We start from the raw sequence: 144179 nt of genomic DNA on the forward strand, positions 1-144179 counted from the left end.
GAGTAGTGCTTCTTTCTAATGCCATCACTGAGCCCATGTTGCTGATTAACTATCGGTTATCAGGTGGCTCGTGGGATTCGTGGCTCTGGACGGTGATCCAAAGGATACTGGTTTTCTGCACAGAAAGGAGTTTTAGTTTAGAGATTTGTGTGCAAGAGGCATCCCTATTATGCTGTGGCTCCAAAAGTGGGATGACTGCAGGTCAGTAGAACAGAGGATTGTAACCTAAAGGAGCTCTTTGAGTTAAGTGGCTGATCGTGTGAAAGAGAGATTAATTAAAAGCAATGTGTTGGTCCTTAGAGTGCAATAAGTTAATGACTTAATTCTTTGCTGTGTTCCTTTCTGCCTTGGAACATGACAGAGGCTTTAGAAGAAGGAGACAAAACATACAGCTCTTCATCTTCTGCAGAGAGCTGTGAGGTATTCCTCCTGCCCAGCACCCAAATCAGCAGAAGAAAATTTGAGATGGTGGTAGTAGAAAGGAGGAAAAATAAAGTATTAGTTCTCACTGCTCTTGCCAACTGCTGGAGGCATCTGGACAAATTTGTAAATTGGCCTAATTTCTTGGGGTTCTTCGTGTGGTTTTCCCTATCCTCCCTGCCCTGCTGGGCAAGGAAAGGAGGTCATTTTTGTCTGCAAGTGGCTTGAAAATTGTTCTTCATTTGGCTGCTCCTGTGAGGCATTTGTTTTTGGCCCATCTCCCAGACTGACCCAACTGTAGCTCTTGCACTAAGACATGATACATTGACTAAGTAAGACCGTGGCTGCCTCGCGTGGCTTGTGAGTTTACCCACCCGCTGTCTTGCTCTTGTCCTGCTTCCCTGGTGGGTCAAGGCCAGCGCATGCTCTGAAGACTGACTCTCCGTGGGGTTGGGTCCGTCTAGCTGAAGGAGTTCCTCTTCTGCCAAGATATAAATACCCCCACCTTAGCTTGCTGCGTTTTCTAAATGCTAACTGGCAAGTGGGGTAGGCTCTGGGGGGTGGGTATAATGGTGGTCTGTGAGTGGTGACTGGGCCATGGACGTGCTCCAGAATGATCATGTATGGCCCCAGAAGTCACTGTTTTGGTTGGTTGGGTTTTTTTCCTGATAATTAATTTAATAATGCATTTTTTCATAGTTCTTTCTCTCTGCACACATGTATCATGCTGAAATAAATTCTCCATGCAAACTTTCTAATGCAAACAAAAGCAAGCCTGCCCAAAATATAGCACAAAAAGCAAAACAGAGCTGTGTAAGCTAACTAAGCTCTATTTTTATATTTTTTTTCTGGCTGGAAGAAACAAATTTCCTTGTATAAATCTGGATGTTCTAGTATTTTTTTGCCGTATACTGTGGTTTTGGGGCCAACATATATACTTAGATAAATATTCCAAATGCCGGATGTCAGCACATGCTGGGTAAGTGTTTAATAATCATGAAACCAAGAGCCCTTGGTCTATCCCAGCGGAAAGCGGTGTGATAAAGGAGACTTCTGCAAACAAAGCTGTAGTGAAGGGGTTCCTCCAGGGAAAGGCAGAGGATATGAGAGTTAATCAAATTTGCCTTAAGTCTAAAGGAAGTCTTTTTATATTTTCAGTATGTCCTGACCTTTTCAATCGCTCGTTACATGGGCTTTTCCACTGGGTGTCTCTCATTCCTGGCTCTGATCACGAAAAACCTTTGGTTGTGTGAGAGCGCACCAAGTTCACACAGAGAAGTGTGATTTTGTAAACAATAGATTTCTGCAATTTATTGACTACTTCTAGAACAAAATAAACCTAAAAATTGAGACTAAAAAAACCCAAGAGATTAGTCAGAATTGTGTACTGTGCTTTTCATCTATGACATTCTTCTGAAGTGGTTCTCCCGAGGTCAGTACATGCGCTTATGTGTCTTTACCTTAAGTGTGCCTTTGGCTTGTTACAATTACAGTTAAGAATTCTTAAAAGAACAGTGATTGTATGTTGAGGGTGATCTGATTAAGCAGTCTTCCTTCTCTTTCACTATTGCTTGATGTGCCAAAGGATTTGAAATGGAGCTTCTTCATTCAGACTTCATTTTTGCTTTACACTTAATTGTTTCTCTCCAGTTCTTTTGTTATACTTGAACAACATCCCCAGCTACTGTTCAAAGCAGCTTTTACCAGCTCTTCATTGCCTTCTAAAGATACTTCTGCCAAAAAAAACCTCTCCTCAGCAGGAAGGTGCCACTACCTGTCGTAAGCAGCCCCATGGGAGTGTTGCAGAACCCCAGGGATTCACAGGCACACCATGGGTCACAGCCCGGCACTTGCACTGGACTCTCTTCCTCTCTGGAGCAAAACCAACAGTTTGCAATAGAAACAAAACAAAACAAAACAACCCACTCATGTAAAGGCATGTCTCCATGGATGAAGATCCTGGGTAAATATTTACCCTGTAGAAGAGGTGATGCAGCATTGCCATATTTGTGTAATAGCATTTCTGTAGCTATTACTACAGAAACTGCAGCATTTCCTGTAGCTGTTATTACAGAAAGGCAGCTGGAGAATTCGCGGTGGAGAATCAGGCCCTCCATTTCAGTTCAGAGGCATTCTGAGCTTTGTTGAAGTGCGAGGGAAAGAATCTGGACTTGGATTCAAGTGCTGGGTCTTGATTGACATTGGCTTTATCTCTAACTTCACTCCAAAGATACTGCTAATATTATGAGTGTCAAAGTTTATAGCTTGTTTCCATCCTTTCTCATTTTAAACTTGCTTAGCAAGGAAGCATTTTCCAGGCTTGGAAAAAGAGAAGATGATACCCTTTTTGGGTCAGTAAAGGCTCTGGCTGCTTTAGAACAATTGCTGTGTTCTTCTCTCCCTGTTCTTTTCCTAGTATTTATTTTTGGCTCAACCACTTCCTTCTGTTTTTTTGTCGTTAAGAAAAAAATGGCTTGGCTTTGGAACCTGCAAGTTCCATCGAAGTAGTGAAATCTACCACAGAAGTTGTCCATCACTGGGCAGAACAAAACTCCTTGAGCTTATGTATTCTCCAAAATTCCCTGTACTCCAAAATAGCAGTAGCTATTTAAATTGTTTTTTTTCATTCTAGAGCGCTCCACAAGATTCAGAATTAGGCCAACCTCCTGGTAATGGGCACGGTTTAAAAAGGAGCCCTCAGGAAAACAGCATAGAAAGATCTGGAGGTCAGGACATCTCAGATCTTCTTCCTGCTGCTGAGCAACTGGCTGAGAGTATATCCCCATCAATTCCAGGACCTACAAGGTAAGAAATGAAGTTTCTTCCTGTGAATAGAATTGAAGCCCTGCTGCTGTTGATAGTTGGGGGATGTTAGTTAAGTTTCGGTTCTCGTGTAACTGATGATTTTCAAAATCTATCATCCTGATGGATGATGATGATGCAGTCTTCAAAATAACCTGACAAAATAAGGCTACTTACTGTTTACCAAACTGACTTTCTCGCCTTACTGCATAGCTATAAACAAGACTCCAGCTGTTGTAGTAACCCTTGACCTAAACTTCCAATGCTTTTTGCTTATACTAATAAACTCTCATCTGAGACAGAGAAACAATGAAGTCTTTTGTAGTCATATATGATTGTGAAGTAAGATGTAATTGTAAACACTTGCAAAATGCCGTGCTCAGCTCTGTATAACAATCCTATTAAAAAGTACCAACCCATCTAATATTTCTTAGCATTGTACTGTTCTAAATGTCTTTAAATTCACCTGATTAAATAAATAGGACCACTTTCAGAGTTAAGGTATTCGTCAGTGCTATTAAGGATGGCAGAAGATAACATAATCTGGATTTTATTAAATATGCCAAAGGGAATATTTTGTCTGAAGCATTAATACTTTTTACTTGAATTTTCCCATGGTACTAGGGTTTTCATCTGCTGCAATGAAGAAATTATCTAATGCCAGCATGATTTTAACATAGGGCTGAATACTTTCCTGATCATCAGTGTTACCTGGGATAGAATGATAGATACAGCTTGGAAGGGGTCGCAGTAGCTTCCTGATAAATGCGGGGGATTTTTAGGCTGTGGGCACCTTTTTAAGTGTTTGCATGAACTTACTTTAAGATTGGAGAATTCACTGCAAAAAGATTGGCCGCATCCTTTTCAAGGGGAGTATGTGTGATGTGGGTCTTTTTCTGTTTCCACCAATCCTGGCTACCATTTCTGATTGCCACTGTCTTTGAAAGATGTAAACTTGAGAAATTAAAAACATGAACAAACAGTAGTCAAGTAAAATATTTCAAATGCTGTTAAGTTAATACTATCCCAGGCAATAAACTCTTCTTCTGCTTTTTTAAATAAGAAATCATGAAGATTAAGCATTTCTTTACCGAGAGGGTGGTCAAACACCGGAACAGGTTTCTTAGAGAGGTGATCAATGCCCCATACCTTTCAGTGTTTAAGAGGCATTTGGACAATGCCCTTAATAACATGCTTTAACTTTTGGTCAGCCCTGAAGTAGTCAGGCAGTTGGACTAGAAGATTGTTGTAGGTCCCTTCCAATATTCTATTCTATTCTATTCTAAAATTATTGATGTCATGCAACAGTTTGTGGCAGTTTAACTCCAAATGCAGGTATTAAGTAAGATCATAACTGACCACATCAGGGAAATTTCAGGGAAACTTAGAGACATGACATAATCTAAAGACTTACCAAGAAAAAGCGGTTTACTTTCTGGAAGGGATAGTTTGGCTGTGCTATGGTGCTCTTACAGTTCAGTAGGTTGTCATACTTCAGTAGACACACAGGAAGTTATTTACTATTAATTCTATTTCTTCTGATTGCCACTAGCACATCTTAATTGTTTACTGAAAATAATAAAGTCTGAGCAAGACTAAGACTGCAAAGTCAATTTACAATGATAAAGGTATTTAGGCTTGAAGTTTAAAGTGATGAAAGGTTGCACATCACTTTACTATCTAGCACATGAAACAGCTCTTCCTTGCTTGAGTTCCTTATGTCTTTGAGAGTGTCTCTCCATTTTCATATCAAATGAGAAAAGCCACAGATGTCATTCACACTAGTTAGAAAAAGTTGAGTTTGCAGTTGTGATGTAAACTTGGGCAGGAAGAGAATTTTAGATGCATGTTTTGTTTGTATGTTACTACAGTTAACAAATACTACATGTATCCTCAAGCTTCTAGTTTCTCTCAACAGTATTGTGCATAATCACTATATTGTGTGTGTGTGTAATGGTGCGTAACCATGCTGTCATAGCTGAAGAAACTATAAATTTATTGTAAGCTACCTAAAACATGACCCATTGTGATTTGTGACAATAAAACAGTCATTTTCTGGTATTCTTATCAGTATGCAGGTTGTATTATGCAGGGGGAAGGGAGGTGGGGGGAAAATGATGAGTATTAGCAACTGTTAAATTTTCTATGTAGGCCTATCATGAGTAACATTCCTAAAAACTAGACTTGTTCGTGAAACTGCAAAATGATAGTTCTTAGACTGTGTACTTAGAACTGCCACACCCGTACCCCCTCTGACTGACAGCATTTCTACCAGCATCCACCTAATACAGTGTTTGTGCCAACCACTCAGACCTGCCTTCTGTACTGCCTCCATCCTGTGAATGAAGCAGCAGCAGAACTCACCTCAGGGGCTTAAATTATATATGTTCTTGTTTCTCAAACAGCATCTCTGTACAATTACTTTCTTGTCCACATTTTGAGGATATATACGCAACTTTCTCCAATAGGTGCCTATAAAGACCCTTCTAACTACCTACCAGGAAGCTGATAGGGACAGTAACACTGTGAAACACTCAAAATGGGAAATGTGCTTTCAACTCCCTGACCTAACACTAACTCCCATGAGTGAACCTTATCAAAGCAATTAATCTTTCTAAATTTAATTTTCTGCACCTGTAAAATGGGTATAGAATATTCACAGTGTAGTGTGTTAAAGAGTAAAAGATTCTTAGATGTTGCCAGAAAGCAGAAAGAAGTATGCAGAGATTTAAACTTTCTGACATTCTTGCTCCATACATTTGTGGAAATGTGAGGAACTCGGGTACACCAAATCAGAGGGCCCCATATGAGAGTCCTGAAGAAATAGCTTTCCATCACTTCTGTGATGTTTGGTTCATTTTTAGAATTCAAAATATATAAAATCAAAGCGGGGACTTTGGGGGAGGGGAGGTTGTTTTACGCTAGTCAGCAATATCTTCCTCTACCTCTGTCTCCAAGAAAAATAATAGTAGGTGGCAAATCATATCAAGCAGCCGGGAATGAATTCATCCATGCAGCAGGATTTTGTCGCTCTCAGCCAATCTGGTGAAAACCATTCCTGATGAAATGTTTGTGCAGTCACAGCTAGGAAAGAAGGATGATGAAGTTTTGGGGTTTTTTTGGTGGTATGAAGAAGGAAGTGTCAGCTTCAAGTTCCTCTAGCCACTCAAATGTGGGAAACCATTTAATACAGCCTGCAGACAGATCTATATCACTGTCAGAACTGGAAGGACATGGTGAACTTCTCAGAGACTCATCACCTGAATATTTGACCTGAGACTTCTAGAATTTATCATGGGTCTCGCATCTTCATATGGGTGGACCTTTGTATCTTCATCCTGTGGGCAAGGTTGGGCAATCCTGCCATTGAAGGGAAACAAAGCTACAAGGTCTCGGCTGAAGACCTCACCGTGGCTTTTAACACAACAAGGAATGGCCTGTCTTACTGGTGGAGTCTCCCTTGAGAATGCAGAAATCTATTAAACGTGTTGCAAAACTTACATGCTGACTTTGGCGTACTGGGACAGAGCAGATTTAACCCTCAAATTACGGTATCCATGCTATTCTTTTTCAAAACCTGCCATTGTTCATACTGATGCTTTAGCATACTGTAGAACTCACAACAGCAGTTTTTCAAAGTATTTATTTTTTAAGGGATTCATAAGATTCTTGTTTCAGGAAACATATTAATGGGCAGGAGCTCAGGCAATTACTTTTTATTTAGCTTTACTCCTGAAACTGCTGGCATATGCCTGTTTTGGGTGGCTTCTGAGTTATATCCCGCCAAAATAGAAATGAAGACAATAAACGGAAATCTTTGAAGTTTCAGAATCCAGGCTGTTTATTTTTAACTCGCTCCCGTATGCTACTTTGAACGCATCTTTTCCACCCTGAAGTGAACTCTTACAGTCGTAAGAGTGTATGACCTGCCATCTTCAGACGAAGTATCTCTGTGTGGAAAACTACCACGTTTGCTTTTTCCCAGTCTTCTGGGCGGCTTTCTTCCATCCTCCACGAATTCTCAGAAGTTGTTTCAGTCACTTTTAAATTCTTGTGTTTTGGAATTCAAAACGTCTGTGACTCTTACTTTAAAATACTGTTTCAGTCCAATTTTTTTACCTGCTTCTCGCTAGTCCTGTACACTTAAAAGTTACACCATCAGTAATTAATCTGTAAACTTTCCGTATTAAATAAAAATGCTGAAGAACTAGAATAGTTATCAAGCCTCAGGCTTCCTGACTTTGGTGTCTGTGGGAGATGTCACCATGCCTTTCTCCTGGTGCACACACAGAGGAAAACGCCTGGGGAATCCTTAGCTGGACAACTCTACCCCAGAGAAGCATTTTTTCCTGCAGGTTTAGGAAGAAGCAGATACAGCAATTTAAAAGGTACACACCCAGAAGGAGTTCAGGGGAACAAGCACTCTTCGTGGATGAACTTGGCCGCTTTCCCACCTCGAGTGCTGCGCGCAGATCCTGTGGGACCCACAGAGTCACTGCAGAATGACAAGCTGAAGCGGCCACACATCCTGTGGGACCTTCCGTTCAGTGCCATGCTTCCTGCTGACTCTCCGGATATCTCGGATGGAGACCAGGAGCCAGTTGTGGAACTGGAACTGAAGATCTGGCCATGTTTGGTTGCTGCAGCAGTAGTACAGCTTACTTTTTTACTGTTAGAATAATTTAGTTTGGTCATACTTAAAATATTACAGGCCCTGCATTTTTTTCTGTGTGTGGAACAAGGAGGTGAAAAGTGATTGGGGGTGGGGGGAGAAGGGGAGGACAGTTCCCAGGAGGATCATGTAGATCATTATTCCTGCTTCACTTTTTCCTGAAAGCTTAGATATACAGGGAGGGTGGGGGAAGCTGGCTGCTGTTAGCAGCCCTTTAGCGATGATGGATTTCTCATGTGTTTGTTTACACTGAAAAGTTCAAATAGTGACTTGCTCTGCCTCTAAAACGCTGACTTTTTTTTTTTTAAAAGGGAATGTGGAAATTATTTCCATGTTCCTAATTAACTTTCAATACCTCTTAGGGACAGATTAAAGTGCAGGATTCTTTAAGTTAACTCACGTCCTCCAGTACAGTGTGTCCAAATGTGTAAACTCAAAATGTAGACGCTGATCTCTCATGTGTCAGGGGAAACAGAACAGAAACATTTGAGAAGCAGCTATACGTGTGCCACGGTTGCAGAGCTGGCTGTGCATTTGTCCCCTTCAGCACTTTCTAAATTCGTCCTCAGATTTCAGGCTCTTACACTCCTGGGAATATAATCACTCAGGCTCTGAGTTACATCAGTATGGATGCAACCGCATGTGACTTCTGGGTTTCATAGGCTTCGGCACTTGGTGTTTTTCCCTCACAAGTGTGACTGGGTTGGAAAGCCTGCCTGTCCTTTCAACAACTACTGCATGTTTTAGAAGGAAAGCAAAGGAATAACAGAAGGAAATTTTAAATTATCTATGATTTTCTGTTGTTGGATCATCATTTCTTGTTGTTTATCAAGTAGGCTTACCATCTTTGGGCATCTCTACCCCCAACCCCTCCACCACCCCCCCTCAGATAGTAAACGCCAGAGAGCTTTTGTTCAGCTGCTGCTGGTTTTATCTTCTGTCCCCTTGCCTTTGCTGTGGATGGCAAAACAGAGTAATGGAAGTTGCGACTTCAAGTGTTAGTGGCTGGTAGATTGGGTATGGCTCTTAATCCAGAAGTATTTATGGTAGATGCACCATAAGTCATTGATTTCTTAACATCCTTTATAGCTTCACACCCTAAACACAAACCAGGCAGTGCTGTCCTAATAAACATCTTAGTAACTGGGCAGTACTCTTAAATTGTTCCAGGATAATTCGAACTTGCCACAATATATTTTGAAGGTGGAAGAGGATAACTACAGGTATTAAAAATTAATCGGTAAATTTGCAATGTGCTCCAAACAAGCAATTTCTCAGTAATTATTTATGCAAAACAAACACTTCAGACATATAAAGATTTAACTCATTGTTATTTGATGTTGTAACTGGAAGGATAGCATTCATATGGTCAGTATGTTAAGGCCTTGAACTTGCAAATCCTTAATTGTGTGCTTAACTTCTAAGACAAGGGAAAAGTTCCCTTTGATAATTCTTGAGTGCAGTGGGACCCTTGCATATTTCAGTTACATATGCACCTAGGTCTTTGCATGTCTGCGTTTTTTTTTTTTTTAACATATCATCAATTACATGCAGCAATTATTCCTAGCAAAATGACTCTTTCTGCCCTAAGCTCTACACGAACTATGAGAAACTCTAATGTTCTTTCATGCTTTGTCATTTGCATGTTTTGTTTTAAATATTACCCTACAGTATTAATTTTTCCCTTAATAATATCAAGCTAGTTCAGATTACAAACAAAAGAGATCAAGTAATCACAAAAGAGAACACATTTTATTTTCCTCTCTTTAAAAAATCCCAACTTTTAGGGTCATAGCTTTATGTTGATCATATTGAATGGGTTGTCTGAAAATACATGCTCCCTGCAGGTAATTATTGATTGCTAATACATTTTCATGTAGACTGAGTTTTACTCAGGGGAATTATCTTCAGCATGTGGTGTCATTTCCCTGTAGTGTTATTCTTTCTAAAAAGAGTGGAAGATAATGGGGCTAGGTATGACCTTAAGAGGACATCTAGTCCATCCTTCTGCTGTAAAGCAGGATCAACTGTGCTTAAGTCATTCTCAACAGATGTTTGTCTAACTCCAGCAGTGTCTTCCAGACAGAGAAGCAAGATTATAAAAAATGAAAAGGAAGATGTAGGATATGTTCCCTATATAGCTTTCCTTGTTACCTACATCAGAAGGAGAAACATAAATGGAGATATCCAAACAGGTCAGTCTGGACGTATCTGGAACTGGATACTCGACTGGAAACTCGAACCTTTCAATTGTCTGTATGTCCTGAATAAAACACTGAAGCAAGCTGAAGTAGCGCAGATGATGAATGTGTACTACTTCATTCTAAAAGTGATAGTTTAAGTTGCTGTCACAGCACGTGCCAGCACTGTCATTTTAATTCTGTTCAGCATGCATTAATTACAAAGTTGTCCCAATTCCTTCATCTACTCCTGAGTAAAATGAACACGTTTTCAGCATTATCGAACACCAGAAAAATTGTTTTAGTTGATTCGTAATGCTGAATAGCTTAGTTCATAGGATTGTCATCTACCCTTGAACCTGCTAAGTCACAGGTTTACTACTACGACTCTTTACAAAGTTGCTACCAGCACGGCAGTAGATAGTTCATGGGTTTAGCAATTGTGTTCAAGAAAACTTAACCACTTCAGACATGTTTGGAACTGTTTCATATTTAATAGCTGCAAATAGATGTAATGTAACAAAGTAATATCTCTAAAGATCTTAGCGAAATTCCAGTCAGCCAAAATCTGTAAAATGCAAATATATAATGATGTATGGTCTGTATGATGAACATTACCAATGTTTCAATCCCAGATTTATTACCATGCTTTTCCTAACTCAGTTGACAGATGGGATTAACAACAAGCAAAGAATCAGAGGTTAAAGATGAGTGATAAGGAGAAACTGTAATTGTAGGTGGTGTTTTCTACTTTTTCCAAAACTCAGTTTCACAGAGGTTAAAGAGCTTCACACGCCCCAACCTGCACCCACGTTTGTTCTTCCCCTGAACACCATACCTCTGACAGGAGCATGCTTCCAGGTTGAAGAACCCTGGGCGCACAACTGCTAATGAGCAGTTTAATCAGTAAGAAGATAAACCTGCAAGGCGAACAAAAAGCTGGAATGGCAATTGACACCCACTTTTCCATCCCCTCCCCAATTCAGTGTTGTGGTTTCTGCCCCTCCTCTTCTAATTAAGAGTCCCTGAGTGCAAAATTAATGTCAAATTATAAAGTCTATTCTTTCCTTAGGGAAAGCCTCCTGGCATCTCCTTGTTGTTTGTTCGTGTCCCATCATGCCCCATGTTGTCAGTGATCCAACAAATACCAGATATTGCATTGCCACCTGTGTGGTTCCCAGTGTCAGAAAGTGTTACACCGATAGGTGTTTTCAGTGTGCTAGGAAAAGAAAAACTTTTGGGCAAAAGAATTTATAAAAGTTCAGATAAAATGTATTAGTAAATATATTAGTAAATGTACAAACTGGTACCAAGCATTGCTGAAACTTGGTTAAACTAAAAACTAATTGTATGGTATAGATATTTTACCTTAGATTTGAGGCTTACCCTAAATATAGGCAAGTTTCAATAGCTCTTTAAAGACTAGTTCATTTTCCATTGTAATGACTCTGAAGAAGGTTTTTAGGGTCTAAGACAGGCTCACATTCAGTTTTACGTGCAGCCCTCTCATAAAGAAGTTGTTGCGTTGGGCAGTCCTCAGTATAAGGAGGGATTTTAACCCCACCTGGAAGTGCATTCTGTGTACTGTAGCACAGCCCAAGAGCGTGGGACTTCAATGCTGCTTCCACAGTTACTGAAAGGGCGGTGGTTGTATAAACACAGACCTAAACTGCAGGGACCTGAGAGCTGGTCACTGACTCACTTTTCGGTCAAGTATTTTGTGCATAAAACTTGGGCAGAGAAGGGGAGAGAGGCTTCTCAGATTTCTGGAGATTACTTAAAATCCAATCTATGCTCGGCCTTACAGAAGGTGTTTTAAGCGTTTTTTATAACTCCAGTTTGTAGGGCACTTTGAATTTCTGAAATGTAGCCTGTTAGTGCTAAGCTGTGGCAAAGCTCCAGTGATGGATGGGCTCGCCATGCACGAACTCCCGCCGTGCAGCTATAGAACTAGAGCACACTGCCGTCACACTGACGACCGAGCATTTGACAACGTGTTGTCTGTGTATCTTGTTTTGATTGGGGGGGTGATTTTTTATTTCATGTTAAGTAAATGATGCCCCTTGCTCCTAGGTACAATTCCATGTTGAGTTTTGAAGTAATCTTTCACTCCGTGTTCCCTAAGGCAATGAAAATATGCCCAGGCTTCCCAGGGGAGGTGAGGGAGAGAACGAGGTTAACCTATTCCATCACCTACAAACCTAGGTATGGAAACTGAGGTCCACACTGTACACGTGAAAAACATTAAAAATATCTTCTCCTTCTCTGCAGCTAGGGCACCCACATATATCTGCTTCCATTTATTCTATCTTATCTCTAATGGGTAGGGAGAGAGATCATACAAATGGTTATAGCTTATATGCACTGAAATCAAGCACTGCAATAAAATGACCTCATAGGGCGTGTATCATTGTATGGCAGGGTGAGACCCTTGACCTTTTGGTGAGAATCAACTGTGCTGATTAGTTGGAGAAAACATTCAACAGATGGGCCCTTAATCTTCTGCTACACAATAAAAGTATAGCCAGATAACAGCAGTTACTGTGGATTGCATGGCCTTCAGCTTTGCACAAAATAGAAGCAGAAATGACAAACCTTTCTTTGAGGTATTAGTGGTTTTTCCAGTATTTTTGTCACTTTTTCCTATGTTGCTCCCTTCGTTAGATGTGTGTACCCTCTTCCCGCACTTAACTAAGATTTTGGAATGCTTAAAATGCATGCCATGCGCATGGTGGCTGTCAGGTAGGACTGGGGACATGTTTTTCCAGAGTAATGAGCATTTAAATCACTGTAATGTGTGTCTGATGGTTTAGGTCCTGAAAGCAGATTATCAGCTTCTCAGTGCATGTACTGCATGGCTTTGAAACGTCAATGGCACAAACTGTTTTTATTCTTTGCTTCATTTTCTTTATTGACATGAAACGAATAAACATTTCCATTGTTGGCAGCATCAGTAATGAAGGCATCAGTAGCTACAGTGCTGAAGATTTATCCAACACAATTTCAAGCATGGTGTCTTCAGAGGTGACAGGACAGAAGAGTATCTTGCAAGAACATGGAGGACAAACAGCCTCTGATTTCTTAAAGCAGGCTGCAGAAGCAAGAGAGAAAAGTCTGCCTACCTCAATGCCTTTTGCATACTGTGCCAAAGAACATGTCACGGCAGATCTTACAAGCAACAATGACAAGTTACCAACCTCAAATTGCAATGAAGCAGTGCCATCCCCAGGTCCAGGGAATGACAAAGAAGAGGGAATAGCACATGCCGTTTCTGTGGACAGAGGCCCAAAATGTGACAATATTGCTGCCACTTCTATGAAAAACAGCGAGAATGATCCCAGAAACGCAAGCCTGGAGCCCAGCCCTCCTGCAGCAATTACAGAAATGCAAGGAGTCACACAAATGAGTTTGAGTGAATTAGGATCACTCTGGCAGAGTGAACAGCTGGGTGGCATGAGAGAACCACATGTCAGCACGCTTCCCCAGGGTAAAGAAGCAGGAGATTATTTTACTGCTCAGAAGGCCAAGCAGGAGCGAGGAGTTTTGGAAGTAGGTCAGCCGCAGACTGTAATGCAGCAAGGTAGACAGAACACAGATGGTGGAGAGGGTCTGCTAATGAAAAAGGAAACCTTAATCCTAAATTATCCAGCAACAGGAGGCTCAGACAGTGAAAAATTTGGAGCAATTGTGAATGCTCAGGGCTTCGCTGAGATCAGTGAAGTCTGTAATCTACAGATGGGGGCTGTAACAACAGCTAAAGGGGATGAGGCAAACCCAGCTCTATCTGGAAGCAAAGGGGAGCAGTCAGAAGCCTGTACTTCAATGTCAGAGTTGCCTTCTAACCCTCCAAATCTCTTCCTGGTACCAAAGCCTGAAGAGCCTTCAAGGGAATATGTGCCTGGAAATGACTCTGAAGATCCAATGAGGAGTGAAGCAGTGAAAACAGCCTCTGAAAAAAATGAACCCATTTTTCAAAGAGAGCTTCAAAAGGAGGATGAGCTTGTTAGTGCTGAGCATTTCGGTGTGCCTTTATCATTTAAGCGAGAAGAAGAACAAAAATCAGCTGTCACAACTGAAAGCCCAAAAGATGAAGCCAATAGCAATGAAATTATAAAAGCTGATGATGTGTCTAGAGAAAGCACTACACTTTCTGAAACAGAAAGCATTATCAATCCCACCAAGGAAAACTCCCTGGTAGATAAAAGATTATTACTGGAAGAATACGCATCAAGTACTTCTCTGAGCAGATCCACAGAGCTGAATGAAAAAGAAACCGAGGTGAATGTAACAGGAGAAAAAAACAAAATCAGAACAGAGGAGGCACGAGTGACAGAAACCAGTGAATTCCCTGAGGGGTCAAGTGGGGCAGAAAGACAACAATTGAACTCTGTTGGTAGCTACCACCAGAACGCGGAAAACACCCATTTGCGACATAGTCCTGAAGAAGCCAGTCCTTGTGAAAAGACTTCAACAGGTGACCTAGGGGAAGAAGCTGGGGAAAAGCCTCTGAATTTAGAGGGTAACTTTAAATCGCCTGAAGACAATTCACACTCTCTTGGTTGTAAACCTGAACAACAAATGAGTAAAGAGAAAACAGCTGCCACAGCTGACCTGGAGAATAAGCTCGTGGCTTCCCCACAGTTTCCAAGGGAAGAATGCCCACTGGGTTTTGATTGCTTTAACACTGAAGCAGAAGACAAAACTTTGAGCCAGTCAGGTTGTAACAGGACTGAAAAGGTTTGTTTAGCCGGTGCACACAGTTCACCGCTTCTCCACTCTGAGAACAATAATATTAAGCAGAGTAAGCAGGATGAAAGGGAAAAGGCTTTTGCTAGAGAAACTGTGTTAGAATCTGAATGCAAAACTGAAAGTCGAGAAAAGCCTGAGAGCTACAGCAAGTCAGAAGAAAGTGCAAAAATGTCCAAATCAAAACTTGAGCTCCAGGGCTTAAATGAGTTGGCAGGGACTATGGATCGCATGGCTGTACAAACTGAGGAGGCCTCACGGGTTTCGGAAGCCAAAGAACAAATCGGTCACAGCACTGAAGTGCCTCACAGCCATCCAGAGCAAGGACCTGCAGCTGCACAAAGCAGTGCCATGGATGGTAAAGAAAATGAGGGTATTCAACAAGAGAAGCACCAAACTGCGGTGAAAAGTTTCATGGAGGACAAAGATTTGGCACTGAAAAGCGAATGCAAATCGGATGTGCTGATGCAAGCTCAGCAGGAGCAAGTGGCTGCAGAAAGTCACAGAAATCCGCAGATGACTTGTTCAGAAACCTCCCAAGCTGCGGTCGGTACTTCAGGGCTCACTCCTCCGCAAGTTCACGTGGAGGAAGGGGGCGACAGCCACGTCCGTGAAAACAGCTGCCCCTCTGAGAGTGACACGGGCAGCTCTTCTGAGGCCCCGGAGTGCAGCATCAGAGAATTGCAGGAAAATGCAGGTGTTCCAACTGCTCTTCCCCAAGCAGAGCAAAGGGAGAAGTCAGTGTCTGTTGCTGGTGGCAGTGGCTGGATTTCAGATAGAGGGCTTGAACAACAGAAGCAGCAAAGCAGTTTGACAACTGTCGCAAGAGCAGACGATCAGGAACACAAAGAAAAAGCTCTAAAACCTGAACGGCCATTGGACCTAAATAATCACAGCAACATAGCTCTAAACATTTCAAACCACCTTAATAAAGAATCTTCTGTGCTAGGTCCAGCATCGATCCAATGTGACTCTGACACAGCAAAAGAAAAGGACAAGGACAAAAGCAGTGCTGTGGTGTCAGAGGATATGTGCAGCAGCAAACACGGGCAAAATATTTCTGGTGTGACCATGCTTAATTTGCAAGATTGCAACGAGCAAAACAAAACTGATCTCAAGGCAGAAGAAAACTGCCGCAGTAAGCAAAACTCAAACAAGCCCGAGCAGGATAATAATTCTTTGATCTCAGCTAGTCAGCATGAAACAGCATGTCATAGCAATGCGTTTTCTAAAGAATCTGACAAGAATGAACAGCTAGGCAGCGTATGCAGGATAAAGGATAATACTGGTGAAAGCCGTGCTGCTGCTATAAATGCTCTTCCAGGGACACAGAATTCAGCAAGTGCTACTAACATATCAGAGGCTTTGCCAAGTGATACAGAAATAGCACATACTTCTGATAATTCTGAGAAAAATGATCCTCAAATATCTCATCCAGAAACTCAAGGAAAAGTGCCATTAATGGCAAAAAACTCGGAAAAGATTGAAGGTCTGACTGCTGATGGGGAAATCATCTGGAGAGATGGAAACATGGAGATAAGTTGTGAGGACAGTGCTTCTGTCACAGAAACAAACAATATGAAAACTGATAAAACTCCAGGGGCACAAGGATCTCCTTCACCGTTACAGGCACATGGGGAACTAATTCCCACTGATAAGTCATATAAATCCAGCTGCATTCAAAAGACACCAGAGGAGCCTGGTTATTGTCAAGCAAATTTTACAGCCCTCTCTACACGGACCTCTGCACTCAGCCATCCTAGCCAGCAACCTGGAAACAATATGAACAATGGTACTGGAGGGGAATTACTAAATAATGAGCTGGAAGTTGTAGCATGCCAAAATGCCTTAGAAGGTAACTCTAATTTGCAGATTGCTGCAGGTTCTCAGGTGTCTGCGCACTTAGGTCCTTCATGCAGGGTAAGCACAGGTAAAACAGCAAATTCAGAAAACAGCTCTGCAGCGAGTATGTGTGTGAATAAAAAAGATGTTCCAGACCAAAGTTTTCAGAGTGATGGAGACAGAATTTTAGCCCTGCCAGAGACTTTAAATGTGGGGCAGAGTACTGGAAACTTATCACAGTTCAATTCTGAGAAGCTGAAGAAAGAGATATCTGCAATTAAATCCAAAGAAAGAAAAAGTGAGGTAAACTTCAAAGAACAGCGAAGTGACAGTTCAGCAGAGTCTCTCTTAGCTCTCCCTACTCTAGAAGGGAAGCTGCTGAGCCTTTCATCTGTTGGTAAACAAGAAGGTTGTAATGAGGAAATTGCAACCAATATCTGCGTAGATGACAAGTACAGTAAGATCTTAGAGAAACCTGGGAATTCAGAAAAAATGGAAGAGCTTTCAAAAGAGAATAATAACGTAACCAGGGCAGAGATCAGTATTTCCGAGCAGTCTGCAGAGAACGCTGGAAGGGAGCATGAGGCTCTGACCTGCAGCTCTCTGGACATTGGCTCCAACCTCCCAGACTTTAGGGAGCATATCAGCCAGATATTTAAAAAAACTGTCCACAGCACTCTGAGCACTGAATTACCCCAACTCTTGTCTGAAAATCATGCAGGCTTCAAGCAGAGTCCAGTGGCCAAGGATACAGCAGAACTGTGTGGTGCTGAGAACTTTTCAGAATCAAACAAGGCGGGCAAAGAAACTCCCGAGAGCACCTCAGAAGCAGAGGGGCAAGAGTTGTCTTTAGCTACGGAGTCTTCCTGCAATGCTGCCAAGGGCAAATCTCTGCAACCAGAAAACACAGTGGCAGAGCTGCCACCAGCAAGTCTCCAGGACACTGAGAAAAACAGCCTGCCCGGTAGCTGTTTAGAAGTGGTCTCTAGTTTGGATGGCACTACACCTGCTGAATGTGCTCTGGAAAATCTGCAAAAGCCAGACAAAACCACTGAGCATCCAGAGGGCAGTGAGATGGAAAGAAAGGAAGGTGTGTGTGCTAGTGGCGTTGATCCTGAATCACTAATAAGCTTAGAGATAAAGAAGCAAGGACCGGCTTCATTTGATGGGGCAGCAGCTGAGAACTTCCCTGCATATTCTGACAGTAAGCAACAGCCCACTGTAGCTGTTATCTCTACAGGCGATGTACAGAAGAGGGACTTAGAAGATGCTGCTACCGCAGAGGGAAATAACTTAATTACAGAGTGTAATGCAGAACCAGTTTCATCTGAAGAGGATGTAAGTCTTCCTACTGAACAGTGCCAGGATCCTAAGCCAAATGAACTGGAGAAAAGTGAGTACGGTGATCCAGACATTGCCAAGAGCATCTCTGACATGGCAGCTTCTACACTTGTCCCGGGAGGATCTTACAATCATGAAAAATTGCCAGACAATTTTAATGTGTCACCTGGGGAAAATCAGGAGACACACGTTCGCAGCAATTTTTTGCATGACATTAAGTCTCAGAATGACATGCAGATGATACCGGATGATCCAGTAAATAGGAAATGCTTGGAAACATTGGAAAAATCGCAAGATGCACAGCAAGAAAAGACAGTGGCCGTGCATGGGTTGACAGATTACTTAAAAAATGAAGTAAGCCAGGATGATTGCTTGCAAACTGACTCTAAACTAGAATCTGTGACTGAGGGAAATGTAAAAGAGAACAGTGACACAGTGTTAAGCACAGCAAAGACAGGTAACGAAAAAACTGGAGACATCCCTGAAACAGGTACTGCAAGGATGTTAGTCACTGGTGAAGGTGACTTAGCTATAAACACGAGCACTGAAGAGCAGGAGACAGACTTGTACAAAAATCACTCTCCAACCGTTCCTGTGATAGAGCAGGGTGAGCATTCTGCATGTACAGATCTCACTGTTGCTGAAAATCAGCCAAGCAAGATGAATTCAGAACATGAAAGCTCACTTCAGGATGCCAAAAGAAAGCTATCACCGCTTGCATTAACTGAGCCTAAGAACCTTGACCTCAATGAACTTCAAGACATGGCTGTGGCAGGATTACCTACTGAAAGGTATTTACTTTAAATTACTATGTGAAATGGTTGTCAGGACCGCGGGGCTTGATAGGGATACAATTTTCAAGGCAGATACCCATTGTCTGGGCGGTTTAAGAGGGCATAGCACTTACTCTGTTCTTAAATTTCTATTACATTTCTGTTGCTTCTAAATGTGGACTACGTGGAAGAAATTTGAAATAATTTGTAAGGGCAGAGGGGTCCTACAAGCTGAGGAGCACAATTCTTGCCTGTTCCATCTGCTGGTCCGGATTCCTGCCCTTACCTGCGTGGATTTGCTTACGCTTCCCAGTGTTCACATCTCGTAGTCTAAAGTTAGGCAAACAAATAGCACTTCCTAGCCTTAAGTTAGCAGGCTTTTGCCTAAGTTTTGGTGACCCAGTTAAATGAGACCTGCAGCATTCACATGGTGGATTGCAGTATTTAAAAACAAGCCTACAGTATAACCCAATTACTCACACTGTTAGTTGTCTAGGCCTCCCTCTTATCCTCCCGTATAATATAATTGTATTGACAGCGCCTTTGATCACTGTGTTATTCAGTGTTTCTAATGACATGGAGTTGTTTCAGATGTGAATTCTTCTTAGCTGGGATTTCTGGAGCCTAAGAGCTGTTGGTTTTATTTTCCAAACCTAGCAGTAACTGCTTTAATGAAGTTAAGACTTCTTTTTGTGAGTTTCTACTTTGCTGTCTGAATTCTCAGTTTGATGTGCAGATAATTCAAAAGAACTATGATCTTAGAACAGGTGCTTTTCCTTTAACTAATCATGTCACTGCTTCCTCTGTAACCTCAGCAACTTTCTTGCACGCTGTCCCTCTCCTTCCCGTGCTGGAGGAGGCAGCTATAGCTGTAACTGCTAAGCGACAACAGCAGAGCAGAAAGGTACAGTGAAAAGCTGAACTATTTCAGATAACATCAATGAATGGTCTGCATAGATGGAATCTTTCTAAGTACTACCAAAAAATTACATGATACTAACTGAATAAGGAGGGAAAATGTTTCAGTGCTACATTCCCTAAAGGTTAAAATGATAAAACCACATTGTAAGTGAAAGCACCTGAAGTGTTTCTGTTGTTGTGAAAATGTGGGGGAGTTCTTCCTGTTGTATGTGAGTCTGGGACCGAGACTGAATATGATCTAATTGTGCGAGCAAAATGTACATTAGAAGAGTACTAGAAGTGTTGGAAGTCTGAACAGCTATATGACTTTCTCTTTAAGGATCTGTCTATAAAATGACAAGGAAATTAGACCCTGTTATTTCTCTCTAGCTCCTTTCCTTTCTTTTTGTTTCCCTTTATATGATGGGAAGCTTCACAGTGGGTAGCTTTGAAATTACCAAACAAATTGCTGGCATGGCCTGGTTCAGAAGCCTTAAGGGACTATGGGGCAGTACTTGCACAAATCTACGCATGTGTTTTATATCAGGGCGGGTATTATACTTTAAATAAATACCTGTGGCAAGCCGGGCAGGGTTCTTGAAACAGCTGCTGGCAATTCATGGAGTAGTTGCTTAATACTTGCATATGCTTTAAGAATTCATTATCACCTGTTTTTCCAGCGTGAGGGTTTGTATCAACAGGCAGCTGCTACTTTTGGACTGCAGCTGTAAGTGGTGTCACACGCATACCAAGTGTGCATACGCACGCAGGAGATACTGTGTGCAGAGCCGTACGCGGTTGCGGTATTGTAGACTTCAACACTGGGGACTCTCGGAGGTAGAGAGGAGTCTCTGCTTTTGATCAGGCTTGTTTCTTAGAGGAATATGCATTTATAATATAGAAGAGAAGTAGAAAGCATTAGTTGAGCTGGCTGGTCTGTCTTCAGTGGGTCCAACACAGTTTTCCTCGGAGCTTAAAACTGGTTTTGTGTAGTTGAATTTCAAGCTGTATTCCATACCCTATGTACTCTGGTCACAACACTTGTTGCTGCAGAGTGGTTTTGAGTTGTTTATTGCCCTATAATCCTTACAGAGGATAAACTACTAAAGCCGTGCGAAAAAAGATGCACATTTCTAAGAGCTGAATGTGGGGATTTGGGCCTGATGGAAAGAAGTCCAGGGAGAAAGAATCCTCCCCAGCTCTCAAAATAAATAGTAGTAAGAAGTATATTATATTTAGGAGAAGGAAATGGCATGTTCTGAATTATTTCAGCATTGTTTTCTCCCCCCCTCCACTGCTTCTGTATAGCTCCATCTCTTACAAGATCTCTTATGTTGAAACCCCACTGAACTGTGGGTAAGGGGGCAAAGTTGTGTGGTCTGACTTTTAAATCCTTTTTAGGATTTCTTCTTGCAGAGGAAATAGAGGAATTTCTTTCCTTCATGGCCATGGCACTGGGAGGAGGGTGGTCTTGTGATGAACGGTAGATCCAGGAAGTGTCTGCAGTGACTCCTGCCCCTACCTCCTTTAGGAGTGGGACAGTGGTCAACTAATAAGAAGAGCTTTTGTGTCTGAAGGCAATAGTACAGCACCAGTAACTTCCCTTCAAATCTTCAGTAAAAAGGACAATTATTTTGTGAAAGGAGGTTGTGGCTGAAGCATTAGCCCCACTTTCATGTGGAAGTGCAGCTGTGCTATTAGCAGAAGTAGGGAAGGGTTGGATTTTGGCAAACGTCTCTGTCAGCACTGAAAAGGAGTAAAAAATAACCCTTTCTTTCATGGTTTTGACATTTTTATCTCTCTACCGAATCTGTGACTGAAAACCTGTGTTCGTGATGACCACATCTGGGCATCAAAATGTTGTCTTTCCCACTTACTATTGGGCATCCAGCCGCTCCATTTTGCTGTCTGAGTTTTACTTGGAAAGGAAGATCAGGACTTGAAGGGTTTTTTTTCTCCTTTTGCACTGTCTATACCCATACATCTTTATTCTTTTATGGAGGGAGAAGGGAGGTTCATGTATGTACAGGGAGTCCTCATACCTTATGCCACTGAAATGCTCCTGTTTGCATCATGGGCTATGGCAGATGTTGAGTAGAGCACGGAACAAAACCAGAAATGATGGCAAAATTTTAGGGATGTTTAGAGGTGGCGTGGAATTTTTTGATAACTTCCTGTAGTTCAACTGGCTGGTGCATGCAAACTGCCATTGTCTCTTGGAAAAAGTGCCAAGCTTTTTGAAGTGGAGACTGTAAAGTCATTCCCAGATGTGCATCCATAAGGTACGGAGAACAGATTGTATCATTCGCTGGTTTGCTAGCTTGGCAAAACGCCCAGCTTGTTAACAGGCCTTTGGGTGTTCCAGGGTTGTGGAGATGCTCACAGACTCAACTTGGGGCTGGCTGTGCTAGTGAGGGAGGAGCACAAGGAGCCGTAAGCATGCTGCAAGCAATGACGCTCATTCTGCAGTAAGGTGAGGTTCTCCTCTGCACCCCTCAGCAGAACCGGTTTGCTGCGCAGAGCAGCGCGGGCTGTGCTCGCTGCAGTGCCGAGCAACACACCCGGTGCCTTCACCTGCTTCGAATGCAGGAGGGCACTGTGCAGGCTTGGCGTTCCCAGAGCTTCTGGTGCTACTGCAAATCGCATTGACTTCTTCTGGAGCTTATGCTGCAGAAGCAATCCTTGTTCCAGCCTGTCTATGCAAATCGATAGACAAGATGCAGTGCTTTCACAGCCGTACTCACGCAGGTGCTCATTCTTTCTCTACGGTGCCTGAACCTTCCTTGATGGCTGTACCTCGACCTGCTCCTCGCTATACGAGTGGCACATAAAGCTAGCTGTAAAGGGCGAGGAGGCTGTGGCACTGCTCTGCTTTGGGGACAAGTGTTTCCTTAGAGTTTTGACACTGCAAGAAACTCTACCGGGAGGGCCCTTTCCCGGATACAGCACCGTATTGTAGGTGCTCTCCTATCGCTGCCATTGGTGTTCAGAGAATGGAGAGTTCCGTTGCATTGACTCACATCACTTATAAATCTAAGCAATATTCTGATATGGGAAGTACGTTGCAGCAGTTGGCATCAGCAAAGCTACTTGAAAAACATTCTTTATGTCCTATGCATAGGTCAGACAAGATCTCTGAAGTTGGTCCAGACATACTTTTGGATTTGCTTCATGCTTTGTTCCTGCCATCAAAAATTGGCAAGTTCAATAAGTCCGAAAAGAATGTTCGCTCCTTAGTAAATACTGACTTGGTCTTTTTTGTCTGCATAACAAACACAGTATTAAATATTTTAACAGTCTTGCTGGATGGGGTATGGAATGTAGAACTGCTTTTCAGATCAGTCAAGTGGGTTTTGAGCACTAAGGCTTTGTGTCATTAGCATCTGAAAACAAGAGTTTGGAGTTAAAAGGAAACTTTTCAAAACAGTGATTATGCAGCTTTCTTTATTTCCCTATTTTTTTTAACTTCAAAATTAACTGAGGTGTGTAGCATCTCAGGATCACAAAACAAAGGGAAAAGTAGCTGAAGGTGATTTACACACAAATGAAATGCTCAAACTTAATCAGGCTATTTGTCTGTCCTGCCCTTCTCCCTTTGCATCTGAATTCTTTCTCTTTATTTCCCTTCCATCTTACTGTCATTGTTATCCTCAGTAGGTGCAACTGTTAGTACAGTTGTGCTTTTGGAGATGCAAGCAGCTCAGCCTGCAGTCCTGCACTAAATTAACTGGATGGGGAGTTCTGTGGGGATTTTGTCTGCATGAAGTCTGCGATAATTAATTTTGGTATTTTTCTATTCATGGAAGAGTAAAATTAAGATAACGTCACTCTTACCCAACGGATATCTCACATTGCTTTCTAAGAAGTGAAAGGGAGTTTTGCCACCTACTCTAATGGATGCCATTGACTGAAATGACCGCTGTTTTAGGCGGCGTCTAAGTCAGTGTAAAGAATTTATAAAATGCTGATTTGATTGTATGCTCTGTTGTACTCAAAGCACATACCAATGGAAAACTAGGTATGTGATACCATGCTGGTTATTTTTTTATTTTATTTACGTATGCCTCTGCTACTGAAAAGTATAGAAGTAAATAATCTCTGGTCCGGCCAAATTGCTGGTACTTCTTGCTGTATTGAAAACATTCTGTAACACTCTTGAGAACCTTAGCCACATATTCGTAAGGTAGGTATTGACATGGATGGATGATACATGAGCTGCTTTTTTCATACATCCTTCTATGTTTCTCAATAAATTACATTTATTCAATCAAATACAGGCATTTGCTACCGAAATCCAGCATGGACACTGTAATACTTTGTCCAATATCTGGACAGGCAGTTTAGCATCAGTTTTTGTCGTCTTTTCTCATTAAGTTAAAAATTACTTTCAGATTACTTTTTTTTTTTTCTGATTAGCTTTCCCCAGATGTATTTTTCAACCTTTTTTCTTCCAAGTAAGCTGCCTATTTTCTCAAAATTGTTTTTGCATAACCTACAGATCCCCATATTTTCTCTATTCCAACCCTCTATCTCCTGGCTTCTTGCAAAATTGGATACCATGGAGCTTGTTCCACTGTCCCTGTTTCTAATAGAATATGCAAAGTAGGATTAGCCCCAGCTTTGAACCCCGCCGAGGGCAGCTCTAAGAACAGCAATTACAGACACAGGCATATTCTCCATGACTTGGATGTGGCTTCCTTCCAGTTTTTCTGCGTCTTGGCATGCTTGCATTGCACTAGTGCTTCTCAACAGAGACTCCTCTGGAGACATGTCTGAAGAGCCGGAACTCTGTAGCGCTTGCCTCATCCTTTGCTTTCTGTTTTTCCTCCTGCTATCTTTTACGTTGATGTCCTTGGAGCCTGTCTTATCAATATTGGTCCAGGTATATGGAAGCCCACGTGTGCATTGCTAATAGCAGGTGGAGTTTATTTAGAGATTGCTATTCCTTAACATTTGGGTACTCTGGAAAAGTAGAAAATTGTTATATAGATCTTTTGGGCCTGTTCATCTACACTTACCTTGACGGGTTAATTCTTACAGTGGAGTCTCTTTGGCCTATAAGCAGCTCTGCATCTCAAATTGCAATAGGTGTAGAAATGTTAATTGCTCCAATCAAAGGCTTAATTGCTCTGGATTTTAAGGTCCCTGTGAAATTCTGAGTGCCACCATTCTGTGCTCTTGTCAAGAACCAGCCCTACTATGTTATGTTAATCTTGTTTGCCCTGCTGAAATGTGCTCGGGATCTCCTCCCAGAGTAAGCATTTCCTGGTGAACTCTTCTTTGTTCACCCAGGCTTAATCCTTCCTCTTCCCTACTCTCCCTGTGCTACGCCTGCCCCATTCATCCATGGTCCTCAGTAAAATAACCAGCAGTCCGAAAGTGCACTAAGACTCCGCAAGGTTGTTTCCAATTTAATTTCACTAATTTACTTTCTTTACCTCTTGGTACATTTCCTTTCAAGACAGATGTGTGAGAGAAGGCTACGGCTGCAGCCTACCCTTAAAGTCAGTAAATGTTGGGCCAAAATCTCTGCGCCAGTGGAATGATATCGGCAAAGAAACAGATCAGCCAGGGAGAATGCTGCACAGTCCTGTGATCCTTTTTCACCCAGACCATCCTACGAGCACTATACCCTCAGTTATCCTGGTTTGCTTAAATAAGGGGGGTGTCTAGTTGTTTCAACTGATAAAAAATCAAATTAGGAAAATAGGCTGTATGTAGACAAGTAGGATTTAAATGATTGGCCTGAACTACCCGGTGTTTTCCAACCTCAAACCTGTAAATCTTGGCTTCTCTTTGTAAATGGTGCTCTCAAAAACACGGAGCAGTTGCTTCATGAAACTGAAACTCATCAAACTGCTTTTTTATTCTTTTTCAGCCTGTTTTTCCTAGATCCCTTGGCTAATGAAACACAAACAGTGTAATCAATAAAGCCTTTTTTTTTTTTTTCTAAGGCACTCAAGAGCTTATGTAAAATCTTTGGAATTTGTTAGCATGATAACATTGTTATGCTCTCCTAGCTGATAGAAATATCAAAGCCAGCTAAGAATAACTCTGCAACTCTGCAGAAGATTGGATTTGTTTCCTGGAATGAAAGCAAAAAGCATGTATGCATTTCTCTGTTTCTAACAACTAAGGAAAAGATTTTAGCTGTCATGAAAACAAATGGACACTTAAAAAAACCTCTCATCTCCCCTCCTTAACAATGTCATTAAATGAGTCAAAATATAGAGTTAGTTCTGCTGAATATTTGGAAGTCTCCAAGATTTTCCACATCATCTCTTTTTTTCTTTTTTTCAATGCTGTGATGGTACATGAAACTTCTGTTGCATGCAGCATTCTTCAAATCTTGTTCTTCTAGTAGAAACTCCAAATAAAGTTGTTTTGCTAGAGAAGTTATCACTGGAATTTGTGAGGCTTTGAGTCTAGCCTAGGGTTTTCTAAAAATCAATCTTTTTTACTTGGAAATTTGCAAAATGGCAGTTTCCCATCACCTTGATCCTCCAAAATGTAATGGGTTAACATTAAAATTTCCTTTTTTTTTCGAAGCAGAAGGTTAAGGTAAAACTTTGGGAATTTAAAGAGACAGCCAGCCCAAAGCCTCGCCAATAAAAATTGCTGGGAATTGCACAACCTAATTTTCAACCACCACAAATGATGGTTGTAGGCAATTTGTATGTGGAAAGTAGTGGAAATAAAAAGTTCAGGTGTTTGTTACAGAAGCGGCTTGGATATCTCAGCCAGGCTGCTCTGCAGCTAATTGGGTCTGTGGTTTTGCAGAGTGTATGACTATACACCTCTGCTTAGGAAATGCAAAAGAGAAACTCCTCTTTAATTTTAAACAAACTGAAGTATATTTATATGGTTTTCTTTGTTGCAAACGGACTTAAAAATGGGCACTAAGTTTTCACAAAGAACAATTTAAAATCACACATGCACATTTTCTTAAAGATTAGTCACCTGATGCAGCCTTGTTGTTGGGAGCAAACATAGGCATTGCTGTTTTGCTGGCTTTTTTGCAAGCTTATTGCAAATATGGTAGTATTTGTACTTGCTTATAGACCAACGATTAACGTCAATTTAAAGAGTTGGAGAAGAAAAAGCCTTGTTTTCATGCTTACAGGGAAAAACTTGACAATCTGACCTGAGTTCATCCTGTATTCTCAAAAAACAGAATGCAAATTTAAAAGAAAAACTGTGTGGGGTTGGTGGGTTTTTTTTAACATTTATTTAATGTAACATTCTTTCCAAGCCAATTTCATGAGTTTTTCATAGGTTTTTTTGAGGGCTGATTCATTTTGCCTCCCCAAGTCCTTTGGTTTGGCAGAAGTGACATGGTTTATGGGAAAAACCCTCAGATCGAATTCACAGGAGCTGGCCAGAGTGGGTCACTGCTAGCCATATGGTGCCCATAGGAAGCTTTCACCAGGTGTCCACCCGCAGTCTAAAAGCACCCTGACCATGGAGCACAGCAGGAATGATAGGGTCTCTGACAACATTTCTCAAGTCATAGTCCAGACCTGAAAATGCAACCTAAACTGATGCCGTGGAATCCAGCACTTCTGAAGGTACTGAACTTGAGTACCTTTAATTATTCTGTAATTCAATTTCCCATCTTCCTGAGTATAGGGTAAAAATGTTGCGCGCTTGAGGAAAATATTCATGCGTTGGTCCCGCAGCGAGGAGCAGTATGGGACGTGGAAGCTGGGGTGAAGTGTATGTGTGTGTATATATATCTATATATATGAGTGTGTGTGTATATATATATATGCTCTGCCTTCCAGCACCATGTGCCTATGTCAGGTAACTATAGCGTCACCACAGGAACTTCATTGTACCTGTGTTATGAACTACTTAGCATTGCCAAACTAAAAAGGCAATTATTTCTTTTAGGGTTTCCTCCACCCCTAAGATTGCAACCTAACTTCTCACATACAGCTTGGTAAATGTTATTTTCATGGACACATATGTAGAAAAGGAAAAAATGGGGATCTAGCAAAGATAAAATCCTTCACCCAAATGCAAAATACTGGTGTTCTTTAAAAGCATTTGGGATGTCCATTAAAAAACCCCATCAGTTCCTCCCAATATAAGCCATCCCGATGCTTTCTGGCCTTTCCTTGAGGCTAACTGTTCCCTGGGAGCTAGGGAAGGGCCCGGGCTCCAGCGGGGCCATCCTGCAGGATGTCTCCTGCCGCTGAGTCCCTCTCATCAGCAGGCTCACCGCTCCTATCGAACTCCGGCCCTCCGGAGAAATCTTTTGCAACGCTTTCTTTCGCGGCTCTTTGATCTGCGGGCTCCCAGCCTCTGCCAGACAGCGTGTCACTGCAGGCTGCAGCCTGAAAGTCAGCCCCTGTCCTGTAATTGTCTCCCCAGCCTTGCTGGGAGGTTGCTTATCTCTTGTTTTCCTGTTGCTTTTCAGCTTGTTTCCTCTCTCCTCCCCCAAGCCTTCTATTAATGCAGATTAATTAATTCTTACAGGAAAATTAGATAATCAAGCACACCTTAGCACCGTGTTCCTGCAGTTACTGCGTATCAGTTTTCCTGTGTTTAGGTAGCAGAGGGCACTGGGAGGAAAGTGGAAGTGTTTTTTGTGATAAAGGTGGGTTGAGATTGCTTAGCAGTAGGTGAAAGGGTTTTGGTACAGCAAGAGGCTAATGAATGAACTGGGAGAGGCATGTTATTTGAGCAAAATGACCGTTTTATTCCAAAAATGCTAAATTTGGTTTTGTTAGCAGGAACGTAGCTACTCTGTGTCCACGGCTTTGCGCCAGACTGAAGTGCTGCTTGCAAAGAAAATAAAAATCTATTTTAACGAATCTTGCTCTCTCCAGAGTCTCCCTTCTCCTCAGGGCTGTTATACCTGCAGAAGCTATTTATGAAATGGTTTCCAGATGACAAAAGAGCGTAGTTCCCCCCAAAATGAGAGGGTGGCTGAATGCCTGTACCTGTATCAGAAATCACAGTAACTTTTTCCATGCCTGGTTTCCTGCTGCTTGGGAGGCAGGATACAAGAGAGCTGCTCTCCCCAGAAACTTTAACTCTCTGCTTGATCTTAATCCTTGCTGTCAGAGTGGATGCTACCGGCTCCCAGTGCTGCAACTGAGTGAACCCTCCACAGCATATCATTCCGTAAGTGATGTTTACCCCTCAATGAGCCATACCTTGCAGCCCAGGTGGTGTTGGTAGTCTACATGTTTTTCAGAATTTTCACCTGTTACAGTATCTGATTTGGTCTCTGGGGGTCATTTGGTATAGTCTGTACAGGTATCCAAATTGTTAAAAGTAGCAATAAGCACATGCAGTGGAAATCCCTGTCATCTGCTTTCAGACTCATGAATGTGAAAGTTCTCCTGTAACACTAAATTTACCTGGTCAAAAACTGTTCCCTCCTTTTGCTCATATAAAATCAAACAAGGGCTAGAAGGAGAAAGGGTTCAAGAGTCAAAAAAAATTTTTAAAAATTGATGAATACCATTTTACACCTGAGGCTCAGTTCTGAATTGATGCCTTGAGAGGTCCAACTGGTATCATTCCCGTACCCTAACATTAAAAGGAGATGCACAGTCCTGCTAAGAGCTGGACTGAGTTCTGAAGAAGAGGCAATGTTAGTTTTGTCACCCAAGCAGGCATAGCTGGCACCACAGTTGAACGTCCAGAGTTTGGGCAGAGTGCAGCTGGGAGTCAGCTGGGAAACTGTAACTCGGATAAATCACGTCTCTGTAGCCCCAGCATTTTATCTGAAATATCTCGACTGGGCATTTGGTAAGCAATGAATCTACCAACTATCTTGCTGTGGGATAGATATCATAGACATTTAGTCTATAGTTATTGTATGAGATGTTATAAACATGATAATGATCTCCCTGGGTAGAGACTCAATTAATTCCTTGGGTGCTGGCAGCTTGTATATGCAATTTGGTGTATGTCAATGCAAAGGCTTCTTTAGCTGTGAAGCCATTCTTTTGTGTTGTAATAAACGCATAGGAAACCTAAGAGATTAGTAAGGGCATACAACTAATTAAAACCGCTCCATTTTCTTATAAAGGAAGAAACCTGTAAGGAAGAAACCTGTGTGACTTTAGGAGCTGGGACTTAACACAAGAATTAGAGTAGGAATAAAAAGTTTTGGTTTAGATTTACGGCTATAAACAAGTATATTTTCAGTGGAAGTTTTTAAAAACTTTTCCTGCATCCTGACACTTCTAAAAAGTTATCTTTAAAGTTGGGCCAAACACCATTCCTGCATCCTGAAACTTTAAAAAGTTGCCACCAATTAAGCAAGGCTCTGCTGAAGTGTTTTTTTAAAACGTTAGGAGGTATTTGTGTACGCTCTAAGTGTTACATACATCCTAATTTAATCCCTCCACATCCCCCACCACGCGCAGCAGATGGAAACTCCGAGCAGCCACGGGTTTGCCATGACTCAAAAAGTCCTGGAAAAAATTCCACAGCAAAACCAGGAGGAAAAAAAAAAAAAAAAAAAACAACCCAAAAACCCAGAACAAAACCCACGTGGGAGCCGCGGCTTCATCGCTCTGCAGCTTTCGGGCAGCATGCGGGGTTCTTTGGGGGTGGGTGAACCTTCTCCCTCCGCTTGCTGCAAGCGCTCCGGCGACCGGGCGCGCCCCGCGTCCTCCCCCGCCGGGGTCGGATGCCTCCGGGGCGGCTGAGCCGCCCCGGAGGCATCCGACCCCGGCGGGGGAGGACGCGGGGCGCGGCAGGCTTGGTCGCTGCGGCCTTTCCTCGGGGAGCCTCATGGGAGGAGCCTCCGAAAAGCAGCTCCAGGCTTCTACTCATCGGCCTTTTGTAACGCTCCAGCGCTCGCCCAAGCTGCCGGGGCCGGGCTTGGCGTGCGGCAGAGCCGCTTGCTCCCGACCCGGGATGGTGGAAGTGGAGGGAATTCGTGTTAAACTGAGGGCCTGTTGCGGGCTGTTGTGTTGGAACCGAGGATGACGGAGAATAGCGAAGCTGGTGATTATTTCCTGGCCTTGGTAAGTAGACACTTGTGAGGGGAAAGTTAGCCAAGGAAATAACAAAAGCAATGTGCAGTTACAGTCTGTATGAGAAATTAAAAGTTAGCTGTTGTTTGCCACTGCTTTTCTCTCTCAAAAGATTGCACTTTTTCCCCCCCCTCCTTTTTTTCCTTTGAACAACTTTTTGAAAAGTAACACTTTTAGCGAGTAAAATATCCTCCTGCTGCCTCCAGCCCTGGGAGAGGATTAACTCTCCTTACCTCCAAGAAAGAGACTGGATGGTTTTGTGGCTCCTGCCACGGCTTGAGGTTGGGTTTCTGCTCGGCCGGGGTGTCAGCGGGTGAAGAAACTTGGGCGGGGGGGGTTGATCTCACTGAGAACCTTCTGGTTCAGGTTTACTAGCTGGAATTTGGAGACTTTTAAATTCTGCAGCAATGACATCAGGACGTGACTGAGAGTCCTTCAGAGGCTCTAAAAGCTGCGCGGTGGTGACGTTATGGGCTTTTTATAATGGTTGACAGTTATTACAGCAAATATGCTTATTCATCCTGTGCAGGCGTGATTTATACTTCTAACACTTTTATGTGGCTTTCTGTTGTCCCTCTTTTAGCTCGCGAAGGAAGTAATATTGCAACGCGTATTTCAGTCCCCTAAAGTCTTTTAATCTAAAATAATTGTATTTGTCTAATGTAATAACTCGCCATAACTTTTAGGTTTTAATGTGACCACAGTAATGTAGAGTACTCAGGCAAAAAAATTTTATTTTTTTCTATTTTATGGTTATGACCAACCACATTGATGATCAGTCCGGACACACGTGTTACAAAAATTAAGGGACTTCTAAGCAAGAAGGGTTGGGTGAGAGAGGAAGTCCAGGCCCTCAGGTAATATGTGACTAAACACCATCCCCTGCCAAGATAACTCCTCTATCTTGTCAGGATTTCCACAAGTACTGCCAGAAAAGTATTCCGTCTGAGAATTACTCTCCATCGTCACGTGTGCGGATTGCCTGACAGCGATAGCACTATCATCCTGCTCGGCCGGGTAATTTGGAGTTACCTGCAGGGATTGCCAGCTGCTGTGCAGCTGGGTTTCTGGGCTTGCTTTTAGTAGGTGGGGTATTGCCTTCAGGAAGTCTTTTAAAAGGTGCTTTCATTTCTGCAGAATGCGGTTTCTGCGTTTGTTTTCCTTTCTTACTTTATCAGTACGGAAGTTTGCAGTAAGAGAAGGGACTCCCTTGTTGCTGGAAGCACGGTCTTGTGTCCGGAGCCGGGCAGTTGCGTGTTCCCCCGTGGACTGCAGGCAGCCCGCAGCCTTTGGGAGATGCAGCTGGTTCCTGTTGCTCAGCCAGGATGATGGCAGTTCCCTTCCTTGGGGACAGGTGGGACTTGGGTGCTGCCCAAGCCGCGGTGGGCTGGGCTGGCTTTCCCTGGATGCTCCGAGCACGGTCACCCAGCATCCAGATCTGTTCCGCTGAGTGCTCGAGTCCGGCTCAGAAGAAGAGCGTGTATATCTGAGGCACCGGAATAATTCCCCCAGGAGCCAGTTCTGCTGTCTTGGTAGTAACATCTTTCTTTCATAAGTGTAGAAATGCTGCTGTGCACAGAACTGTACATCGAACTCATGTAGTACTGTACATGAAACTCATGTGTCCCCCGAATGAGAGTGATTTTACTTGTTTAATTAACACATGCCCGTTCATCTCTTGGATACCTTCATTACTGTGTTTGTACAGCGCCCAGCTCAGCAGGACTCAGCCTGGCTGAGGCATGCAGAAGGTCCTGCAGTGTAAATACAAAGTGCTGATGCGTGGCACTTAAGGCATAGTTTCTCCTTTAGAGTACAGAAGGAATTTAAGAGATTTTTCCAAAATCACATATTTAAATGCATAAATAAGCCTTTGTTGCGTTTACAAAAGGCAGCGTATTTCCCGAAACTTGAACTTTTGACTGTGAGTGTGTGTTTAGCTGGTAAAAGTAAAGTCTTGGTTATATCTATGCATAGCGACCAGCAAAAGTAACCGCTGCCCCCAGTCATTGCTGTATCTGAGCTTTTAAAGCTATTGCTGGCAAACGGACTTGCCCTGTGGGGACCTCATTTGGTTGTATGGATGTCCCCTTAGTTCACTGGGAAATAAAGCCAGACTTTCCATTTCAATCTTGACTCTCATATTTTTCATAAAATTCTATTAATATTTAAATCGATCTTAAATTAATTCACAAGAAGTAGTACGGGGGGAAAAAAAGAGGGGTTGGTTTGTTTTTAATCCTGTGCTGGTAGTTTATGGAGCAGTCCTGAGCTGTTTTCTGAACAAGATTGGTTTTAGTTTCTGATACCAGTAATGTTGATGTCTAATCTGAGAAATAGCTTCTTACCTGCTACTCTGCTAAATTATATTGACAGGAATCCCAATAATCATGAAAATACTTTTAAAGAACAGAAATACCAAAGGTGCATAGAATACTATAGCAGGTTATTGTTGGATTTTCTACACATGAAGTTTATTTCAATGAATGTGGCTAATGTATGACATAAGCTACAAAATAAAGTATGAGAAGGTAAAAATGCATATTATGAAGGAATTACTTAACACAATGGATGAAATTTTGTGAGGTACAATGTGTTTGAATGAATGAATTTGAACTGATGTAGATGCCACTAGATCTCTTTCCCTTGCAAAGAATTGCAGTGTAAGAACTTACCAGAAATAGCAAATCCTCTCAATATTTTTCTGTGATTAATTAATATTTTTTCTTACGCATGTGTAAACTGGGGCTCAAAAAATTGACTCTTTGGCCCAAGTTATTACAAAGCCAAGTATGAAATCTAGAGGATTTTGTCTATCAGCCTTGCTGTACCCAGGGAGCAACATCTCGTTTCTTGAAGAAAACGAAATAGCGGGTGATGAGAGTGCTGAGAGCTCAGACCTGCCTTGCGGTTGTTGGTGCCATTTTCCAGAGATTTCTGGAGTAAGAGCAGGATCTATAAATCTTACCCTTATCTCATTAAAAGCAACCAAATGTTTGGGACTAGGAGATAGCAGGGCTTGAAATGCTTATTGGTTTCCCTTGGAGTAAACTTGGAGCTGTTGTTGACTGTTCAAAGGGAGCCACATCCAGCTCGTCCTGATTGCAAAAACATGGACAGGGAGAAAATGCCAAGACCCGTAGCTGCCTTCTGTCTCCAGCACCAGCGTCAAAACATTTTAAAACTTTAGTCTGAAATGAGGGTTTTAAGGTTTGCGTCTCACTGATGTCAGTAGGAGAGCAACGAATGGACCCACCAGAGCACCTAGCCCTCGCTGTGTTCGCGGGGTTGGCACCGAGGAGCTGGCCCTGCTTGCCTCTGTGTCCACGGGTGTGAAGCTGTGCTTTTTTACATATTTTAAATATATTTCCTGCCTTGATTCAAAAGCTTCTTACATAAACATAGGAGGTCTGTCCTCTGTCTAAACAGAAGAAATTACATAGGTTTATGCAGTTATTTCTCATTCATTCATTGATATTTAATGACTACTATGGGTCAAACTTTGTCTGAAACTTGCTATTTGTGCACCTGACTTCTAACAGTGACTTGGAAAATCTCTTTTTGAGGATAAGTAGAGGCCTTAAAAGTGAAATTATGAAACTCAAGAGCTTAAGGACACTTGATGGGCAATGTCTTTCACTTGTGACTAATAACAGACTGGATGCCTTGGTCTTTGGGCTGAATTTAGTGTGCTTGCTGCAGCTGTTAGCAGGCAACTGCTTGTTAAACTGTGAGGTATTTTCCTTTGAAAAGTATTTCAGTCATGCTTGTCATAAGTAGAATTTGGAAGTCATTTTAAGTAGATCCTCTTCCAGACTTGACCTAGAACTCGGGCAATGGAATGGAAGAAGCTCGTGGCCTTTCTACAGATTTCGATTCTTGAAACAAATTGGCCTAAAAGGCCGGTTGCTGGAGAGGACTTACAGCAGGGACCTGGTGGCGGGCGCCTGCGAGGCGAAGGCTGTTGTGATGCCCAGGAATGTCAGTTGTGGAACTAGTTTGAGCAGCTTTTGGATAGCTTCATTGTTTGTGCCGCACAGAGCAGGGTGGCTTGGCAATGAGCAGCTTTGCCATCACCTCCCCAAGCCCGAGTTTCGAGTTGCGTTGTCCGTAGGCTGCAGGAAAATCGCTGTCTGGGAGTTGGTCGTGCAGCAGATGTGAGTGGTGGCGGGCAAACACTTCGCTTCTCACCAGATTGGGGCACACTAGCACCACGGCTTCAACTGCAGTTTTGGCTTGTGCTGTACTTTCTGTATGTTCACAGGAAAGACCCTTAGTGCTCTGTCGGGAGCCGGAACAAGACCTGCCCATCTGCGTTTTACTCCTAATGTATATAAGAAAGAAGTTGCAATGTCCTGTTGTCAGGGTCTACTTTCTAAACGCTCATTTTAAGGCAAAGCAGAGGGGCCATCCCAGTTTGTGCTGTAAGTATATGCAACTCTTAGCAATGAGTGAAAACTGGTTCTTTTATACTAATACACTAGAGGACTTCAGAACGTGTAAACATCTTAGCTCAAAGCTTCCTACAACAGGCTAAGCCCTCAGGTGTGGTTAAACCAGAGAACATGTGGACAGTTAATTGTTTAGCACTGTAATTAGATAAAAGTAATATTGTAAGTTTAAAAAATAATCAAATGTTCTAGGCTGTCATCTGAGAACTGCACTCGGTGCAGTGGCTAAACCCTGCTCGTTAGTGTTGGTGTAACGGAGGGGAGGATGCCACTTGGCTTGTCAGGGATGCCATGGACAAATGAGCTGGACCAAGTGCAGAATGATGCTGTGAACCACTGGAAATGAAAAGCAGAAACACTGGCTTACAAAGGATCACAGGTGTGATTAATTAAAAATAAAATAAAAAAATTAGAAAACAAGCTTGACAAATCATTATTTCCACATGAATGTGTTACTTTACAGAATCCTTTAGATAAAAGATGTGAAGTGTGAAGTTAGAGGAATAATATTGACATTATTATAGTGCAGTTTAACTCCTTGTTATGTTCTTTGAACCAAAATTAGACTATAGTAGAAAATCATAGCGATCCACTGGATTTGCAGCTAGGTAAGGAAGTAATTGTCTAGTGTTAAAGCTGAAGTCCATGATTTAGGGATTTTTATTTTTAAGCTGAAATTCCAAATGCTGAGTGGCGGTTTTCACTGGGTTGTATTCACTTGGTAGTACTGGAAACAACATGGACAGAAGGGGGTTCAGGAAAGCGGCACGTCAAAACCGAGCCAGTTGGGTGAATCCGCAGATGTGAAATTGGAACCCCAATTAAAGGTCACATTTTATGTTTTACAAAACATAAATATTTCAGTGAGTTCCAGGGGAAACTGACGCTTCCAGGGCCCTGGTCTCTGGGTGACCACGTGAGAAAGTCAGGTTGAAGTAGGCAACAAAAACATTGTTTTCAGGTGGTTCCCATGGTTTGATGTCTTCGTTAAAAACAAACAAAACCCACTTCTTCAGCGAGGCTCCTTTCCTTGTCGATTCAAGGGTGTGTTTCTAAATTGTTTTCTTTTAGCCACTTCGCACTCGGCTGCGCCCTGCTTTCCCCGGGTATGGGGCAAGGCTGGGTGTCTCCCTGCCTGTGCTCCCTGCAACACCCGGGACACCTTTCTCCGACTCTGTGCTCCCACCAATGAGCCCCCGCACAGCTCCGTGGCAGGTGAAAGCCGGACTCGAGCTCCCTGTGTGTTACGTGGTTTCTGAGCAAGGAAGTCTTGCCATTTCTCTTGTTCAAGCAGTAGCTCGTTTTCTCATTTGCTTTTTAAAATCGGAATCAAAATGGGGTTAATTTGCTGTTGGATTGTACTATCTCATTGCTCCTGCGGTTATAACACAGACAAAAATCCAGTGACGTCAGGCCGGTGGGAACAGTAGAGCTGTGCACATAAGCAACTTGTATTAAAAATGCCAACTTTTGCTGCATTCCCTAACACACAAGTTAGCATACGCATGCTAAAGTCCAGGGGTTCAGACAGCCAAATGACAATAGTTCTGCAATAACTCAGACCTCTAAGGCTGCCTTTTTCCATGTCTTTTCTCTCCGCAGCCCTCCTGGGCCAGGTGATGATATACAGTTGGCTTCTCCCCTTGATCCTTCTGAGCAACCCTTAGCTGTTTCTGCGGCGTATGGAAATGTTGACCCCGTGGATGCTGCTGAGCTGACTGCAGCAAGGTATTGTCCAGAGCCGTTAAAGCCGGAGCGGTGGGAAGCAGCTGCAAACTGCTTACTGATGTGGGTGGGTGGAGGACCACCGAGGTCAGCGCTAGCTCAGAAATTGCTATCACTCTTCTTGGATGGATGGATGTCTGGTATGGCCAGTTTGCTATCACTCTTCTTGGATGGATGTATGTCTGGTATGGCCAGTTGCTGATGGGTTTGCTGAGTCTGTAGTCAGTGGAGCTGATTCCATCTGTCAGTGGAAATCTTTACCAGAATTTAAAACTCCCTTTATCAAATCCTTCAAAGGAAGATGCCATTTACCTTTCCCAGAGGTTGAATCACTCTGGCACATAGGAGGGTCATACCTTGTGAAGGTGCAATATATGCTTTATATTTATTTAGGTGCTGATATTTTTTTTTTTAGTAGTACAAGGTAACTGATCCTTTGGCATTTTCTTTAATTTTGAGAAGTTCCTTAACAGTATAATGCTGATTATAAAGCATTCAAGTATCTCATCTCTGTTGGACACTGGGCTTTTTGTCTGCTTTCACTTGCAGTGAGAAGGGAAACTGTTGCTTTGTTCCTGCTGGTGGCAGTTGGGTTGTCACGATCTTCGGGCATATGAATTTGTCTTAACTGCCAACAGTAGAGGAAGCCTTGCAGGGTGTGTTTACCCTTCAATCATCGTGAATTCAGTGGAGTGTAAACATAATATATTTAAGCTAGCATTAAATTGGTTAGCTGAAGTAGCAATAATATGCTATCAAAGGTGGAAAGGAGTTTGCGTGGTTTGCTCAATCCACCTTAAAAGCTGGGTGACTTTGCCGTTTAGCCCGTACTGGTCTTCTATCAGTCTCCAGACTGGTTAGTTGCTAATGCTGGCTGAGTGAATCTGTGAGAAACAAACTTTTTCCTACAGTCGGGGTAAGATGATCTAGAGAAGCTTACAGTGGGAAGCTAATGATGTGGATTTCTTCCAGTTCTTGTAAGTTTTTACTCAGAGAGTTGTGTTTCTTTGTTTTTAACAAATATAATTGGGTTACTGATGGGTTTTTGTGGATTCTGTTTTTTCTTGCTAATGGATTGTTGGCCATAGTAGCAAGGCAGTTAGAAAAGAGTGAGCAGTAAGTGAGGTGGAGCTCCTTTCTGAATGCGGAGGAACGAAAAAAACTAACACCAAAAATGCCAGGAAGATTTATATATGGTCTCTGGGCTACAGTCTGAAATAGAAGGCTCTGTTGCCCTTGGGGTGATAGTTTGCTGTTTGTAGGGAAAAAGGCACACAAGCTGTCTATGATTAAATGTCACCTTAGGAAACATTTATGAAGAGCAGTCTTGGAGTGTTTTAATTTACTGCTTCTTGTAAACTTCATGAATTCATCTGTTCACATTCTCATCCGGATCTGGAATTTCAAGTTAATTATATTATATCTTTTCTTTTGATCTACTTCATAACTTCTGTCTTTAAAATGTTTTTACCATTAATGTTCAAAAGTTAGTCTCGGGGTTCCTTGCTTCATCCCAGTTGCGCAGGCTGCGAGTGCTGGTGCTGAGCTGTAGTCAGCCCACACAGGGTGGCTGAGCCCAGTAGGGTGAGGGCACACAGACCGTGCAACAGCCGCACGATCTGACTCTTGTTTCCATATCCTGACCTTGATCAAGGTGCAAGGATTTTTGCAAGGGTTCAGTGCTAAAAAGTTGCAAACCCGGGGTATTCAGCATGGGCGTAGGTAGTTTTTCAGCTCCTGGAACAGAGGAGGGTGAGAGAAATACACCGTGGTCAGCTGGAGTGAATCTGGCTGCAGGTAGTTAGCCTATGTTTGTTGGTTTTAAATTTTTTGTCTATTTTTTTAAAGACCTGCAGAAGTTAACTCTTGTCAGTATTGTTTGTTTTTCCTACTGCTTTGTTTTGCATCCTTGTTCAGCTTTAGACATAAAAGCCTACCTGTTCTCCTTGCACCTGTCTGTCCTGTCCAGGCTGGTGTTGCTTGCCAGCTTCTCTGTGAGCCTTGCAGAGGTGTTCCCTGGTGTCCCGGCAGTAGAAACACAGTGGCTCCCACGTGTGCCCACCCGCAGGTGCCGTTGCCCGACAGGAGAGGGGTTAATATCAGCGCAGCTGGACCCTTGCTTTAGCTCCTGTCTGAAATAGGCACGCCACAACTCTCTTCCAGGAGTAACAAACACTGCTGACTTCTCTGTGGTTTGCTTAGACCTAAGCTGATAACAACATAATGTTAATAGCAAATGAAAGTAGTACTCTTAAAATGCATGGGATAACGCTCACAATGAGGATCAGTAATAGCAGGGCTGGGCTTTTCTTATTCAAGGGAAGAGTTTCAGTGATGTTTGTTATTTCATGTGACTGCCTTATCCCTCATCTTCTCTTCACCTGTGACGTGGAGCGGATTCTTGCCTATTTAAGTAAGATGATCATATTAAAGCCACTGCTTTTTTGGTATTTTGTGTAGAAATACTGCACCACTGCTTTTCAATATGACTGCAAAAAAATTCTCTAGTGCCCACCTGTCATATCTCTGTGTCGATGCCTTCTGGTTATACCTGTGCACTATGAAATGTTACCAGGGCTGTTGGATGGCATGATGGTATTTCAGTCTGTCTGCAGTAAAGTACAATTATAAAGTGTTTTTCCCCCAATATATTTAGTTATTTACTAATAAGTTCCTTTCGCTTGCAGGTATTTCCCCATCAGGGTTGTCATATAATGCAGATGGTGTGCACTTTGACAGGGAAAAATAATGGTGCATATAAGGCAGGGGTCAGTTTGTGCTAAATGTCTTCCAGATGGCAGTGCATAATAAGAGATCATGTTGTCCCTCCATCTGTCCAGTCAAGAAACTGTATCTTTGTTTTTCTTCTTGAGAATGACTGTGCCTCTCTCCTCCCCTGCTGATTACATATTGATCAGGGACAACATGGTATCATCTGCTCAGTAAGTAGATTTTATTTACTGTATCTACAGAGGAGTGCCCTGAAAAGAATTAGGTAAAAAGTTCACTGGCTGTTCTGCCAAGCATTTTTGTTTAGCAATGAAACTGAAAGGCCAAGTTCACTCTGATTTGCCAGTACACGTTGCACTAGGAGAAATTTTGGCTAGACACATCTTTTTCTTTATGCTGCAGGTGCAGAGCTCTGCAACAGGACTTCTGTTTTATATGAGCAATGTTTGGATTGGAAAGGCAGAGAAGACAGAGAAGTGCCCCAGCTGTACGAGACCACAGCTTAGCTGGGCTCCATGGTTAGAGGTGTTAAACGTTTCTGAGCAGTTTCTATCTGTTCCCTGCAACTTGCTGCCTGTCTTGTGGGCAAAAAACCTGCAAGTGCCCAGGAAAAAATGGCAACTTGGAAAGCACTTGCTGCATGAGTTGTCTTTAGGGTCAGGCCATAGGTGACAGGCAGGGCAACCCAATCTGGTCCCTTCCACAGGCTAAGGAAAGCTTCTGCTCATGCATTTAATTTCCAGGTGAGGTTGCAGAGCTGCAGCAAGGCATTTAGTCCAGACCAGACAGAGCTGTTGCAGTTCTGTCATGAATACTGGGGAATGAAAGCTGTTCTAAACCTGAGTTGGCGTTGGAAAATGTTGTGTTCCCCTGCATCAGCCTCTCTCCCAGCTCCTGTTATGCAGAGAGCACATTAAGCTGTCTTAAGGGAATTTATGATAGGTGATGTCAGATGCACTAAAAGCTGCGTTGCTTTATCTGCAGATGGACCTTTCCCGGTTGCACAGTTCACGGCCTGGGGAACTGTGATGCTCTCGGAGTGTGCTCCTCAGTGTTAGCAGCACAAGCAGGCAGGAATACCCTGGGTTATCTGTATATGCAGACCATCAGAAAGTCGCTTTTGAGAATTACTGAAACAGAAATGGAGCTTGAAAAATGTTTGTTTTCCAATCAGCTTGACTCTACAGGGTAAAGACCAATGTGTAGTTTATCGTGCGCTGGGAAGACTTGGCCCTTTTGATAATATCCTTGCTACAACCATTAGAATATTACTTGTTGGAAAATGTTTAATGCAAGTCTTGTTTTGGTAAGAGCTGTGAAGAAGCAGAGGTTTTAATGTAGCCAATTCATGTCAGAGCTGACTCAAGTACCATGAATTGATACCGTGAGTTGATAACATGTACCTGAGTTGATGCAGACTTAGGCTGGAGAGTTTAGAGCGGACACAGCCTGTGTTTTGGACAGGGTTGCTGTTCTGTGCTACCTGGCCTCCATTTGTGCAGTTTGTACCATTTCTGAGCTGCTCTGCTTCTGCCTTGTCCCTTGTGAGCTTATTATGCCACCAGTGGGCAGCACTCACCTGCAGGTAATGCCAATGTGATGATGGGCAATAAGCAGTAGCCCTATGCTGTTGCAATTCTACTTGCAAACCACGCTGAACAGTGCCAAGATTATTATGTGGCAATGGTAGCCCCAGACCTGGTGTGATTAGTCTTGCAAGCTACTTTTCACGGCCTTGCTCAACACTCCTTGGTGCTGTGGACCCCTTGTCAGAGCGACAGCGGTGGGGAAGAGGGGTGGAGGCTGCCCGTGGTACCCTGTCCTCCCGCGGCACGCGGGTGGATACCTCCTGGTACTTGTGTTGGTGCAAGATGTCAGAGAAAATGCAAGCACCAGCTGCATTTCTGCCGTGTCCCTTTACAAGCTCACTTGCACAAGTAAGGCACCTGACGCTTGGCAGGCATGGTCTTTATGGGAACCCAGTATTTCACGGTTTGGATGAAGCTGGAAAGATGAAGGGAAATTATTTGTGGATTTTAACACATACAGATACTACAGCTCATAAAAGTAAGCCCTGTGCTTTGTGAAGGCCAGGGAGCAGAGCTCTTCTAAAAATGCCTGTATTTTGATAGCTAGTTTTGCTTTGCAGAGAGCATTAGAAATGACATTAGTCAAACTATATGTCTGAAAATTGTTTCATTTTATGTGGAGAGACTTAAAGGGGGAAGCTGAAGGGCTGCAGATGGGCAGTGGGGCCTTGCGAAGGGTGTGGGTGAGAGGGGAACAGGTGCTACTGTAAGCAATTAACTGGGACGGTTTTATGTGTGCATAACATCAGGTCCATAATTTTATGTGCGTTTGGTATTCTTGCTTGGCTGGGCCCTCTTGTGAATTGTTTGGGTTTTGCAATTCTTTGTTTACTTTCCAAACAGATGTTCAGCATTCACTTATTTTTAGCAGTTTACTTTTTGCTTTAAAATCTTACTTTCTCTAATCTCTGTGTGACCCTATATAGTCACATTGCCTTTGTATATATGTGATGCTGTTACTATATTAGGACAAAGACATTTTTAGCAAAGGGAAAAGTCCTTTGCATGCAAAAGGAAACAGCTTGCTTTTTAATTATTTTTTATTTATTTATTTTAACTTGATGTGACTGAAAAATTAGGAAGCCTATGTCAGTGTCAGACCAGTTTGGACAAACTGGGGAAAGGGAGGAAGGAAAGAAGGAAGGAGTGCGTAAAGCAGAGAAAATTTCTTACGAGAATTGACTGAGTAGCTATCCCATATGGCACAAAACAACTTCATGGATATGAGCTAATCAAGGTAAACCACTCTCAGAAGGAGCTTTCGTGATCTTAGTAAGTTAGTGGATAAGCACTTTGGGGAATAACTGTTCTCGTGCTCCTATGTATTGTAACTAAAGTTAGGGATGTGATTTATGTTTGTCCTCTGTTTGTATACATGTTTCTAAAGAAAGGAACAATCTGTCCCTGAACTTTACCAACTCTTATTCAGTAACACAACTTAATCTACCTTCTACAATTACAGTATAATTACTGGGGGGAAGGGGAGAGGAAATTTTAAAAGGAATGGCTAAGATAACTGTTTATATTTAGTTCAGGAAACCTAAAAGAAACTTCTCAGCCAAGGCCTGGTTCCACCAACGTTTCCTTAAACGTTTGTGTCTGGATGTCTGGAAGCAGGAGCTGGCACAGGGGAGGCTGTCGCGTGTGGCTGCTGCCCCAGAACATCTGTGTCCCTCTGGTATGTCGCAGGTGCCCTGGAAAGGACAACGTGGTGTGACAAGACCCTATGCTGCTCCTGCTTTTGAGACATGAAGTCATTGGTTATTTAGTTCCTTTTCTGTCGTTAGTTTAATGAGGGTGGCCAAGAGCAGGGGGAGTAGTATGGTTACCAGCCTGCTTAAAGTGAGGGAGAATGCAGGTGAGCTTCTTGTGGGGTGATCTTTTGGATACACCGGTGATTTACCTTCTTAAAGAGCGTTAGAAGGCTCATGAGAGAAGTGTTTTATTTGTGTTGCTGTCGAGGGCTTTTCTAGTTTGGGTTTTGCTTAAGAAAACAGAATGTTAATGGAACTGTAATGGTGCACTCCGCTCTGGTCTGCCTTGAGGAGAGGGAACGGCAAGACCACCCTCCCCGGCGCGCCAGGGATTTGGGCAGATGGCTGTTTCCTCCCGTACCCTGGTTGGTGTCTGTGCAAGAGCCGCTTTTCTGCGGGGACCAGGAGAGGGCACGCCTCCCCAAAGCACCCCGCAGTGCCTTCCCTTGCTGTGAAGAAACTCAGTCTTTCCAATCTGTATTTACATGCTCTGGAAATCGTTACACGGCTGTCGTGCTTCTGAGCTTGGGTCTTGTGGGGCTTTGCTGAGCAGAGCGACTTGTAGGAATTAACAAATACAGTAGTATTACAGTCCTGTAATCTTAATGTTCGTGTCATGAGTTCAGGGATTATTGTGATTTTAGCTTTACAGTATAGGGAGAGCTTTTAAAGTGAGAGAATTTTTTAGCTCTGGGTTTTAGTTTTTTCTAAAAGACAAGTCACTCAAGTCACTTAATTGAATGTTTGTATTGTACGCTGAGGAGAAAGGACTGTGTGAGAACTGCAAAGTAGTCATTACTGATTTGTTTATTTTACTATTTTCATATACAGTTAAATTTCTCTGGCAGTTAATGTTATGGTCTATAAGAGCTGTCAAAACTTTGCCATATTACTGGTTATGTGGTCATCTGAGAAATTAAACGAAATAGGATTTGTAGGAAGAAGTAATTTGTGGGAGGTGTGAGAGAGACAGTATTGGGGAGGGGACGATGTGCTCCTTAGAATTCCTTAGTTTAGATCCAGCCAAAGTTCATCTTTTAAGGAGACTTCAGTGAAGCTTCATGGGCACTTCTGAAATCTGTCAGCTTATTTTTAATAATTCTTTTGCAGCACTTCCAAGTCTGAGAGCTGCAAAGAAGTTGATAACCTCGTTTCTGGGGATGTACCTTTGGCTGCAGCCCCCGGTGATGGTGTAGAACTGCCTGCCCAAGAAACTGAAGGTTTCACAAGGGAAAAGAAGAGGTATTGTGCAATGTTATTTCATACGTTACAATAAAATTCCATGTCTGTACATCTTTGCTTAAGAAAACATAAGTAGCATGAAAGAGGCTGAATAACTTTAACAACTGTTTTGTCGAAGTTACATGAACACTTTGTTGCTAGATTTTGAAACCAAAGGGTAGACTATCAAGACCTGCTTACTCCAGTATATTTACTGCAAAAGACCAGAAGAGGGAGCTTGGACTACACTGATTATTACTACGTTGCTCTTTCCTACTATTTTTTAATTAATTTTTAGGGTTTTTTCCCAAATATTTTCCCTTTTTGAAGTTCAAGTTTGGTTTGGTTTGGGTTTCTTTTTTTTTTTTCCCCCCCCATGAAACTGCAGGATCAGGTCATATTCAAGAGGACTGTTCTACTCATTCCTCAGATGCTGCCAGTGTCTTCCGCACCCCACACTAATGATTTGTATTGTAGTTGTCAGTACTGAAGGAAAAAGTTCAGCTTCGTTTTGCTCTTGCTGAAGGAATGTTGAATTATCTTGATTTCAAAGTTAAATGTTTCTCTCCTTCAGATTTGCATTGATTGGTGCCATAGTGTTTGATAGCTGTCTAGGGAATTTTTGCTTGGAGAACTCCCAAACTGAGTCCTGCCATGTCAAACATAGTGAAAACGAGACACGTGCTTGGATATTCATGTCAGAGCTTCAGATGACGCCTGTCTTGTGGGTGATTAACCAGAATGCTGTTGTGGCTCAGCAATAAAGGCATGCCCTTATTGTGACATCTATTAATGGAAAAGGTCACAGCACAGCTGAGAATATTAAATGGGCACTCCCTGGAGAACAGCGTTCTCCACCCCACAAATACAGGCGGGCAGCCTGTGACAAGTACGATACAAGACAGGAGGCACCACGGGAAATACAACTATTCCACTAAAGCTCCGTTCAGAAATGTCAAAGGATGCCGCTGTCAGCCGGAGGGTACTCTGAGTCACAAATGAAAACGTACACAATAAACATGTTCTGCTGTGGAACAGTGAATGAACACCTATCAGCAAATGCTATTCAGAAAACCATCCACAATATAATATCTAGGAAACGTGTTGGTTAACTATTTGTTCCAAAGCTCTGATTATTTTAATCAGAAAATGGTGTCCTCACGTCTAGTGTATGTGCTTGCTGTAACACAGTTAGGCCAAGCCTTCTGTATAATGCTCCTCCACGACACTGTACTGGACCTGCACTTTTTAGCCTGTGGATAGTTGGTGGGGAACAGAAGTGCTCAAAGATCTGTTTTGCACCAGTGTGCAAGTTCTGTAATGTGGAGAGAATTTTCTGAATGAAGGGTAGATACCATAGTCACTCTTTAAAAATGGAGAGAAATGGTCAGGTAAGGTTGTAAGTTAGAAAATATTCACCCCAAGATGTTGGCTTTTTCCAGAGAATCATCCAAAATTGTCCAATCATCCAAACTTTATGGATACCGTGGTCTGAATTTCACATTCTGTGAATGCTTTAGTGTAGTCACAGATGACTATCGTTTACAAATCCAAATTAAAACCACCGAAGAACATGGTGATTTTTTTTTTCTTTTTCGCCAGAATTCAGCATCAAAGAGAGGAGAAATAATTTTAGAACTCTGCAGACAAGCAGAGCTGCTCTGCTCACATATTTAGATTGGCTTGTGCCTCTGAAGTTTCTGTTTGGTTTTGATAGTGTGTTTAATAATGTAAATATCTATGTGTGCGTAAGAATCTCTTGGATGGGGTAAACAATAGTGTAATTAAGTAACATTGGTAGAACTGCTTAACGCAGAATCAAAACCCAGCCTAAGTTGTCAGTAACCAAAATGTACATTGGCAAGCATCCTCATTAGGCCTTGAGAATAGCAGTGTCATCACCCACAGCCTTCTTTTTCTAAAGCTGAACTTGCGTGTTCTTTTTGTAACACGAACATAGACTTTCACAGATCTTAATGGAAATTAAGATGCATACAGAGGTGAGAATTGGAGATATCTGTGGGATGAAAGATAATTCTTGCATCGTCTTGAAAAGAAAATATATTGCTGTCCAAATAGCTCTTTGCTGTTATAATCAGCCCCTTATGTAAATACTTCTTGGACTATCTTGCATTTTTATGTGATTCATGTGTATCAAGTCAAATCAGCCATGGAAAATTGGGTTATGTTTCACTTTGTCACATTTATGGCAACTGCCTGGACGGCAAGGTGCTAAACCTCTGCAAGTGCTGTGCCACTGCACAATTTTCTGCAGAATGGATCCTTGAGGCATTTCAGTCTCCTCTGCAATTATGACGGTCACATTATGAACTGTGTCACAGACACTTCATAATTTGGGAGAAGTGTTGAAATACTGCTAGTGAGTGTAACTTGTCCTTTATGGAAGCCCTACGGATAGAGCTGGAAAGGCTCTGAAGAGCTGATCCACCCCTCTGATTGTCCTACGAGGAAGAGAGACGGATATAATTCATTCTGTAAAGCAAAAAGCAAATGCTGTCTTTGTGCATGTCCTCACCTGTAGCCTCACTACCTGCTTTAAAAGCTACACCTGTGATGTTAAATGTGGCTGGTGTGATTGGAGAGGTGGGTCCTCCTTGTTGTTAGATACCGGGTCAGTTTTCTTTCAAAAGCTAAAACAGACTGGAGTCGGATCATTTGGAGAGGCTCTGGATGGATAGAGAACTTCTGCTGATCTCTGAAATTAAATACACATCTCTGTCTTACCCAATTTTCCTGAAATGAGCCTGGAGCCAATTGGAAGCACAGCAACAAATCTATCCAAAAGCAAAAAGTCACAACAGTCTTTACCGAAAGCTCCGCTTTCTGCGTTGCTGGTTTCCAAAAGGTGGTTTCATAATACTTCCCCGGGAGGAAGCAAAGCTGAATTATTGGTGTCACATAGAAAAACAGGATAAGCTTTATGACTTCTGGGTTTTATTTGTTTGATCACATGTTGAAAACAAGTTTCTCCTCTTGCCCACCTTTGGAGAGGATTGGTGTAAAACTAAGGAAATAAAAATTAATGTATTGCCTTCATTTGTGACCAATACTGATAGTCCTAGACTGCTTTTAATGATGTAATGAAAACCAAGAAGGGATTAAATGGGATTCAAAAACACAACCCTTTTGAAAGGGATGAGTCATTCCACTAAGTGCACTGAGCAAGGAAGAGATGGGAGATACAAGTGAGGGATACAAATGCAATCTCAAGGCCGCCTTGTTTCCAAAGTGTGGGGTTTTGAGGTTTTTTTGAATTTTTTTTGGGGGGGAGAGGGGAGGGTGGTTTTTTTATGTGTATTATATGAACTGGATGGGACTATACTTCTAATATGTGTCTGGACTGTCTGGTACACAAGTGAGGTGATGGCTTTTTATAATAGCAACAGAATGAAGGCATTGAAATGAAGTTGCTTAGGTCTTGGAAACTAAAACCCAAAGATTTTTCTTGAGGCTTCGTGGCCGATATCCCAAAAAGCGTTCACCATTTTCTGAAGCACAACATGAAAAATAGATACCTTCCATGTAATCAGCCCGTCTGTAACAAACGGAATGAGCCACAGTCCTGCTCTTCATTAATTTCCTCCATTCCAGGTTTTCAAAAGAGATTGTGTCTCCTGAGTGATGGTTCAGAACTGCTCAGCCCCAGGCAGGAGGATGCTTTGTGTTGCTCAGTGTAGATCTCTTCAACCTATTAGTGAGTAATAGCATCAAATCCTGGGATGTCTGCTATGTTTCAAGCCAAAAATGTTGTGGACTAAGTGCATTTTCTTGTAGCTGATTGTGGGACTGGTATGGTGGGGTCCCCAGATAAGGGACTGGATCCTGCAGGCTTGACTGGGGGGGACGATGGTCCTGTGTGTGATGGGCAGGGTGCCTGGGGACCCCCATGTTGTGTGCTGGCAGAGGACAGCTTCCATAAAACAGCAGCAATTCAACAAATAGCTTCCAGTAACTGCATTTTTAAAAGGCAAAGCATTAATGGATGCTTGACAGAAGTGGGAAATTTCACTGGTTTTCTAACCATATCCTTGTTCAGAATTTGGGCTCTCTGGGGTGCGTTCTGCCTGCATGTTTATGCTCAAAGAGAGCAATTATTTGTGTGTGTTGTAAAGCTTCTCTCTGTGTGTGGCAGTGGACAAAAGGGCAATGGTAGCCCTCTGTTTGCTTGTTATTACTGTGTATTTTACAGGTTCCCTCAGGCGATATATGGTAATTTCCTTGCTGCTAGAACAGGTTCAGCAGCATGAAAATGAATATGTCATTACACTAATTAATCCATCCACAAGGAATTTTAGAATGGCATTAATCATCTTGCATCAACCCTACAAAACTGGCAGTACAGATTCAAGGCAGAAATTATACACCTGGCTTGGGTTGCTGTTCCCTGGCACTGTGGCACGCAGGGTGACAGCTCCGAGGGTACCGGAGGAGCCTGGCACTGCCAGGAGGGTGGAGGACTTGCAGGGGATCACCTCTTGTCCTAGAGTAGGTAATGCATGGGTTAAAACTCTTGAGTCAGGTGTATTTTGTATTTCTCAATAATCAATGTTATGCTTAAATATGGCCTGTGCTTTTGGGGCACTCTACCCTTAATGCTAGATCTTTTAAAAACAAAAGCAAAAAGAAAACTCTGAAAAATACCGAAAATACTTCAAACCAATTTTCAGTTAACTCTTTGGAAATCAAATTGAAGCTGTAGGCTAACGTCCTTAAGAAGTTACCCGGTTGTCATTTGACCACCCATCCTTGGCAGTCACAGCAAAGACTTGCACCAGGCGGGAATACCGTTCTTGTCTGATTTCTTCATCCTGCATTTTCATAACGGAATTCTTCACGTAGGCCCTGAGGGCAAGAGACCTTTGGGTTCTGCCTCCTGAAATCTCCTGCAACAAGATGCCCCCGGAGAGTGTTCTTCCCACTGATCTTGTCAGCGGAGAGCAGGGGCATGAAAGCCCTTAAAAATGTCAGTCCCCTCCCGGCGTTATGCAGCTCCTTTCCTAACAAGCCTGGCTCCAGCTGTCTTAGGGATCTTATACCTCGGGATGTCTAAAGGTTTAGAAAGAAGCACGGAAGCAAGAAAAGGTCCCATGGTCTGTGATGGCGGTTCTGCAACTCCGGTGCACGGAAATGTCAACAGAGCTTTGGGCGTTTGGCTCATGGACGTGGTCTGCAGAGGCATATTCAGCAGTAAAACAAACGCCCTCCTTTGGTGTGGTTATGCTTGTGGTCCCAGTCTGAAGGCTGGGCCAGAAATTTGGAAAACAGGGGTTTAAAGTTTTGTTTGTGATCCAGTGAATTCAGGCCTGATTCATGCAGTAGTAGCGTGATACAAGTGGAATCCAAAATTGAAGTGCCTGTGCCTCAGCAGGAGGGGAAAGCAAAGGAGCAAATGACAGGCCAGAGGCTGCACGAAATGATGTGGGATGAAGAGCTTTCCACAGGGGTTTGGCTGCCCTGGAGCCTTAACTTGGGTCTCCTCTGTAGACCTGCGTGGTAGACAGACCCCCTTGTTCCTTGGTGAAGTCTCTGCACGGCCACCATGGAGGCTTCCACGCTTGAGGGTGTGCTCAGCTCTCGGAAACCTGATCTCCCTGTTTGTATGGCTTCTTAATTTCACGGAACGCTTTCGTACACGGAATCTTCTGGTGTGTTTAGTTCTCACGTTACTGATCGTAATTCACTGCCGACCTCTGAAAGACGGTAGCCCCCCGGCATCCTAAATGGCACCGTGCAGAGGCCCCTTTTGTTATCTTTGCAGTGGGTTTCCCATGCAGGAAATTTCAATAACTAAGCAGGCATCTTGGTTATTCATAACTCTTAATGCCATTAATCTCGCTTAGCAACCAAACAGTGATCAATGGGGGTGGGGGGCACAGTTATTTATTTATTTTTATGTTTATTTTAATTTTTTTTTAGAAACCCATTCTAGTGTGTGTTTCCTGTGAGTTGCAGTGTCCATCCTGGGTGCATCATCACTGGTCACTCCATTTTTCTTTGACTTGTCAGATGGAAATATTCTGTCAGTGTGCTCAGGCTTAAAATTCTGACGCAGTGGCTTTTTTCCGTGAACTAACGATGTATCAATGCAAATAAAGCACTCGCACCGTGTTAGTCTAGGTAAGTGGTGGAGCAGACTGTGTTTATCAAAGTGCTTGATCTGTAAGAGTAAGTTAAATCTCTGAAGCTTTACATCTACTATCTCCTCATGTTATTTTGTGGTGTATTATTTTATATCATGGTAACACAGATAGGGCTGTGTTATGCTAGGTATTGTACAGAGGCAATTGAATGAATTGCTTTTATTTTTCTTGAAGAGAATATTGAAAAATATCCCGCTGATTTAACACACACTAATTACTTTACTGCTCAGATTTCATTTACACTCTCTAGTCATGAATCAGTACCCCACTCTAACCTCATTAAAAAAAAAAAAAAAGAAAGAAAAAGAAACAGCTACAAAAAAATCAAAAACCAACAAGACTGTGGTTTCAATCTGAAAGTTTGTCATTCTTACTTAAGGCTGAATTTCTGATTTATCTATACTGGAGTAGGATTACATTAGGGATAACTGGATCTTTGAAGGATCGTGATGAATGTGCCTTTAAATTGCTAATTATAGACTATAATCATATCTTAATTATACTGTGGACATGAACTGCACTAAATGCCTATTTATTAGGCACTACTAAAGCATAGGTGTTACAATTTATGTTAATGCTGTACTGTTTTTTGCCAGTAAACAAAAATGGGATAAATTTGTTGCATATTTCAGGTAACTTCATACTCACTCTTTCATTTGTAGCACAAAGTTGCCCCATAAATCTAAGGGAGAGAAAGAAAGAAATCTGCTTTTTTCTACTGCTCTTGCTACCTAATAGCAAAAGGTCATTCCTCTCTTTGACAATTTGCATGGCTCTCCAGGAGGTGGCATTTGCTTAGGTTCTCTCTTTGGGATATCATCTTTCAAAATAACAAAAATTTTTAATTTTAAATGGTGATCTATTCACATGCAATACTGTGGCTATTCCTAAAGCAAAAAAAAAATTAGAATCGCACCTCTGGGGAGAAAGAGATTGAAGGGGTTAGAGTTGCTTTCTGTCCTTAGGTGTGACTTTCTGAAGCATTTGATGACCGTACCAGTGTTAAGTGTTGCCCCTGTCCCACAGCAGTGCAGGAGGGCAGGCAGTGAGCTGGATCATGGAATGACCTGGCTGGAAAGACAAATGCGAGGTCAGTGTGGTCTCGCAAAGATTCCTGCTGGCACATCTCTGGGCGTAACGTAAGAGTAGAGTTAACTGGATAAAGTGAAGAACCAAAGTGAAGGGTAGCAAATGCCTTGTAGCGTTCAACCGCTGCCTCAGCAGCTCATTGCTTGAAGAGGTCTTTTAAGTGACTCTCCTCAAGGCAAGTGGAAGTTATAAGATAGATCTGCTCTTGGTCAGTTTAGAGAGGGAGGTAAGACTAAGGAGCAAAAATCTGTCTGCAGGAGTGAGAGAGACTGATTTGGAGAATAAACAAAAAAAAAGAAATCCTAAGTGACCCAGGACTGAAAAAATGCATGGTGAGTAAATTAGCACAGGAATATGAGTAACGTGTCTAGAGCCATGTATTTTTGTGCAGCCTATAATGAAGAATGCTTGAATTCTTTAAAAGCCCGTAAAACTGCTTACTTGTATAACCTTCAGAAAAATGAACTCCAAACCTTGAGTGCCCACGTGGTTGAAAACAGTCTGCTTGACCTTCTCTGTAACACAAGGATCAACACTGGTCCTGGGAGACCCATATTTCTGGGAAGGACTTAGCAGATGGAGCCTGTGCTTAGATGGCGTATCAGCAAAGGCCAAGGAGGGCTGGTGCTCCTGGAAGGGTTTTAGAGTACAGGAGTCTCCAGCCTTGGGTGTCCTAAAAAGGCTGTCACCACTGCACTTCAAAGGATGTCAATGCTTTTATGTGCTAATGTGTTCTCAAAAGTACAGCCAGCCTCCCAGAGGCACTGATTTGCCTTGCAACTGTGTCTATACAGAGCAGTGTTGATTTTTTTGAGCGGTTTGGTCTTTTTAGTCCTTTAGGAAAGATGTTGCTATTTCTTAGCAGTCTGATGTTGTGGATTCCCTAGCCATGAGCCCTTCGATACCTGGCAGCCTGATAATAAGGGAGTCCTTGGGGTGAAGACTTCTTCCCAGGCCGCATTCAAGGCTTTAGGATCCAAAGGCAATATCACCTAAATATAAAAAAAAATATTTGGGGGGGAGGGCGATTCTGTTTAAACAACAATCTATCCTTTGTTAACTGCCCCCCCCCCCCCCCTTTTTTTTGTTTGTTTTTTGTAGACAGTACTGTACCTCAGAGCTTTGGCTGCAGCCTCCAGGATACTAGAGAAACCCCTTTTTGTTATTGGGATGTTTGGTTTTGCTCTGTTCTATGCAGTTTGCTTTATATGGTGCGCATTTCTGTATAGTACCTCAATAATGCATTGAAGCTAGGAGGTATGGCTTTATATTCACCCACTCCTTCCCAAGGGGGATAGATGTGTGAGGGAGGGTTTTCTTTCAGTAGGCTCTTTGATGTTTCCATGTATGTATGTGTGGTCATGTTTGTACCTAGTGTAAATATAACTAGTGACACTGAAGCCAAGAGCAAAGAAACAGAACATAAATTTCAGTATATCATAAACCTTATCACAGTCCTGTCCAGCATTGTTTTTTGATGGAAGCAAAAAATTTCAAATTGGGTGCAAGTGACCGAAGTCTGAATTTATATATAAACATGAAATGTAGTAAGACCAAATATTTAGGGGCCTATACAGCATTTTAAACAACTAACTAGTAGGCATCAAGTTTCAATAAAACATTAATTTAGTATAGGCCAAACTATGGCTCTTGCTTAAATGGATGAAACAGGCAGGAAGAGAAAACGATAAATTTTAAAGGATGGTACTGAATACTTAAATAGTCTTTTTCAGCAGTGGGATCACAGTAAGTTGTTATGTGGCTGTTCATCCCTAGGCTGAAGTGCCTGGGGCATCTTTAAGTCCTTTGAAGCCACAGTGGGATTTTTTATTTTATTTTATTTTTTAATTTTTTAGCTACATCTGTGTGTTTTTCAGGTGCCAGAGAAGTTCTTACAAAATGTACTTATAGTGTCAACACAGTTCTTATATTTTTAAAAGCCAAGCACTAAATTTAGTACTAAGTTGATGCTTCCTGGCAGGCCCAGAAGGTGGATTGGGGCCAGGCAGGAGAGGGAGAGCTCCCCTCTCATCCGAGGTGTTTCTTGCCGATCAGGGCAGGCTGCAGGGAAAACCTTCCAATGCTGCTGATCACACCACGTCTGTGTTCAGACTCAAGGTCTATCAGACTCTGTGCTTCTGCCCCACAGAGAAATCAAAGGGCAGAGCCAGCTTTGCAAGCTTACTGCTGTAGTTGCGTGATGCTTAATTACATGTCCCCTCTCTCTGAAGTGCAAGAAGTGAAATGAGTGACATGATCCTCTGAGCATCTGCAGTAGTTTAAAGAATACGTGGGTTTAGGTGAATGTAGCAACAAGCAAAATGACAGATCCTCTCCAAACCTCAACCTAGGGTTGGTCCATGGACAGCTTTGTAGTGTAACAGAGTTTATGGCCAAATCAGAAGTACATCTACAGTCTAGGCTCTTGCACAGTGTTGGCCAGAGACTGCAGTCTATGATTTGTTACGCTTGCATCCCTTAGTCAACAAACACTTTCAAGTCCAAGGCTCAGTTACAGCACATCTTTGTTTGAAAGACCATCGCAGTCTGGAGTTTTAAAATTATTAAATGTGTTCCCTCCCCATGAGGTAGCTGTACTTGCTCTTAGGAATTTGCACGTAAAGGTTGATTTGATTTTGTTTTCCTAATTGTAGTTTCTCTCATTGGATCTTGTTGATGTAGTACTTGGTCAGAGCCGCCGCTGCTTTCGAGCATGTAACTTCTCTTTGGGCAGGTGCCTTTGGGTGTCATGGACTGAGCTCCTTCATTTTTGGTCTGAAACATTTTCCGAAGGCTCCAAGCGGCTCTCTTCTGGCCAGTCAGTTAAGTATTGACGCTAAACTGACAGAAGCGCATCCATCAAGGTGTCACTAGAGTTACAGCCCATGTTCTTGTTTTACCAGTGCTCCAGTTCACGTTGCTGTAATTGAGCTGCTTGGATGGTTGTTTTTCAAAGAGAAGAGTTAAATCCTGTCCCCTTTATAAGCAGGAGCGGCATGGGGGCGGTGGGCTGCCCTCGTGGGGAATCTCTGAGCCCACCGTGAGCTGTGCGCACGAACTGGGGTGAGAGGGAGGGGAGAAGGAGGCAGTAGCTTCTCTGTGACACCCCTCACGATAGACCAGAGCCCCCTGCTAACCCGGACAGTACGTGCAAAGAGACCAGGAGCTCGAAGGGCTGAAGCCCTTGATCCTGCAGACTGTCAGTGAACATGTTAGCCAAGACCTGCGATTTCTAGTGGAACTCGAATGTCTGTTGCATAGAAGTGTTGGGGAATGGGATAAAAACTTTCTCCACTATAGAGCTCCTGAAAGGACCATGCTGCCTCAGAACAGTATTCAATCCAAGCCTTTTTTGTATTGGGCCTTTGTTTATTTAATAGATGTACGTGTGAAACTTGAGGGAGTTGACGCAGGCATTTTAAGTGCATTCTTTACGCTTGTTAGGAAGATGCCACAATATTCCTGTTTTCCCCATTGGCAGGACAAACAGTGCCTGTGTTCTCCCTCTTGCCTTCCGGGTACCTGCTAAGGCATTACTTTCTCAATATGGTGTTTGCCTTTCTAAGGACATTTTTTTTCTCAATGTCTTCCTTTTCTCTGTAACAAAAGAAATCCAGTGGGGAGCTCTTACAATATTCAAAAGACCAGTCCTCTGTAGTTCAGTAGAGCTACCACATGCAAAACTGAAGCTGAGCTGTAACCTCAGTCTAATAGGGTCTCTGAATGTAGCCGTGTAATTTTAGTCTGTTGGCTGGTACCATTCATTTCCCGTGTTGGATGGAAATACTGGAGTTACTAACCATTTCAAATCTACTGCCAGAGCATACATGGGGCTTTTCACTTTCTTCAAATTCTGCGTTTTACTTGCTTGGGAATGCTCCTGACAAGTGTTTGCCTGACATTACGTTAAAATTTTGCACACTGAGTTGTGTTTTTATTTGGCTCTGCTGATCTGTTGTCATTAACAAAATTGTCCAATTCGTAGCATTTTATGCTTATCCTGGTAAATACTGCTGTAAAAGGGCTAAAAAGCAGCCTGTATTCTCTAGCGCAGAAGAGGTGCAAACCTGTCAAGTGACACCGTCCTGTATTTTCAACTCTTACTCTGAGAGTTGCAGAGTGTGACAGTGCCTGGGACGAGCCTGGTTCCTCATCTCTTGTCTGGCCATGACTGGAAATGGCTGTTTGGGCAGGTCGGGCTGCCCAAGCAGTGAGAGCCTTCCCCTGGGAGCTGGCAAACAGAGAAGGCGTAGCGAGCTGCCACCACCTTGACAAGGGAGCATCAGAGCTGGGCTCTGCTGCAGGGCTTGGGGGTTAACCCAGCTGGGCTCCAGAAATTCTGACGCTCAGTCCCTGAGTGAGGCCGTGCTGCTGCTTCTCTGGGGGACGAGTGTTGAGCAATGAGACACTAGAAATGAGGGTTTGGCTTTCTGCAGAAATGAAACGACCCCAAAATTGTAACTTGCTTGGAAGTTTGTGGCTAAACAAAGTGCTGGCTCACTAGCTTTTCCCCTTGGTTTAAAAAAAAAAAAAAAGGCACATTTATTTTGATGCTGTTCATAAAACAGAATTTAATTTTAGGCAGTCTCTGGAAATGAAATATGCTTTGTGTTCCCTAAGCATCTTTGTTTCTTTTTATCCCAAGAACAATTTATTGTGGGTGCACCCAGAGAGACAGAACCTTGGACATGTATACAGCAACCCTTATTTCTGTAAAGTATGCAACCCTACTGGATTTCCCTTTTTGCAAACAGAGAGAAAAAATCAGAAGTTGTTTAAGGTGTGAGCCTAGTGAGGCCTCCACTGAAACACAAAAGCCATGCTGTGGTAGGTGCTTGGAAGTTAGTATGTTTTAATATTCCTGTTAAATTTATCTGATCCTTTTGACCTCTCTGCCTTGTCACGTATCCAGAATTGTTACATAGCTTCAAGCCATGTATGTCCCTGGAGTTTAATTCCTAGTATAGACAGTAGTGCAGCAGAGTTTTTTGTTTTTGTTTTTTTTTTTTCCTCCTTTAGTGATGCGAAACATAACTTGTATGTGGAGCACCTGTTATTTGCTAAAGACGGTGATGTGGAGAGTGATGGTGCCCAGCCGGCTTGTTACGCACATGAATTCTCAGTACCCTGGTACTCCACGGTGGCAAAAGGATAAGCTTATTCGCAGGAATGCTGTTTGTTTGGGCTTGTACTTTCTGGGCTTAAAGATCCTCACCACTAATCACATCAGTATTAGCTGATGAGCATCCCCAGGGCTCTCCATTGTCCAGCGAGGGGGTCTGTGCAGGCAGAAGCAAAACGGTTAAGTGCACCGATCTGTTGGATGGAGCTGCGCCGGGTAGGGTCCGCTCCCACATTGGCTTGTTTACCTTGGCTGCTCATGATATTCTCCCTACGTTCCTCATGGAAGATTCCATTTTTGCAAGAGGGATGAGCTCATTTGTTTAAATGAAAAAAAGCAGCCTTTCTGCTTATTAATCCTCTCTGCAATCATCCCAATATGCACAACTTGCCTGTTATTAAAGGGAAATGTATGCACGGCATCCAGTGCATACGTGCATTTGCATTTCAAATCAGCTGAGTCAACACAATATAATGGTCCTGCCTGTAGGTCCTTAGGGAGCCACAGTAGCTGACAATGTGTGCTTAAAGGGAGGGTCTGCTTTTCTTCTTCTTCTTCTTCTTCTTCTTTTTTTTTTCTTTTTTTTTTTTTTTTTTTAAAGCCAGTTTCAATAGCCAATAGTCCTGTGTTAGAGGCGCTTGCACCGTAGCTGCTTGGACCACTGATGTTTAGCAGATGATTAGCCTGTCAGAGTGTTATTTTATTTTATAAATAGTATTCATCTGGACCAAAAAAAAAAAACAACTGGCAACAGTTCAGAGAAGAGAAGCTGCTGCTGAAGTGTTTCTGCTTGTGCTGCCACTGATGCAAGCAGCTGTTTCCATCTGCACTGCAGTATTGCAGCCTCTACACAGTCAGAGCTCTCAGGGCTCCTTGCTGGTGGAATTACGGAGGAAGCTGGCCTTGCTCGCATCTAGCTTCAACCCAAGGGCACGCTGAGGATGGGAGGGTCGCAGTCCCTGCAGCAGGCACAGACAGGTAGCCTGAACCGGGAACCGTCAGAGGCCATGTAAGTGTGGATTCCCTTTGCTCTCTTCTTTTTTTCTCCGTACCATTGGGCCTGCAGCCTTTTTGCACTTAACCTGTGCGGTGCGTTAAGGAGCTGACTTTTGTGTCTGAGGCTTTTGTTTAATGCTAATTGCATTCAGCTGGAGACATAGTTAAGGTTTTGCTGAATATTGTGAGTTATCTTTTATAATGCTTTCCTAGTATGAAGGCACCTTGCTTGGACTGACCACCTCGATTCATTTGTGTCGAGCAATAGCTGTGTACCATATGTTTTGTCTTTTTATGTTTTGGATGCATAATCAATCAAACACAATGACCATTTCCAGTGAACAAAAACACACCCCTTCCCCCCTCCCAACCCCACCACCTCTGTGTTTTCTATTTAAAATGCACAGCATGGAGCTGCATTTCACTAGTTATTCAGAGCTTCTTTTTGCTTTTCTCTATACAGATACTGCTTTTCAGGTCACATCACCCTTGTCAGCATCCATCCCTGTCATGGTATTATATCCTCTGATGAATCATAAGCGAGGGGTCCTTAGATCTCTTCTCACTGAAGGCCAACTCTGAAAGATTCATTGGGGGCAGGAAGGAAAAAGCAAACAATTAGTGGTTATTCAGAGCAAGTTATCACTTTTTCAGATGGCTAAATCGTATATGAAAGTGCACAAATATGTATGTGCATGCAGAAATAGCAGAGTCATTTCCCATTTGTAAAAAGGATTTTGTCATTTATTGGTTGAGGATTTATTGGTTTACTTAGCCAACAGTCTTTTCTCCCTAACCCTCCACCCCAAACTACTAAGCTGGCATGCTAGAGCATGGACCTTATCCTTCAATGGATTTTAGAAGAATTGCCTTGTCTCCTATTGTCATTTCAGTTACATAAATCACATTTATCTAACATGTCTGAACACTGAGTTCATTTCTGATCATGTATTTTGGCAAGTTTTAGGTATGTATCCGCTAGGGCTAGACTATCAACCAGCCTCATGTAGGTCTCTTAATTTTTTTTTTGTTTTTAATGTTATATCTGCTTATTAAGGTAGATCTGATTATAGTTGAGACATCATTTGTATGTTTGAGATAAGTGCTTCACAGTCAACAGGGAATGATAGAGCAGTAACTGATAGTTTTGCCTCCATAATAAGCCTTACAAGTAGGTATGTGCTCCCTATTGTCATACTCCAGTATATGAGCAGATAGCTTTGCTTGATACTGTCTTGTTATATTTGTAAGATACAGGCCTAACAGCATTTCTGCATCCTTTGTTCCTTTGATGTATAGCTTCGCCAGTTAAGATTTTTTTCTATGTAGTTCCAACTTATATAGTACTGGCATTCCTATATACAGCATCTATTTTAATGATATGGTGGAATAAACTGATGCCTCATTATCTCTGAAGTACTGTAAATTACATTTTCATCTGCATAAACTGGTGCTGATTTTTAACAGTGATCCAAGGACTGGGCAATAAAAGAGATGCAGCTAAAGCAGGGTTCAGTGTTTTTTATCTACAATTTTCACAGCCTTTTAAGAATTCATTCTGTTGAAGAACATACTGATCAAGGTGTATATATATTTTGGGGGCACATGAGTAAATTATATTGTCATGTCTTTCAGTGACTTCTTTTATATATAAATATACTCATCTTTTGCAGTTAGTCATTCCTGTGGGGTTTCAATGTGATTTTTTAAGGCCCGACATAATCAACAGATACACTTTTAGCACAGGCGTCATTCAATAACTGTTGATGTCCTTGGGAAGCATTTCTGAAAGATATTACTCATCTTGTATTAAATAAATCACTAAGAGAGTGTGCCATTTTCTTCACTCCAACTACATACTCTTTAAAATAAGATAAGTACAGAGATGTTTCTTTATCCTGGAGAAAGTATGCGCCTGTTTTCCCAAAACAAGAACCTCCTTATAGGATGTCATGGTAATCAGTTCTGGTCTGAGGTTTTGACTTTGTACCCTAATAACTATAACTTTTAACAACATTTTTTTAATGAGGTTACATTTAACTTACTTTGCAGACACAAGCAAATTCCTTAATGGCAGTGATAGTTCAGAGGAAAAAACATCTGGCCGTGTCCCAGGCAAGTTGGGTAACTGCCCATGCTGTTACAGCATCCCTGAAGTCATCGTTTTCACCATCAGCAGAGGCTGACTGCTTAACGGAGACAGCTTCTTAACAAAGGGAAAGCCGAGTTGGCTTTGGCTGCCCTGAGTTCATTAGATTAGAGGGGTGTAAATCAGAAATCATTACTGAAATAGATTTATGTTAGCATCAAAAAAGTACAGAGACAAAAAAATTCCTTAAATAGCTGCTGGTTTAGGAGTTCTTCCAAAGTGTCCTGTGATGGACTTCTTCGCTAAACACTACGGAAAGTCATAGAAATAAATTGATGGTAGAATCGATGCTGAAAAGGGGTCTAGGTTAAGACTTTAGAGTATATCCATGGTTAAATGTGCTCTTTTTGCATGTATATGTCAAATTCCCAATTTTAATGTAAATTTGTTTCAGACAGGATAAAAGTATTTGCAATAAAACCAGTATTGGTACTGACAGCCTGGGGTATTCTGTTGTTCATTGTGGATTGTTAGTGACTCAGTCACTGGCAGTAGACAATTGTCCTTTTATTTAAAGAAAAAAAAAGTCAATTTTGAATGATAAAAAGAGGAAAGCCCAAGGGAAGCCCGTGACAATAAAAGTTAACTGCAGATAAAAGTGGTTTGGTTCAGACCTCCCTATTGACATTATAAGCACTGTCATGTGCTTTGCAAATTGCAGCAGGCACCCTGATGGTCACAGATTTAGCTAAATCAAGGGCATGTTTCAATCAGATAGTAGGAATGGACTCAGTTGAAATAAAAGCAAATGACAGTATGGTGATGTTTAGCGTGCATGAATTTGTTCAGGTGCGTACACACTTACATCTAGTGCACTTGTGAGGGTATCCTTGCGTGCGCTGCCTGTGCTACGCTGAGACGCCAGTTTTGTCCTGCTGAGGATGTGAGCAGAACTCAGCTTGCCAAGTGCTATCACCTACATATCAGTGGTTTTCTTTTTAACAGTAATATATTTCTATCTCTTGGTAATACTTTTTAAGTACCAGAAAACCAGAAATGCTGCTAGGTTTTTAAATGTTGGTAGCCCTTAGCAAGTTGTCATCTCTGAATCATTTTTTTGCTCCGATGGAAAGGGTTCCTTTCTCCTGAGCACGAACCACACCTTCCTTTTGTGGAGCATTATGGTTGCTGTCCTTGCAGCAACTGGGCAGGATTTACATTCAGTGCCCATTTCTAGATCTGCCAAAGGGCTGATGATGTGTTATTTCCTCCCATCAGGAGCTCTACATGCTGCGTCTCTAACATTTTCATCCCTTGCCAATCCAAGAGGAAAATGACTGAAGACTGAGCCAGCTCCCACTGGTGGTGAAATGCCCACTGACTTTAGTGGGAACTGGATCAGGCTCCAAGAAAGAAATTGAATGTTACTGATCATTGGTAGCGGGCCAAGACGTTGGTGCCCTTGTGGGTTGTTTTTCAATATTTCTTCTGCTGCGTGGTCTTTTCATTTGTTTGTTGGTTGCTGGAAAGACTCAGAAAAATTTAAACTGGATTGACTCATCCATGTGCATAAGAGATGTGAGCAGCTGTTCTGTGTGTACGTGTGTATATACGTGTGTATATAGAAAAGTTACCTGTGCATACGCACAAAAATGCAGCCCTTGCTTGCTACCACATTTTTTGTTTTTCTATCTCCCAAACGTAAAAGAATCCACTGTATGGTTCTTAAAAGTTTGAAAGAAATTAGTCTGGTAAAATATTTGCACAGGTTTATATGCTCATACATAGGAAAATCATCTTAATGAATATATACATGGAAGAGTGGGATATATAGATATTGAAAATATTGAAAAGAATTTGGGTCTTGGGAGGAGGGGAGGCTTCTGTCACTGAATTGGCATTTAGTCAGAGTTAATCCCTTGACAGATAGTTCTGCCTATTGTCAGCATTCTACGTAAATTTGTTTTCTTCTTCCTCTTCTTGACAGTTCTGAGTAAGCATTCCCATCAATAAGTAGAGCGTACTCTCTCTACTAGATTGGTCTACTAAATAGGGTGAATTGCTAGAAGACGTGGGGTTGTTTTACTTTTGAGAAAATGGACCAGAAGTAACAAGCAAATTCTTCTGTCAAGCTCCCATCTTTTATTCCAGCCTCCCTTATTTGAGTCCAAAGGATCTCACCTCTGAAGTCAGTAACAGCGCTTCCTTTGATATGAGAGGTTATTACATCAACTGCTACATCTGTCACAAGAAGTAGGCAGGTCACGTTTAGACTTGAAAACAAAATAAAAAGACCCCACAATCACTCACCCTTCTATTAGCAAGGCATGCCATACATCTGGCAAATACGTGTATGTTATAAAGCTCTCTATAGTGAATGGTGTGCCCTATGCCATGCATAATGGAGCTGCTGTCATCTATTATGTATTATGACATACGGGCAAATTGGAAAATACAAACTGATGTGAGGTAGTAAAAACATGAATGAAAAGGCATTCCTGCACATGCCTTGTGGCTGTCACTTACAGTCAGAACTGTTTCCCTGTCTGCTTTGCTTTTTGCTTTGCTTGACCAAGCAGTCAAAGTAACTGCGTGTTAAATTTAAATCAGGGATGCTCTTCAGTCCTGTGTGTTTCAAGAGGTCATAGTCTGGGTGCTTTTAATGTTTCTCTAACGTGATTATACTACCTAGAAAAGTGGTTCTGTCCATTATGAACACATTTCCTTTGTTTTAAGACCTTACACCTGTAGAGAGTTTTGTATTTGCTAACGTGTTAGATACCATTTCCTTATCCATCTCTGACGCGTTGTAAGGATTTAGCTATGTAACAAACTTCTTATTTAGTCCATGTAAGCAGGCTTTTCAGTGGCAAAAGGCAGAGTTTTAATTACAGCTAGAATTTCAATGCAGTTTGCATTTTCTTTGAGGAACCAGGAGTGTTTGTAAAAAACAAACAAAAAATTGTGGTTTTTACCATGGAAAAACTTCCAAGAAAAAAAGGTGTCGTTTCTCATCAGATCCTTAAATGCTCTGAAGCAATTATCTGAATTTAGTAGCAGACTATGGATATCATGTTTTGTACTCCCTTAGCACCAGAGAGCCAGCTTAGTGGGAAAAAAAATGAATTAGTTTCCTTTTTCCACCACAGTCTGAGGTTTCAAAGGTTTCTTTTAAGGCATGTTTTGGCCTGAGAGCCTTCATAGGTGGTGATACTAGCCAAGATAGTAAGATCCCTCCTTAGCTCTAGAAACCAATGTGAAGTTTGCAGCGTAAAACTGTCTAAAAATATAGCATGTGAACTGGGAAAATTTTGGTTTAAGCAAGTGTGGATATCTCTGAGACAGACCTCAGGGTGGTTGTAGAGCTGTATTAATTGTGTTGTTGCATCCCACAGTACTATTTGCTACAGCTCCTCTCCCTCCGCTATGAGGTCTGATTAGCGAGAGGAGTGGATGCTTGGGAAGCCTCTTGCTTTCGGGAGGAAGAACTGGGGCCGTTGGTTTTGTTGGGATGAAAAGTAAACTTTGGGGAAATCTGGGGCTTTCCATTTCAAGTTTCTTTGATTTTGAGTAAACAGGATCCTTAGAATTATGTTCGGATTTATAAGAGAGGGTTTTTCTAAACAGAAGCAGTTTGTTTCTAGGGCTAAATATAGACCAGATTGTATCTGAAACCTAGTAGTAGTTAGACTCAAATAAGCTCCTGCTTTGGAGTTTTGATTTCCTTCAGCATAGAAACCTGCATTTATTGGTCTTGTTAATAACAGTTCATTGCTCTCATTAGAAATGAGTCCAGTGTTGTGCTGGGAAAAGGGTTTGGTGGCTAAAGGAGGGGGAGGATGAGCAAGGAACTTGAATCCCTTTGTTTAACTTCCCAAGTGCAGGACTGTCCCCTTCCGAAGCGGGAGCCTGGGAAGAGAAGGTTTAGTGCCCCTGTTCCTCACCTGGCAGAGCTGTGGGCAGTGCAGCTGGGGTGCCAGCTGGTGAGATGCCACTGCAAATCGGGGGTTGCTTTTTCCAGCACGCCGTTGTGCTGCGTAGGCACTTCCCTCGCCCCGGCGTTCCCGCAGCACCTACTGACAGGGACGGTTTCATTGTGCTGAGAGCTGGAGCAGCACAGAGTCTGCCCGCGGGAGAGGTAAAGCTGAAGTCAGTGAGAAATCTCCCAGAGCTACACCGGGCTGGAGCGGCAGCGGAAGGATCACACCCACCCCCGAGTCAGGAGATGATATTATTATAGCCTGATGAGAGATTTTTTTTGTTGTTAAGAGGTTGAGGTGTTTTTTTGTCCTTTGCTCCTATTGCTTCCTGGCCGTGTTTCTATCTATGCAGCTGCTTCACGTGTTGAAGTAAAGGAATAAGGGTTATTGAGGATCTGTGAGAAGCTCTGCACAGCTTTACAGAGGATGTGCAGGGGTAAAACAGGCAGAATACGGAGCAGGTTGGGGCAGAAGGACTCTTTTCTCCCCTCTTCCCTTTTAGCACAGGGACTCCCCACCTCCCGTCTTCTCCACCCTCCATGTGGTCCTTCTCTCCTTTCTGAAAGGAAGGACCATAAGCATTACAGGAACAGAGTCTTATTTCCACATCTCACTATTTTCACAGATCTCCATGCCTCTCAAGAAATGCTGGTCCCCCAGGGATTACGGGTGTCATATATTCATCTTTCCGCTTCACAGTTGCTGTTTTTGTCCCTGGGTCCTGCTTCTGAGCCGTGTGGCTGAGCAGAGATGTGGCTCTGGAAAGCCTTGTTGCATTTAAAAGGTAGTTCCAATAAACAAAGCAATGTCAAACCTATGGCTCTGGCTCCCAATGAATTATTGATTGTTTTCCCTTGAAGCCATTGCGTGATGCTGTATAGCAGTGAGCACAGGCACAGGGATGCTTTCTGAGGAGATAGTTACCAGGATGTTGTTTCCTGGATTAAAACTTTAGAACTCGGTACTAAAGGCAGAGGAAAGATATTTGTCATGGATATGAAATACTTAAACAGCAACTACTGATTCAAATACCAATCCCTAACCTACTAGTGTGAACAAAGTGCAGCACTGACTGGGATTATTATGTATTAACTGGTTATAACTATATTTGTGGTAAGTATTTTCTACCTTGGATATTGGGGTATCCTGCATCTTTACTGTTTCTTCTCATCTCTTAAGAGGTTTATGTGTTTGAGTATTTAGCAGCCTCTGGTGATTTAGGGACAGATTAGTATATTTGCTGTTGTGATGTCTGAAGATGAATGCCTTTAATTAAATGGTATTTTCCTGTTGTTCCTCTGAGAATAAAGCATCTCCCTGGAAAGAGCATAGGGATTAAAAAAAATCTTTAGTTCTGAGTCCTGTTTCTGTAACGTAGATGTTTTCATTATTCAGACTGAAGCCAGTAAAAGGGAAAGCAGGCTGGCCAGAAAGGATGGGGGTTCATTTCATTATTCATTTATATCAGTAGTGTTGAAAAACATACCCCGTTAGATCTCAGAAAAAGCAATAAAAAGGAAAAATTTAACATGATTTAAAGCAATATGGGGAACTTCTTGCTAATCAGTTAGAAAAATGATTTAAGTAGTTTGAAGTGCTGCTGTAAGCATGCCATGTTATATCCCTCAGTCTTTTTTCCTTCAGATGTGGCTTCCCACAGCTTGAGACATTTCTTTCTGGTTGCTGTGTGAAAGCAGGAAATGGCTTTTGTTGGGGGAGTGTGAATTTGGCTTCTGCACAAAATGCTCTCAAAATTGCTGAATAAACAAGCAGAAAAAGCAGGAAAAAATAATTCCTTCTTCCCATATCAGTTATGGTGGGAAGATTACTTATAATACAATAGGCTAAAAACCAAAAATCAACGTTATTTTTAAGATGATTATGTCCTTTTAATTCTCCTCCACTGCAGTTCTAATCCTGTTCTCTAAATATAACCATCCTGTGAGGAGAAGTTGGCCTTTTTATAGTAAGTGATTAATGTTTAAGAGATTCATAAGTTTCTTTTTGCAATCTATTCTAGAAGACAGATTTCCAAACTGATTTGTGTGGTTTGGATAACGCGCAAGGTGTTATTTTCCATTGCTGAAGTCCCACATAATGATCTGAAAAAGGAAGCCATAGCATTTTATTTCTGTTATTTCACCTACGTAAAAAAAGAAAATCCAGATTCTTGTATCTCAGCTCAGACACTAAGTTGTCCAAGGACATGATGCTGGAAGTTGAATGTTATTGGAAGAGCAGTGAAGTCGGTCAATAGCGTTACACCAGCAGCAGGATGTAACTGAGCCACATTTACCCATTCACACCAAATTTGCACTGGTGTACATCATTAACACTTCAGCTGAACTGTCTGAGATGCGCTGGGGCAGCAGAGGACGTTACACCCTTGGGCTCGTGGCGTGGAGGAGAAGCAGAAGGCTGCGCAGAGCAGGGGAACGACTTTGGCTGCTTCTGCGCACGATGCAGAACGACCTTCCTCCCTTGTGTCCCTAAATTAAACGTTGTGCCTGTCATGACACATCACCTGTGGGCCGGGAGGTATCACCTTCGGTGTAATAGTGATTATTTTTCTGAGGAGCCATGTTTTCCGTGGGTCTTGTAGGAATATTTATGCTGAAATAATATTAAAATTCTTCTCTGGAGAGGAGTGCCTGCCCTGCTTTCTGCACACATCAGTGTCAATATGAGTTCTTGTGTAATTGCGTTGCACTGAAGTAGGTCTTTGTCGTTTCAGTGGAATGGGATTTATTTGATAAAAGCTTTATTCTTAAGTGAGAACAGCAAAGGATGCTTCTTTGCTGCGTCGTAGCTCAGGCCATAAAATGAACACGTGACATTTATCCTGCTCTTATGTTGGGCAGAATACCTCTGCTGAGGATGGTTTTGTGGAATATTACTTTTGCTGCAGAAACCCATGAATGCAAAACATAATTCCTATTTAAACCTCTCAACTTTGATTGGATATGTTCTTTCACAAAAACCTTTTTAAAAAAATTGCTATCTGTTTTTCTGTCCTACAATATTGTTTTTATTAGGGTTTTAATGCATCAGAAAGATGGCGGGATAAAGAATGAAGATACCTAAGAAATTAACTTCATAGCAGTTCAGGGATTTCTTCTATAAAATTATTCTAAATTGCTGTGATTAAAGAAACTGGAGTTGTACCTATTTTTCATTGAGCCATATCCAGTTTTAAAGTAAAACTAAAGAGAGAAGATCTATAGGCCAGCAATGTTGAGTGTTATAAAGTACGACTAAAGCTGTTCTCCAGTGTTACTGTTTAAGTTGAAATAATCCTGTGATGAATTACGGTTTTGTTTTGATGATCAGACTTTGCAAGTCAGAAACCTATAAAATATGGCACCAATGTTGCAATGCAGGTGAGTAGCACAAGGCATAATTGCCTTTTCTGGTACGCGTATGATACATATTCTGTACATCTGCCATACATATCAGATAGCAGACAAAAGTATTCCCCTGTAAGGTGATGGACTTGCTTAGTACAGACTCGGCACTAGAAAGCTGAATTTCCCACTGACTTCTGGTGTAGTCTGGGGCATTTTGCATTTCACTAGAGCAGACCCTCAGAGACCAATACACTCTGGCTGTCCTGCGGCTACCTTGGGGGTACCACACATTATTTTATTTTATTTGCAAGGCTTGATTCTCATCTTGTGCATGCAAATCAGTAGTCATGTTCCAGATGGGACAATGGTATCATGCCAGTAGGAGCAGGATGTGAGCTGAAGGCAAGGTTGGTGATCTGACTGTTTCCGTCTCAGCATCCTCTTCTTGTGACCCGTTTTGCAGTTTGCAGCCTCACAGTATAGGCTTGCTGTGAATTTATTTAATCATAGGATAGATGATCTTGTCACTGAATACCCTTACAACAACGTGAGAGAAGTCCATTAGTAGTTAATGGTCAGAAATGTGTCCCTAAAGGAACTGTCTTGTAGATGGAGACTGGTGACACGTAAGTGACATGTTTGTACCTCCCCCGGCTCCTGACTCAATATAAGCGTCAGATCCAGCACTGAGAACATTCCCCGTGGGGGGAGAGGCAGCAAGGCAGATGGGTTTCAGTGGTCCCTGAAAAGTCACCCAGCCTTGAGCTTTGGTAGGCTAGGCTAGGGTTACTGGGTTTGCTCTTCTCTGGGCAACATGTTTTCAGAGCTATCTGTACTGTTGAATTCTTTGGAGAAGTTCTATCATTTCGGTGGTGTATTTTGTTAGAGAGGAGGGAAATATTGTTTGTGAGGCTTATGCCTATCACCGTTTGTATTTGTATTGGTTTTTAATACCGTGCGTTTAGCAGATCCTTGGATACTAGGTGTGATAGGTAGACTAATTCAGACACCAAATGTTAATGTTTAATACCTAAAATAACCAGATGAATCTACCATTGTATGCATGTTTTTTATATGTTGCTGTACAAATTTAATATTAAAATTTAAAATCTGTAGGGATGTTTCATATTCAAAACACGTAGGTGAACAATGACATAACTAACAATCATTAGGCTAAAAGAAGCTAATTATTGTGGAATGTCATATTAGCTGGAAGTCACTGAGTAGGCAAATACTGTACAAAAATGATAGCATACAAAGTTGACACATCTTTGATATTACCCTAACCTAGTGCTGGGATGAAAAAAATGACCTTTTGTTGTAGCTATAGAATATTCTTGGTCCTTGTGAGTAGACCCTCGGGTCAGCTAATGGCTGCTGGCCTGAATTGGTAACTTGATCTCCGGGAAGGGAATTACTATTTGGGCTCTCTTGGTGATTTTGAATTATGATCCAGAGCTGTATTTGTAAGAGTCTGAAGAAAAAAAAAAAAGGAGGAAAGATTGTATGTATCTCTGTATTACAGAGTTGTGTAACTGCAACATGAGTGATACCGCAAGATAAATTGTAAGAGATTGTCAGTTACTGAATTTTATATAAACAGAAGGAAAAAACCCTCAAATGTAATGTGTACCGAGCAGTCTTCTTTCCCCCTCTGGACTGTGCATACATCCACAGCAAGAAGCTGTTCATGCCATTACAAGTGATTACGAGTCCCAGCCTGAGTGGATAAGGCAAACTTGAGGTGGGTGCAGAAGTGAACTGAGCAAGACCACGTGTGTGCAGCATTTCAGTGGCAGAGTTGAGAGCAGGATTGGTCTTCGCCTGGAGAGGTGTGTTGCTGAAACATCCTGCCTCAGTGTTCTTTTTGTTTGGTTGGTTTTTATTTGGTTTTGGTGTTTTAAGAACTATATGGAAAAATCGGTGCCATTGAAAATGGCACCGGGAAATCTGAAAAGGTTTTGTCAGACTGTTTACAGTGAAAGAGCTTTGGCTGAAATTAATGTGCATCTCTGAGTGCCTTGCCTCTCTGGCTTTAGAAACTCTAAAGCTTAAAGTTACTGAGCGTCTTTTCAAATCTGTCAGCCTGTGTGGCTCTTGCCAGAGCAGTATATGTGCCTGCTTAAGTAACGTGCAAAACAGATTGATCTCGGAAGTATACAGCCAGTTCTGCATCCTTGGTTCTGATCTCATTAGTAAACCAGACCTGAATTATTCATGCAGGTTTTATGAGGATCATCTCTGAAAATGATCGATGGAGGTGAGACTACGGAACTTATTCCTCCTTTTTATTTCCAGCTCATCTCCCAATGGGTTTTACAAGAAGAAAACCAAAATTCATCTTCAGTACTAAATTGAACATAGTAAGAAGTTGCTTTTTTTTTTTTCTGATTTAGATTCCTCTCGCGGTGTCTGATTGTCGTGGTTTAACCCCAGCCAGTAAATACTCATGTGAAATTTATACCTTAACTTTATGATATAACAGCTACAGATGCTTTGGAGGGCCAGGTCTGATGGAGTCTGTGCGTTGCCTTTAGGTGTTGCCATAGGCAGTGCTTATGTAGCAGCACTGCAGCGTTTGCTCACTTGGGTCCTTCCACCGCACGGCTTTGGACTCCCTGTTCGTCTCGGAGCCCTGCTGGTACCCCTGGTGCACAGAAATCTCGGTACGGGAACCGAGCATTGCGTGATGTCCTGCTGGTAACAGATGCATGTGCCTTGTGGGCTCTTATTTGTCGTTTGATTCTTAAGGCCCGGGGAAACAGATCTGCAGATAACGCTAATGTGGTTTTATGTGGCCTAGAGGTGATGGATGTCCTTGGGCAGCCATTTTCGCCTTGAACTGCAGCTCTAGCCAGTTGTAAAGAACGTGTGGATCTGAAGATGTGATGGAAAAAAAGACAAAATCTCCATTTCTGTCTCCCCCCCTCAGGGAGTACAGCTATATCTCAGGAAAAGACTTCAGAAGTTATTGCTGGTTAAAATGGATCAGGTAGGAATTGCTCATCATCTGAGACCGTCCTCAACTTCTCTGTATGTTTCCAAACATCCTGCACACTACAATTAGAGGGCAATCTGTAAACAACAGCTCTCCAGTAAAGCTTTGGAGTCCTTGCTTTTGTTTCATTACCCCCCAAGCACCCTTGGGTGGTAATGGAGCACAGTTTGGTGTTGTTGTTGTTGTGTGCGTGTTGTAACATTACCTGACTTTCTTCCTTCCGATATGTCATATTTCCAAATACGCCATGAGAATGAAATTGTCGCCTCTGGGCTGATGTCAATAAAACAAAGGTACATAGAGACAAAACAATTAGCAGATAGAGTTTTTTGAGTACCAGCAAGAAGGATGAGTTCATGGAGTGCTAGCTGGGCGTCAGTGATATCACTGACAGGTATGAAAGACCTCAAGTAATCTGGGCATGTTCCACTGATAAGGCAAATTTAACATACTTTTTCCTAAGTGCAGAGTTTGGAAGAAAATATACAAATTTAAATACAGATGGACAGAGGCTGTTCACCTTAGGTCTGATGGAGCAGATCCCCCTGGAGCTGGTCTTGACGTTGTTACTTGTGATTCCACAACCCCGGCTGGTGGAGAGCAGCTCCTTTGGCCCCATCCCCCTCTCCCCACTCCCAGCACAGGCAGCGCTTCTCCATAATGCGACTCCAGCTCCTGGCTTCAAAACTTCAGAATATCACACCCCATTCCTCTCCAGACTGTCCATATTGCACACCAATAGATCAGCGCTCCATAGAGTAGTTGGGCATGTTTTTTTTTTTCTGAAACAGGCTATACACGAAATAGAAATTCTGTATAGATTTGACTTTAAGTGAAGTAACTCTACAAAAGCCCGTGGAGCTCCCTCAACACATACTGGTTCCAGGTTTGCTCCCTTGTGCCCCTCCATAGGAAGTGAAGCTGCTGACCTCAGTCCTTGTGTCAAAGCCCTGATTTTAAGTTTCTTTTATATATCAGACATCCCTTTCATTCCTGTGAAATAAAACCAGAGTGCACACTTGCATGGGTTATACTGCTGTAATGTAAGTATTAGAAGAACCTGAGACAGACGGCAGGGTTCCCGATGCGGCTGAAGGCCACAGCTCTGCTGCAAACTACTTTTTAATGAATTGAGTTTCCAAGTGACAGGTAGGATGACCTCACTTCTGTGGCTGTCGTGCCTGAAGAGGGCAAACAGTGAGGAGAGGCAGTGGAATGAAGAGATCTCGTTCTTGCTTACTGAGTGCTTTTCAGCTACAGTGACAAAAAGGCAATTTTTCATTCTGAAATAGAGGAGGACTTAAAATTGTAAGCATCTGTAGTTTACAAAAAAAGGTAATGTAACTTAGGAGGCTGGATTTCCGCAAGGCCAAAGGTGAAGAAAAGTCAACCCTAGTGACTCCCTTCAGTATTTCGTCCGGAGATTTATGGGACAGGCTGGGCAAGACCTCGGAGTTTCCAGATGAGAGTGGGAGTGCTGCTGCTCCACGGGTTGATGCAGTGTTGCTAGAGTCGTATTGGTCTGGTATGATTCTTGCATTTCTCAGTTCTCCCCTGCTTCTCTCCCCCATCTCTATGTGTTACATTTACTGTTCACTGGTGTCTTTCAAGAAGGGAGGTGAAAGAGATGGACTAGAAGAATATTTCTGGTCATTTTGTATTCTGTTACTATCATTTAATCATTTTGTAGCTTCTACAGTCTATACTTTTTTGCCCATTATGTGCAAAACCCAAAGATGGAAGTATATGACATACGCTATCAAGGCAAGCTCCCACTAATTTCCCAAGCTGGCTAAAAGCACACATGAATGTATGTTCCTTCCTGTAGCTTTTACTTCATCGCTGCCCCACAAACTAGTCCTGCAGATTTGAACTCTGCATTTGCATGCCCCATCTCCACAGCACGAAGAGCTGGGGCCAGCAAATGAGTTCTCCGCCTCTAAAACCCACGTGTCCCATCTCACCGTGCTTCATCCTTGGCTGGAGCTTCAGAATAATATTCTAGATGATACAAGGGCTCTTCCTTTCATGAGAGCCTGTCCACAGCTGGAGCAGTGGTGGCTGCTCCTTGTACAGCTTTGAATTGGGGCAGATTCTCACAGCATATCACAATTTGGCAATCTGTTTTACACCATGAACTTCACGGCAGCATTATTTTCTTTCTGTGTATTCCATGTATTTCTCAGAAAAAAGACATTATGAATAGAACTGGCTGAAATGTGTAATTTCCTTTTCACAGGAAATCCTGTTGTTCTGGGAAAATCTTTTCTTACAGTTTGAAAGTAGGACTGTAGTCTTAAAAATATCCTATGCAAGGGAGACCATCGGTATTTTCACTAAGGAAAACTGAACACAGGATCTAATTTTTCCAGGATATATGTGATGTAGACCTTGGAACGTAGTCCTGGTATGTACTTCCAGGCTTTATGTTCTCTCCCAGATCCCAGGCTATGACAAAGAACATTTTTCTGGTGTTCAGCTTCCCTTCATATTTCTTTGTTAAATACCATATTTTGCCAGCACCATTGCTTCTCATAACAAACTCAGCAGCATTTGGATTACGGTTAAGATGGTTCTTACTTGATTACACTGCTGCTTATGTAGGGGTGCAGCTGAAAATTAGGAGTATTGCATCAGAATCTTCTGGGGATTATTAAATACTAGCAAAACAAAGTCTTGTGCTGGAGCTCAGGCACCACAACTCACTGTCCACAAACTTGGCAGGTTTTCCAGTGTGGAAGCTCGTACAGTGAACAAAAAAGAACAGACGCTTCTCTTTATTTCAAATGTTTATGCCCACCTCATCCAAGGAAGAGACCAGGTAAACAAAGGTAGCTCATTAAAAAGGGAGATAAACATGCACAGTGTCTTTCTATCATTTAAATAAAGGAGGACACAGAACTGCACCATCAAGCCAGTTTTAGCAAAGCCGTTACAAATATGAGTAGGACATGAAAACAGAGACTTTTTACAATTTCAGTTATATTACATATGTCTGTATGTTTACTGCATATGTTACATGTTTGGAAAAAAGGGGTCTAAATGTGTGCAACTGTTATTGCTTCAGTATTACAGAGCAACACTTCGGGTTCGGAATGTAGAGAGTAAAGCATTAATTAAGTACAGCGCAATGCAGAAGTATGTGAAAGCCTGAGAGATACAAATTACCTTTCATTTTGTTGGTTTAGATGATAACTTTCTAGGTTTATTTTTATGACACAAGAAACATTTCTCTACTGGGAAAATACACACAACTCTCTTTCTCTTTGATTCTTCAACTTAAAAGTTTCCTGAACCAGCTCTGTGGAAGGAAGAGAAAGCGTTATTTTGTTGGAATACCTATTGTGCAGCTTTATTTACAGAAGCTCTTTGTTTGCAGCTGTTCTTAAGCTTAAAATATTTTGAACTTAAAACATGGTGCATCTTTGAAGGGCTATAATTTAAAATGCTGCAGCCTACCGCTTCCAGTTTGTCTGTTCTGTGGCCTGATGAATGAATATGGTTTAAGCAATGACACAAAGAAGGTATTTTGAGGAGCTGCGGCAATAGATCTAACCGAAAGCCAGGCACACTATTTTTAAGCAGTTCCCCAGGCAGTGACATATGTTTGGGGAGAAAAAAAAATCTCCAGAAATCCCCAAGTAATGCAAACATCCAAAGCTATTAGCTAGTAGAAACCCTTTTGCTTTGCACAGGAGTAGGGGTGATCAGACAGGGGAGACGGGTCAGTGCCGGGCTGTGGCGCGCGCCCTGACGGCGTGCGAGGAGGTGGGAGCTCTTGTTGGGGTTCTGCAGAGGCAGCTGGAAAGAATCGGGTCCGATGTGCTCCTCAAGCTGTCAGGGGCGACAAGGGGGTCTTTTCTTCCCCAGCTCGCCAAAGACTTCATGCTGCGATAGATTTAGGCAAATGTAATTGAATGCAAATCCTGTACTTGTACTTCTCCTGACATCGAGCTGCTTAAAATAATCGTGAGCTTTGAGAAGCCAAACAGAATCTGGCAGCTCAGAGTTATCTTTTAACTTGAACAAAATGAGAAGAGGCCTCGATTCAGGACGGCTTGTAGAGTGCTTCTGGGGGATGAAATGGCTTTTCATTTCATGGCAAATTTTGTCCCCATGGCATGGGCGTGTGGGGTGCGGACAGCCGTGAGGAGCAGTGGAGACTACAGCCATGCAAAGAATTGCTGGAAATAGGCAGATCAGCCCTGTCCTTTAGGCAACTGTCATATTCAATTCACTTTGTTACAGACCAGCAGTAAAAATCTGCATCTGACCAACAGAAATGCTTATTGAACGTATATTGAACATATGTTCAGTGCATATTGAATATGACACCATTGTTACTGCATTCCTTCCTCCCAAAAAAAGGCTTCAAGAAGCAATGTTTAAAAGCTAAAATTTGGTCTCAGTTTGGTTTAAGAACAAATAAGATCTATAGTTTTCAGACCTAGAAGGACAGTTTCCTAAGGCTGTACTGCTGTAAGAGCAAACTGTGTGTCCTTGTGTGCTTTAGATCTTCACTTAATGTTTAGGTTACCCATCATTTTGTACAGTTGCTGCCCTTCAAGCTTGTGTTTTGTTTGATTGGCTCCATTTTGGGTGCTGCTGTTTCCTTGCAGGGTTTTTGTGTCTGTGTGAGCACATGGTGGTAGAAAAGGTTTATTCATAATACCAGGACTCTGTGCATTTTACAGCTTGTCCTACCTTGTGTAACAAAGCTATACACTTACCGTTTGAAAAGGGCTATGGTAAAATTCTGCTAAAAATAGAATGTAGCATTTCCATGGGAGCAGGATGCACAAGGATTTGCTGCACCTCAGATATCTCCATGTCTGCTTTCTCACCTGTAGGAGCACACACAGAAATTTGATGCCATTTTAGATGTTTTTTGGGGTGAAATTATGAAGTCTCTTAAGAAGATCCTTTTTATTATTTTTTTTAGTTGATTTAGGTACGCTTATGCCAAGGAGAGTTCTAGAAACTAACACAGGGGTGTCAGTGGTGTTGTCTGTGTGGTTGAGCCACCTTCACACTGGAAAGCAGGCTTTGCAGGATGGTTTTATTTCCAAGCGTGTGTTCACTTCTGTAATACGAAGAAGTCTTGACATAAATATATATGGAGAAGTCCATAGCCGGGATATTCTGCTCTGGAAACCATACTGCAATGTAAAATCTCCTTTGGGAAGTAGGCAGAGGTAGCCTGATAGCTGAGGTCTATGCCATCAGCTCAGAAAGCCCTGCATTTCCAGGTATGACCTGCAAACATGAATCTTCGCTCTGCTCACTAGTCTCTCATTTGATTTTCACCAGGAGCTCTGACTCTGAAGAAGCATTTGAGACCCCAGAGTCCACTACACCGGTAAAGGCACCACCTTCGCCTCCACAGCCACCCCCTGAAGCGGCGGCAGCGGTTGTAGCAGACGTAGCAGACCAAGAAATAAAACCCCAGCTGCCCTTGGAAGACACAGGTAACGAGCATGTAATGAGTGGGACAGGTTACTGAGGAGGGTGAAGCTGCAGGGAGGTGTTTATGTTAGCACAGGTGAGGAATTGATGCTAATAAAACGTTTCCTGGAAGATTAGTTAGTGTATGCCGGGCCTTATCCATGCTGAGTTGCCTCCTGGAATAAAGTATTGGAGAATCTGTCTATAACATTTGACAAATAATAAACAAAAGAGGAGTTTTCTAGAAAAAACCTTCTCTCTTTTGAATCAAACTTCATTCTCTCCTCTCTGATTGTAGGATTTTTACAGAGTCAGAGGAATAAAAAAAATGAGGTAGGAGATACAGATGCAGGTACCTGGGTGAGCACCATTAACAGTGACAGTTAACTAAATGTTATTTTCAAATACATTATCAGCTGAAACAGAAGGTAAACAAAAAGCTCATAGAACAGTAGAAATATCTATAATAGCTCTATGGTACAGTATTACTCTATGGTACAGTATAGTAGGAACACAGGAGTATGTGTGAATGTATGTATAATATACGTACATAAAAATTGGTATATACTGGCAAAGTAACCTTTAAAAAGGGAATATTCTGTTTAAAAAAACAAAGAAACCCTTTCCCCAGAAAAAGTGTTCTTTGTTCTCCAAACTGACTAATGGAATATGAGGGAGTAGAATGCGCTCTATTAGCCCAAAATAGCTTTGTTTGGGCTGTCAGATGACAGCTCAACAGTTTAAGATTGAATTTCCCATTATGCTGTCTTCTTTCCCATCTGAAAGTCAAGTCATCTTGATCACCTGGCTAAACTGTATAAAGGTAATTTTACTCTAAGCAGACTAAAGCTCACTTGTATTTCATTTGGGAAGATGTACAGCATTGCCAAGCAGTGTTTTAAAGCTTCCATTTCCACTGTAGAAGTGGCTATGTTTAGCAGTGGGCACAGCAATGTCCATGGCCGGTGTGTTTATTATAAAGGCTGTCCAGCTTTGATTTAAACCTTCAGGAAAGTGACAAATAAGGCTTGCAAATGTCTTGAGCCGCCTAATGCGTTTCTGGGAGTTATGCATTAAGGAATGCTCTTTAAGATCATGATTTATTATATGAGCTTATAAGAAGCTAGAAAGGTGTTCAACAAACTGATTCCACAAAATAAAAATGAAATACCGAGACATCCTGACACTTTTTCTTTTCTGCTGTTACAGTTCCTTCTTCATTGTAGCAAACAACATTACTCATTCTCCATCTTCTTCCCTTTTTCTAATCTTTTGTAATCTAATGATTACAAAATAAGTGCTGAGAGAACAAAAGAACGCATATGCTAAACAGGATTGGAGTGTGTTTTTAATTACTGCAATAGATTGTCTTCAAACCCTTGATTACACATGTGCTTCCCTGGCACATGTGATTCTTTTCTCTCTGCCTCCTAGATCTCCCCCTCCTTTCTTTCAGATGTTTCTGAAGTAAGGTGGGAAACCGAATATATCTATTCACAGCCAGTGTGAACTATATTGAAAGCCATTGGATGGCAGAGATGAAAACATTTCATTTGCAAATCAGATTTGTCCATGGGAGGCAAGTTACCACAAACTAACAGAGCTATGTTCAGCATTCCAAAATTATGCAAAATGAAGTTATACAACAGGGTAATTTATGTGAGGGGAAGAAGATGTGTAATGCAGAAAAAATTCAAATGTAGGAGGGCAATACAAAGCCCTCATTTGTTTTGGGAATCTTTAGAAGAAATTAATAATACTAAGACCATAGCTTAGGTGTTTGCATGCTTCTTCAGAAATGCAAACAGTTAAACATTTTGTACTTTATAAACCACTTGAGTAACAGTTATCTTGTAGTTTACTTACCTCGTAGGTTATGCATGTGGCTGCACACAAAGAGAATGAGTCCCTTCCTCAGGGGTTAGGGGCAGTTGAAGCAGAGTTCCTCGTTGGTACCATACAGCTAAATAAATAGGTTTCAATAAAAGAGGAGTAAGGAATACGGGCAACTGGAGAGCCTGGCGCACACACAGGGAGAGGCAACGATGTCCAGCTGGGTTTCTGGTTCACCAGCTGCATGGCTTTGTCTTCTGCATGAGGTCGGTGACAGAGCGTGTGCTTGAGTGGAAGGAGGAAGCATAGTAAGTTTTTTAAAGGATTATTTCATCTATATCTGACAATAATTACTTATGCAGACGGTTGCAGTTATGCTGCATGATATCATTAGCACAACAGCTGGACCCCACTGCTGGAAAGCCAAGAGGAGAGTTTTTAATTAGGTTGACTTCAACGCTAGCTTAATAAATATGATGAAAGTGAAATATAGCTAGACTCATCCTGGGTTTGTGCCAGCTCCTGGTGGGGTAAAACCTGCTGCATGGCTCCAGTCCATCAGCAGCAGAGCAGAAGAGGGGAGTCAGTCTGCGGGCGAGTCTGGAGGGGAAGAGGAGTAACAGAGCACGTATGGAAACTACCTCTGAACCCCAGAAAGTGTCACTAACGACCCCTTCCATTTCTCCGTAAATGCTTTGTTTGTTGTGGGGAACGTGGGTTATACTCTCAAGGGAAATGACTTTGAGGGTGCTTTTTATTTTTTTATTATTATTATTATTTTGGTAGTATTTTAAATTATTGTTGCCTATATGCTATAGGCGAAGTGTACTTGTCTCCTGAGTTATTTCATTTTAGTGGAATATGTGGGTGCATGCTGTATGTATTTTCCAAGGGTTTCTCTTTGTTTGTTTTTCTCTAGAAAACACAACTAGAGTTTAATTTCTAGAAAACACAATCAGAATTTTAATTTCTTCCATTTGGAAACCCAACAGGCTGAAAATAGAAGGCCTTAACACCGCTGAGCTGGAAGCAAAATGAAACACTATTTTGAAAGGCTTTATTAGAAGTGGTTGAATTTTGTTTTTAAGCCTTTGAAAATAGTGTTTCATTTTGCTTCCAGCTCAGCGGTGTTAAGGCCTTCTATTTTCAGCCTGTTGGGTGTCCCCCTATTTTAGAGATACATCAACAAAGAAAAAATGCTCAACTGTCCTAGTGCACAGTGCAGCTCCCCCTCTAGAAGAATTCGTTGTAATTTAAATGGAAAAATATTTAAAAATAACTAGAAGTACTTTATATGTTCTAACTCCTTAATATATTTTCATTATTCATAAAGAAATAGTTCAGATTTAGATTCAGTAAGCTCCTAGCTGGTGCAGATATTTCATTTTCTTCTTTAAAATATCTTTAAAACAAATCTGAAGTTCCAAAGCTTTTGGAAATGTTTCTTTTTGTGAACACGTCCCGGGAGAGCGCACTACCTGCGCTGTGGGAGGGGATGCTCCGGGGTGCCGCATCCTGCCCCGCTGGTACCGCAGCGCTCAGAGCGGGGAAGGCACGGAGCGTGGAGAGCTCCGTGGGTGAGGAAGAGAACAGTGGTACTGCAGCAAAACGAAACAAGTCTGCCCTTGCTTTGGCTACTTCTGTAGCTCCTTGTGCAACTACTGCCACTGAGTTTCTGCATTTCTTTCCTACGGCTGTATAAAGATAGGCTGTCAGGTGTAAATCCTAATACCAGTCCTGCTCTAAACCTACGAATGCCTCCTATCCTTTCACATTCAATATAAAGCAGTGGTAGCAACGTAGTAGAAATTTTATATCCTCATCAGTGGACAGTTCAGAGCACATGCATGGGATTTCTTACTGTTCAGACCATTTATGGATCTTTATTTAAAGAAGGCTGAGTTAGGTGAGGTATGTGACTACCTCGCTGTTCTTGAGGGACATTGAAGCTTTACTGGCATCTGAAGCGCTATTAAAATTTAAGTATTTTATAATGTACAAGAAAAAGATTTCTGTAGTTGTCTAGAAAAGTTTTTTCATTTTTTTGATTCCCTTTCGTTGATGCTAACAACAGAAATTTGTTTTGTTTATTAATGCAGTGTTATAATACCTTTCTAGCAACTTTTGCTTCTGCCTTAATAGGTGACGGGTGAAAATGCCAAGCATTAAACATGTCATGCAGCTCTCAGAGAGAGGTCTCATCACCTGGGTACAAGAAGTCTGGGGTCTTTTGTTGTTGTTTTTGGTTTTGGGGTGGTTTTTGGTTTTCATACCTGATCCAGGCAAAAATTCTCTGAAATCAGAGAAATTTCCTTGTGGAATGAGCAGAACTTGGACCTTCTTTTTTAATGAATGAAATGGGAGGGGTTTTGGGGGGTTTGCCTGTTTTTTATGGCAACTTAAGTTTCCCTGCTATCGCTCATGTTCTTGGAATGCTTTATTATAAAACTTACTATCTCCCCGTGGGCAGCTCTTACCAGTATAAATTGTGGGAGACTGTCAGCACCAATAAAAGGTGTAAACCTTATTTAAAACCTTGTGCTGGCCTCTCTCTAGGGCAAGTCCTGCCTTAATTTTTACAGCTTGTGTTGTAGTATGTTCCTTTGCCATCAAATTGCATTTTAATAGAATACTGTAATTAGTAATACTGATTTGCTTAATTCTGTGATATAAAAGAACAAATGGCACTGCTCTCTGAATAGGCTGTTAATGTCAGGAAAGAATGGTCTTTATATCCCTCTGTAGTAATAAAGCCGTGCTGTTTTGCGATAGTGAGTGCTGTTCATATCTTCCTCTCCAGCATTTCTGCTGTTACTAGCACCGAGCCAACTGTGTTGTAATGCCAGAAGAGTCTAACAGCGGCATTTCACTTCTACCAAAAGCCATGTTTTCTGAGACAGTTTCACATATTGTTTCATAAAGAAACAATGAAGATATCACAGTAGCGAGTCGAGTGACATTCTGCAGAAATCTATACTCTAAGTAAAGGATTTGATTAGGAGGAAGTTGTGAAGTAAGCAATTAAAGAGGATTAAAGCTCTGCACTCTGTGGAGCACACCAAATTTGAATGCTGCTTTGCTTTGAGTAGCTGGAAAGCCTTGTATGCTCCTTTGCTGCTGTGATGCATCCCTAACCTCAGCTCTACCATGCCTGTTATTTACAGTCCAAGTCCTGCAGGGCATTGGTTTATTTTATTTTATTTCATTTTGTTTAAATGCATGTTTGTACTGACTTTGAACAAGGGGCCTCAATCCTGTTGAGGCCCTTGGCGCACGCTGGAATGAGAAACAATGCGTAATTGCAGACGACTTCTTGTTCAGATCCCCCTTTTATTTCATGTTGACCTACATTTGTACTCTGCTGACATATTTGAGCTACGCCAGTGTTTATTGTAATGTATTCCCATTAAGTGTCTTCCATTCCTGTTTCAGTGTAAAATGTACAGATTAGTCTAATGCTGGAGTTTTATGGCACTCTTTGAGTCCCCTTAACAGAAGACCCATCAGTGTCAGAAAGTGATGTGTGTGTGAAGTGAGCACCAGCTCAGCTGGCAAATCAAGTCTAATTAATGACCTCTCAGCCAGGCTGAAACCAAGCCCAACCCAGAGGAGATGAAGGAGAAAAATAAACTGTCCTGAAGTACTGCCACGTAATTAGCATTCATTTACCAAAAAAACACATTAAAATATTATTTTAAGTGATGTAACTACTTCCACAGTCTTAAAAGAGAAACTGTGTAGCTGTCATTCCTTTGACAATCTCTGGAAATACGTGATGCTACTCTAAGGTATTGCTTTGGCAAACGTGTCCAATTTCCTTAGATCCTTTCTGTCCTCTACATCCATAAATAATAATTCTTGTCATCTCTATGCAGACATATAATTTCCTCTGAAACAAAGGAAAAACGTTTTTTTCTGTTCTTAATCCATTCGTAGCTTCTGACTAAAAGTAATTATTGATTGTCTGTATTGCTTTTATGAACAATGTTAATGAACGTAGCTGGGCAAATTGGGAATTATTTTGCAAAACATGTCAGGATTGGAATGAAAAAGATGTGTAGAAATTTCTCTGAAGTCATTTGAGGGTGAGCAAAGCATTCCTTTTTGTTTGACTGTTTTTAATTGCATAATTAAAAAAAAAAATGACAACATGAAGAATGCTGCGTTTCTTCAGTAGGAAACACGAGGGCGTTTTGCTCCAGTACGTACCAGTGAGAGCTCGGAGCAGCTGGCTCGCCCCAGCTTGAGCTGGAGAGAGATTTCCCAGGTCTCCGATACCCTGACTGGGACACGCGCACGTAGGCAGAAGTGGCTATGTTACGTTTGGATGGGGAGCAGTACAGTGACAGCAGGAACAAACCATATCCAGAATTTGTAAAACATTTTAGTAATGAACTTTTACGAACTGGAAGGCAGAAACGACCATCATCTTAATCCTTTCCTACCTGTATATTTTCTGGGGTTTTTTTATATGCACCGTATATTTTTCTACTTCGTCCAATATAGTTGTTATATCCTGAGTCAAGAGGCTTCTAGAAATCTTTTTAGGATTCTGTTCAATAAGCAAATCTTTAATTACAATAAAAAGCTGCTCTGTTTCACAGTTTTAGCATACAATTGTCTCTATAAATTTTCTTTCCATCGATGAGTTAGAACCACACTTTGAGAAATCTCTTTTGAATAATTTGTAGGGAGCTTCTAGCGATCTTTTTTAAGGAAGATTTTCAACTGAGAATATTTGTACAGTACTCCAATTAACTAATTTTCTTACCTTTACCATAATTTATTTCATAGGAAATTCTCAGTGATTCATGCCTCATTATAAACTTGGAATTACGAGGCCAAAGTGGAGTGTATTGACTGCTTGGGGCAGAGGGAGGAGCAGCATTGATGGGTTGTGGAGAGGAAGCCATCTTCCTCTGGGAAATTGGTAAAAATAGCACGTGGGAAACAAAACTTAAGACCAACATGTAATTGCTAAAGCACCAGTCGATTTACAGGGAATTCACTGCATAAGAGCTCCGACACTCTGTGAACTCTTTATAACAGTAGAAAACAGGAATAATAAAGTGCTCGATGTTCAGTTTTTCTGGTATTTGGCATAGTTAGCATGTTATGGTAATATCCATCTCTTTAACTAAGTGATAATTAGTTTAGAAGAGACGTTCTAGAGGCTATTGCAAATACGTATTTTGTGTTTTCGTGAAACTTGCCTTGAATCCTTTTCTGGCGAGAACAGAACTATTTTTTTCCCCTAATCTAGTTCATATATTAGAAACGTCACTTTGGTTTGTATGTCCTTTAATCTTTGCTTAGTCCATTTGTATGATTTTAACCTTTTTTTTTTTTGCTTGTAGTAGTATTAGATTATAGTAAAATTTATTAAGCTCCAGTTTTAAAAATGTGTTTAAAATTCACGGAGTTTTCTGTTTGTTCCCACAGGATTATGTTCAGAAACTGTACCCGTAACTGATGTGTCACACAGTGAATCAGTTGAAGAAAGCCCTTTCCGTCCCCCTTCCCATTCTTTTTCCACCGTCTTCGATGAGGACAAGCCAATAGCCAGCAGTGGAACTTACAACTTGGACTTCGATAACATTGAGTTGGTTGATTCTCTCCATGCCTTAGGGCCGAGCTCTCCAGAACCGAAGAATCGTGATCCCAAAGCGAATGTACGAAGAAAATCTACCGATTCAGTCCCAGTTTCCAAATCTACATTGTCTCGATCTCTTAGCTTACAAGCAAGCGATTTTGATGGAGCGTCTTATCTTGGTAATAGTGAAACATTAGCACCGGCAGCAGATGCGTACAGTACTGGTTCAAGTAGTGCTTCTAGTACTCTTAAGAGAACAAAGAAATCCAGACCAGCTTCCTTAAAAAAGAAGCAGTCAGCAAAAAAATCTCTGGATGCTCCACCGGTGAAGGAAACACCACAAGAACCGTCTGACCTTGGCCAAGCAGCTTGTGCCCCAGGTGAGGATAAACCGGTATCTGAAGCAAAGGCTGACTCCGTAAAGCCCGAATGTACTGAACCTTCTAAAATCTCTGCTGAGAAACAGGAGGCCCCGCCTGTGCCTGAAGGATCCTACCCCTTGGATCCAGACAGTTTTGAAGGGATTAGTGCATTTGGCACTGGAGGCAGCAAAGTACAAAACTCTCCCCCTGCCAATAAGAAAACGCTACCTCTTACAACGGCACCAGAGGCTGTGGAGGTGACTCCGCCCGACACTGGAGGACAAGAAGACCCTCCGGTCAAAGGCATTGCGGTGAGGCTGGAGTTTGATTATTCTGAAGAAAAAGGGGTGAGTGAAGACCAGCAGGAGGGTACTCCTCCTCCCAAAAAAGCAGGTAAAAAGCCTGGTGCTAAAATGCCATTACGGAGGCCAAAGACTAAAAAGTCAGTGGAAAAGCTTGACAATGCTCCAACCACACCGACCAAGTCACCCACTGATCCAAACGAAATCCCTATCACAAAAGGCTCTTACACTTTTGATATTGACAAGTGGGATGATCCCAATTTTAACCCGTTCTCATCTAGTACAAAAATGCAAGAATCGCCCAAACTGCCTCAACAAACATACAGTTTTGAGCCAGACATGTGCGAGGACTCTATTGACCCTTTCAAGTCGTCTTCTAAGATAGCCAGCTCACCCTCTAAATCTCCAGCTTCCTTTGAGATACCAGCCAGTGCCAATGAAACAAACGGAACTGAAGGAGACAACTTGAATAAACCTGCAAAAAAGAAAAAGACGCCACTAAAAACGTAAGTTAAAGGGCACAGGTGTTTCTAGATTAGAAGCAGCACATTCCTACCCCTTAGCACAGTTACACCCGGTTTATATTTGAATAGAGAAAGGAAGATGCCGTTGAGTGTTGGTAGCCACACAACTGGACTCGTGCCGGGGGTCTGTACCTGCTCTCCCTCAACCTGTTTCATCAATAGCTTGATGTTTCCAGACTGAAGGGGAAAACCAGGGCGAAATCAAGCCAGATTAGGACACCGGACTGGCAATTGGATTTTTGAAGTTTTGGGGCTCAGTGTAGCTTTGAATCTGATTAAGTCCAAATTTTATCAATTTTGTGGCAAATTTTCTGTGACCTCATCTTGGGAATTTGATACTGTTTAAGCTGATCAAAGTGTTCACACCAGTAAAGACTATTTTGTGAATCATCGGTTTTGAGAGTGGGACATGAAATAGCAAGGCAGCAACAAATCTCCTATTGCACACGGCAGGAAGATGGTTTTATCTAGTGACTTATAGTATATAAAAGAAAATAACCTGAAACAGAAGATTGCAGTATTGAAATATATATTTTTAAATACAGGACTAAAAAACATGAAAAATTTCTTTCCTGTGAAAGAGCTTACAGTTCTGCAGAACGGTTAAAATCTTACAGACTCCTACGTCTTAGGGAAATACCCAGCTTTTAGACACAATTGACAAATTGCAGGATAAATTCTCTAGCTTGTTCTATCTAGATACTTGGTTAATGATTTCAATGGCTAGTTGCGTTGATTCCATGGTTAACTTGCTGGTGTGCGTGTAATCTTACCCGTTCAGACATGGTGATTTTGAGTTGGTAATCAGTAAGTTTATATCCCATTTATCTGAAATTGATATCCTGTGTGCATCTATAAGAAAGTATCTCACCGCATGTCCCTTTATGATTTCAATTTTTCAGCTAACAAAACTGTGACTTATAATTACAAAATTATAACCAATCTGAAGATACATGCTTAATATAAAGCAGTACAAACAATTACCTCCTTTACAGGGTGAGGTGGAGATTGTTCAGTTTTTTCTGAGCAGCCCGCTACCCTCTAATCATCGAATTCACGTCCCTTGCCAGATTTGAGGAAGCTTGTGCCATTTTTTCTTTTTAGGGGCATTTCTGACTTATGAAAATTATAGACCACTGTATAGTTGAGTTGAGTTTGTGTTGCGCTGGTGTTGCTTGTTTTAGAGGTATGCTTGAAATTCCAGGGAATTTAAGGTGGGAGTTAAGATGAGTGCTAAGCTAACACATTTTCCGAGCCTACAGTCCAAACTGGTTTTGTCCAAAACAAGAAGACTTAAAAGTCTGACTGCAGTAGAGGAACAATTTGAATCTTACTGGGGAAGTGTGGAGGGATAGAGGGGAATTGTAGTATCACCAGATCCTTAAGTCTGATATTTGCAGCCAGCCAGAGTCTCCTTGTGTCTTCCAGTAGCTGCAGTGGACTCGACAGACCCCCAGTGTAAACCTCTTGGGTCCACCCATCTGCTGTGAATATTAGAATCAATTCCAAAGTTGTTAATTTAGGGGCAACATGAGTTTACAAAGAGTTTGCTAACCCACATTCATCCTTGGGAAAATCCATCGCGGGAAGGCCCTGTCCTACAGGTACAAAGTTCACTGCTGCTCTTTATCACGATGGAAGAAGTGGAACCACCCTAGAGCAGGGCTTACAGGTTCTTGGGTCAGGAGGTCTGCAGGAATTCCCAGCCCTTGCCTGGGACTGCTTTCACTGCGTTGCGTTACGTGTCTGCTCGCTGCAGCCCCGTAACCTACTTTTGCTAGTGGTTTCTAACAAAGAAGAGAATCTGCATATTAATACACAGTGCAGCCTGGAGCCGTAATACTTTGGAGAAGAAAATTAGCCTCAGGCTTGTTGGGGGGTGCCAGGGGAAGCAGTGGCTCTATTTGTCTCTGCCTGTCTCTGGTTTCTCCACAAAAAGGGCCCTCGGTGTGACTCCTCCATGGGGTCCAGTGCAGGAGAACCCCTGGCCAGGCAGGGAGACTGGGTGTAGGACTCTTCTTGGTGCTGCCGTCTTGGTGGGACGGGAGAGAGAAGCCAGTGCAAGATGCTTCAGCTGCAAGGGGTGTTTGAAGGTGTTTGAATTGGGAAATGATACTGAAATATCCTCAGGACTTATAAATCCGAAATAATGGATCATTTTGCGAAGCCAGGGGTTTTTATTAGCACTGTTGAGGGGTGCAAAAATACAACTATATGGACCAGTTTGAAAATGTGTTCCTTATACAGAAAGACAGTGATTTCTAGATGAGACCTATGGGAGGTGAAGAAGCCAGACATGAGTTTAAGCCATTGCTAAGCCTGTACTGCTTTGAATCTGTGCCATATGCTAGGTCTTACCTGTGTTAAATCAATAAAAATAATCAGGTTTTATTCTGGAATGAAACCTGCAGCAGTCTAAGTGTTGACCTCCATGTGAAGAACGAGATTTTTAGAAGAGGTGTCAGCTCGACACAAATTACCCTCTGCTCGTATACCTAAGTGCGGAGCTGTTTTGAGATAGATCGTCTGGCTCAGCTGATACTGAACAAAGAGCAGGGGATGCCTCCCGAGTGCCTGCTTATGGTAACGAATGAAAATAGGTGGCTTGTATAGAATAGACCTTGCTTTCGAAACTGTTGGATGACTGGGGGCTGTGTTTAGAAACGCAAAGTGCCAGCTTTCAAGAGCATTGCACGTGAGAATTGCCAAGCAGAAGCTGCCAAGCTTATAAGTAGATGAAAACTTTTCTTAGCCTTAATTGTTTGGCAAGATTTGCTTCTGGTTTTGGGGCAATCCATTTGCTCTATCAGAACGCAAAGTGAGGTTTCAGTGAGAGCCAAAATAGATCAGATTTAAAGAAATGTCATTTTCTTTCTTGACTTAGGTAAATGATTTGAAATGGTCAAGTAGCTTTTTCTGTACTGTCGTAACAAATCAGCAGACTTGAAAAAACCCTGCATAACTGTGCTCTTTCCTTAAGCTTAGCTGCCATTGAAGAACAGTTTTACCTCCCATATAAAAACAAATGCTGTGTTTTGAAAAGAAAGCAGGTGGCTACCGTAAGGGAAGGCAAAGATGCTTAGTATGTTGATAGGAACTCAACTCGGAGGCCTCAGCTTTGAAAAATGTGTTTTGTAAGATGAAAGCGTGTGAAAAGCATAACATTAAATTTGAAAACGTTAAAGGACTTGATGAATATTTTTTTCTCCCTGTGTATTTCACAATAAAAAGTAGGTGTTAAGATTATACAGGTAGAAAATATGCATGATCAGTTTGCCTTAACACATTAACATTAACAGAGTATTTGTAGGTTTATCTTTTTTGTCAGTTCCTTCTGTCGGTCTCTCTTTTCTTTGTCTTATTTGTCTTAGGATGGTAGAAGATGTGATGTCTGTATGTTCTCTGTTGTAAGTAATTCTAAGCTAACAATTCAAGTTTCCTCTTTGATTTATGGGCTTTTTAATTTTACTCATTTATTTTGCAGCATGATCAGTTATTATGCAGCATGAAGCTTTTATGTTAACTATTTCACTTCACTGGCACAGCTATTTTAAGTAAGATGCCTTGCTGTGAATGAGTTTGAAGAATCTATTACCTCGTTATCTGTTTGCCTATTAAAGAAGATCCTCTTTTAAAATCTGTATAGATTTTGTATCCTTGAGCTAAAATATGAACGTTCCATTTCTACCATTCTACAACAACATTGTACAATCAGTTTTTCGTAAATACTGCATAAAGTGTTTCTCCTTCTTAAAGGAGTAAGTTATCCTAACTACTTCTAGCATCATAACTAGATAATTAGTAGCATCGAACACACCGATTTTCAGCTGTCCAATTTATTTTCCCCTCTAGATGTGGTATTGATTTACCCTCTACCGATTGAAACCCACCATTATAATTTCTAATGTTGATCTTGCCATTCATTGATCAGGGATAAGCTGGTGGGCAGTTAATTTTTGCTACTGCTTCTCAGTTCAAACATTAAGTCTTTATTGGCGAGTTTGGTATGATATTTTTCTCCCTCTTCTAGTTAGTAGCAAAAATGTGTTTGAATAACTTTGGCAATACGCATCAAGAGAACAGGTGGATAATTGGTTTATTTCCTTGTTAGAAAATATTTTTAACCAATTGTGAATAAACATAAAGGCAACATTCATAATTATACACCAAGACATAATATTTATTCTTCATTCCTTTTGCCTGATTGAAACCTGTGGGATTTTGAAGGGCTACAGCGTCCATGCTCCCAGTCTGCACTGTGAGCTGTCAGGGGAACTGGAAGCAGAATTGCCATATTTGCTGTTGTATTTGTTTTAAAGAGGGAGGGGGTCCGTTGTGCACATTTGTAACAACAGAACTTTGTTCTGGCATCTTGGGAACAGCATCTGCCTCAGCTGTTTTTATGTAGTTCATCCAAAGCATACCAGTTTTTTTCTTAACGATTTATGGGGTCATTGAAGCTTACTGCCCAAGTTTATCACAGTTTTAATTCTCATTTGAAGATGTGTTTTAGACCTAATTTTCAGATGGGAAACTGAAGCAGACAGAAGCTAAATAATTTGCTTAAGGCCACTGAGGATGTCTGTGGTGGAGCAGGGATTTGAATTGCAATCGAGCAGCAACTCCGTTCTGTAAATGTGTCGGTAGTTGACATAAGAAATATGGCAATCCTGCATTTCTCAGCTTTTGGGGAATTGAGCCTGTCCCAAGTGCATGACAAGAATATGTACCTGTGGCATGTTTCTCTGTGGTGCTGCTGCCTAATGGATGGGATTTTCAAGCAGAAGGGCTTACAGAGGTTGCATTGTCTGTGGCTGTCTCTTGCTAAGTGTGAAATGACCCAATTCTTGCTGGTATTACCATATTAACTGTTTTAACTTTATTTTCAGTGATACATTTAGGGTGAAAAAATCACCAAAAAGATCCCCACTATCTGATCCTCCTTCTCAGGTAAAGTACTGCCTTATTTTGATGCTCATAATTTGTGTTCTTGTAGGGGCAAAAAAGGGAAATTTGATTTATTTAATTGTAGAATTGTACATTTAATAATAGAAGGGGGTTTTGTAAAGAATATAAGCATATTAGTGTTCAAGTATAGCACACTGGGCTATAATCATAAGATATTAAACTTTTGGTCTCTAGAAGCACATATACAACGTATATTAGATCCAGTGTTTACTCTGGGAATTCCAGTTAGACTATCAGTGCATGTACTTTGGAGAGTCCTGTGTTACAATGGAGCGACAATATGAATAAATACCTTCAATCGGCTGTCTGAAAAACTAAACGTAACTATACACCCTGGAGTTTTAGATTAGAAAGTAAGAAACTAAATGCATCCAACTGGTGGGCTGGAAGGGAAATAGAAATAAAACAAGTGGGCTGATCTACTAGGAACATGTGCTTGGATGGTTTTATTCCTTGTTGTAAACTGCCGGCAGGTGGTTTTCTTGGAAGAGAAGTTAACAAAAGCTGTTCTGCCTACAAAGGCCTAAGTGCTTTGATGTGGCACAGCTCCTTCCATGCTGCCGTTCGTCTTCCTGTTATCCATCCTACCCTTTTATTTATGCTGCTTGACAACCTGGAAAGGAAGAAAGGGTTCATGACCCCACAGACGTAGGAAGGCTTGCTCCCATGAGGGAAGCCTAAAAAGTCAGTTTTGGTAGTCAAAGACTTCAGTCGTGGGTGATGTGTGCCACTTATGTCAAGTGCCTAACAGATTTAAACGGCTCTGGATTTTCTTTCTTCCTTGTTTTCAAGGCAGCTTTGCAATGCGAGCGTTTATCATCAAAGAGTTTAGTTATACTGGGAAAACTTGCTGCTAGTAGGTTCTAAATGAAGTACTTCAATATTTTTCATTAAGTGTTTTATACAGAGCTGCAGTAAAGAGTATGGAATTAAAAAGATGACTGTGGTCGTGCGGAGGAATTTAGGGAGTTGACTATTCAACGTGTTAATGAAAGATAATAGAACTAATTGGCGCTTGTTTTCTGCAGGATCCCACTCCACTGCCTACTCCAGAAACACCTCCCGTCATATCCACAGTGGTTCATGCGACAGACGAGGAGAAACTGGCGTCTTCGGTGACCAGTCAGAAATGGACCTGCATGACTGTGGACCTGAACACGGATAAACAGGATTACCCGCAGCCGTCTGATCTGTCTACATTTGTTAATGAGACTAAATTCAGCTCTCCTACAGAGGGTATGCTTTATAAACGACTATCTGCATCCACCTAACGTTTTATATTTATTGAGAGGGATTTTGGTTCATTCGAGAATATTGGCATATACTTTGCTGAATGCAAACTGTATTATTTGGAACCCTAAAAAATGATGCTCTTTAGACCAGTCTGGGGAGCTTGGCAATTATGGGGAGCTGAATGTATGACCCCCATAGTCCCACCTTGAGTTTTCAAGAAAGAGTAGAGAGAAGGCTTAAAGGAAAATGAAAGAGGCCTTCAGAGAAGGGCTTTTGCTTCCTTTGTATGGTTAATTATAGACATGCTCTGTTCTTCTGTGTGTGCTACCTGTTCTCTCTGTGCCTTCATGGGAGACTGGGGTCTGATACCACTCTCAGTGCTCTCGGATCCCGAGTCAGTGAACTACTGATTTTGCCTGAGCCTGTTCCTCTAACCTGAATGGGAGAAGGTCCCAGGTTAAAATTCTGCTCAAAGTTTGTGTATTGCATTAAGACCCTTAACATGCCATCTCTCCTCCAGGTTCCTAGGATCCAGGTATCTTTATGCATAAAAATGTCCAGGATATTCCCTGCGTAAGATAGTTACCGTTCATGTGCCAGATAAAATTTCGTTCTGGATAAGCTTATTAAGATTTTTCCTGTTGTACCTTCCTATAAGCAGTTGTGAGCTAAAGCTGGAAGTTTCTATTAAGAGAACTGTCATTCCAGGTCTGTGAAATGTGGAAGAGACAGAAAATTTGCATGTGGCCTTCCTTGGGGTTACCAGAGGGAATACTGCTTTGTAACATCTGCTCCAAGGGCAGATTTTCAGCTTTGTGGGTGGGAAGAATGTATGAGTTTAACTTGGCTTAAACTTTTTCTTCTTGATCAGAATTTTTTTTTCCCCCTAACCTTTCAAACCGTGTCCCAATCTACCATTAAAGCTACTTTATGCCATTTTAGACTGGGCCTGAGGAGTATTTGCCTAATTAAGAACTGCTAAGTTTTAGGTCAAACATGTTTGACATTAAAAGGCATGAATAATCACAGTGGCACTGCATGTGTTCATATACACGTGCTTATATGTTTGTGTGGCCTGGGCTTTTTGGAAATCTGTTGAGTCTTCTGTTCAGATAGGTATTTCAGCCTGGATAAATCCATTTGGCTTTATTATCAAATTATAAATTTTAGATATCGGCTTCACTTCATTTGTATTAAAAAAAATTTTTTTAAAGAAATATTTTTTAGAAAATAAGCTCCCCAAATCTGGGAAAATGGAAATTAAATGGAAGGAAGTGGAACAAAAGAATAGTGAGAGATACTCTAAGGCAATCATTTTAACTATCAAAGTGGGTAGAAGAAAGTGAGCAAAGCTCCTAATTAAATGCTAATTGTCTTGTCTCATGTGTGCTGCATGCTATAGTCGGAGTTTCAGATTACATGCTAATTATAATCAACAATGCATCCGCTTTTCAGATCTCTTAAAAATAATAATTTTTTTCCCTTGACAGTCTTGCTCCTGCGGCGCTGAGAAATTTTTTAGTAATTCCAGGGCTGTTTCAGTGTGAATATTTTTACCCCTCCCAGATACTAGTATGAGTATCCTGTAACCTAACACGGCTTTTGTACAGATACAGCTCAACTACGGAGTCAGCCGATACATCCAGCTCTCATCTGTTGCATGTGCTGCTTATAACTGCTGCCATTTCCGTGTTGCACAGACCAGAAATAAGCAGTAATTATTAGCAGAAAATTCTGATGTAATCTTGCAGCTATTTGTGGGAGGAGTTGGAGGACATCACTTAGTAAGTCTGTCATATGTATTTATAAAAGATAATTATCTTACTTTATGGGATATCCTGGGCATTTGTAGATTTTGAATGCGTAGAGGTATCAGGAGACTAAGATTTCGGAGGGGAGATGATGTCTTGGAGGAGATACCTAGGAGAGGAGATAGTGTCTAACTACGCTGGAAACTTCTGAGAGCAATGAGACGAAACAAGCTGCTTTTAGCGAGCCACATTATTCCCTTTGTTTCTAGTTGAAGTATTTCCATCTGCGTTCTGCCTTTTTTAAATCAGTAAATTTAAGTACGTGTTGTCCCAAAAGTCAGTCTGGATTGCAGTTGCAAAGCCGCTACCAGCCCTGCGAGGCAGATGGAAGATCGCTGCCGGCTGTGCCAGCAGAGGACAGTGCCGGTACGTCTCCTGCCCGTGAGCGTGCTTGTACGCTCCCTCACCGATTGCTCTCCGGGGTCATGAAGCTGCCCCGTAGACATTCGTGGGGCACCTCACTGGGCTGTGTGTGGATAAATGAAATACAGAAAGGCAGTTACTAAACACTGGATGCTGTTATCTGGTATTTTGTGCTTTTTCCTGCAATGCTGCATCCAGGAGGTGGCTTGAATCCCATCGTTTCAGTTTTGTTTCTGTTTTCACTAGCAGGACGCTTGTATCTGATACCAGGAGGTTGTCCATCTTGCCTGGCTCCCTATTACCATTAAAACATATGGTGCTAGGAATTTCAATGTGAGGAGCCTGCTATTATAGCATTCTCTTCACTTAGACATTTTACTATTAATATCTCCCACATGTCAGGTACTGAGAGTTTGTGGCTGTTCCTCTTCAGTGGTTGTTTGACAAAATACATAGACTTGTGGAATTACAGTGCTTGTACGCTACGGTGCTTTTCATTATAAAAAATTTTTGAGCATTGTAAACTCATGTTGCACCCTTTGAAACTTTTTTCCTAAACAAAACAGGTAAGAGATTATCCTTAGGGTTGGTTTGTTTTTAAAGAACAAAAGTTTTAATGATGGTTACCGTCTTCCTGATACAAGCTCTACTTTTCAAAAGCTTCCTAAATCTAGAAGAATTTTAGCACCTACTTTTATCATAATGTAAATGCTACTGTGCCATTCATTAGAACTTACATATAATGGAAATGAAATTATACAAGTGGTTTATTGAATTAACTCATGGCAACAGAGTAAAACACAGCATTAGGACAAATCAACGATGTTTTTAATTTTTAAATTAAGGTGTCATTGAATGAAGTCTTTGCTTTTATTCGGGTGCAGGAAGGTATGCTCTCTTTTCCATTTTGCTGTGTTTTATCTGTCTGCCTCTATATCAGCTCACTACTGGGTGACCACGGATTGGAAAGAAATACTGGTTTTTCTCTCCAGTGTAATTAGGAGATTAGAAAGAGAAGCAGTAAAAATTTGCATTTTTATTAGGGTTTAGATTTAGGGTTCTTCGTAAATCTTCCCGCCTTAGGCTTTTCCTCTGTAACTAAAATGTGAAAACAGCCCAGTAAGCTGGGCTGTTGTGTCACCCCTTGTTCAATGAGCATACAGGTATTTTATGTATCTTTTATCTTAAGTGATACCACAGTAGTCCTTCTTAACTGAGAACTGTGTGATAAACATTAAGAAATAGAAATTACTTCATTTCTCAACAGTTTTTAAATCTTTTTGCGTACATTAAAGGAAACTGGTATCAGCATTACCAATTACTGAAAAATGTGTTTTCTGTGATAAGATAACATGACAGAGTAAAGTTACGTGTGCTCTGAAAGCGCTCTGAATCTTTATTAATTTCCTGGCCCCTGGGGCAGACTCTTGTGCAAATTGATAAAGCTGAAATTTTTCAGGCAAATGAATTTGCCTGAAATGTGTCATAGGTTCATTGTTGAAAATCAGTGAAAATCAGTGCCACTTCTGCTTTCTCTCTGTATATTCTATTAATACCTCATAGAAAAGTATTGAGCAGAATGGAGGTGGCCCTTGTAAATGAGAAGAGATCTCATTTACTTATGCAAAAATCATTTCATGGCATGTATTTAATAGCTTTTCTTTGTTTCTGTTGCAGAATTGGAATATGGCAACTCATATGAAATAGAATATATGGAGAAAATAGGCTCCTCTGTGCCTGTGAGTTCTCACTTCCATTTCCATTCATTTGCATTCCCTTGTCATAATATACTATCCTGATAATGCCATCAGCCTCGCTACCCCTTAAATTAATTACAATGTACCCGCAGCAGATTTGCAAAACCAGTTCCTTTAAATTGCCATAACTGGGGTAAATTGCATGTGCTTTGTTTTCCTATACCCTGTAGAGCTCGTTCCATTTCATCATTTTATTTTTAAGCTAGCATCATAGCAGTTCTTTCTGGAGATTAAGAGCAAATCAGTATTTCCAGCAGTGTAGAGTACAAAGCTGTCTACAGCAACTATTGAACTATTTTAAGAAAGTGCGAGTAAAACTTTTAAGAAGATGGAGGGAATCAGTAGAGAATACAGAATGAATGTGAAATATGGAATGCAGTACTATACATTATCAGTTGTTTTGCCTTCTATTTAATTCATGGATTTGATAGCTTGACTAGATCCAGTGGGGGTATATCCACAGGGGAAGTTAGAAACATCAAGCATGTATGTCAGGTACTTAAACTGATGAGAATAACATTGGTTTCAATGAATATTTTAGTAACACTTTCAGTCAAGGGATGCCTCCTGTCTGACAGGACCAGAAATCTGATTAACCCCGAAGTGGGAGAAGAAGAGCCATTACAAAGAGTGAACTGTTTAGTTTTGTTTTTTAATGGTTTCTTCCGTAAAGGGATTATCTCAATATCAGCATAGACTATATTACAGTTCTATATTATTAGTTGTCTGTCAAGTCATTTGGTCACTTAAAGCTTCAGTGACCTGAATTAGCTTTAATGGAGAACGGTTGAGTTGCTAAACGAGTCTTTCTTTTCCTGTTGCCAGCAGGATGATAGCACCCCGAAGAAACAATCTTTATACCTAATGTTTGATGCACAGCATGAGAGCCCAGTCAAATCACCTCCCATCAGACTGTCTGATTCCACAACACCATGCTCAGGGTAAGCAAATTCAGCCATGGAAAGGGATGCCAGGAAGATGGGTTACCATCATAGCGTGTACACAGGCAATTCTTCCTCTGTCCGCCTCTGTGTTGCCGCGTTCTTTGTTTAAAAATAATTCCCATCTGTGTACGCATATGATAGAGAATAGAGGGCAGAGATACAGAAGTTTTATAATGGGAAGATATAAGGACATATCTTTCTCCTTCATATTCTTACTAAATAGAGTCTAGTGTCACAGTGGCAACTGTTTCACTAGACTGTGGCTTCCTACTTACAGTTTTCTTCTCAGATACTGAGGTCATTTTCATGTCAATCTAGAAATCTCCTAATTACAAGTTTTCACTTGGCCTTTCCTAGATATATTTTCTGAACAAGGAGCCTCGTTCATAAGGACAGGATGTGGGGGTTGTATTTACTTCCAAAAATTTTGCTTGTTAAGGACATCTGTTCTTGTTAGTAGAAGTTGTTTGTTGGGAGAGATGTAGGTCACAATGAGAAAGGGGTAAAAAGGCAAGTGAGAAGTATTTAAGGAATGTGCATAACATTTCTGATAGAACTGGCTTTATTTAGATGACTCTGGTGCATTGCTTTGAAAGGATATTGCAAAGTGTTATGAGATAGAATGATATAAAGTTGAGTTGAAACAATGTGCGTGTGTGTATATATACACACACACATGAAAGTAATGAAGAGGACTTCCTTCCTGGTACCAGCAGCAGAATTGTAAGGCCCTGAAAGCATGTACACAATCTTTTTCCAGGTCAAGTTTTGAAGACCCTGAAGCCCAACAATCCTCTGGAATGAAAATACAACATCCAGCTTCCCGAGTCCTAGCTGCCAGCCAAGAGGCACACTTACAGACACCTGACAAGTCAAAGCAGAAAGACCTAGAGCCCATGACCCTAGGAACAACTCCAGAGGCTATTGAAATAGTAAGTAATTTATTATAAGAGTTTGGTAATCATTTTCCTGCAGGAATTTCTCATGTCATAGGTGGCAAAGTTGGATCTCGAAAGTAGAGTGAAACTCAACCTGATACTTAAAGGTCTTGGTAGCAGCATGTGGTAGGACCCAAATGAGGGAGGTAGGTTGATGGAACTGACGGAATTCATAAGAATTTTCTGAATTCTTGCCGTAGCTTAACATGTTCTTGTGATAACTTATTCCAAGTTGATACTTTGAAGTGCTTTTTTTCTCACACAGGCCTTTTTACACTGTGCTTTAACCCAATATTTGAAAAAATATTTTATTTATAAAATAAGGGATTTGTTCTGTTGCACGTACTGTAAAATTTCAAAATTTTGTTGGTAAAGAACAGGTGCCTTTCAATTTTTGTATAAACTGCTAACTGTGTTGTTGTCATCTGATACTGATAATGTTTGATCATTAGAACTCATTCCAGCTTCCAGTTAAATCACTTTTTTCAGTGGCTTCTCTGGGTTGGGTTTGAATTAGTGGTGAGCCCTTGCTTGCTTCCAACCTGCGCTGCATACAGACTTCAGAGCACTGGTTCTCAAATTCATGAAGGTTCCTCCAAGGCCTCCACTTTTCCAGGCAAACTTGTTTCACAAATGCCTACAGCACTAAGCATGCTAAGCTATATGACAATATATTTACTGAGGAGTCAAAATAAGAAGCAGCTCACTTTAATACTGTCCGTAATTTTTATTAACGATGCTGTTGATACCATCTCACGAAACATTTTTTATGAGCTTGAATGCTTTTTTCACTGCAGGGAGTTTTGGGTACCCAAATCCCAGAGGTCTTGTTTTTGTCATTCTAGTTCTGTCCGCTCTGATATTGTGTATTTATCTTGATGATGTTATAATTGTGAACGTAACTTATTTTATCCCCAGTAAGCTGCAGAAGACTGTAAAAAGTGTCTTGCTGAGGTTCCCCTCGATTTTGGTAGTCTTCAGAGCTTTTGGACAGCCTTAGAGATGCTTGAACGGAACATAAGCTATTGTATGAACAAAACCTATGGTAACTGTTTGAAAACTCTTGTAGAAGTATCGAGAGTGAGCTGTGGTCCATGGTTTGAGAGCCATTGCTTTAGAGGTCCTAATATTACTTACTTCACGTTAGTCTTGGAAAATTTACTCAGCTTTTAAATTAGGAAGAATTGTTCTTGATGTTTGTCTGTTACACCTATGAATCATGTATTCAAAAGTAATCTTCAGTGGGGCGTGAAATTACTAGGAATCAAAGATTTGCAGACAGGTATGTGCTTTTGGCCTGAACTACTTGGGCAAAATCTCTGTTGCTTATTCTATATCCTCCTTACCCTTCAGACATCTCCTGAAGACTCCTTTGTCTCTGCTGATGCTCTTCTCAATAGGATATCTAAGAAAACCTCAATATGTGATCAGCCTGAATATCTAGATCCTGACTTAGCAGAAAAGAACCCCCCAGTATTTGCTCAAAAACTTCAGGTTTGTAGCAGAAATATAAATGTCACTTTTCTTTAATTTGTCTATACACAGGTATAGACGCCCTCATCTGAAAGGGGTGGGGGGAGGCTTGGAGGGGAGGTGGGAAAGAAGCAAAATAATGATTTGATTCTTTCCAAAGTAACTTTGGCCTTTCAGGAACTTAAGGAACAGAGATATTTTAATTTAATTCATATAATACATAAAGTTAAACTTAAATTTCATCAACATTTTCAGCTGTCCTGTACTACTGATGTATATGTTTTGCAGAAGTCTTTATAAAGCAAATCTTTTAAGCTTGACCCAGGACTTGATGTGTGGCGAGTTGTCTTGACACCTGGCCTTAGTAGGTCTGTGTGCATAGATTCATTTTGAGAGATTTAGGCCCTAATTCTGCTGAAATGAAAATTAGGCTTTGTTTTTCTGGTAATCTGTCTAAGGCAGAATTTGGCATGACTTCCTCTAGGAAAAGCAAATCTCTCTGCAGAGCAGTTCTGTATGTCAGGAGATACTTTCTAGAATATTTATAGTGAAACTAAAACAACGAAGGTTGAATTGAGATCGGCAGCTGCCATAAATTCACATAAAATGAAAACAAAAGGAGAGGAGTCTGTGAAAAACAGCTTTAGCTTCAGAAAACATTTGTTTTACCCAAAGTGTTGTTCATACTTATCCCCTAATAAAAATTGTTTATCTATACAGCTACCTCAAAACTAACCAAAAACTGGAGTTTTATACCAATGTTCTAGCCATGAAAGGAATATGGGATGTGTTTGTCACCCAGGAATTCTCAGAATTCTACATTAAAATATAACATTCCATTTCTGACTGTTAAACATTTTTGCTGTGTTCTTAATACATTTTTTTCTGTGGATTGCTCACAACCAAACACTTGACAGGAGGAGTTAGAGTTTGCTGCAATGAGGATAGAAGCACTGAAGTTAGCCAGGCAGATTACCCTGTCTTCTTTCCGCTCCGAGGTATCTGTTTTGTGCCTGCCATGCGTGTGTGAGTGTGCACAGACTAAGAAACCGAGTGCTGCTTTTTCGTTAACAAGGTAACTAAGGCTCTCAGAGTGCAGTGCTAAGCTGAGCGCACCTCAGCGTGGCACGGAAGAGCATGCTGAAAGCAGTACTGCACACGGAAATGCTGTCACCAGCTCCACTTACAGAGTACCGCTACATCCAAATTAACAAAAGGCAAATTTGAAGGAGGAAGCAGGCATATTCCTTTCGCAATTCTGCAGTGAGATGGCCATTTGTCTTCTGTCTACAGCAAGATTTGTCTTAAAATGTTTGATGGCAAAGCAATACCAAACCTACTTCTTATTAAGATGCTATAGATTTTGACTGTAGGGGCATTTTGCCTTTTGTCGGTATTTTCAGCTTGAAAGCAGACAGCTTGACCCTCAAAGTTCAGAAGTGAGAAGTTCAATCAACCCTGCCTTCAGGCTTCTGAAGAAAGGGACTGCAGCAGGCTTGGAAGGGCTGTAGAGCTCCCAAGGAAAAAAGGCCTCCCAACACTGTGTTTATTCACGAAAATCTAAAGCTTTTTTTTATTGCTACTTCTATGTTGTGCTGGCTAGCACCTCCTCAGAGTGATGCTTTGCACTGCTCTAGGGATGCACGTGGTCCTCGCTGTGTTTGGAACGGGACAGAAAAGCTCACTCTGATGTGCTGGGGTTGGTGGTTCTGCAGCCCGTTTATGATGCTCTTCATGGTGCTTTTAACAAAAACGTCAAGCCAAAAATGTTAGTGGCTTTCTTGGGAGGTGGTATCAGCTGAACGGGATGCTGATGGCAGTGTCTTGCGGCAGTGAGATACTTTATTCCAAATGAGGAGAATGTGCTTCTGACATGTTCTTCTCCAGTGATCTTTCTCTTCTTATACTGTCCATTAATAAATCAGTGCGAAGTCTTTTGGCTGGTTCTAAATCATCTTGAGTTCATTCCATCATAACAACATTTGAGCTGGTTATAGGGTAGAATTTCTTGGTGCTCTAAAGATAGTAGCTAGTTCATAAACGTAAAGATTTTTTTATGTTAACTGTACTTTTATGAAAAAATAATGATCATATTTGATTTATTTTGCTTACCTTAAGCAAAATAGCCCACAAGCCAGCTGTTTCCATGGTGCACATATACTTACTGAAGTAAACTCATTCCGTGCAGGTTTATGGGTGTTTTCAAGTATGTGGCTATAATCTTTTATTTAATCAAGAAAAACGTGCCGTTGCCTTCATTAGAAACCAAGATTAGCCTTCTAATTAAAGGAGTGAAAAAATAAATACCATTTTCCTGTTTGAGTACCAGCCTGTGTGTGACTGTGTCCTCCTGCTCCCTTGCCCTGAGTGGCGGGTGTCAGAAGAGGGTGAGGTGGGATCCTCTCTAGGTGGGATCCTTGTTCTCTCTCTCCCTCCTTGTCCTCCCAGCACTTTGCTGTAACATGCAGCAGTCAGGCTCTCCAGCACCAGGAAACACTGGAGATGAAACACGTAATGATACCTAGATGCTCTTCACAGGCTATACAAAAAAATTCTGTTAGACATCTGCATTTTTGCTACTGGCCAGCAATTCAGAAACTCACAAATTGTGCTATTTCAGGCTGAAGAGAATAGGTTCTTATGTTTGTGAATTCTTGCGTGTTACCCAGGGAAGATTCTGAGCTGCAAAAATATTATAGTATTATTTGATTACGTGGAGTTATCTTTTAAAGATGCTTTTTAACATCATTACAGCATTTTCTGTTATATAGAACAAGTTTATGAACTCCTTAGAACTTAGAAATGGGGAATGGATTTCATGTGAATTTTTAGAAAATGCCATTAATCTGTATAACAAAGATAGCAAAAATGATAAGCAGAGACGAGGAGAGAAAAATAAGCAAAACTCCACCCTCTGACAGAGAATCGGTAGGATTTTGACGTTCACAAAGCCCCGCATTGGTCCAGTCACAGGAGTGCTTTTAGCTGAACACTGTGGGTGTCATGTTAGGCTGGGAAGGACTTTTGTCCTTGCATAACTTTACTATTTCAGTGGGAGGTTGCTAATGTTAAATTAGCCTATGATGACAGCCCTTGTGACCTACAGTGACTGATGGCCTGGATTAAGTATAATAGGATCCACCAGACGACTGCAGTGACTTAAATTCGGATGCTAACTGGCAGAATTCCCTTCTGGTTGGCTGGCCTCAGTTCTTTTTTTAATGTTGTATAATTACATTTAACATTTGCTAAACCGTTACAGGATGGGGTAACAAGAACGGGATGATAAATAAAGACACAAGCACTTGTTATGGCAAGTTAGGTCACCTAAAATAATGATTAAATACAAGCATTTTCTGCTAGTAGTAGGACTGAGAATAAGGATGTGCAGTTTGTTGTTCTCAGACAGAGGGAAGTTATTTGGCCACTCCCAAACTTCTTGTCACAGACTCCAACAACAGCAGGACTAGCTGTCTATTTTTACATTGCCAAAGATTTCTATCTTCCAGCATTGAGATGAGTTAACATTTCTCTATTCAACAGTCTCCATTAGGATGTCCTGTGGCCAATTTTTTATAGGTGCAACGTGAACAGAAAGCTGGTAGGCTTTGTGTCCACCACCCTACAGATGCTGAGGAGATGTAGGGTTGGGTGTTGAAATAAGATCCAAGGAAAGGAGAGAAACTGAAAGGAAAGGCATCAGCACAAACGGGATTAGTGCATCACAGCTTTGGGGGGCTCTCATGGTAGTGAAGGAGGAATATTTCCTTCAAGCAGGGATACCATTTTTTCTAGTAAAACTTTACAAGCAGAGAACTTACGCTTGGATTTTACTTGCTTTTCAATATGTTTGCAAGCACAAATAGGTCTTGTTTTGCCTCCTGTCTGCACACACATCAATTAGTTAAAAGAGTAGATCATTTGATACGCACCCAAGCAGTATTTGAATGCTTGTAAAGGGCAAGCTGATTTTCAGCAGGGCTAAATACACATTCTTCTAAACAGTATGATAAAAATTAGTTTTCATTTTCACTGCGGTGCCTTTCTCTATTTTCTTTCACTTTGACCTTCTTGAAGCGAGATAACTGCAGCTGGTTAATCGATGTGCATTTATTCACTTTCTGGTCAGATATCTGGTTTCTGTGAAAGATGCTGGGAAGAGAAGAGGAAGTGCGTTGGGCTCTCAAATATTTACACTAAGATTGTAGTGACCTACATTTAGTAGTAATTCCCCTGCAGACTCTAATCTTTCTGTGCGAAGTTCAGTGACTTATAAATCCCTACGCTTATTATTACCCCAATTAACTGCTTACCTTCTCAGCAGTTAGGCGTTGAACTTAAAGCATTGACAGAGTTATTTTTGGTAATACCATCATCCTGTTGTTCAGGTTATATTATTTTCTCAGGATAGGAATATTTGGAGGCAGCAAATAGCAGTTACTGAATTGTACATCACTTTGGAGCTGTGTAAAACCGGCTTTTGAAATAAAACCACGAGGACTCTCACTGGTTGCTCCTGCCAAAGAGAGAACCCAACAGCCCGACTGTGACTCGTGTGAAGTGTTTCCAGAGTGGTCAGACCACTACTGCAAGCATTTCTGCTCAAGGGTTAAATTCCAAGAGGTTTTACAGTAGTTTTTGGAAATTTTAAGTTGTTTTGCATGTCATTATTACTATTCTTTTGTACAATTTATTCAAATGCGAGAGAGAACTAGAGAAAACATAACTATATTAGTGAGGTGTTGAGCACCATGTAAAAAATACACATAAGTATGTATTATATGCTTTAAATGTTCTTTTTCATTTAAAAATGTTCATCATCCTGGCAGTTACTTTGACACGTTTTTATATGAGCTTGAGGAAATTGGTGTTTCTTTCACCACAATTAATATTTTCCAGCAATCTCTTTATGAGATCCAGCAAATTAAGCTGCAGGAGGCTTTTGAAATATGATACATATAGTTCAACATATTGATCTTCAGGATGGCCTTTCTTTTGAGGGCAGCTTTGATGATCTAATGGCTCCTTTTTATCTCTCGGTTTTTCTTGCCTTGTCTTTGAGGAGGAACTAAAGTACATTTTTTTGAAGTTAGGATACTGAGTTGAGCCAGCAGTAGTCTTATTTATTGGCTGTTTTACCTTTACTCAGATCTGTGGACAGCACCATGTGTTTTTGTATTTATGCATTTACATAGATGTCTGAGCTTGTGTCCCAGATGCATTTTTTCCTGCATAGTTGTTGTATATTGGGAGATACTTCGAAGATCTTGTGATGCTTTTTGCTCAGGTAGGAGAATCCACTGGATTTGAGGTTGCACCTCCTAATTATGTTGGAATTGATCATTATTTTGTGGGTTCATGGTTAAATGTAGCAAAAAAGAGAAGGGATGGCCTACTCCATAAATGCTAAAAGTAACAGTCAATTGACTCCTGTGTTTAAAAATGAACAAAAAATACAGAACAAATTAGTGAGAGTCTCTTACAGAAATAAAGATGCAGTATGGTGTTTTGTAAGTACTGTTGAGCTTATTCTTGCTCTAATTAAATTTTCTTGCCTAGTCTTTTAATGTTGGTGGTGTGGTTTCTTTGTGTTGACTACAGATATGATATCCAGAACATCTAGTCCTGTGTTTATATCAAGTGAGCATTGTATGTAATTTTTAATATAGCTTTTTCAATAAGGTGTGATGGGAGAACTTAGAAGTGATTGCAACAAAATTAACAGCGGACTTCGATCCTTGCTATTATTCTAGGCTATGCGAGAAGAACTGTGAGCAAGTGAATGATTTATGGAATAGCATCTGACAAAATGTCCTTTAACTGTGTTGAAACAAGAGCATATGGTGTTGAAATTAAACGTCTATTTGTGTGCACGTTGTGGAGAGCAGGACTGAACCTTGATTCGGACATTATCTACTCACTTTCACATTCCAGTGCTTCAAGCAGTAGAATGTGACTCTGCTATTTTATTTTAAAAAACCCAACCTTCTTTTACAATAAAATAAAATCTTTTTCTCTCTTTTGTGTAAAAAAAACTCATTAAAAAAATATTTATTACTACTCTTGATTATTGCAGATAAAGCCTAAAGACTAAGGTACTGCATTAGTGAACTTGAAGGAACAGAATATATTGCTTTATGCACAAAGGTAACAAGTAAACTGGAAAAATATGTTATCCCCTTCTCAGCAGCAAGGAATTGCTGTACCCGAAAAGCTGTATGTGAGTATCCATTTCCACCAGTGGATGGAAATGGGCATTGATCAACCTGACTTCCCCCCCCACCCGCACAAACTGTGGGCCATGGTCCAGCCCTCTCTGTGGCTACATGTAGCATCGTCATAGAGACAATTTTAATTGTCATGAGAGCCCACTGAAAAATTCTGCTACTGAATCTGCAGGTTAAATTTAAAAAAAAAAAAAACATTCCATTTTTTTAAATGCAGTTTTGACACTGACTTAACAAGTGACTGAGATGTGTATTCATACACACTGAGAGAGGGATTTCTGGGCATTTGTGTCCTCTCCGCTGAAGTCAGTGTGTTTGAATGTTCCGTACCACGTGAAGTATCTTCTTAGGTCACAGAAATTCAAGGAATTTCAGCCATACTCAGATACAAGATCTTTCCTATGAAACTTCTTTTGGTGGAAGGATTTCATATAAAGAGAAAGAGAAAGAGAAAGGAAAATACTTAATAAGTGCAAGAGCACATCCCTGGCCAGGGCTAAGCCCGTCTTCCCCCACGGTGCTCCCTGAGGTGGGGCTCCCCTGGGCAATGCGGGGACCAGAGCGGGTCCTCAGCCCGTGAAATGGAGGTGCTCTGGCTCTGTCTCGCAGAATTGTCCCGAGGACGATGTAGCCTGCGCCTGTGCAGAGTAGTCGTGGGGGTCCCAGCACTGCACGGGCAGAGGGGATCCCCTTTCTCTGCTCTGGAGCCTGGAAACATAACAGACCTCCTAGAGATGCCTCTTACCATTAAGTTGCTACCTCGTTTGGTCTCTATGAGGGCTTCCTCTCTTAAAAAAAAGTTTATTTTAATTTTTAGTGATATTTTGATTCTCCAGCCTGTTTTAGTCCAGTGTTGTAAGGAAGCAGCGTTTTGGTGGTGGCCGTGGTGTCTGCACCATCTGCCCCTCTCCTCCCCGATCCCAGTAATCCTGATTCCTTTGGCCAGTTTCGTGCATATTTAACAGAGGAGTGGAAGATTAAACCCCAGCAATAGGGATATGGTCACCTCCACCCCCAAAACTATTTTGTGTCCCCCCAGCAGCTGAGAGAAAGAACATTTTGTTTCCCAGACCACCAGAGGCAATACCCAGCCAGGCGGTCAGCACGTGCATGTTAGCTGGTGGATGGCGAGATGCAAAGCATAGGTCGGGGACACAAGGACATATAGCTGTGCTGGTGCATCTGCTGCAGAGGGGTCTGCTCTCAGGGGGTTGCTACGGATGGTGTCTGAAAATGCGGGCTTTTTTTTTGTTTAGTATCTTCCTAACTGTCTTTTATAATCTCCTTGGTTTTAATGTGCTGTAACTTGGGTGGTTTGTATCTAGAGTTGTTTGCAAGACATCTCACGCATCTCAGTGTCACATACCTCTTTTTTGCTCTCTTCCTCATTTCACATGCTGCTCTCCTCCTGCGTTAATCTGAGCCGCTGACGTGAGCAAAATTGGCAGCTGCAAATAAAACCTCATTTAACTTACTAATCGCATGCTAAATACCAGTGGGGCAGCAACGTCACTTGTACATTCACACTTCTTATGTAATACCTTTTACGATAGATGTAGTGTATTGGCAGGTCAGACCTAAGAAAGTGAGCTGTCCTCTTGCTTCTGGTTTCTTGATCTATTTTTATGGAAGCAGAATTCCCCTTAACGAACTCTCTGCCTCCAATTCTAATTTCCTCTGCTGACATGGATTTCTCGTGCATGTTTTGATGAAATTTCAGCATCAGAAAGTAGTAAATTTTCTAATATAGGACCTTAAAATATTGGTGGCAAAGTGCTGTCTTTATTTTCTTTCTATAAAAGTAATACGGCTCTCTTGGTGCTTACTATGGATCTTAAATGTATTTTTTATGATTGCTAAATTCAAAGCTCCTTGTCAGTGTTATTGCTGTTATAATTTAGTAGTGCACAGGATTCTAGTCCTAGTTCAGGACCCTGGTGCCTAGGACTACACCCAGAAAACATATGAGCTAAACACATATTTAATGGTTCATTTCTTTGTATTTAAAAAAACAAACACACAGAGAGAACCTGCTATCCCAGCAGATGTTTCCATCTCTAAAAGTGCACTGTACTCCCGGATCGGCACCTCGGATGCAGAAAGCACCACGGGTCTTCTCTTCCCCCAGCAAGACTTAGACTCTGCACTACGACTCGCCAGAGCAGAGGTAATTTTCTTCAGAACTTGGAAAAGGAAATGTGTGCCCCTTGTGGTTTCCGTCTTTCCTGTTTTCTCCCAAATGATTCATATTACGAACACTTGTTCTATTCTTGAAACCGTCCTCAGCCGTGCTAAAGCCACGCTAGAGGCTACCAAAGCAAAAGGCACTACACTGTAAGTTTTACTTTTTTTGACATACGTGAAAAGCAGACACTATATGAAAATAAATCTTTATTGTTTTTAACCTCAGGTGTACTCTGTGTATCTTGACATTGCTATACAACTGTATAAAAATTGTAAGATGCTAGAAATAGGAATAAAATTATGTACTTTACAAAGCTACATATGAGATTAGTCTGGCTAATAACAATTAAAAAATGAGTACAATCTAGTGTTAGAGTATTCCAAACTTTATGATAGATTGTGTGAACGAAAGGAGCACAAAGGAACACAGTCCTTTGGGTATAAAATTTCATGGACAGTCAGCCCTAAATAAGCATGCAGAAGCAGTAGAACCCCCTGAGAGGACAAACCAGGGGACCATGTTCCAAACCCAGGTACAGAAGTATTTCAGGTTTGGGACCAGGTCAAATCAGACACGGTGTAGTGTAATATAGTATTTCTTGAAAAATGTCCTTGTTATAATCAGGAATGAAACATGAAACAAGAACATTGCATCTACTTTCCTAAATTAGTTTTTCAAAACTTGAGTATGATTTAATATCTGAACTTTTTTAATTGCACCTTACAGTCTGAAAAAGAAAAAAATCACTGGGGATGTTTATATTTGAGTCCATTATGCACTTGAAAACTATACCTCTGTTAATTAGGATTTGATATTAAATCAAATATTGTACAGTTATTTAATTTCCTCTTTAATGGATCACTTGGTTTTACTGTTCTTTTTTTCTTTGCTTTCTTTGTTTCAGATTGTGGCCAAGGAAAGAGAAGTATCTGAGTGGAAAGAGAAATATGAAGAAAGCAGAAGGGAAGTGATGGAAATGAGGTGGGTTATTAACTTGTCACTAATCACACTGACAGAGGGTCTTATTTCAGCCTGTGGATAGTACGCAGAGTACCATGAGTACAACTGTTTTGGTTAGCTGAATTTGTTTCATTGTTTTTAACTGCAGGCTTTGGATTGATCCTAAATGATACTTTATCTTTGCTTTGCCTGGTGGGCACCCCTGTTTAGGCTAATCATTGAAAACTTCTGTGTTGCTAATATTATTTACATCCTCAAAATACTGAGATAAGAGAGGTCTTAATCTAGGTTAATGTAAGGGAAGAATTTCCTCCAGTTTGTGCTGTGAATTCTCACGTGGATTGCATAGTGGTGTTTCTGTTGCCCGACTGAATGAGTCTGCCTGCAGAGCTGTCAGAGGTATGCACGTGCTAATTTAAAATTCACTCTGCACAAATAGTTTTGCCAGCAGAAGAAAGAATGTGAAGGTTGGCAGATAGATATGAGTAGTACAGGCTCCCTCCAGGCCATTATTGTAAAAAGTTTCTTTAACAATAGAAAACAAAAACCCAGTTGCCAGTAGAAAAACATTTCTTGCAAAGGAACCGCTCTGGCCTCTGAGTGTTGACTTTCAAGGAGATTCTGCACCCTTTTCTTTGGACTGAGCTGATTTTTTTAATTACTGTACACACTAGGCTTGATTTTAGTTAAGCAATAGTTATCTTGGATTTTGCTGTTACATTAAATATCTGTATACCGGAACAGAACTGGTTTGACCTTCCCAGCCCAGGTCCTACCCCTTGCAAGGGTGACAACAAAATCGCTGTAGTGGATGAGGTGAGCAGTGTTGCTCAAGGAATCACTATTGCTTCCCGTTTAGTTATTTGAAAGTTTCAGCCTTTCTTTTTTTACAGTGGTAATACCATAAGAACGACATACCAATGAGCTTGACCTGCTCATCGATCTGAATCTGAGAAAGTCATCAATTGCAAAAGAGAATGTATAAAAATATTTCATGGAGTCTTTAAAGCCTATTATTTTCTACCTTCAAACAGACAGAAAAAAACCATCTCCCCCCTTAACTCATAAATAAAAGGAAACTGTCAGATTATTTTAGCAGCCTTCTTTTAAGTAATAATTTCTGCAATCACTTCTGAGACTGAATTTTCTTCAAAATCACTTCTGTGATATTCTAGCACTAGCTTCTTCCCAAAATTAAATGTCTCGGTGGTGTAAAGCTAAAGCCAATGAGCTGTATCAAGTGATGACCTGCATATGCAATTCCTGCTTATATCCACAGTACAGGAAAACTGTACTTAGGGAGCAAGGGTAAAAGGGAGCTGCAGTACAGAACTCGGCAAACGCCAGCATGGATGCCAGGAGTCGCACATGGCAGATTTGAATAGCGGCAGCACAGGGCTTTGAGCCAAAGCATCTTAAAAGAAGCGTCTGCAAAAGGCAAGAGCAGCCGCTTTATTTCTTTCAGAAAACCATCTCCCAGTGCCCAGCTGAGTTCTCTCACCTCTCTTGCGCTCTGCTTGGGAAAGGAAACAAAACCCTGGCATAGCCCTCAAATGCATAATGAGGCAAAACGGAAAGGAGCTGCTGCAAGCAGTCAAACCGAGGAAGCAAAACAAGGAATGAACAAAATCAGGAATTGTGTAAGGAACGTCTCAGCATTCAGCACACGCTCAAGTGCGGTACTTGGTCTGTTCTCTAGAAACTGCCTGGGTGCACGCGCCTGCCGGCTGCAAACGGGCACTGACAGAGGTTGCTTATTCCTTAATGAAAGGAGAGCAGGGGGTGACACAGAGCAGCTGGCACACTGTAGATCTGTACCTTCATCTTCCTCACAGTAATTTGCTTGTGTGTCTACACCCTCAATAAAATTTGATTTGAAAAAAACCTCATTATCTAAGCCAAATTTCCCACGGGCGCATCCCCAGAACACATGGGTGAAAAAAAAATCTAATATTGTCACAAAATGATAAAATATGCACAAAGAAAGATTTCTCTTGGAAGTTTAAATGTTGAAACAGTCCGTGTGTGGTGAAGTAGAGATGCAGCAATTAGATATGACATGATGATAAGCAAGGAGTGAAGGGATTACCTAGAGTTGCAAGCACAAAAGCATCACTTTCCACAGAAGGAGAAGCAATGCTCCTTTACCCAAGTCCTGCATACTCTACCTGGAATATCCTGAGTTCAGCTAAGCTTCCAGAAAAACATCAGTCTGGAGAAAATTCCACTCCAGAGAACAGTAGCCAAGATGAGAAGTTGTAATAATGTAATAACTATCGAAGAGCTAAACCAGGGTGTGCTATACCATAATCCAAGGGTACAACCAGAGGCAGGCAAGAAATACTTAAATATGGTTATTTGGAGGTCTAATTAATTATGCCTCAGTAAGGGAAGTCCAGCAGATGACCTCTGAGATCCTTTGTAGCCCTGGATTTTGATGTTTTTATGACTTACGAAATTGCAGGAAGTCAATAAATAGACTGAATGTCTAAAATACCAAAGTTAAGCCTATGCAGCGTGTCAAGCTAGGGTTACGGTGTGCATCACAGAGAGGAATAATGTGACCAGCATCCTTTGGTTCCCCAGCCATAATGCCCGTTATTTAGGCTGCTTGACTGAAAGAGGCCTTTGACATGAATCTGGAACAAGACTTCACTTGACTACCTTGCTTTCCAAAGCGAATATTATTAAAATCAATGAGCCATTGCAGTATCCACTTCTGTTGAACATCTGCCACGTGACTCGTTAGATTGGATAATGCAGAGAATGTGGTACCTACTTGAAGTAGTCTAAGCTGGTAAAAATAAGAAATAGATAATGTTATTTCCCTTTGCTGCCAACTTCCGTGGTGCAGCCTAGGCTGGGAAGTGCTGTAGTGCTGTAACAGTGTTCAATCTCGTATTTGTTGCCCTGAGTCCTTGGCTTCATTTTCTAGGATGATAAAACTTCCTAAAGGTGCCTGGTGTTACAAGGATATGACATGGCTTTAAAATCCTTATTGCTTACAGTAGGCTTTTGAGGTAATCTTCTTTGGACATGAAACCAATCCCTTCCTTTTAGGGGAAAATCCTTGCGGCTATCTTTGCTCTCAAAACTGTCCTTTATGGTTAAAAAAAAAAAAAAAGAAAGAAAAAAGCCAATTAAAACAACAGGCCTGACAGCAGGGAAAGCAGCACCCGAGCAGACCCCAGCGGGGGCAGCGGCTGGAGGCACGGCGAGCTGTGCAGAGACGGGCGCTGGCCCCCGTACCGAAAATTGTTGCTACCCGAAGCCCGAGCGAGGTCCGCGGGGCGCGCAGCTGTGACCCCTGCTCTGCGGGACCAGGGCACGGGAGACGCCACTGGCCTTTGGGGCAGGTGGCCTTCGCAGGGGTTTCTGGGCTCTGTTTGTGATTCAGGTTTGAGACAGGCGGTACGGGAATCACTGCATTAGTTTTTCGGGAGCTCCGCGAGTTTCTCCTTTCCTTACTGACTTTTGTCTCAGGATTTTCCCACATCCTTCCTGTAACCTCACCAACTGCAGCAGACTTCTCTAAAATGGAGCAAGTGAAAGCGAGCTAAGACTTCAAAAGAGACGTATTCAAACACCAGTGAGCTATTTTGAATATCCACTTCAGATGAAGTGTGGGGTAATTTTGTTTTTCATAGACAGTCCTACGTGGCTCGTGAATCAAAGCACAGATCAAGCTAGTCTCATTTCATTAGCTTTATTTGGCTCTGGGAAGGGGTGGATCATCTTTCTAAATCACATTTAATCTGCTTATTTTGGCTAACCTCTTTTCAGGAAGGAAATTCAAAGCCTACCGTGAGTATATGAAATAAAATAGTGTTAAAAGTAGCATTTTGCCACCTCTGTTTCAAAAACAGATTTGGGAAATAGGACGCAATGGATTTTGTGTTACATAATTGAATATTTTGGTCTTGTTCTCTAATGGATCATTTAGTCACATTTGGAGAGTGGAAGATTAGATTTATTTTGGATGAGGGCCAACTATACTCCTGTTAGGTCTTCTTGCTACCAATTATAACTTTACTTATTGTTTACATTAAAAATAAGCAAACACAAACAGAAGAGGGGAGAAAGTAATGGAAAAATCAGACTCTTTCTAACTCTTGAATTAGACCAATGTGATTATGTTTATATTTAAATCATGATTGTAATGGACTTTGGGCACGTTTCAAATAACAGAATTTGTTTCAGAGCAATCCCTTTTCCCTCTCCTCACCTATATTGATTTACATGGAGAATTAAAAATCAGGTGCAATGTTTAAACTGTCAGTTTTATTTGTTACTCAGGTAATAAGGAGCATATAAAAGTGTGAAGGGGTTCTGTATCTCTTTTAAAATACCATAGTTCAGTTATTGAGTAGCATTATTTTCTAAGTAAGCATTAGCCATTATGATGTTTGCCAAAAGCTTTTCTTTTTTTTCCCTCTTATAGGAAAATAGTTTCAGAATATGAGAAGACGATTGCTCAGATGATAGGTAGGTGTTTCTGCTCTGAAAGATCCTATCTTCCACTCTGATTTTCTGAAGAGAGCCTAGAAACATGGTTGAAGTCTGTGGGCTTCATTTTGATGCTAGCTACATCTGCTGATGCTGCTGGGAGTTGTGAATGCATCTGAGGACGCCGGTGTGTGCTGCCAGATTGTGATGAAAAGCTAGGGCTTCATTTTACAGAAAGTAGCCCCCGAGGCAGTCCAGGTAATACAGAAGGGTCAGGGCTTTTTTTTCTGCATCAAAGCAAACTGTCCCATAGGAAAGACGTTGCCCAGAATTCATGGGTATCTCCGCGAGAGACTTTCAGTGACCTAAAAACCCTTTAGTCATCCGCTCCCAACTGTTTAATGGGAGATACCAAACTTAGCTCCTTACAACAACAGGGATTATCTGTGCTAAGTGCATTGGTCAGACCAAAACCTAGATTAACTCCAATCCCAGTTGAGAGATTATGAATGGCCAATCCACTTCCCCAGTTATTTACTGACAGAGGGGTCTCCTTTAAGGTCTAAATTATGACATGTTTTGCCTCACAATAATTAGACAATGCCTTTGTTATCACCATGCCCCACAAACGAAAAATGCAACGTGCAGTAGCATTTCAAAACCAAAGGTTGCAGGACTCGTGTGCTTCCTTGGCACAGGAGGTCTGGCCCCTGGGATGTGACTTTGAAGCCTCCTCATAAGATTTCCGAAGCTCTTTTTCGTAGTCTGGCTATAGAAAGCGCCAGTGTCTCGTGCTGCCCTGTGCTGCTTCCGCTCGATCCGTCCCCCAGAAGGGCGAACGGCTGAGCGGGGTCCCTATGGCCAAAAGCTGGGGAGAGCAGGAAAAGAAGCGGTGGCTGATGAGAAAGCAGGACCAAGCTCATCTGGACAAGCTCGAGTAAAGCAGCAGAGAACTGTGAAATATTGTTAAAAGCCGTTAAGATTGTCCTCGGTCTTAAATCTGGGCTGTGAGATGCAGGAGAAAGGCTAGCCTAGCTAATGGTACCTGCGAGCAGGGAGTGTTCTGAATCCAGCCTGTTTGCGCTGTGTTTACTGAAAAATAAAAAGAAAGAAATTACTGCTCTTACTCCCCCTGAGAGAACTGTCACAGAGAGTACAATGTACAGGCATTCCTGCATCTTTCTAACAGGTTTTTAGCAGGGAAGGATTTTTATTACAGCTATCAACATATCGTATTGGTTTGCCCCTTTTAAAATTGGCGGTCCCCTCATACACAGCCAGTATTTTGTGACCCCCAAATTTTTGTTTCCTTTTAAATTGGTTTTTTTTTTTCTTCACTAATGCTTGAGTTGTGTTTACATACGTCTGTAGCAAAAATTTGCTTATTTTTGCCCAAAGAGAGTGAGGGGGAGTAGTTCAATATCTGGTGCTTTTGCTGCCTTCCTGCATTTCTCAGCCGTTGGGAGACACCCCAGCCTCCTTTCAAGTGAAGGGAAAAATGGGTCTATAAATAAATAAATAAATAAAGGTGGTGGTAATAATAATAATAATAATAATAATAATAATAATAATAATAATAATAATAATAATAATAACAACAATAATAATAATAATTTAATAATAATAATATGCCTGGCTTCATTCTCTATGGTGTTATGCCTCTGTTGCCTTTTGTATGTACAACTGAGCAAATATGCCTGCTTTCTGACATAACGTCTGTCATTCTCATCATGCAAGTGTTAAAATACGAGTGACCAGAATATGCAAAGAACTTAATTCATTTTGGTTTACACTAAACATACTCTGGTATGGCTTCGTCCCTGAACTTGGCCGTTCATATATACAAACACAGGACCTGTCCTTTTTTCCCCAAGCATATGCATATAGTTAGCAATAGAAGTTTCTTTTTGATAACAAATTCAAATTCTATTTTTGAGAAACAGATTTTTTAAAAAAAAATTCAAATTTTGAGACCACAGTGCAACAAGAAGGTGTAGGAGAGGGGTCCTAAGGCAAAGGCACAGCCATGGCATACAGAGTAAATTCTACAATTGCCATTTCCTCTTGTTGCAAAGAAATCAAGGATAATTAAAGCATCAGGCCATTGACCACTGAGGAAATAGAAAGATCTTTAAACTTCAAATTCAGAGTATCAGTCAGAGTCTTTCAAATGATCTATGGCAAGGTTTTAAGAGCTATGGCTATAAATAATATAATTTGTTGTCCATTTGCAAAGGAACCGAAACAACAACAGTGACACAGAAAGCATGTGTTAATTAGAGCAGTATGCGAATTCTACAGCATGGTAATATGTTAAATGCGAGGCTGCTTCTCCCTGCATTTAATGCAAATTTTTGATCTAATTGTCCCACTTTCTCCTGTCATTTGTCGTAAATTACGGTCCCTTCTGATAAAGGAATTCGCTCATCCAAATGCCATGTTGTGGAGGAAAATGACTGTCTGCATGCTATTTGCATATACTTCACTGAACTATTATCACAATAATGTCTTACTGCTAAAGCAAAATATGCATTTTAACAAAAGAAATGCCTGTGCTGTTTCTATTTATGATTTAACCCTTCTGAGCTATTTATACATCCCTGTTAGGAGCGCATTACAAGTGAACCAATCTCACAAATCCCTTTAATGAATATTCAGTGTGGTTGATAGATCCTGCTCAGCCTTTTATAGGTTGTCATGTGTATGTATAATGAATATTGAAAATATTCCATATTAACAATATGTGATTGTGTATGTTTGCCTATAAAGGCACTGAAAACATGCATTGCAAACAGTAATTGCCTTTGATTTCAAGGGCTGTGGCAGATCTAATATTTGCTGTCATAGACATATAAAGCCCAATATTACCCGACTTAATTATGCAATTAGTTTCATGCCATACTCTGTACAGCCAGAGCTTGCAAGCTGTCAGTGTATAGATCCCTGTTAGTGTCTCTTTGAATATTTTTTTACGGGTGCTTTAACTTTTTTTCCTTTTTTCTTGCACTTGCCTCAGCCCCTAACACATTCTTGTTTATATTGAGGAGGGGGGAGAAAAAAGAACAGGCTTCCAGGCTAGCCTGCTGCTTGTGCTGCTGCTTTGCTGACTCTTGCCCAAGTTTTGCAGCTCACGACTGCGTGGCACTGACAGCCTTTAGGGTTGTCCCGTATGGAACGGAGCCTGCGTAACCCCGATGTTCACTGCACCCCACCCTACACACACCTTGATCACAGCCATCCACAGTTCCCTTCCAAAATCCCTGGCGTGGATTTCCTTTTTATTGATGGATTTGTAATGTTGGGTTTTTTCTGTTAAAAATGTATCCTTATGCTTGTATGTTTAAATACATACTTAAATTCTCATTATGCAAAATAAACAGATGTTATGCTTTGTGCATTACAGGTTGTTGCATTACTTATGTTCTGCTTTCCTAACAATTCCTGATTTTCTATTTTGCTTCCGTTTTTGTTGCTTCTTGCTATTTGCTTGCAAAAACAAAACAGGCAAGCCTGGTAAGTAAAGCTTTTCACCAACTTTCACACCAGCATTTTGCATTTTTGGTTTCTTTTGCTTTTGTTCTCCGTTTGCTGCATTCCCATTAAGTAATGTAAGTAATACTGAGCTGAGCCTGAAAGCGGATCTGCTGTCATGGTGCTCTGATTCTGTCAATTTGGATAGTGTTGGTCCTGAGCGTACTGCTGTTATTGTTGGTGAGCCGTGGACAGTGTGTGTTGCAGACATGGAAGCCATTTAATTAAAATATTTTAATTGCATAACCTCATAAATATCTTTAGAAATAAGTATCTGTAACTGCTCAACTAAGATTTGACTGGCAGACTATTATCAGCATGGTTCCACTAAGCAGCTTTGTCATTAAAGCTAAATCACAGTTTTAGAAAATATCGCATAGATCTTCCAGTCCTCCAGCCAGATGCCAGTTTCTGTTTTCTGTAGTATTTAACCACTTTGGTTTTAAATGTATGATCTTAACTGTTATCTGAGATTATCAGATGCTCCTTTCCTAAAGCTCACTGGAAACTCTCCCTCTTTTCAATTCACATGTCATTCCCTTTCCCAATATAAATTCCGGTTTCCCCTTGGAGTCTAACGAGGCCTCAGCTCGCTCCCCGGTCCATGGACACCTCTAGCGTGTAGTGGAAGGGCGAGGAGAGGAGAAAGGGAGCATCGGATATCTCCTGCCCCTAATTCCCGTGTGCAAGTTGAAGCGGGGCTGGGGATGAGTGTTTGAGGAGAGAGGAGGGCTCCGCGATGCCCTGGGAGGAACAGGAAGAGCGCGGTAGTTGTGAGGGAGCCAGTCACGAATTACTAACTTTCTAGATTGCCCTAGAAACAAATAAGAAGGAAGTTGCTAAAATACCGCAGGCAGCAGTCTCGGAAAAAGTAAAGTTGTGACATTAAATAAATTTAAGTACATTACGTGATCATGCGAATGGATGCCTGCCCCTGCACGGAGTTGCGATGACAGAGGTTTTGCCAAAGAACAGGATCCTGCCAGTGAATGTTTTGGAATTAAGCTAGACAGTCTGTAATATCCAGCGTGATTAAACAAATCTTGTGCTGGAACACAAGGTGACAACTTCTCAGATTTAGAAAAATAAATGAAGGATGACAAATGGTTTTCTCATTTTGCTTGAGAATACATTCATTTTGACATTACAGATGATCACAGTGTCTTTAAGAAGGCAACATAGAAAAGAATGTTTATTTTTTATGAAATGTTAAATGTTACCAAACTGATGTGGCATTACAAGGCTCTGGGTTTCTCGGTTTTGCCATATCAAGGGTGTTTGTTCACCAGTAAAATAAAGATGTTACAACTTCCAGTGCTGCAAACTCAGTGCAGGTCTTGAGAGCTTCTCTGGTTCTTTCAATCTTCCGCATCACGTAGAGCAAAATAACCTCAGCTCAGGCTCTGCCCCAGCAAGATGCTGTGAGGGCATGTGCAAAGGAGCACAGAACATAGCCAACATGAACTGACGCACGGTGTGGCATCATCGCTGCTCTGGGCTTAGTTAGGCTAGCAAAAAAGTGGATAAAAGGATTGAATACACCAAAGGAAGAGATTCATGTCAGTTTGGGAATTGACAGTGTCAAGTTTGACATTTCAGAGCTGACCAGCACTATGAAATACTTAATTCAGATGAAGACTTCTATTCAAATAAAAAGTAAACTCTTGTTTAGTTCTTTATATTTCAAAATATAAAGGCCTGAATGAAAAGTTGTAGATTCTGAAATGCCCCGTGCTTTTTACACGGGAGGACTTCTTACCTTTTTTTAGTTTCCATCATAGACAAAGGAAAACGGTAATACAAAACTGCTATGTTTTGCGGTAACATTGAAAGTAGCCCTTAAAACATGGACATAAGAATCATATTTTAGGATATGAAGCAAACAATGAGGCATTTTGGAAGACAATGCCAGATCTTTTCTTCCAGTGTTATACCGGTATTCCGATTTATTACTAGGTCAATTCCTTTGAAAAGTTCTCTTCCACATGGATTTGCATTCCTATTGTGTTCTTCCCATCATCCCTGCCTCAAATTTAACTATACACAGGAGAAGCTTGGAAGATGTTTTCTGCAGACCAGAATTTAGAAAATGTGTCTAATGTTAGATTTCCTTTCGGGCACTTGCTACAGTAATCCTAAGAATGAGAGTTTGCAAAACACTGTTTTTCCAAGGGAAGAATTTGAGTTGAATTCCATTAAACAAAGTGCCTTGTTTGTACAGGCTTAGAAGAGATGCCAGGGGATGACAAGCATATATCAGCAATGGCAAATAATTTATTGCCAGTGCTAGTAATATGCATAAATGTCCTTTCCTTCAGCTAGTGCATCTTCAGGCAAACAAGGGAAATCCAACACCTGCCTTTTTCATGGGAACAGCTGAGTTCAGAGTGAAATAAATCATCAGTACAGAGATATTTTCACATTTTTTCCCCAACATCAAAATATTTAAATATCACTGTATTTAGCAACCTTTTTCCAAAACAGGATTGTCTTTCTATAAAAATGACTTTTCTGGATCCCGTAAACTTACTAATACACAACGTAGAGCACAGTATAGTAGAAACTATAGATGATAGTGAAATCGGTGTTCTTCCTACTATCACCCTTCTGAAAATCGCTTTTTTCCCTCCCCCTCTCTTCTTTCCAACAGAGGATGAACAGAGAGAGAAGTCTGTCTCCCATCACACTGTTCAGCAGCTGATAGTGGAGAAGGAACAAGCTTTGGCAGATCTGAACTCAGTGGAGAAATCACTGGCAGATCTTTTCAGGAGATACGAAAAAATGAAAGAAGTATTGGAGGGGTTTCGGAAGGTGAGTCTTTTAAAGTCCCTCTTTTAAAGAGCAAAGCTGAGCAGGCTCTCACGTATACCAGCTCTGTTTAACCGAAGGCACATCTTTGTTTCCAGTCCAGCCTGAGGTACTCCATTAGACTGCAGTGTGCTGGGGGGAGAGAGAACATGAATGCTCATTTGTGCTTTCGTTTTGGAATAGCTTTAAAAAGGTGAAGACTGCACAGGAGTAACTTGCTCCCATCTGTGACACTGCGATTTCAATAGATGTCACGTAACTGCGGGACTTGAGCCCATGTCAGGGCTGGCTTCTGGACTGAGCGTTCTGTTAAAACCTAGGACCTGAATTCCTCAGGTCAGAGGTTATGTCTAAAGTGCGTGACATAACGTAATCCTCAGATGAAGGATTGCAGCCACGTATCAAATGCAAACAGAAGAATTGTAAAGCTTTTTGCATTGTGTAATATTGCTTCAGATGGCTTCTGTGTGGGGGTGTCAGTGTTAGACTGCACCCCTTAAAATATCTGAATGTGACTCCCACAAATAGGTGCCTGTCCTACACTTCAAACTCTTGGATTAAATTTAATGTCATCTTCTCATTTAAGAATGAAGAAGTGTTAAAGAAATGTGCGCAGGAATACTTATCACGAGTAAAGAAGGAAGAGCAGAGGTATCAAGCACTCAAAATTCACGCTGAGGAAAAACTGGACAGGTAATTGATTGTACACATCTCTTTTCAGGGGCCCGTGCTGCAGGAGGGTTCCTGTGGCTGGACCTTGCATCCCAAACCTGCTCCTTCAATATGCAGAGCACAGGCTGCTCTGTGAGGGAGGGTGGAATGAAATGCCATAATGAGAATTTCTGTAATGTGCTGGTTTTCTTCCAGCTCCTGACCATATAGAACACCTTAAATTTCTATCTTTATCAAACGTCTTCATGTTTCTTTAACGTATTTTCCAGGGAAGATCAAGAAAGAAGCCATTAGCTAGGTTTATGCAGCTATGGAGGGCTGTGCTTAGGTATTTGCACCTGCAGCCACTATTCCTGCCCCCAGGGATTTGCTCTTGCCCCTGTGCTGTATTATTGCCCCTGCGTCAACCAGCAGAACAGTACATGTAAGTGCTGCTCAGCTGTTCCAGTGCAGAATCAGTCAGGCGGTCTCTCCCGAGTAACACCGGTTATCTAAGCTGGATCAGCCCAACTTGTGCTGAGGGCGGCGAGGAATAGTTACACAAAGGATCATGCCAGATGTGCAGGGATAGCAACTCCTTAAGCCACCGTTAAGGAGCGAACATCAGGTTGTGGCTTAAGAGAGGCAGCTCTGGTTGATTTGTTTTAACTTTTTTTTTCTATACTTCCATGTAATGGCCAATTAAGCATTTCTAGGGATTACATTCAGGACTCATATTACAGTCCCTTAGACCCAAGAGATGTTTCCAAAATGTCACTAGGATTGATCAGTGCCTAAAACAAAGTAAGATTTGGATTTGCTTTCCAGCTGTTGCCCCAGCTGTGAGTCTAGTCTGTAAGAACTGGAGATCAGGTTTAGAAACTGCCATAAACCACTTCTGCCTAAGTGATATTTGTGACCCCAGCACAGATATCTGAGAGAAGCATGAAGGGATTGACACAGACGTTAAGGAAAGACTTTGCAGCCTCTGCTGAGCAAGAGAGGGAGTCATGAAAAATCTCTAGGGACAAGTCCCAGAATACTTTCAGACATGCAGAAAGTAGCCCTGCCCTCACCACCCATCTGTTAAGATGCAGTCCATCCTTCGGTACCCGCTGTCCTTTCCTGCAGAGAGCCTGACGTGACAAAAATCTGTGTTTTTCTAGAGCCAATGCTGAAATTGCACAAGTGAGAGGCAAGGCTCAGCAAGAGCAAGCAGCGTACCAGGCCAGCCTTCGTAAAGAGCAGCTGAAAGTGGACGCATTGGAAAGAACACTGGAACAAAAGGTAAATAGCGATTCAGCTCTTTTAAGGCAGAAGTCAACGGGATGACCCAAGTTAAGTGAAACTTCCCAGAGCGGCTGCACCCAGCTCTCCTCTGGAGCTCAGACCACAGCCAAGGTCAATGTGACCTCTCCGGCTCCTCACATCCAGCTGGTCCCAGGGAGAGCAGAGTTGCCCAACCCTTGTAACAAAATTAGCTGCGTGCTCCGGGCAGTTCGGGCAAATGGACCCATCTGCCAGGCTTTGACCTCAGCCACCGGCCAGTGCTCGGGGCTGATTCAGGCTGGGTCAAAGCTCAGTGGGCACCTCTGTACCAAAGAGGGCCCTTGGTTTGCTTTGGTTCTCAGGTTTGAGAGCTCTCTGTTTTAGTTCTTCCCTCGGTTTTTGTTTCCATTTTTAGCTGTAATTCCAGGGCTAGCTTACGTTAACATATGTCTGTGTTAACATAGACAAAATGATCAGATACAGATCTGTACGGCTTAGCGCAAAAGTGACTGTAGGAAATGGCTGTTTATATTTCATGTTCTCTAGCTCAGCAAAGGAGCTTGCTTTCAGTATAGTACAGCTCGTCCTTGCTTAGAGCCCCTGGAAAACAGAGTGAAAATAATGTTAATGTGCAGCCTAGAAACAAATTTACACTATGTATTATTATCGTGTGCTAGGAACGACTGCTATAAAGCTGTGTGCTTTAGTGCTAAATTGTATTTATTGAAGTCAGAGGAGCTGTATGTGGAAATAAGTAAGCATATTGTTTGAATGCACTATACATAGGTGTACTATGTATGTGTATACATATCTATATCTCTCTCTCTCTAGATACTGTGTTCTCAGTAATGGAGAAAACTTACTTGTCCCACACTTCTCCCAAAGATTGGATAATTAAAAAAAAACCCACCCTCATCTTAATGCAACAGTGTTTTTCATAATACTTAATATTGCCTTTTATTTTCCAGAATAAAGAGATAGAAGAATTAACAAAGATTTGTGATGAACTGATTGCCAAAATGGGGAAAAGCTAACTTTTAACCAAATTTCTGGACTTCGATATTGAGTGCAATATGACCATTGGCACACTGATGTCCATACATTTATGTGGACAGGTTATATTTTCACTTTTTCGTATGCACTACTGTATTTTCTTTCTAAATAAAGTTGATTTAATTGTATGCAGTACTAAGATGACTATCAGAATTTCTTGCTATTGTTTGCATTTTCATAGTATAATTCATAGCAAGTTGATCTCAAAGTTCCTGTATCAGGGAGATTGTCAAGTTCTCTAAGAAATTACAAATTGCTGATCCTAGCCTTCCCTTTGTACATGAGTTCCCATGTTGGATGTCTTTTGGATTTAATATAAACATGTATTACTTGCATGGGGACTCTTGCCTTAAGGAGTGTAAACTTTATCTGCATTTGCTGATTTGTAAAATAAAATTAAAAATGAAAAAAAAATGAAAATGCATGTCACTTAAATGAAATTCTCTATTGTAAATAAATTTTTTCGTTGAAAGTTGAAGATAAGTATGGCTCTATTTTATGTACTTCACTTGCTTACTTCATGTGCAGCGCCAAATACAGCAGCTCTTATTAATGAATTCCTTCACAGAAAGCACTTCATGGGCCACTGCTTGGAGCGCTCCGTGGGTCACAAGAGTACTACTTATGTGCGCATATCTATGTCTATATCTTGCTCTGTATGTGTGTGTGTGTATATATATATATATGCTAGATTTGGACCACTCAGGTCTCAAGCATAGGCTTAATCCTCCAAAATATTTAATGCTGTGACCCTGATCTAGCAAATCCCATAGGCAAATGTCATGAGACTGTTTGCATGAGCTAGAGGCTGTGACGTGCGATGATGGGATGGTGGTTTTTAAGCATATCTATCACTGAAAGGTGAATACATTTTCTTCTTTGTGCTACTGGAAGAATTTGCCTGCGGGTTTGTGGAGATGAAGTACGTGTGATTAGAAGTACAACCAGAATAAGCTAGATAAGTAGCATTCTCGCACACCTCTTTATCCTATAAGTTATCCTCTGCGGAGGATTAGGTATGTAAGAGAAGCATTAAGGCTTTAATAGCAAACAAACTGCTTTCTTTGGCTAATGGTGCATCTCTTGTATCTCCATGATGTGGACAGTCTTCAGCCTGGTTCTTGTCAGCTCCCTTTTTGTACTCAAAAGTAAGTCAACTCCCTTTTCTTTCCTGTTTTACTACTTTTTCATTTCCTACTTCAGGCATGGCTGAGCCTTTTTGCTGTTCTGGGCTTCTCTCCTGGGTTTGTTTGGTTTCAGATTGTTTTGTGTATGTGGTTAGCAGCACAGAATTTCACCTCTGCTATATAATGTAAATGTAAATATGTATGCTAACAAATTTAAATGCACATGTCCCTGTGGACAGCAAGTGTGCCTTCTGCTCTGCAAGTTTGAAGTATGGTATTTTAAATGTATTTCAAAGTCATGCTTGCCTTTGAAAATACCGTGTAGTTTGAACCAAGGAAAAGAAAGAGGTTTGAGTCACGGTTGTAATGTTTAAACAAAAGCAAAACTCTTAAGATATACTGTTGTGCCTTCCAGCTGAATTGATACTTCAGGAAAAAATGAAATATGGATCATAGTAAGATTTCATGTGTTTACAATGTACTTTTCCATGGTACTGTGGACCAAAGGTCATGACGGAGGGGGAAAAAAAACATGATACTCCAATTTGTTACAGTGGACTCTGCTCTGAAAATATTACAGGAAGGTGTGGATGCAATTACAGACCATCAGATGTTCTTGGATTATTTTAAGTGCAAATTGTAAAACTAAATAATACATGGCTGATTTTTTTCATCTTTAAAATCAGTATCTGGACCACTTCTAAAAAAGAAAAATTGATAGGATTTGCAGAATCTTTAGGGGTTTTTTTAAACCTTTTTGCAATTTTTTGCTTCAAACAAAATTAGAAAGACTGTGTAGCTGCTATATTAAAATATTTTTTGTAAACTCTAAACACTACTGTTACAAGTGGTCTCTTTTTCCTTAACGCCAGGCGAAGCACTGCAGTGTTACACCTGTGTAGGTTCTAGTGATGAAGACTGTAACAGACAAGGAAGTCAGCAATGTCCAGGGCATTCAGATGCATGTGCGGTCATTAGAGGACAAGCAAGTAAGTAATCACAAACAGTTCAGACTCATTAAATTTTTAATAATAGAAATTAATAGTCAGCGTTGGAAAGAGAAGAGTATATAGTAAGCTAAGGAGAAAAACAAAGGTGAATGTTTCCTTTCAAAATAAACCCTATTAATAAATCTCAATCCCTAATTTTACTGGTTTAGCAGCAATCTGATACAAAATCCCACTGAGTATGATTTGTCAGTATGCCATGATGAGCCGTATCCACGCTATGTGAAAACTGTAAAAAGGCATCTTCAGTATAGCCCACTTCTTATGAAAATCTGTCCTTTTGAAGTTAAATGACGTACCTGGAAATCAGGAAGGAAAAGAAGCTAACGAGGCACTGCACTTGAGCACGTTCAGAGATATTTAAGCTGCATCAATGGCACCTAAGATAAATTATAATTATTAACTTAGGTGGGAGCTTGTTAGTGTGCTGTAATCTGGTGCAATTGTATTAATTTACGTGTAAGGAACGGCCAAACCCAGTGGCGTTGCTCCAGGTTGGATGGTCAGGTCCACGCGGAGGGGATGCAGACAGGAGCGGTGACCTGGTGCTGGTCGTGTGGGTTCAATGTGGCTCTGTTCCAGGTGGCGTTATGAAGTCCTGTTCGTTCAGGTCCTTCTGCGAGCGGGCAAGGAGGGACGGATCCAGGGCGCCTGGAGTGAGCGTTCACTGCTGCTACTCAAACAACTGCAATGCGAAAAGCCTGGCTCCAAGAGTCACCACCTCCGCGAGCTACTTCTCTCTCCTCGTCTTCACATTGCTGTGGCACCCGTTGTTGAAGCTGACATGAGGGGGGAGAAAAAGAGTAACCTGAAGCAACAAGTCTGCCTTCTTAGAAAGGGATGATTGTATTTCCTAATCACGTTACTCCATGAACCATATTTCTCGGTAGGCAAAAAGCAGTAGGCAGACCTGAGATGTTCAGATAAAAATTGTTCCATCTGCTAAATATGTCTTGACCTATACGTAAGAAACGCTGCCCTCTTCTTGTTTATCGTGAGGGGTTGATTGTGCGATTGTGTAACATTTTCCTACAATTTAGATAGTATGTATGTATAAAGAGAAGGAGAAATCTTAGCTGCAAGTAGCCTTGTAGTAGGGTAAAGGACCAATATCTTCCAAATGCTGTTTACTGGTGGCAGACATTCAAAAGCAAGCTAAAATTTTCAAGCACAAAGTGACTGAAAATTCTAGCAAGCAAATTAGTCTTTCAGAGAACGTTTGCGAACTGGACAAAGCCAGAAAACTTGAAATAAAGATGATTTAGTATTAATACAACCTGGTAAGAGAAGGTCATTAAGAGAACAATGCATGGAGGTATGTTATATTATGTATATTTCCTGGGGGAAAAAAAAAAAAACTTCCAGTCTTCTCTTTTCTGATCCTTTGGGAATCTTACCACAACATTGGAAGAAGAAGAAGAAAAAAAAGAGCTTGGAAGTTGTTTTGAACTGGTAAGCTCCCTCCAAAGATCAACTCGTTCTATCTCTACTGCTGGTTTTGAGAAGAAGTGGTTAATCCCTGTCTTGTAGGCAAATTATAACTTGAGTAATAACATTTTTGTTTATCCAAATTCTCCTTGCGGTTTCAACTATGTAGTTAATTCTTCACTGTCCTAAACTTCATTCTTTGAGAGTAAGAGTATATATCTCCCCCTTCAATGACGTGATTGAGTTGATCTGTGGTGGTTTATATATCCTTCTCATTTTGCAAAGTGAGTGAAATTGCTTGGAGATCTTTAGAGATGTAAGGAACTAAATCAACGTTTTTAATAATCCCATTCATTGCAGTCTTACCAAGTAAATGATCCAGAATGGGCCACATCGTGGAAGGCACCGTGCATCACTAGCTAGTAGGCAGACGGTCCTTTAAGTGCTTGTGTTGAAACTAGGCAAGACGAGAAGTGACATAACGCACCATGTGATAGCACTGAGCAGGGTCTTGGGTCTATGGTATTGGGTGGTACCTCCTTTGATTCAAAACTCAGAGGGACAGACAAGCAGATGAGTGATATTTGTAGATTTTAATGTCCAACTGTGGTGATCTGGTCTAATCTTGGCACACAACATGCATAGGACTGGCTTAAAGTCCAGCTGGTGTAATTGAAGTAGAGGTTGTCTTTCAAGTTCTAGTTTTAGTTCCCATTTGGAAAAGAGTTGGTCATCAAGTTTATGGAACTCACAAAATACGTGGCAAAGTAGTTTTTCCACTAGCTTTGTGTTGTGACTTTTTTTCAGTATAATTCTTTGACAAATCAATTCCAGGCAGCGCGTCATAGAATGCTGCACATTCACAAAAATTTTATTAAGGTGGCAAACTCTAGAGAGCTTCTTCAAGTGAAATCAGTGAAACCTCCACGTAGAGTGTAACACTAGCCTGCCTTGTAGCTGTTGCCTGTCACATGGACCAAACTGTCTCCTTGTTTTATTGTGCTCTTTCCTCTGGATCCTTTCATCATCTCGTGTAGATTGTGGCTTCAGACTGGGACTATTCTTCTGGGGTTTTGTTCGAACGGGCTCTCAGACAAGGCGGTTCTGGTCTATGCTTAGTTGCTAGGCACAAGTCTGATAAAGCTGTTGAATATAAAGATTGCAACAATGCAGCGGATCCTGGCTGAGAATGTTAATTTAGACTTCAATATCTCATCCGTGTAAAAATCACTTAAGTTGGTTTAAGTATTTTTCATTTCATTCTCAGCTTGAATCAGTTCCTTCTATCAGGAAATATGTATTGATTGTGTCTTTATTTTCTGATTGTTCTGTAATGACAAATCTGCATTGAATGTAATCTCTGTATATGCTCAGTGCATTTCCTTAACGAGAAAATAAAATACATGCAATGGCTGACAATGTCTCTTGATAAACAAAACTGCATCTTTTAATTGGGATTGCCAGTTGCATCTGGCCGTCTGATTTCCAGCAGGAATTCTGGCTTTTTTTTCTGTGGGAGGTATTTCTTAAATCTGTTAGATAAAATAGTGAATGTTGATAGTTTTCTTACTGTGATATTTCCATGATAAAATAAGAAGGTAGGGCTCTGTCCTCTCGACAAACACCATCTGCCGTTCCTGACTGCAGCCAGGACGCAGATCTTCAGGCAGCTCACAGCCTCCCACCTCCGTTTGATCCTGCCACCCAGCACGTAATGGGCTGTGGTTTGCTTTTTACGGGTCTGACATTTTTCTTGCCTAATTATGAACCTGAAGTGTGCATGCATGTATATATCTAGAAATGATAAACCGTTATTTAAGGATTGATGATATCAGAGAGGTTTCACAGTGGTTCTTGGCATAAACACTAACAGGAAGGCAAGCACAGAAAGAAATGGAACAAAACAGAAGGAGTATTTTTTAAACTCCATTAAAAATACAGCAAATATTTTAAAGTTTCCATTGCCGTGACTGTGCAAACCTATTCCCAGTCGTATGTAAAAGAGAAAGTAATTGTCTTTAGTTTGGTTGTTCTGAAGTCTCATCATTCCCGGCGCAGTGGCATACTCTTTCTGTCTTCCTTAATGTGGACAGACAGTTGGGACAAAAGGAGCAGAAACTGGTAGTGAAATGCCTTCTGCTGCAACAGAAATGATAGGACTTCTTTTTCGTCTGTTGTATTAGTTGGGTTTGAGTTTAGTGCTAGCCTCTCCCCTTCAAGAAAGGATCTCCAAAGCAAGACATTCGTAATTATTTATAAGTGAGAGAAACTCTCAATTTTAACTACAACTTGTAGGGCTTACAGATAGCCCCAAATCATAATTTCCATGATTTCTTTATATCCTCTTGGTTTTGGCAGTACAGACAGCGTTTCCATGTTTTCCCAGTCTTCTCAAAGACAACGAGAGCCTCTGGGACCTACCAGGAGGGCACATCTGAGCCCTGCGCTTTCTCAAAGAGCATGCACGCAAATGTACGATTTGATTTGTGTCGATATTCATCCACACCTGACTTCTCCCACAGCGAGAGCAAGGTTCCAAGTTGTCTCTTGTTCTTGGTAAGAAACTAACAATTGTGGAATCTTGTGAGCTTTAAAATCTAGAGCAGATTACCTCAATATCGGCTCTGCTATTTAACAAAAGAAGTTTTAAGTACATCTTGGTGTCACAGACCACAGTTTTCTTTTTTAACCTTTTTTTTCATGTGAAATGTTAGTCGTGTAGCTCTGTTCAGTAGGGGTTAAAACAAAGAACACCCTGGTACCTTGTGCTATCATGTCTTTGTGTGCAACGAAAGCCCAGCTGTGACAGATTTCATTGTGAGCATCACTCCAAAGGGTCTCAACCTTTCTGGACCCTATAGATGTTTAGGACGTAGCCCGGAGCTGTTGGCTGTGGCTGGTGATTGCTCTTGGGGAGCAGATTTATGCTTTTGAAATCAGAAGTCCTGACTGCAATTCATGGAGCTCAGGGTTATCGCCCTGCATACACACACACTCCCTCTTATCACCCAAAGCCAGCAGTGCACGGGGTATATTTAATTGGTAAATTTATGAAGTGCTTAGATGTAACATATTTACTCACAATAGAGTGGGAAAAAAATGATAACGGTGTTAATCCAAGTGCCAATATGTATAAAGAATGTAGCTAGAAATTCATCATGTTGGCGGCGTAGGTACAAGTAAACTTTGTTAGCATCTGAACAAAGCAAGGGAAAAGCCGATGTGGGATGCAGTTCAGAAGGCAGCGCAGAAGCAGCATCTGATACTTGGCAGCGTGGCTTTATGGAAAGTAGGTCTTGTCAAAAACATCTCATTTGAGGTTACAGATTTTTGCTGATAAAGGCAAATATGTAGATTTTGCAACACGTTTCAGATAAAATTGCAGTCGTGATATACAGACTGAGAGTTCAAGAGCTAGAAGAGCGAAAGACTGCAAAAAGAAGTTCTCGGTAGAAAATCATCCAAATGGTGTCTTGGACCCAGGCGATCTCACATCATCTTTCTGACAATCTCAGGGTGGTATCAGAAGAAGTGTCACAAAAAGAAGGGGCTGTCAAAGCACTAGCGTGTCTGCATCAAGATAGTCCTATACGTTGCCATAGGGACGGGTTTCCAAGGGAGACAGGTAATGCACTTTTCTGGAACAAAACTAAAGCAGAGGAACGAGAGCGGAAGGATGGGGCTGAGCGTTTTGTAGCCACCCAACCCTCCTCTGCTCCCCACTTCGCACCAGTAATCTGTGAAGCAGCACGCTATTACTGAAATTGCTTACACCTTTTCTAGCAACCTGATTTAGCCCAGCAGGCAATATTTCTTTCAAAAACTCCCCTTTTAGCTGCTAGCTCAAAAGACTTGTAAGTATGAGAGAATGTTTGAAAGGTGAAGGGGAATTTCTCACTTGAAGTCGTTTGCCTTTTCTGAAGACTTCCTGCCCTTCTTCCTCACCAAAATGTTTTTCATTTTTTGCTTCAAACACTCCAGGGGGGAGATGTTGGAACAGAGACTTGGCCAAAAAATTAAGGCTGGTGTTCAAACGCAGTCACTGATTCCTACCGCCTTCATTTGAGATGTTCGTCATCTTATTTTAAGCAATGCCGGTCACCCTCAGTTTCTGATTTTCACTGCAGAACTGGCCTGGAGCTGTCGGGCTGGCTGGCATCTCTGCAGCCAGGTCAGAGCCTGATTTTGCTCAAAAACAAATTTTTGATGCATGGGTTTGCTCCTGCGCTCTCCCAGCCTTCACAGAGCTTTTGCGATCTTGAGGGTGTTCTTTGTCTCTCTTTAGCAACTTGTTCTTACCCCCCTTTGCAGCTTTTGGAGGACTTGCATCAAATGAAAATACCCCAAAGTGTGTATTTATTAATTTCAAGTTCTCATCTAGATGTGTCAAGGGAATTAAATTTTTAATAGCATAATAGTCTCTAAATTGCCTCTCCCAACTCTATGATGATTACTTTTCAGTCTTTATCAGCCTGACAGGTTTCGCTCTATTTTACTTTATGCTGAGTGTATGAAGACTTCATGGCTAAGGAGAAAAACTCCTGCCCCACGGGCGGGCAGGCGTGCCAGAAACCCAGAGGCTGCCTTTAAAGCAGGATCCGCTTAAATCCCAGTCAGCTGGGAGCACTGAGCCTTGCTGGGGCTGCAGAGCCGGGGGTTAAGGCACACTTTTAAAGAAATCCGGTGTCACAGAAGAGAAATAAGCACCTTTGCGGTATCGGGCGGCCTCGGTGCTTTTTTCGGTCTCACCTCTGTGTTTCACTGCACCTGTGAAAGCTGCCACCACCAGCTGTGGGCAGGTAAGAGCAGTTAGTGACAACCCCGTCTTCATCTCTCCCCACGTTTAGGCCTTCTAAGGGTTAAGCTTTACTTTTGGGAGCCGTCTTTTTGGACATTTCTCTTGCACTGTACCATTAACAGTACTGAGGAGTATTTGGCAGTCTCCATCACTTCGGTTTCCACATTCTTCCTGCCAGCTATGACTCCTCATATTGGATAAACATGTCTGGTTTTGTTAAATATTCAGTTTCAATGAATATGACTCTGGAAAGAGCAAATCGGTTACCAGGATGAAGAAAATCCATGAGTGGGGCAGTTAACCAAGCCAGGAAAAATGTTCATCGGGAAGTCATCCGAGCAGGGCTGTGCCCGTGGGGCATTGGCAGCGGGTTTATTAGCATTCCTGTAATCAAGCGTAGGAGGAGCTCGTGGAGAGGAGAGATCTACCGGGCTGCTTCGCATTTGGTGGTGTTTGTGCAGCAGATGCAAACGAACGGAGAGTCCCTGGGTTGGGTTGGTTAGATCTCCCCAAGGTTTAGGACAGGGAGGAGCTTCTGCTAAAGCGTCTTCCCGACACAGTTCTGCTGTCGATTTTTTCTAGATTTAGATGATCTTCCTTCTGAATTCCAGCACAGCCGAGGGGTCAAAACCCCCACCCCGAGATGGATGCATGCGTGGAAAAAATCTATGTGTGTTCAGGGTGCGGTGCTCTTGAAATGGGGGCCGTTTGGCAGTCAAGCGGGTTTCACCAATTGCTGGCAATTTTGGCTGTGATATTTTAGGAGCTGTGCAAGGCTATAGGGCTTTCAGAGCTGGCCTCGACGGGACTCTTCTGAGGACGATGACAGGTAGGGGAAAAAAAAAGAAAACTTGGATTTGACACCTCCTGTTAACGTTAGAGAGAAGCAGTCCCTGAAAAAACCATCTTCTGCCCGCCCAAAAATCAGGATCCCTTGTGGAAACCGAAAATAATACTTTGCTCATGAATGATCAGCAGTGTAGTGATCTCAGCTGACCTTTAACGTGGCTCATCCGAAGCTTTTTATGCTTATCCAAACTTTGGCTCCAGACCGCACTGCGAACCCGAGCTATTCGGGGCAAATCCTGGTGACCTCTCTTTCAGCTTGCTCTCATCAGGAGGATGAGGAGAGGATTACTAGCCCATGACGGGGTGTCCTGAGCCAGCAAATAAAAGAGTCCTCCTCATCTTGGAGCTGATTTCTAAGTCATGGTGTGCTTGAGGATCTTTCTGTGCCCAGTCTCAGAGACGAGGTCTCCAGGAGACAGATGGCCCGTGGCTGCTTTGGTCTCGAGAAATAGAGTCAGCCCCAGCGCTTAAAATAGTTCTTAAAATAGTTCTCTTTTTTTTTTTCTTTTTTTTTAAACAATTCTGCTCTAGATTTGCCTGGCAACTACAGAAGCATTTTCATTCATCTTATTTTCATAACTGGGAAACGGAGGTCAAGGTGGCCACAAGCCCCAGTCAGGCAGAGGAAATGGGATTGGAGCCGATGGCTGAAATTAGGACCAGGTTTAACGATGTTGCTGCCATTGGAAGTTTGCCCCGGTCAAAGCGAGGTGCAGACAGACACCGACCCTCAGGTGTCTCAGCCCTGTCTCAGCTCCAGGTCCCCTCTCAGAGCTGGCCGTCTGGATGTCAGCTTTGTCCCGCTTTCCTGCCGGTTGCCGCTGGGAATTTGGATGCATTTTAAATCCGATTAGACTCTGCTAGTTCTGCATGGAAAGTCTACAGAGGCTGCGGTGCCAGATCAGGGGCTCGTTTATGGAGTTTTTGTTGCGCATCGGTGCGCTCCTTCTTTATTCTTTCTGCAGTAAAATCACCTGCATTGCTTTGCTGCATAATTTACAAGAGAAACTCCTCAGGGTGTTACCTAATCAATGTATTTCCACTCGGTCGACAGAAAATTTGTCTTCCACCCCTTAGCTGAGGCACACCGGTGTCTCCAGGCAGTGCAGCAGGTCTGGCGGCTGGGCTGGGACGTAGAGGATGAGCTCCTCAGATGTATCTGCCACCGTGGCCTCCAAAAAAGGGTGGCAGGCTGGACAGGTAACACAAACACATCTTGTGGTTTTGCTATTTGTGTAAAAATAGAAAAATTACATCGGAACAATAGAAATTTACAATAGGAAAAAAAATGGTACAAATATGTGTAGCTTCGGAAAATGCTCTTGCAGCGGTGACAGACTGAAGGCAGCGGTGAGGGAAGGTCTGGGGAGGTGGGAGCCTTTACTCAGTCCAGCTAGGAAAACTGGAAAAAGAAACAGGCACATAAGTCCTTCTGCAGATCTGAAAACTCTTAATATTAAAGTTTTCTCCTCTTTTTTTCCTCTCTAAGGTTATATACCCAGAAACACCGTCCAAAAGAACTCTTTTTGCCCACACGCAGAAGATCACAGAAGATGTTGGTCCAAGACACAAACAGTGACCTGAGCGCAGGTGTTCCTTGGAAATTGCACTTTATCTTCCCTCATCCGAGTAGCAGGACTTCAGTGCAAGTTTTTCCTTTTTCCTTGTAAGTGTTCTTGAAGTGTTGGGCTTCCTGCGGGATCCTCATCGGATCTATTTATTGAAAACCAGAAACTGTCGGAGCTTTTTGCATTGCTTGTAGACGTGCTCCTCAAAGCTCGATCTCAGTCTCAGCTTCTTAGTGCAGCGAAGGGAGCGGATGGGGAACGCGGGACACTGCAGACCAAGTCACCTAACGGCTGGCTGCTGCCAACCTCCCTCTGCCATCAGCCTTACCCCTGCTGCTGCCGACGCATTTCTGCTCTTCTGCAGCAGGGCGATAACACATCAGAAAACTAACTTCTCAAAAGCAGAAAAAAATCCGGAGCTTAATTACCTGAAGCAGTTCAAGGGGAACTAAAGCAGGCTGGGACAAGGCAGAGAGAGAAGGACCACCCGTAAAAGCTGTACCTCCACAGGCTTTCCTGCACTATTTTATTTGCACTATGAACACAGATGTCCATATGAAGGAACCGCCATGTGTTTTGTCTAACAAAGCTCATTGTGGTTTAGGAAGGCCCGTTCAAACATGGGTTTAGTGGAGGTTTGGCTGTGGTGGGTCGTGATGTGTCTTATCCCAGAATATTGGCTGCAAGTCACGTCAAAGACCGGCTGTTGCCCACCGTACCGCATTATCTTCAAGTGAGGTGGCAGCAGCCCTGCTTCTCACACCTACAGAAGGACAGGGTACATTAAAAAACCTCCAGAGGTGTTAACTGCGTGATTGATTTGCTAATCCTCAATGTGGGGCTGTGATAAAAACCAGGAGAAAGAGGGCCGGGGGGTGGTACAGAAGCTGCAGCCCTTACAGGTCACGATCAGGGCTTCAAGACAGGACAAAACGAAAACAGCTTTCAGCCACGCTGGCTCTGGTGAATTGTGGTAGTTCTCGGGAAGAGCTATTTGCTGTGTAGTATTTTGTTACCGTAAAATATAGTTCAAATACGCTTCCTTGAACTAGAAATGCATCTCTCAGTGGAATCAAAACCGCCACAGTTAGCTGAAGGTAACCCCCTGGGTCAGTAGCGACGCACGGGAGCGTGCTGTGCGGTATCGCTCAGCTTTTTAATTGCTTTTAAAAATAGCAGCGTACACAAAGCCATGTGTTAACCCATGAAAAGTCAAATGATCTCATTGATGGCAAGGGAAGAGCACGCACAAAAAAAAAAATGCCACAGAGGGACATTTATGGCAGCAATAACCAGTTTTCACTTACCCATCACCGTGACGGGGCTGGCAGGCAGCAGGAGCTGTGCTAGCCGTTCATTTGCTGCTCAGCGTCCGTGAAACGCTTTTTGCTGGACCGGTTCCCTAGCAATACCTCCAATTCTGCAGCCAAGCTGTTCTCTCAAGATAGCTGAAGCATATCATTTTATATATGCGATGATATAGTATAGCTCTGTTACGTTGGTAAAGCAGTCTACAAAACTATATCCCAGCCAGGAAAAGTAATTCCTGCCGCAGTGTGTGTTCCTCTCGGCATCTCATGCCCTGAATAGTAGGGATGCAACGTCTTGTTTCTGAAAGCTGGGGATCTTTTGCACTAAAAAATTTTTAAATAAAAAAATAATAATAAGCAGAAGGAAAATCTGCATATTGTCAAACTCTCTCGACCTACAGTAATTATCTCACTACAAGGAAGGGGATGAGCTGATCTATAGCGTGAAGGTACCAGTGGAAACGCCCCTGATATCACACTGAATCCAATGATTGGATTCAGATAAAGCTTCAGACTTCCAGCTTATCGTAATGCCTGAATTAATTGGTTTAAGAATGAGCCTATTTTTGCGTAGCTTGTCATTAGAGCATCTGCAAAATTTCTTGCTGGGCTGAAGAACAGCCAGGCCATTTTACAGCGCTGCTGTCGAGGAAGGAGTTGTCTATCACACGTGCGTGGGCATCCTTCTTCCCGGCAGCGCTCTTCAACGTAACCACGCTAAATCCAAGTGAGTATGAACAGTATTTATATAATATTTGAGTTGACACGGTTCTTCCAACTGAAATGCAGCCAGGAGGCTGCAAATTCGGTCGCCATCACACACATGATACTTTTGAGACATTGCTATCCCTAAGATGTTAGGCTGCTGCTACTCGAATTGTGCTAGCTCCTCCGTACTCTGTTTCCTCGCATTAGTGACCTTGATGACCGAATGGCATTTTGACCCAGATTTTACTTTACTTTCTTTTTCAGGGGTTTATTATCTGCGTTTCTCAGCAGGAGAGCCTCACCCACAGCATCTCCAGAGTGAGAGAACAGCAAAAAATTATTGTCTCTATTACCTTGCTGCAGCACATGAAAACAAATATTGATCACAAGCATGAAACAAGTCCTCTCGGTTTGGTATTTAAACCAGAAGTAATGCATAAATATTTAAAATTTTAGTATTTTTCTTGAATTATCGAAGTACAAAAACTTCTTGGCAAGCAGCAACCAGCTAAACTTCTTTTACAGACAGAGATTATTAGTGTCTCTCATATATCTGTATTTGCCTTATTTGATTTATTCAGCTGTCTGGCTTGGAAACCTCATTTTTGCACATCCAAAATAATGACAGCAATGACAATGATTGACAGGAATTAAGAATTAAAGCCACTACAATTTCATCTGCAGTCCCATTCTGTTAATATTTAAGTGTCCTTAAATCGCACTTAATTTGCGCATTCACGATTTATTCCTTTGATGGAGCAAGATATCAAACAGCAAGAGAGAACTGACTGATTAGGATCATCAGTGATCACTTCTTTTTAGTTCATTAAATTCCTTTACAGATGCCTGATGTTCTCCAAACAGGAGAAGCATTAGAGGAGCTTTCATGCTCAAGTCAAGTAAAAAGAAATCAGAGCTTCTGGAGGAACGTATATAAGTGCAAGGAACGTATGTACAAATATAGATACCCACTGATACCACCCAACAGGCTGAAGAACTGGAGTATATGTGTTACCTTTTCACACTGATGAAAAATAAATTGAGGAAATAAATTCTGATGATATGAAAATCAGACAGATTTTTTTACAAGAGGTCATATATTTGGTCCTGGGAATGTGACATTATTTTTTAGAAACAAGGTTATACCACAGCTAGAGCACCGTTCATCTGAGGATTTGGTGCTTCAGACAAGCACCTCACTTCCAGCTCAGACCTTCTCAAACACCCTCGCTTCCCTCTTTCTCTCTTTTCCCTAGAATTATGGAGGGCATTAGCAGCCGCCTTGTTCCGGAGCGCTGCACCTCTTCCCCCTCCTCAGCTCCCCTGGTGTTACCCCTGCTCACTCTGGTCTCTTCAGAATCACTAAATCATTTTTTCCCCTTTTCTTTTTCCTCCATATACTAAAATAACGGCGCCATCACTTATTCATGCTCCTGTCACCCCAACTCATCTTCAAATTCCTTCTGAAAACTCCTTTTTCTCGGGAATTCCTTCTTTCTTCCAGTTGGCACCAGTGCTTGGTCACTCCTCCACCGTTCCTGGGCTGCTGCGGGGCTCGGCCTGGCGCCTGGCTCCCACGCAGGGTGTCAAGGCTGCCCGGGCTTTGCTTACAATGATAGGAAACTTAACACCCATTCTGGAGACCGTTAATGCGAAAAGATCTTTTGAGGTTTCCTCAGGGAAAATGCCAGAGAATGTTTTATTGGCAAACAGCTGTTAGTAACCAGAGCCCTCACTCCGTTCCAATTTAACTATTAAAATTATCTTTTTAACTCACATCTCTTGACTTCTGATTACAAAATAAAAACATTCCTTTTTACAGAACGCTTTCAAAATATTTTTTTCCTCTCTATCGCCGGTGTCAGTCCATCATGAAGCCTGGCATTTGCTCAGCCACGTCTGTAGCTGCTGGCCAGGTGAGACAGAGACACCGCTGAGGTCTGGGAACGCTCCTTGGGGTGGGAGCTCTCAAGGTGACAAAACTGGGGACCGGCTCAGGACCCTTCAAACTGCCGTTAGACACCTCGAAGCTCTTGGGGAAATGCTTCCGCATGCATTGACTTGCATATAACATCACTGTACGCGTCTTTGTATTACGTTACTTGACAAAAACCGGGCTTGAAATCTGTTAACTATGGCATCTACCCAAATTTAAGACGCTGAATAACTCGCCCGTCAATTTGTGTCTATCTGGGGTGAGATCTTTTCAGTCGCCGAATTTCTTTTCTGTGGAGTTTGAATTTTATGAGCATGAACAATGTGATGAAATCAACTTGACAATAAAATTATATTCATTCAACTTCTGCTTACCGCCGGCACCCCCTGCACCCACCACCAGATGGTACCCGGGATTCACAAATAAATGTCTGCCCAGGCCCTTGGGCTCTCCGCTAGTTCTTTAACCAGCAAACACAGCAGACCTCAAAAGACGGCTCGAAGTGAACCTTGTTCCTCAGCTCCCCTGCCAGACCCGACTAGGGAAACTGCCCCGATATTTAGTGCCTTGCGTGCTCCATCCCCCAGGGCAGAGTGGCTTGGAGTCCCCCCTTCTTTAGGTGTGACATTCTTATACTGTCCTCAAAAGTAAGGCTTCCTGCTAAACGCGTCGTGCATTGGCCGTTTCTGCTGCATCCTGCAAAAGCAACCATCTGCTGAACACACACCTCACCCTTGCGACGACCGTAGCCATCGCGAGCCTGGGACGAGCCGGGCACAGCCGAGCCCTGATGTGCTTGGCCCTGTGCGAATGTAACGGACGGGGCTGAGTCTCCAGTATGAACCTGGGCTGAACTCCAGAGCTGGTTCCCCACGAGTTGCATTTCTATACAGAAATCCTAAAATACATTTGTAGGTGTCCACGCTTTTTTAGGAGGATGATAATAATGCGCTACATCACAAATTGACCAATTTCTTTCTGTCCTTGGGTGACCTTGCAAGCACTCTCGCAAAAGTTAAATCAGAAGAAGACCTGTTTCCCAAACCAGGTGCCTGCGGGTTTGTTTTTATTACATGTCCCTTGCCAGATCTCCCTGTGTGCAAACACTAGATCCGCCAGACGTTCATCCCCGCTTCAGCTCCCTGCCCCGAGGACAGAACGGACGGCGTTTCTCCGGGGGTGCCGTCGGGGAGCGCTGGAGCAGTGCTGCGAACGTAGACCAGCCTTTCCCCGTGGGGTGAGTGCTGGCTTGTGAGCTTCGTCCGGCTCCTTTTCAGAATTTCTGCTTTCTGCAGAGCCCCCAGGCTGGTGTCTGGACCAGTTACGCTCTGGTTTTTCACTTACAGAGGACGACTTCTTCTTTATGCCAGTGCAGCAAAGTGGAATCAGGCAAATACACTGTTGAACGGCCAAAAAAAAGATCAATATGCAAGACAGGTGGACTGTGCTCAAAGTAAGAACCCTCACACTGCACGGATTGTAATATCTTACCTAAAAGAAGTATTAAAAGCCTCTTTCTGTTTAGCTATTTCATCCACAGCTATTTCAAACTCCTGCAACTATTCTATGCGATACTGGCATCGTTAAGAGTTTACTTGTTATGAAGGCTCTGAAGTTCATGGTCATGTCTTCCAGCTAAGGGGCAACCATAAAAAAATAGTTCCAGGTCTATCCTGTAAACATGACCACAGTGACCCAGAGCAGAGGGAAGGCTGATGGGACGAGGCTCTGAACTGAACATCAGTCTTTTACACCCAGATACATAAATAGCCTATTTTTAAAAGATAGCTAAATCTTTCCCCACAGATTTATAAACATTCTTCCATGTCTGGAAACACTGTGTTGTAACATAGCATACCACGGCCACTAGTGGAGTGGAGCATTTTAAAACAAACAAACAGCAAAGAAATGACGATGGGCATGAAAACATGAAAGCAAATTTTCTGGAAGATTTGTTGTTGCTGCCCTTTCAAAATGAAACAGTCTGTAGATTTGTAAGAAGGTTCAAAATATTGACAACCTAACCTCCCCGGCTTTTGTTTCTAAGCTCTTCCACCTTCAACTGCAGTGCCATTTTTTGGTATTAAGTGTAGTTTCTCTCTAATAAAATCCCATCTGGTTAATTCTCTTCTAATAAGAAAGAAACTCAAATTTAATGAAAGTTGGCAATGATTAGGGAGTGCCATAACCTACTCATCACAAACACTGACTTCGGATAAATGTGATGAAGGGCTTTTTCCCTCCAGGTTCCTGGTTTTAATATCTAAATTGGATCTGAAAGTCAGTAAAACGAGAATACTCTTGATAGATAAACATAGCCGACGCTCTGGTAAACAAGAGCCACCCCCTAATCCGTGTAAAATTCTCATTAATGTTAATTAGCTTGAAATGAAAGAGTAGGCCGTAAAACTTTATCAGAAATGAAATACAGCATCCTCACTGATCTCGCGGTGAAGACTGATGCTAAAGCAAAGTTAGCTCCTTCACTCATTGACGTTTGCCATTTACCAGCCACTGCGTTTCTTCGCTGTAATTAGGGGTGTGGGTCTCGGGCAGTCCTGCGCTCCTCCGGAGGCATCGCGCCTGGGTTACTGGAATGGCAGGCAAATCCAGTTTCATTCAGAAGGACCCAACGTCTGTATTGCTGTCTATAACTTGCTGTGCATCATCCGATCCTTCCTTTCTGACTTTTCAGGTGTTCGTTGCCAGTTATACTAATTGTCTTTTCCTTCCCAAACCAAATTTTCCAACTTTAATGTCAAGTGTTAAGCAAAACCAGAAATACGTGGCTGCTCCTGTTAGGCTCCTCCACTACAAAGCGTGCTTTTCCGCCTTCTGATGTAACTCACCCTGACGTCGCCTTTTCCACTGGAAAATCAGTACTTTTTCCTTTACACCAGCTGTCATCACAAACACCCGTGGCCACTGGATTCCTCCACACACGCACTCACCTTTCGAGCGGTCTCCTGGACACGCATGTTTTCTCTGGCGAGGCTTGGTTTCCTTATGGTCAACCAGGGATACTTTCTGTCGTCTTCTGGCTTGAAACTGCTTGCTCAGAAAATCTGTTTGCTCAAGCTCGAATGAGCTCCCTGGTTTCTGCCTCTCGAGTTAGTGCTGGATATGGACTACAGGGCTCCCAGCATTTCATCTCCTGCAGCCTGACTTGTTTCAGAACCCCTCTCCTGCAGTTCCCTGTATCCCTCTGATGCCAAAGGGCATCACCCATGGCCTGCACCCTTCCTCCAGGCTGTTGGTGGTCCCTGGCCGATCCAAAATCCTCATGCCCTAGGGCAAGTCATGGCGTAGGTCTCACTACTCCAACTGTTTTCCTTTGCCTTCTAACGCGTAAATCACCTGCCACTCTTCTTCTGCCTGTTAATCAGATGGTCACTATATGAAATAGAAATTATTCATAATGTTGAAGGAAAACACAATTTAATAAGCTAGGAAGGCCAGTACAACTCTAGTAGTTGCAAAGCTACAGTAGAAATCGATCATATTTATCATTTTGATAAAATATCGTTTTGATATTTGATGAAATAGGCTTCTGGACTCAAGACTCAAGTATTTTACCCACTATAAGCTCTGATGCAGGAGAGCAGCCAGTGAGTTGCCAGTGCTGCCATGGGCACCACGGGGGTGGTACAAGTGATGCTGCTGCAGTTGCTTTCTGAAATTAAGGGTTCGTTAGCCTTGCTATTTCAGCATCTTTTAGAAGGTATTTTCACCCCTGAAGCCGAGTAAAAACACGACAACCCAAAACCAGGAAAGCACTTGGCTCTCACCTGTGGTCTACAAGAAGTTTCTCAGGGCTGGAGAGCTTTGTGTCCCACAGCAAGTGAATTTTAGATGGTTTAGCCCTTACCCTGGCGCCTCTGCCAGCAGACATGTGGTGAGAGGTCAGTCCTTGATCTGTATCGCATCTTCCACTCTGGATATACAGGCTTATGATTTCTCAAATATTTGCAGAAAGCCAGTCTATGACTCCCCTCCTCGTGCTTCCGAACGTATCATGGCTGGAAATGGCCGCTTAGGGCTGATCTCTCCCTGACATGGTAATATGGAACAAATAATTTATGCCAATCTGTTATTAACAAATCTTTTCTTCCTGCAGGTTATTTACACTCCATGAATTTCATCTACTGAAAACGACTCTCTGGTGTGTCTTCCTATGGATAAATTCAACTGTCCAGATAATTCCAGCTCGTGAAACAGTTCTACTGTATTTTAGCAGGTAAGGAAGTGAGTTTGAGTGGAAAGAAATTAATTCAATTCCAATTAAAGCTTTTTTTGAAATTCAAATTTCAATTTTGTAATGAGTTTTCCTACGTCATCAGGGATTAAGTCTTAAATAAGAAACGGTTCCAAAGTGCACATTTTTATTTCATCTCTTAAGTGTTCATGGAGAACCAGAGAAATCTGTTTTATTTATTATAGCAAGCATAGTATACAAATGTATAGTTCATTTGCTGTAGCATCCCTATGAAGGAAAGGTGCTGAACAGGAAATTACCCTCAGGCCCCAAATTATATCCTGCTGGAACCTGAATTGCATTTTTTTGAAAGCTCCTAAAATGCGTGGGAGACAGTAATGATCTGTACTGAGATAATACAAATAATTTTCTTAGTCTTCACAGACTGAAATTAATTGGTCCTGAGCACGGCTTTAAATGTGTGACATTAAAGAAGCGCATAGTTACCCTACAGGAATAAGCTACCCTACATTTTAATGTTGCATCATTGTCTAGTTTTGTATTCCTGGCCATGTGATATTGACTCTGGAGATGTTTTAATTACTCATAAATAATTATGTAAATGTACGTAGCAATGCTTGTTGAAATTAATCATCCATTAGCACATTGGGAAAAAAAAGAAATGGAAATCAGATGAGATATTGCTGCTGAAAGCTGAGTTGAAATTCTGTTTCATTTCACAATCAGCGTTCGTGAAATATGCTTGATGAATATCGATTTACCCCGCTGAATAAATCTGCCTGAGGGAGGAGACACTTCCCAGAGAGGGCAAGTAATATCTGTAATAATTAAAGGCCCATCAAGAGATTGCGAAGCAACTTATGGGGGAGGATAAACTGCTTTTATTCACATTTGTGAATAAGGAAAGAGTAATGCAAAAAAGACACTTAAGGTTACTAAAAAAGTATTGGACATTAAAAACCCAAAAGCACAGAGGGTATCTGCTACTCGGCACCACGGACCACTTGCAGGGTCAGCTCGCAGGATTTCACACCAGCGGCAACCTATGGGCATGCATTGAAAAGCAAACACCTATTCCCAGTGTCTTGTAAGACGGTGTGAAATTAATCCATAATTCTGATTTTGGCTTCTTTAACCAGTTGATGGGCTTAAGCTGCCCCAGGGTGCCACACACCTTCCCTCTCCGGGGTGCTGCCCCTCTGATGCCCACCCTGCCGTGGCAGCTGCCCGGGGGGCTCCGAGGGAAGAGCCTAGGCATTTCAGGGCAGGGGAGCTGGAGGACACTGTGAAGACCACGAAAGCAATGCAAAAACAGCTGAGGGCCTTTTCTGACCTTTTGCCCTTTACTTGATTGCCTGTTTCTTTAAAGCGAATTTTCTTATGGTTTTTTTTTTTTAGTTAGTTTTTTCTCCTGCTATCCCCATGAGGCATTCTTTCCTATGAGTCATGCACACCATAAAGAAATTACTGTTTGGCTCAAAGTTCTGCTCCCATGCCTGGAATCAACATTTTTTCAGTGAGAGATAGGAAATGAGCTGAATTTGTGGGTGATTCATTATTTACTATTTTGACCTGAGATGTGTTTTTACCACTAGCTTTAAAAGAAAAGAAAATCATACAATAAAATCCCTAAAACCCAAGGCCAAAGCCGACTCAAGACACTAAACATGCTCTTTAATAGTTTTTTTACATCGTATGTGGTAATAATGCCTTATAACTTTTGATTTGATTTTACATTTTATGAGGATTATTAATGTAGTTAATTTTATTCCAGAATGGTATCTTAGTTATTTAAAATACCCTTCAAGAATATATTTTCTTATATGGCTCAGAAACATGGTGTTGTTTATGCATTTATATACTTTATGTGTGTACGATACAACATAATAAGGCACTTTTTAAACACCTATACAGCCTGGATGTAAAAATCACACAGATATATATAAACAGAGCAGTCCTGGGCATTAAAGCCCATCTAAGCTCAGAAGCCCAAATTTGGAATAAAAGAGAATTCCAGATGATAAAAGAGCAAATTAGACCAAAACCTGGCAACCAAAATCCAATGCGAGCCCCAGAAGCCACTTCCATCGGGGACAGCTGGAAGGGCCCCAGCAAAAATGTTAAGAATTGGGGGAACACGCAGGGGCCTTCTTGTTAGCAGGATTTTTAAGGGTATTTTAGTATTAATCCCGGTGGATTACAACCGTTTCCAGTTGCCAGACAATTCCAGCAGGGCTATTTGCCTGAGCTCCAGCCCAACGGACAGACCCCGAAGGCAGCCCAGCCCAAGCCACCAAAATCCTCCTGGAAGCCAAGAAGGTGAAACCTAACCACTGCTGCCTGTAGTAGGGATATTTGCAATGGACCTGGAAAGGTCGGTCCTGGGATCAAAGGCAACCACAGACTGCCAGATTTCCAACTGCTGAAGGTTTGCTGAACACCAAGGTTTGCCAAACACCAAGGTTTGCCAAACACCAAGGTTTGCCCATTTGTCTTCAATGCTCTCAGGTGGGGTATTGAAACATTCTCTCTTCCTCCAGGCTTGTCTCTCGGTATGTCAAACCATTTGTGGCTTTGAGGGGTTGACCTTCCTCCATCTCCATCACAAACAGCACTGATGTGCTTCTCTGAACATGTTGGGGTCTTGCCCCATGCACGACTGCGTATGGTCACAGCTCCGCTCGGCTTAGGACCCCACCATGGATCCGTAAATCAACAGCGACTATGTAAACGCCATGAATCAGGTCTTCACTTAAAGGAGTGAAAATAAAATCCGGACCAAGCTCTGAAAGTCTTGCTTGAACCCTTTGCAAGTCACTTTCTAAAATTAGATTTAGACATTTAGGTCATTATAGAGCAGATGCTGCCACCAAATTTGTTTGGATGTAACTCACTGCGGCACTTTTGCCAGTAGAAACAAATTAGAAAATGCTGGCTAGCTCATCAGATCCTACTGATTTATTCATTTCGAACTAAAGCAGTTGCAGAAAGTTCTTAAGTAGTGCACCTCCATCCTTGGCAGGTATTTATGAAAAAGGCGATGATTTTTATTTTTACTGCAGGAAATGGAACACATCTGGGATCAAGAAGTCTCTTTTATGGTGGCCATCAGTTCAGGTGGGAGGGGAAGAGGAGGAAGAGGAGATGAGGAATTTCCCAGAAAAGGCCATGATACATTTAAAAAAAAATATAAACTAAATTATTGTTCAGAATGATTTCTCTTGGTTGAAATGAACATTATCCATCCGGTCCTCCCAGGATAGCTTCTGGATTTGAAGGTAGGTTTTTAAAGTGCAGCTGGCTGTTCCCATTTAACTAATATTCTTGCAACCATGTAGTGACAGATTGCGTGGCAATGAGATTGCCTTTCTGTGCTCCATGCAAGCAGCTGGAGGAAAGTAGGAGCTATCAATGACCTCTCCTCCCAAAAAAGCCACCCAATATACAGCCCCAACTTGCCATTTTTTCACAAGTCCCATGATTTTTAGTTGGGAGGAAAAATGGATTTAAAAGCCCCACATCCTGGAAGCAGCTAAATCAGCATGTATCACCCTAAAATATCTTGAATTGCAGAAAGCCAGAGCTAAACAAGCAGAACCCCTAAACTATAATTTACAAACAACAACAACATTTTAAGCCATCCTACGATTTTTGGAGTCTGATTAATGAGTCTGAATGGTGGCGTGTACAACCAGCACACAAACAGCATCTAACATTTTCCTATTTCTGCTTGGCTGTGACTACTTTAAACAATTACTTCAGAAAGGTTTCATGTCCAACTGGGCATATGTTGTGTTGCTTGTGGCGAGGAGACCAGGGGCCTGTTGACCGTCATTGGACACATCAGGGACGATCTCTTAATTACCAGACACACTGAGGCTGTTCTAGCTGCAGAGCTGTCCTGAGGCTTCCCTCCCACTCTTCATCAGGAGTAGAGATGAGGAGATCTCTGCTCCCCATTCAAAGGCACTGTCCTCAGCTCAATCTGCTCAAGCTGTTAGCGTTCTTTAAATTAAAAGCAAGCCCATTTTTAGTCTTTTTCATCTTGAATGAGTGATTTCGGGAAGGTGTAGCAGATCTTACAAACCATGACACTACTCAAAACCCAACGTAGGATTGTGACCGAAGGTCTCGCAAGCTCCTGCACAGGAAACAAGATCTCAATGGCATTTCTGTCTCATTTCTGAAGGAGCCCGGCCCCGTTCCTCTTCCTTTTCAGAACATGAACAATGTCTAGAATGGTATATATATTGCTAATGCAAACTGGGGTTTTGTTCATTGTTAATGTAGTGAAAAATACAGACTTTTCACACAGTTTTCTTTGTAAAGCCAACAGTTGGCTACAAGCAAATGCTCTGTAAGCACAGGATGCACATTACAGGGAAGAATGCTACTGGACTGGCAAAGCCAGGTCCACAAAAACAATGAAATGACATGATTAAAACTTCCTATGCAATCTTAATCCAGGGCCCTTTTGCGTAAGCATTATAATAAAGCCTTATAATAAATAACTGAAGAACCATTTTTGTCATCGCATCCCTGTTGCAGCGTGGAAAAGCATTCAAAAATGAGGTGCCTGCATGTTCTGTCTGCTTCTTGTGGCCTACTGCATCTTGCAATATGCT

The 144179-nt window shown here is 41.7% G+C and overlaps 1 protein-coding gene across 1 annotated transcript; it reads left to right on the top strand.

Annotated features, from left to right (window-relative positions):
- Positions 1–16317: 16317 nt before the first annotated feature.
- Positions 16318–121090, top strand: TACC2 (transforming acidic coiled-coil containing protein 2). Its single transcript, XM_075155223.1, has 19 exons — positions 16318–18794; positions 36733–36858; positions 44039–44170; positions 75242–75399; positions 82652–83972; positions 87362–87397; positions 88880–88940; positions 89987–90194; positions 94043–94104; positions 94948–95063; positions 95827–95998; positions 97358–97498; positions 105728–105871; positions 106794–106870; positions 111291–111334; positions 117477–117637; positions 118221–118327; positions 119452–119572; positions 120523–121090. Exons 1-19 carry the CDS (start codon positions 16351–16353, stop codon positions 120586–120588), a joined length of 5697 nt encoding a protein of 1898 aa, XP_075011324.1. The 5' UTR covers positions 16318–16350; the 3' UTR covers positions 120589–121090.
- The last annotated feature ends 23089 nt before the right edge of the window (positions 121091–144179 follow it).

This window comes from Calonectris borealis, chromosome 7 (assembly GCF_964195595.1).
Source record: "Calonectris borealis chromosome 7, bCalBor7.hap1.2, whole genome shotgun sequence".
Taxonomy (NCBI): Eukaryota; Metazoa; Chordata; class Aves; order Procellariiformes; family Procellariidae; genus Calonectris; species Calonectris borealis.

Bases quoted from the DNA above. Each gene is read 5' to 3' on its own strand.
- TACC2 (XM_075155223.1), top strand. From the start codon at position 16,351: ATGGAGATAAGTTGTGAGGACAGTGCTTCTGTCACAGAAACAAACAAT. The intron at 44,171-75,241 runs GTATTGTGCAAT...GATTTTCACCAG, and splicing joins TTCACAAGGGAAAAGAAGAG to GAGCTCTGACTCTGAAGAAG. The intron at 106,871-111,290 runs GTGGGTTATTAA...TCCCTCTTATAG, and splicing joins AGGGAAGTGATGGAAATGAG to GAAAATAGTTTCAGAATATG.